Below are 144,179 nucleotides of genomic sequence, written 5' to 3'. Positions count from 1 at the left end.
TCCCAAAACACCAAGGCAGTGAGAGTTAGGTCCTGTTACAGACAGTGGCTTGGCTAGTGATAGCATCTCTACTACATGCAGCCCTTAGCCTGTTCTTAGCATTGGGGCACAGCTGGTGTGTGTAGCAGTGTCAATTGTGTAACTGGTGTGAAATGAATAGTTAGAGCAGACTAAAATGCTAATAAAGTTTTACAGAATCTCTTTAGGGTTTCATTTCAGGAGCAGAGTACATTGGTAATACGGAACTTACAGATTAGTAGACTTAAAAGGAAAGGAGAATTTTTTTTCCCTACCTGCAATAACCTTATTTCTTAAATGAATTCTTTGAGAACTTTCTGTTCTCCGGCAGTCACTTGAGATGCAGTGGAGTCGTGGGGGCTAATATTAAAAATACTGTAAGTGCTTATGTAGCACACAGGGCAAGGAGCAATAGAAAGACTCCTACCACCGGTGATTAGGAACCGTGCAAATACTGCTGAGCATGCTCTTTGCAAAATTGAACTGTCCAAAGCAGCGCAATGCTCAGTAATGAGTGTTTGCAGGACCTACATACTCAAGCACTTGTTTTGACAATTGTATGGGACAAATCTTCAGCTATTGTAAATTGCTCTGAAGCTTTTCTTGAATTTTTGCTATGTAACTGGGGATGATACTAGTCCCATCCACGAGTCTTGGGCACTTACAGCAACATAAAATACTTTCCACATTTTAAAGTGTGTGAACCAATGTCAGAATAAATGTTTTAATTTATTTTGAGCTATGTAAAGGCCCAGTAGGCATAAATATGGTAATAATGTGAACAGCGATTTGTCTCTAATAGGGATGGTTTCAAAGCAGTACAAAAAGTGATCGTGGTATCCCTAGAGGCAGCTCCCCAACTCCAGTCTGTGGTACACAATGTCTTTACTCAGTTTGAAAGAGCAGCTTTCTCTTCCACTAAAATAAAAAAAAAAAAAAATGCTTGCTACAGCCTAGAACACTAGAAGCTAATTTATAGCTCAGTACTGAAATAATAACTTTTTTTCTGAAATTGTCTCTACTAACTTCAATATGCTGCTACAAGCCAGAGGACTACCATAGTTACTTCACACACTGGAATGTGAAATGTGACTTTTTTTTCTTAGAGCTCTGCTGTGCTTGCTGTCTTGAGTTATTTTGTCATTTACACTGATGAACAACGATGCAAGCATATTATGCAATGTGGTGTAAATATACGCAAACAAAGGCAATGAACACCACTGTTATTTCTGCTTTACCAGAACAGCCTTACCTTGATCATTTTGCCATTTGTTTTCTGAAAAAGTTCATTCTGAATAGTTTATTGCTGCTTGAATGTTTATGGGCGCTCATTTATGCACTGAGTAGAATATTCTGTTGTAAAACCATCTCCTATGTCTGGCAGAGGATGGTAGCTGTGCATGTTTGTGAGGTGGCAGCTGCCTGGGCTGGAGATCAACTGTGGCAACATTTGAATTTTGTGCTAAGTTGTGTGGAAATGTGTGCTGGTCTTTAAAAAATGCATTTCTTTTCTACTACCTCTTCATCATGCCATTTTTGTTGGTGACATGTGACTCAGTTATTGAACAACTGCAGGGTATGTTGGCCTTGGACAGACTTTTTTTTAGCAGAACAGCAATTTGCTAAGCCAGGATTGTTCATGTGAGTTATTTACAGTTTGGCTTAAGCAAGTACCCCTTGGTGGTGGTGGTGGTTTGTTTGCTTATTCTTTTTTTTGCTAGCTTGCAAACACATGATATTGAAATTCCTTTCAGATCAAGTTTTGCACTAGAGTGCTGCCCCTTTTGTGTGCCAGGTTGTGTGTGCAGCCATTTCGATACACCTGGGGGTACACAGATGTAATCTCAAATATACTCCGAGCTATGCCAGCAGCAGCTTTCTCAGTTTATCTTCCCTCACTGCTGACACCTGCTCAGTGAATTGAGTGGCTGTGTGAAACCAGGGCCCCTCTCTGAGCGAAGGCAGCTTAAAACAGTAGGGGGAGAAAAGACAACCTTGTAATGGCATGCTTAGACAGCCTGCCTTGGTACCACTGCCAGTGTGTGCATAAGCAGGGCAGATTGGCTTCCCTATTTTGGGGAGATGGAAGGTCTTGCTTATTCATCGCCTGCTTGCAGATGATGCCAAAAACTGTCCCCTCAGTTCATTTGGAGAGGGAGGAGCTGGTAGCATCATACTTGCTGTGTTGAAGGTAGCTCAGGTTTTTGCTGTGAGCTCCTGTCTGTTCAAGCTGGAATAAATGGACAGTGAAAGTCTTCATCATGTGTATCCTGCTCTGCCAGGGTGGTGTCATTAACCAAGTCACTGCACATTTACTGTTCACATCAGGGCAGCAAAATCATTCCTGGTGTCAGTGACCCAGAGCTCACTTCTTTAGATTTCTCTTTCATATGGTCTTGTCCAATGAGTTGAAAGACACTAATTTATACATAAAGTAATGTATCATATTAGTCAATCTTTATGGAAATCATAGCAATTCTGGTGCAATTAGACTGCTAGTACTCGGTGGCTGTGGTGCCCACTATGTGGAAGCACCAGAATATTGTAAAAAAGGAAGTTGGGTGGTTGAAAACGGATTCAATACACTGAATATGCAGCTGGACCCTGCAAGCACGATCGTTAAGGTGGACAGTAGCAGGAAAACAGGTAGTTTAATCTCTTGCTGATTTGGCTTGGTGCTGGCTAAATCGATTTACAGTGAAAAGCAAAACCCCTCTGTGTACGTGCAGCAAGTTCATTGTAACCATGCTGTATAACAGTGATAGTGTAATTGTACATGGATTTGAGTAAAGCCCAAAGGGATTTTTAGGTAAGGGGGGAGGAATGCTCTCAAGCACAAGTGTTAAACCTTTGCCAAGTGAAGTTTCAGAAATTTGGTTCTTTTATTTCAGGAAGAGGGGAGGAGGAAAAAAAATCAGTATTGTGAGTATTGTTGCACATGACTCTCAATCGATACTCCATTCAAGTGGATATAATGACTTAACACTTCCTGGGCCAGACAGGAAAAGAAGTTGGTTAATTGTCAAAATACTTGAGGTGCATTTTTCAGTCACATCTTGGGTGTTAGAGAGCTGCTGGCTGGGGAAAGTGCTCCAGCAGAGGTACTACCCAGGTAAATAGAAATGGTAGTGCAGGCAGAGGTTTCTCTGGTCGTATGCATGACTCCAGTGAGACTACAGTTAAGTAGTATTTTAGAGGTTAAATAATTAGCTGCAAAACTTCTTGGTTTGCAGAAATCACTTGTGGATGGAGGTAACATAACTAAAATTTTAGCATGAGAAAAAAAAGCATCATGAAAAAGCTGTTGTCTTTCATTTGACTGATTTAAAAACAACGTGTGTTTGTCTGTATACAAATCCAACTTATATATTCTTAGCATTTAAAGTATTGGGGGGGGAAAAAAAAAAAAAAAAAAAAAAAAATTCTTAAAGTGAAGACTGTTGCTTAATTTCAGGTAGAATAGATGGTTTTCTTTCTCTGCAGTGATTTTTATGCCATTCATGCAGCAGCTGTGTGTGTGGCTCAGGCCAGAAGCAGCCACGTGGCCTTTGGGCAGCAGTGCTGAAGCAGAGCAGTGGGCAGGTGCCCAGCACCTCCCGGGGAGGCGGCAGTGCACTGTGCTCCTCTCCCTGGCATGCCGAGGGTTTTTGCTCCTGTTGATTAGTTTTCTGCGCTTTGCTTTGAAAGATTTCCTCTGGGGCCATTTCTCAGAACAGCTCTTTCTGTAATGGGTTTGAATTTTAAAACACTTCATTTCTTGCCTCCTTCCTTTTGTTTATCCACAGTAAATGAGGCAAATAATTGGGAGGTGTCACCTGTCCCTTCATGAATGGTGCTTCTGTTCTTGTCCCCTTCTTCCAAGCAAAATGCCCAAGAGCTGTAGTAGTCGAGAGCCTCTGAAACAGTCGTTGAGGACTGTACTGCTGCTGTTCATCTCCTGTTTCCCAGGAGGTACAGCTGATCCTTCTTTCAGATTTCCAGGAGGGATTCAGTCTTCTATTTGAGGATATTGTTGCCTTTTGCAGGCTCCTTTTCCTTGTTCTGCTCTTCCAGTATGATTCTGATTTATATTGGTGGTAGTTTTTATGTTGTTTTTTTCTTTTTTTCCTTTTTTTCTTCTCCCTTCACCTCAAGGGAAATTTGTCTCCTTTGTAGCCCTGGTGTTGTCAATAGATCCTCTATAAATAGCAAGAAAAAGCTACAGGCGTTTCCATTTCTGTTGTCTTCCTTTGTCATTTGAAGCTATTCTCCTAGCTCCAAATAGGGCTAGATTAATAATTAAATTCTTATTAAAGTTGCGTTGCACAAAAACATTCTAGTATTTCATAAATAGTGAACTACAGCTCTCCAAAGCACTCTCATAAACTGTCAGCTTCCCACTCATCATTGGACCTTTCTAGCAGTTCCCTTACCACCTCCTTCTCTGGTTGCTTGGTTTTCACCACAATGTGAGGATTTTCTCGTAGACACAGAGGCATTCCTTGTTTTTTCTCTGGTGCTTTTGATGGCAGCCAGAACTTGATATGAAGATGCCACGTCTTTTGGTGACTATGCAATCAGGATGTGTTGTTCAGCTTCTGAAGCTGCCCAAACAGCAACTGCCGTTTCAGTGTCCTCCCCTGAGCCCACCCCTGCTTCTCCATGAAGTGTCCCCAGTTCTCCATGAAGTGCAGTGTGCTTACAGCTCTGCCATATGCCGGCCCATGTGCCTGTGGCTCTTGATACGCGTTCCAGAAGAAATGAATAGCGCACTGTAAATTACTATCTTGTCTGCACTGGTGCATGGAGCAGCCCACCTGTTTGAAAAGCAGCCAGCTTGCGTTTATTTTAGCAGATGGGGAAAGCAGAAAGCCACTCTGAGTAAGCAAGGAAGCAATATTTGTTCATTCAGTGGCAAGCATGGCAAAGTGGTGAACTGAGCTGCAGAGCTGAGTACGAGTGGGCACACATCTTGCGTAGCAAAACTACAGATCCTGGTGGCTGGGGAGGGGAAGGCAGTGGTCTGCCCAGTGCAGAGTAAGTTGTGGACATTGCTTAGCCCTTGAGGAGCAGGAGCATGCATCTTTATCACAGCTCAGATGCTGGAGGCTGAAAGCATCACCAAGCAGCATCTGGAGAGGAAACTGCTGTTCTCCCAGACTGAAGTAGGATAACAGTTGTAGGCAGCTGCAACACTGAAGAGTGGCCAGATTAAGTTAATCAAAAGCTGTTTCTTAGTAGATGAATGCCCAGAACAGCTAGGAAATTAGGCTGTGTGCGGAAATGTTAGTGCTTTTTCCACAGGGGAAAGAGCAGACACATTCTTAGAATTTATCAAGAATTTTTTGATGTTGGATGTCATTGTCTTTATTATGCACAAAGATCTAAATACAGTCTTATCTCGTCTAGTCTTTTTAGAGGATAACAGCATATTACTGCTAACAGTAAATCCAATTACTCTTTTAGGTCAAGAGGGAGCATTTTGTGCAAATATTTTTGGAAGATCTAAAAAAAATATTCTATGTGGTTGACCCAAAGAGAACACATCAGAATTTTTCAGCAGATCAAAAAGTTTAGAAATTCCTACTCAAACTGAAAGAAACATGTTCAAAAAGGCATTCAATTTTGATTGTAAGACAATTTTTTTATTTTTCAAAATGAAGATATTTCACAGTGGGAAGCAGTTTCAAATTAGAATAAAAATGCTTCCTAAAATCATCAGTGAAATATTCTCATATGGGGGTGAAGGCAGGCTTGTGCAAACCTTAAGAATTAATTCAAAATGAAATGTTTTCCTTAAAGCAGGTTTTAACTACATTGTTCTGGCTCACTTTGTCTGTTCCTGGTTCTCTAATAAGGACTGTATTGATAGTATAGGGAGTGACTGTGCAATAAATACTGATAATCCATCTAAAGCAGGGAGGAACTCTGTCTCGGACAGGAGAAATCCACCTGTGGATGCACTGAAGTTGATTTAAGTGGGTTTTGTTCCTGTTTTCTGGGTGTCGCAGTTGATAAGCCAAATTCTACCTTCTGCTTTGCTCATGCTTGCCCATGGCTAGCAGGAGGACTGTGTCTTTCCATCCTCTCCTGACACCTTATACAGAAAGAATTTCAGATCGCTGCTTTGCTTCAGTCCAACAGTGCAGCCTCCAAATAGGATTAGGATTTGGCAGAAATCTTTGGGGGTGCTTGTACTGCAGCTTCTGCTGTGATTGCAGCAGTTTGGGGCTGTTTGGATGAGATGTGAGCCAGCATGGTTGGCTGCTGGTGCAGGGAAAGTGAACAAAAATGATGGTTGATATTGGATGGCGAACCTGCCCAGTGGATGGGTAACTGCTGTGACCTAGACTGCTCCTTCATGTATCTGAACCAGCTAATTTAGTGAATATTTAGGAATCTCTGCCTTATGCAGCAATCACAGCAGGGGCTGGTGGTTGTATTTGCCATAAGGATTATTACTTGGACTCCACTAGTAAACTCTAGATATTCCTGTGATGCTTATGCTGTAAATAGGAGTTCATCCTCCCTCTTCCACCAGAGAAGAGAGCTCTTAGGCTGTCTACTGTTGAATCTCAAAAGCCTAAACTCCTAATAACCAGTACAATCTAATTTAGATCAGTAGTATGAAAAGTCATTAGTTCAGGTAGTAAAAGTCCTCAGTTAGAGAAGAAATTTGCTTTCCCAAGAACGTAAGTATCTGAGCTCTTCCAGACAGCTACTACCCATCTCAAAATTTATGCACTTTTATGCATGCCATAGGAGTGCCCTTTTAATATCAATTCAAAAATAAGCACAGAGAAATAGTTGCCAGAGAGGAAATTTATGGTATTGGTTTGAGAACAAAAGACTAGGTGCTGCTTCCCAGCAAGAGGAGTGAATAAATTGTGCCGTTGGCAACCTGTCAGCGTCACAGCCTCTGTCCAGCAGCAGCCTCCAGATGTAATGAGAGTTCTGTTCAGGTGGAGCTCTAACATTCAAATATCGTCTAAGGAAATTCAAGGTAAAAGTTACAATTTCCACAAGTTATTTTTATTTATTTGTTTATTGACCTATATTATTGACCTTTGGAATTGGCGTGTTTCTAGTTTGGCGTCTGGTTTTGGTCATGTATTGGGTAGAAAGGAGTAGGATGAAAGGAGTAGGACTCAAGAAACAGCTTGTTGTGATTTAACGTTAGCAAATGTGGCAGCTTGTATTTCTTGTTGCACCTATCTTCATCATGAAAAATTGTATATCAGAGTTGACCAAACTTAGAAGTTGTACATGCAAGATGAAAAATAAGTTTGACTTGTAACACTAAAGTCCCAGGGCTGTTTGGTGAGAGCATTTCATTGGGATTTTGGCAAAGCTGAGTGGGGGAATTAAATGGATAGACTACATTACCATTATGTGGATTTGAGTGTATCACAACCCCACAATAGAATTTTATTTTTTTAATTACCTTTTAAGTATTTTTGTGCTCTAAGTTCATTATATTGTTAAGGTGGTTAATAAAAATCACTTCAGCTTGGATAAAGCAGGGAGAAAACAAAGTGGCAATGAAAAAATGAAAAGAAGCTGAGGGAATTGTTCTCGCATATATACCTGAGAGCTTTTCATCAACTACTTCAATGAAGAAAATGTTATTACAGAAAAATACCCCACTTTTCTGCCTATTCCTTGTTTTGCAAACACTGACTTTAATCAAGCTTTTTTTTTTTTTTTTTTTTTTTAAGGTTTGTCCTTTCAAGGAAAAGAAAGCAACCTGACATCTTACTGTTTTTTTCTAAAAGGGGAAAAAAATAAAAGCAAACCATTTCTTACATAGCTGTAAACATCCTCAGAGCCCTAGGTGAATTCACTCCTGACCTTTCTTTGTTTTCTGTGGGTAGGGGAGGCAAAGGATGAAGGAGGTGCTCAGTGAGCATCGCTATCGTGTTCTACAACACAACCTGACAGGCAGCAGCCATGAGGTGTGTGCTGCTCTTCGTATTGTTCTTCCAAAAGAGTTGTGTTAGGGGAATGCTTTTTCTCTGTGTGTGTGTGTGTGTGTGCATGCCAAAGAAGGGATTTTTCTTCTATTTGTGGAAGTGTGATTTAAGAGGCACTCTAATACTGTTCATGGGTTGAAGGTCTAGTGTAGAAGTGTGATTTCAGTCCCTCTGAAATGCCAGGAAAAAAAGTCATCTACTGCAAGTGTAAGTATCTTGAGGCTCATAGCATGTAAAACTAATCAGACTAAAAAAATAAATAAATAAGGGAACCTGAAGGAGGAAAACCATGTCACAGGTCATTCAAGGAGGGAAGTCAAAACAGATCCCTGGAAGTACAAAATTTGTATGTTAAATTGTGTCATCTGTACAGCAAGAACAGCCTAACAGGAACAGGGAAGTGCCTGGTTATTAAGACAGATTCACCCTATGGTTGCTACAACATTTAGTTAGCGGAGCTGACACCTTTCCATGTAAAGACTAGGGAAAAACGTTTCTGTACAGCTTTATTACACTCTGAACTGTATCAGAGAATATTCAGTGGGAAACAGAGCCAAGGCCTATGGACAGACTTGATGTTATGGTTTCTGGCAATTCTAGACATGACTAAAATGAAGTTGGACATGAAAGAAAGACATAAAACAGCAGCGTTTAGCTGGTGTGTTTGTACAATACAAACATGTCTGAATTTATCTTGAAAAACATCCCAGTGCCAGCGGCCATATTAAAGATGGCTTTCCTTTCCCTCAAGAAGGCTTGTAGGAGGAAGGAAGTGAGTTTTTTTTTTTTTTTTTAATTTATTTATTTATTTATTTATTTATTTATTTATTTATTTATTTATTTTTCACACTGGCTTGTGGTCAGTAAGTGTGTACTTAACAGTCACTTACTGACTGTGAGTGTAAGCATATCCTAGGTCCTGCAATTAGCACAGACTCTGTAAAGAAGGGAACCATAGAGAAATCACAATGTCATCTGCTCCACATTGCACAGCATATAAATACCACTTTGGATTTTTGTTATTTCCCTAAAAAGTATTGCCTGTTGTCTATTGTGGTGTATGTGTGATTGCTTCATGTATATGCTTTTTATCCCATTAGCAAAATCATACCAGACTCTTTGGTGATATTTCTCCATTTCTAAAGGGTTTATTCACAGATGTTGAATAATGACTCTTTTATGGTTATACACTGATTATTTTTAGTCCTCAAAAATGGACATCAGGTTTTTGGAGGTTTTTGCATTATATTCTTCTGTGTGGCTGAAATTTCCCTGTGGGCTGGTTGTTTGCACCCGTAGCTGAGGTCCTGGTGCTGTCATTTCAGTGGCTCCATGAGGGTGCCTGGCTGTCATCATAGCAGGGAAATGAGGCTTTGGGGTTAGGGTTTTTTCCTAGTTTTGTTATAAATTCTCAGTCTGACTTGAGGCCATTCATCATGTTAAGAAAAGGTTTTAGCTGTTCCTGTCAAAACAGTGACATCAATTATGTTACCCATACATCATCCCGGCATTAAGGCTTTATTAGAGCTGTGGTTCCTAGTATTTGCTCCAGATGTCAGTGCTATGATGTTCCTCAAAACCAAGGCTCTGCTACTCTGTATTCAAGTAACCTGAGGTGTGTTTGCTGATTTCAACACATTCTCCATTTATTGAAGGTGTGGCTCTCTTTATGTCTTTTTCACAAATAAGTCTGTCTGCAGGTGGTCAGAGTATGTGCATGACTGGTAAAGGACCAGTTAAACTGGTAAAGGACCAGTAGTTCATTCTCCTCAATGACCCTATTAAGCAGCTGCTAACCTGCTTTATGCATGTTTTTTAAAATTATTATTTTTTTAATTGTTTTGCAAAAGCGGTGATCCAGCACCACACAGCATTGAGCCTTGTGATTAATTCCCCCAGCTCCCACAGCTGAGTGGGACTTCTGGAAGGACTCTGCCTCTCACAGGGTCAGCCCAGGGACGTGCCTCTTGCCTGAGGCTGCTTGTGACAGTGGGACACGCCAGCTTGTTGGCAGAAGGTAGCTGTGCATTTCACTCCTGCTGGCTGTTCGTGTTTCTCAACACACATTATCCCTGCAAATGTCAGAGGGACACGCCGTAGGCTTCCTGCACTGTTGACGTCAGTGTCACTGCACACAGCTCACTGGTGGCTTTGTGCAAACTCCAGCCATAGTAATGTCTGCGTGGTGACTTCGTGGAGGAGTGACCCATCAAGGCTTGTTGATCTTTGGCTCGTCTTGAGTGTTAACTCTTAGTGATCATTCCCAGCAAGTTCCCTTCAGTCTCTGGGCTGTCAGTATGTTTCATGAATGCATATGTAACCTTCAAACAAGCCCAAGTAATACTAGTATTGTTAAGGGAGCAATTATCCGGTGACCCAGACCTTGTGCTCCAGTGACCTACTACTCTTTTTTTTTTTTTTTTTTTTAACAGCTCGTGCTTTTCTTTTAGCTTATACATCCCTTTTAATGACACTTCATCCAGATTATTAGTCTGTGTTACTGGCGCTGTGTGTAGTCTAATGAAGCTACAACAACTAAGGTGACAAGTGTCTCGTACAGATTAATGAGGTCTTCAATCAAGGTGACTGCCCACTGTGGAAAGACTATCAAGCTGAATCACTTACCTCCTATACATGATTTTTACTAATGTCTTTTTAATAGGAGAATAAAAGAAAAATCTAGAGAATGAAAATATAAGGGGATCATAGTTGTTTGAAGGGACCCATGTTTAAATTGATCTGACAATTCTTAAAAGTGATTATTCATTTGCAGATATTTAGGAAACAGTTAAATTGCTTGAATTAGCAGCCAGCGCTTCTAGAACCAGATAAATTTATATAGTGCTGCTACATCTGCAATTATAGGCTAGCTTGTCAATGGTTACTTTCTCGATCTTTGGGATTTTTCTTAATCTTCGGATTTATTTATTTTATTTACTTGCTACATAGTTGTACAGTCTCAGCTTAGTTTTGGATGTAGTTCTATAGCTATGCATCACATTATGCATAACTAGTAGTGGTTATAGACTGTCCTTTCAAAAAGCATTTAATTTTTGTTCTTTAGAGATGATCTGTTCCTTAAAGCTGTAAGCTGAGGGATCTTGCTGTCTCCATTATTAAGGCTTCAATTTTTAGATAGTGGAAAAGTGTTTTAATTCTTTCTGGTAGTGTAATACTTTGAGGTAGCTGGAGCTTTCTGTATGTTATTCATTTTATCTTTTTACCATTTAATACTCTAACCCCATTCAGAAAACATTTCAGACTGCATGTCATGTACATGTATATTATTAATGGCAGTATTGACTTAAAAGATCAACTTTAAAAGATGACTTGCTGTTTTACAAGAAAACCATCATAAAGACTAATGTGCTTTCTCTTTGTACATCTACTTTTCTACCCATTGAAAATAATGATCAAGTTAAATGTCACTGGATTATTATCCTTGCTCTGAGAAACTCTGTATAATTACATATCCTGATAAAGGCATGTTCTTTTTATGTTGGGGAATAGATACACTGATGTTGCATTACCTGCATATGCAGAATGATTAATTCCTGATGTTAACATAGAGATCGCCTATGGTTAGGCAATAACAGCATGCTTTTTTTCTTTTCTTTTTTTTTTTTTTTTTTTTTTTTTTTTTTAAGAGTTATTCCACTATTTATAAAAGCTGCATGAAACAATGTAAATTGTTGATGTTTATGAGAAGAATTGTTTATGAAAGTAAATATTTTCCCCTCACCCCTCTATCATCATGACTAAGATACTTTAACACTTTAAATTGTATTTTCTTTCCTATAAACCTTTTTTTCCCCTCCTTTCTTCCCCCAACCCTGACATTATGTAGTTGATTTAATTCTCTAGATTGCTTTCCTCAAGCTCTAACTTGAGTTCATTTTGTTATGTGGTGACCACAGTTATGGATGACGCTCCCCCTGGCACTCAGGAGTACATTATGTTACGGCAAGATTCGATCCAATCTGCGGAATTAAAGAAAAAAGAGTCCCCTTTTCGTGCTAAGTGTCACGAAATCTTCTGCTGTCCACTGAAGCAAGTGCACCTCAAAGAGAACACAGAGCCGGAAGGTTTGTGGCACTATGGATCCATGTTCTGTTTGTTTCTATTATTTTTATTTTTCCATGTATGTCCCTAGAATGTGCTGTGTGTTTTCCAGCCTGTGTCAGTGCAGTGCAACTGATGCAGGAAGCGTGATGCACTCCATGTCCCCCTTTGCTTGCCTGTTAGTGTCTGATTCAGCTATCACGGGACACTATATACAAGCTATGTACTAGATGAGAAGTAAAATGACGCTGCTTTTTCTTAAATAAAGTTTGTTTGTTTCAGCTCTCATCATTACACACTGCCCTTTTTTTGGCTGCCAAAAGTTGCTTGCTACTTAAACAGCATCAATTCCAAGTCGGTTCTTTGCAGTAACGTTTCTGAAGCTGCACTTTGCTGAAAATAATGGCACTTAGGCTCAGATTCGGCTTGTCCCCAACACCTTTCACTCCATAAGGCTTCTGCATAGCGCTAGAGAATGCTCATGACAGCTGTACTTCAGTAAAGCAGGATGAAGTTTGTATGTAATGCACGCCTGGTTGCATTTTGGAAAATGAAATGCATGCAGAGCAGAAAAAATAAGTAGAATGTTTTCTTTTTCAGATAAAGCAAAGGTATGTTTTTTTCTAATGCTGTGTTAACTAATATGAAATTATTAATGAGGTATCAATATCTTTAACTTGTTAGTCCAGTGCATTTAGCTATTTTTTATTATATTTAAAGAAATATTTTCTTTATTGTTCCTTATGTGTTTTTCATTACTGCCTCCATATTCCACATGGTAAGGCTTCTACTTTTTGCAAAAGCTTCAGTATCTGCCAAGACAAGCAATGCTACTGCTGGTAGATGTATTTTAAGATGAAATATTTTGGGGAGATCTGTGTTTTAGTTTAAAAAAAAAAAAAAAAAAAAAAAAACCACTAAAATGGCATTTCTCATCTCACCAGAAATATTCAGTCTGACACAAACACTGGTGTAAGGTGTGGGGAGAGATTTTTTGTTTGTTTGTTACAGTGATGTTGCAGCTGAATTTTAAAATTGGGTTTTGAAAACGTGACATCTAATTCTTCTCAGTTCTGGGGCTGACTTGGGTTTTGATTTTGTAATTCTGAATTCAAAAAATTAAAGCTGAATCCCATAGCACTCTTCTGGATTAACAAATATAATGAATTTCCTGTCATCTGTCAGGATTTCTGTTTGTGAGTAAATTATGAGCCCAGAACTGCTCATGTAAAGATCTCTAGGAAGATGATGACAACTGAGCTGCTAGAGGTGCTCAGCAACACTGGCAAATGGTATTTTGTAAATTGAAGGTTCTGCATGAACTGTGAAGTAAAGGGTATTCTGTGTCAAACAGATTTGGGTTCTAAAGTTGACCTCATTGACCCATATACTGTATTTCACATCTCCTTTGTGCTCATGTGGAACTCCAGCAGAAGCTGGTGGTTTTTTCAGTGGGACTTACTACTTACTGACAGCTGGATTTCTCCTAGTGACTAGCTCTTAGCTACTATCTTTTTCAGTGGATGAAACAAGTTACATACTAATGGCGTGTTCAAGAGGAAAACACAGTAAGTGGATTTGTGCAAGGCATTTTATCTCCAGACTGTGAGTCTCCTGGGGACATGGTTTGGTTCAACACTGAGAATTTCAGGATCTGTTGGGAGAAGCTTGCAAGGTACAGGCTCAAAGTGAAGACCTAGAGAGCATCAGTTCTGCTGAATTGTTGCCTGAAAGCCAACAGTTGTTCTTAGATTCTCCATAAATCTCCATACTCTCTATCCCCAGCAGCTGTTACTCCTTCCTCCATGGCATATGGTATTGTTAATCATTCTTACTGAAAATGTTTCGTTTTAAGAGGAACACTTTCCATCTTTTACTGCAGTATACGAGGATGAATGTTTCTTCCCCTTCCCTCCTTTAGCCCTCCTTCTCTCCTCCAGGAATTTTGCATCACTAGACAAGGCAGAAGAAGCCACGGCCACTTGCCCCACAATCAGCTGACTTTATGGGAATTCATACAGATATTATTTGAATGGAATTTTTATGTTGCGTGATTTCTACAGATGTTTCTGTGAAAGACACTTTTAACATAAGCAAAATACTTGTTTAAGAGTACTTTTAGTCTCTCCTGCAGCTCAGATTGCCTAGGGTCTTTTTCTTTGAAATCTGCAAATGGTTTGGCAATGGTGTTAGACCCCCCTGAAAGGCTGACGTGTGTCATCCTTAGAGGTTCATTGGCATGAAGCTGAAAAAGTATGAGTATGAAATGATATAAACTGAGCTATCAGTGTAAACACAAAAACAGTCTGTTGAAGTCAATGGAACAGCTGGAAGAAACCCTATCTGAACACCTTCTAGTGAGAACCCAACAGTCAACAGCTCAGTTGTGCCATGTGGATGAATGATAAAAAGAAAAAAGTTTAAACCTGTTATCATAATATAATTTTCACATTTTTAAAGGTATGGCAAGGTAGCAATTATGAAACTTCCATAATGGCATTTTAATTAGATTATGTGAAACATTGCAGACTTGAAAGACTCTGCAGTGAATATAAAAATGTACATTTTTCTTCTTTACCTGCTGAGTAATGACATAGGAACACAAAGTAAATCCTGCATGTTTCTAGCATTACAACTCATCTAAATATTTTATTTAGATGATAGATTTTTTCTCTATGCTTTTTAACCACACTTTCACACAAGGTGAGTGCTTGGGCCATCTCATATATCACTTCAGCATTTGGATCAGCTAAGCATGTATGATGATGTCAGGTAAAAGATTTTCCTGGCTTTTTGTGGGAGTGTTTGGAGAATACTATGTGGTGAAACACTTAAACAGCACCTCATTCTAGTATTTGAAATAAGTTACCCAACAGATTTATTTCTAGTATCTCAGACTCATTTCTAAAAACAAAATAGATCCTTATTTCCTAAATTAACTTGTCTTGGTTTCTTCTCTTCCTGATGCCCAACCTGCCTGCAGACAGTCTCAACATTTTTCACAACACCCTTGTGCCTCAAATACGCAGCAAAAAAGATTGGGGCCTTGTATATTCGATATCAACCTGCAGGACATATAACTGTTCTTGGTCCAGTAACTATGGCAAACACAGTCTCCTTTTACATCTATTAGTTAAAATAGAAGAACGATGGGAAATTAAATATATATATATATATATATATATATATATATATATTATCTTTCCAAAACGTGGAAATTTCCATTTGTGCCCCATGCCAGTTGGGTGACATCTGGATTGCTCTTCACATAGGAAGCTGCATTTCCAAATGCTATGAAAAACTCTGGACTAAGTTAAAAGATGAACTTATGCTTCATTCTGCATCATTTCAGCTCTGTTTTCTTAAAGTCACTCTATGGTTTACAAATGCTGTGGATCTCTCAAATGCAATAAAACAAGAGGAGCTGACATCCTTACCTGGATGCGAGGTCCTGTGGGCATTGAGCATTGTTTACAGTTACATTGAAGCTGTAGCAAAATACAGGGTGTTTTTGTAGCTTCCCTTAAGCCAGGAATACACTGCTAGCAGGAGACGGGCCATCTGAAGTACATTTTGCAGCTATTTGTTCTCTTAAATAGTTTAAACATAAGCTGCTGCTATCTGTATAAAACATGGTTACATAAAAAGAAGTCTGCTCCTGGAAAACTAATTTGAGTTGTATTATTACATCCAGAGGAGAGAAAATAATGAGAGAAATGTTTTTTTAAAAACACCCATTGGTTAGTCACAGTCACATAATCAAGAGCCTTGGCCTTTTGCCCACAGTTCTGTTTTCATGTTGTTTTTTTTTTCTACTTTTTTTTTTTTTTTTGGATAACATTTAGTCTCCCTCCAGGCATGCATAACCTTTTTACACAAAAAAACAGGCAAGCATGGCAAAACCTGTAGTGGGGAAGGGGACAGGGAAATCTGGGATAGCAGCTGGCAATGAGTAAAGGCAGCTTTCCTCAACCAACAGGAAATCTGATTAGATAGAAAATGTTAAGGATGCTAATGTGAAACAAGCAGCTTCACGGTTGCCCTTGACAATGGCTTGTTATCTTCATCCCTAGCAATGGGATGACTGGCAGAGCTGGTCCCGGGGGCGAGGAGAAGGTAGGACACTTGAGCACATTATGTGGGAGGCTGGCTTTTCTGCCTGCTCCATGTGCACACGCTGTTTTGTCACCAGCAGAAATTCAGAGCCTTTATGTTGTCATATTGAATGTCCCTTTGGGGCTCCAGGCATTGTGTCAACACTGATAGTACTGTTACTTGGCACGCTAATTATACACTTTTCTTCTAGACCAAATCAGGCCTATTAGCCCAGCTCCCTGATTCGCTTGTGTTAATACATGTGTATTTCTGCATTTTAGAAAATTAAAGAAAGGGGAGGAGAACCTGTATTTGGAATCATGGAGAACTGTAAGACACTTTTAACTTCATATATTGTTCAGATCTGTAAAAGGCTTTGTATTCCAGTGGAGAATAATAGAGATGAGCAATATGAAATGTAGGTACGGCACTCTGTGCTGATCATGTCTGAGATGTTCAGAGCCAGAAAGCTTAGCCATGAGACACCACTGAGGAGGTTCAGGATCTGTGCTGCGGGTGTGTTCAACCTCGGATTTAAGCTGGACCAACAGCTGCCTGAAAGGGGCTCGCTGGTTCAATAAATAACAGCTCCTGTTATGTTAAGTTTCTAAATAGGATCCCATTATGAGGGTTATGCTGACTTGATTTTAATTGATCACATTTTTTAGTCTTCCAAGCTGATTTTCATCATGTCTTCATCTTTCAGAAGGTGTAAAGGCTTTCTGAGGTGAAAAGTGAAGACTTGCTTTCCCATTTTCCCAGGCTCTTGCCAGTAGGAGTATATAACCCTTTCCTTCTGCAGATAAGTAGTCTTGCCTGGAGCAGTTCAGCCCTGGGATGGAGTAAAGGAGGACAGACAGTCTGCTATTGCTTCGTGTTGGGCCCTGCAGCCCTCAGTGCTCTCATCATCACCCTTTCCCTCAGCAAAGCCACCTTCTTCCTCCCAGTAGGAGGACTGAGCACCTCTCAACCCTCCTTCAGGGAACGTGAGGTTTTCACCCTGCCTTGCTCCTGAGTTCTGGCATTGGCAAAAAGAAACAATGTGCAGTGCCTGAACCTTGTCCAATATCAAATGAAAATAAGCTGTGAATTCTGTCTCTCTGGAGTTGCTGCAGCTATGGGATCATATCTGTTATGAAGAATGATCTAGAAGAAGTGACAGAGACCACAAAAGCCAAAGGTCTAAAGCTGCGGCAGTTAAAATGGCTTTTCCCCCAAGAAAAAGCAACTTTGGCTTGAGTGACTAAGTGACAACCTTCTATTTCAGGGCATTGGGAGGAAGTGGTGACAACAGCACTCTTATTTTCTTCAGATGCTTAGTACATAAAGCAGAACAGCTCTGTTCTGTGAGTGGCTGAGCCCTCTTGCCCTGATCCTCCAAAGCCTTTAAGCACATGATTAACTTTAAACATTTGAGTGCTCCCAGCAGAGTCAAAGGGGATGGGATGTATTTAATGAGCTTACCTGAACATAGTCTGGGCCTGCCTTGGGTTCAGGCTCAGAGAATGCAAATCCAGAGTAATTCCACCAAAATCCAAGATTTACTCAATATTTACTTGTCTGCAAATGAGATCAGAGCCCCATTGTAGTTTAATTTTATTTATTCTTTTCTTACTCTTTTAGGAATTTATATGGTCCTTATTGCTACAACCATTCTTGCTTGAACATGCTTATCCTCATGATACTCTTGTGAAGTAGGAAAGTTCAATGCTTCCAGTTAGAAAGAGGGAATTGAAAGGTCTGATCCTCAAAGCTATTTGGACATCTCATCTGTGTTAGTATCAATAACACCTCCTACTGAATCGGCTGCGTGTTAAGTACTTAACTATTCATCTTTTGAAGTTTTGGGAGTGTGACATGACCAGCTTTTGGACTGTTCTTTTGACTGCTGGACATATTCTTTAGTGCCCAGGTGTTTCCTGATGTAAAACACAGTCAAATTTCAGTGTTGATTTCAGTTAGTGCTGATTTTCCAGCATCCTTTCCACCTGATTTCTTGGTGACTGTCCTCATTGAGTAATCAAATGGATGGTCCCAAATCTACAGATAACAGATAGATCAGGAAGGCACCAAAAGTTGAGGAGTCCTCACAATACTTCTGTCTGCCACCTCACCTGGCCACAATTACCAAGTTGGAAATTAAGTGCTTTTGGTTCTGAGTTTTCCTGGTGAAACAACACAAATGTGCAGTTCTAATTGTGACGTTAGCCAAATTCACACTCTGTACTGTCAGAGAAGGTTAACTAAGTAATGGCATTAAGAGTAGCCATAGAGCTTTTATTTCAAGACCGTGGATTCTAATTCTCAGACTGGAGCTGCCCTTACTGCCGAGCAGGTCATGACAACCTAAAGAGAATTCTTACCTACCTGTGCGCTCTTAGGGTTAAATCTTTTATCTATGACATTTGCTATTTTGCTCTAATCTCAGAATAAATATTCATTATGGAGACAGTATCTGACACTTAGCATATCTAAAGTAGGATATTTAGACCAAATGAGTAACACAGATGTGCTTTTCTCATCTCATCTTCTAAAGGACTCTTTGAGAGCTTCAAAGAGTGCTCCTTTTATGGAGGAAGGCCTTTGTCTTGTAACATTTACATTCCATGATTCTCCTGAGAAAGCATCAGACCGCACTTCAAACTGTCCTCATTTTAAATAAGATGTTATAGTTCTTTATTAATAATAAAAGATCTTTGTACCTTATTCAACTACATGGTCCATCATAATTATTGAATGACCTTTTATCAGTGGTAATGGCTGTAATATTTGAATATTGGCTTTTGGATTGGGAGCATACTAGTTTTTCATGCTGTTCTAGGTGAGTAAAACAGAAACAAATTGTTAAACTTTTTGTCTTCCACTGCAAAGCTTCTTTTCCCAGGATAATCACTTACAAAAGCATTTAAGCATGTCTACACAGTGCAGTGGAGCATACTACAGAGATCCCCTAGCTGATGTCCTGTATCTATACAGCACAGTGCACCAACATGCAACAGTAATAGTTTTCTCAGTGTTTATAATAGTTGTAATAGTTTTCTTAACTTTTCTCCTTATGCTTGACTTGCCTGCTGGATACAACACACCAGTCTCAAGGTTTCCTTCCTTTCATCTTGTAGAAGATGCACATTTCATTCTTCAGCTGTGTTCTGTGCAACCTTTATGAGAAGGGTAGAGGCTTAGCTGTCCCTAGAGCCTCACATCATTAGGGGATGAAACAGTGAGAGGTGAAAAATACAGAGGTGCCTACAGAGGGTGAAAAATATCTATGTTTCTGAATCAGCAGAACTTACTCCATACAGCAAGCTGGTACTTTAGCATCTATTGAAATTACATCAATAAGCCATCATGAAACTTGTCAGGGCATGGACAGGCCAGTAAACTGTTGGCTAGTGACTTTGGAGATAGGGCTGTTTTCACTGATATCTCCTGCCTGCCTTCACAGAGATCATTGGTTGGAAAGCTTTACCAACTTTTCAGTGTTGTGAAGACAGATTGGCTTGCAGAATAAGCCAGCCATGAAGACACTCTTCAGGACAAGAATCTGGTACTGCAGTGAACACTGTGTTAAGTTTTCTGTCTTTATCAAAAGACATTAACAGCATAAACCACATTTGTGGTGACTGACAGTCTGTTTTCCTGGCTTTCCTCTGAACAGTCAAATGTTTTTTTCATTTCTGCAATAGGTGATGCCAAATAAGAAAGTTGAAAGAATTGTTAAAAATGTAAGGTTTGTTTTAGTGTGTGCCTTTGCTTAATTGGTGCCTGCTCCTGTTCTTCTGCATATCAAGCTTGTCTGAGTTGATAGTCAAAGACCAAGTTTTGCTCTTTAGTTGCTGTTTCTCAGGTAAGTATGATTGATTTCTCCCTCATTGCAGAGAGGTGGCAAAGCTGACATCAAATGTAGCTGGTGTCTTTCAAATATTGTTAGTAGAAAATATTTAGCATTCTCAAACTCTTTTTATGATGAACTATTAATGTTAACCCAGTAGAGTTCGTGTTGTTGGCCTTCTTATGATGTTTAGATTAAATATGTACTAAAACAGTAGCAAGCAAAAATTCAAATGGGACTTGATCTGCCAAATGCAAGTAATCAGTTTCTTAAATCACTTGAATATTAGATGAATATAAAAGTGGTGAGAAAGTTTGCTGGTCTTTGTACTAATAAGAAAGGAACATGCATAGGAAATTACCATATTAACTGAAATATTTCATGTAGTGCATTTAATACATGCAGTGAAATGTACAGTCATTATAACACTAGTTCTGGATAAAAATTTATGGTGCTAATTATTTCAAAGCTCAGAGAAGCTTTAAGTCAAAGCAAACTCTCCTTCTGGTTTTGAAGAATATTTTTTATGATATGCAATTGTTACTGTAGTGGAGGTTATATTTTCTCTAAAATTCAGATGTGTGCTCTGCTTGAAAAATTCCATTGCCCCTTGACAGTTTCCCTCTAAATAACAGACAAGGAGGTTATTTGAAATCACTTGTCTGCTATGATGTTTAGCCACCTACCTTCAAGGCATGCTGATTAGCCTTGAGGAAGAGTAAGCAGATCACTATAAGGTTCTTGATCTAATGTGGATTCCTTCTCTTTAAAAGTGATAAACTCATAATGAAAAGTTAGCATGTTGTTTTAAAGGATAGCAATTTCTCTTGCTGAGAAAAGCTGCTGCTTCTTTGGCACCACACTAAGATATATGTTTTCTTAAGGATGCCTGTTTTGAATGTAAATAGTATTTTTCTCACATTCAGAATACAGGAGAATATACTTTAGGATGTAATGTCTGTGGATGTTCAGCTTGTGCATGCTGGTGCCATAGGGAACCCTGAGAACTCTGAGTTTTTAGGTCATTTTTGCTAAGGACGCTTTTGAAGATAAATACAATTCATTTGCTGAAACTTTTAAAATCTCCATTCCTAATGATTTTATTTTGAAAGCAAGTTGCAAATAAGCAGGGAATGATCATCAAGGGGAAAGAGAGACTGGGTGGGAATGCAAGTTACGATAGGAGAATGGGTATGAAGATCAGCAGAAGAAGAGAGGGCACTTTTAACTGTAAGGAGTCATAGTTGTGAGGAGGAGAGTTTGAGATGGGAAAAGGTGAGTTTTGTGAAGGGGAAGAAAAGTCTGCTAAGAGAGTGGTTAGGAAGCAGGTGGTATGGACAGGTGAGCAGAGTTCTTTCAGATTATCTTGTTGGCTGCAGGTGAGCTCCAGAACTAAAAAAGACCTCTCTGAGCTCCAAGAGAGCTGGAGGGCTACTGAATAAGAGAGGAGTTTGAAGTATCTTCTGGATGAAAACCTGAAAGTAAGGGAAATGGCCTGGACAGGACAGAGATTGAGGTTGTTTGGCATCACCCTATGGAGATTTGACCCCATGAATTGACCAGCCAGATGCACTAGGCACAACAGGTTCTTCTCTAACTCCAAATTCACTGCTCTGTGCACACTGTAGGAAATTATTTGATCATCTAAACAGTGGATTATAACCACGCAGGCAGTTTTCCATATCCTAAGCTGAAGTAAGTTAGTGAACTACATTGACTTCTCTAGAATGCTGACAGTTTGCATCTGATCAGGTGTGTTTATGGTCAAATTATTTAATTTGCATATGTGAATGACAGCATGTGTAGATTTTTTTGTCCAAGAGAATGAGAAAAAACATGGGGTAGTACTTGAACAATTTTTTTCGTTATATAATCTCTCCATAGGAGAATTTGTACTGCCTCAAAAGAATTGAAAAGGTGCCTTTTAAAAAATAATGTCTCAGAAGGACATCTTTAAAAAAAAAAAAAAAAAAAAATCTCCAACATTCCTGCCAGGTTCAATTTTTTTGTTGTTTTTTTAAAGGGTTTTACTGCCAGCTTTTAAAGTCAGCTTGTTTCCAACAGAGTGATGTTGATATGGATTCTGGCCTACATTTTTCATTGTAAGTCCTTGGCCAGACTCTTATTTATGGATAAAATTGGAATTCAGTCAACCCAGGATGGATGCAGAGAGAGTGTTACTTGGCTTCAGGTCAACTTATCATCTGAGTTCTGTAATACATCCCCAAAGATTTCATCACATACATTTGAAAAGTACCAGCGACTGAACTTGGTGTTACAGGAATTCTGTACTTAGTTCTGCACTCTTACAGGAGATCGTCCCTATTCAGGTGCCAAATTCTCTGCCTTCGTTCCTTGGTGGTTAGGTGTTTTATTTTTGTCTGTTTGTTTGTTTTTCATAGCAATCTTTCTATATACCTTATGTTCCATGAGTCATTCTATTTCCCTCTGAGCTGATGTCTGAACAATCTATTGTTGCTGTATGAAGTCCACCTTCTTTTTGTTTAGTGCTAGGGAAAGAAGTCTGGCTGGGAGGCAGGAGGAGCACCTGTCAGCTTTTTAATCTGTTGGAGCTAATGTCCGTCAAGAACACTCACTTTTAAGGACATATCTATAGGAGGTTTTTGTGATACGTAGGTCAATATTTAGAAGGAAAAATGTGTAAATCTAAATTCATACACTAAATTTCTCAAGAGACTTCTGTTGCTGTTAGTTGGTTGGAAAGGAAATTTCAACTAAAATGTTCATTTGTACTGCTTTGATTCAGGATGGGGCTCCAGGGAAGGATCGAGACATATTGACTTGCAGTTGGTAGTTTGAGCAAATTCACCAATAGTTAAGGGCTCATTTATAGTCTCTAAAAATTCAGTCGTGACAATGTTGTAGAGTATGGGATAGTTGATGTCTAATTTTTCCATCATTAGAATAATAGGACTTGTTATTTCCTATGTAATATAACTTCTTCAGATTGGCATAGCACCATTTAAAGTCAATGGATCTTAAAGCTATGAAGCAAAGGGAATTGCAGGAGTGCAGTGAACATTGGCTGAGGACCTGATTCCCAATGCAATGCTTTTTTCTAACTTCTTGAGAGACTAAGTACTCACAGTTGATTTTGTCAGTGGAGCTGACAAAAGTTCTAGGAATCCTCTGCCTCTCCATTAAGCCTAGCTGCAACAAAGGTCCTATAAAGAGCAGGTGATAATCACTTTGCTTGCTTCAGCTACTCCTAATAGCACTTTTTTTCAGCAGTCTATTGAAACCAAATAAGAGGGGAGAAAGAAGAACATGCACATAACTGAGATCTTTTCTAGAACTATGTCTTCTGCAGATTTTCAAGGTGTCTGTTACATGAAAACTTACAAGGGAAATACTTCCATAAAATGTTTCTTATTAAAGAAAAAAAGTGGTTGAACAAAAAAGGGATTTGACTGTGTGAGTGTGCCATATAATTTAATTGGATAGGTCACGTTTCATTAGGAACATTGCATTCTATAAATTGATTGCTTCCAGTTGGAAAAATAAATTCAGCTAAGAAAATACTTCTTAAGAAAATACTTCTCTCTTTTTTTTTTTTTTTTTTTTTTTTTTTTTTTTTTTTTTTCTCCTGAACACTTTTTTGTTGCTGTTGAGTTTTGGAGAATTATCCTATTCTTCTTCCAAAATGTTTTTCATGTTCCTTCTGCATGGGAGGACTCCACTTTTATTTTGAAAAAAGTCATGTGTTTTATTAAAGACTGATGCCCATGTCCACCTTTTTTAATCCCCTCTATCCAAAGATGTATATTTCTTGGGCTGAGAAGTACTTTCCTTGGAAAACAAAAACAACTTTTTTTTCTTATATCTTTTGGTTAGACTGGAAACAGGAAAACAAGTGAAATGTCTTGGTCTCTTACTGCTAGCAAATAATCATCTAATGTAAAAGGTGGCCAAATTACATGTTTCCATGTCCACTTCCAAACATTAAATTCAAGTTATATTGCATATAACAAATGCAGGTAAAGATCTCTAGTCTTATCTCTAAGGTTCATACCTCTACAGAGCATGCTTACTCTGACAGTGTTTGGCATAGAGAAAGAGCGTCAATGCACACTTAGTAAGTATGCTATGAATGCAAGAATGGCTAGGAATTTGAAGTATATGAGAAAACGAGAATGTAATTGCATGTATTTTACACTAGCCATATATTTTTCCCCTTGCAAGTCAGGGCTTCAAGGACTGGAAGTTAAAAGATTAACCAGCAGAAACACTAGCAAATGTCCTCTTCATAGAGAAGAGACTGTTGTGCTTGCTGACTTGCACTGGCATAGGTTCAGCTTAAAAAGATTCAACATTTATTGACTGGTAAGCTACCCCGCAACAACAATTGCTGTTGTCCCAGGACAGTGTATTTCCACTTAAGTATGCAATTTCGTTAAAGTAATAGTCTTGGTTCTTATTTGCACCAAGTCATCGACACCTTCTTTGATGGTCAGAAGAAGCTTTTCAGTGACCTTAAATTATTCTTTTAAGAATGTTACCCCACCTTTTAGTTCCCTTTCCACCAAGGTCATATAAACGTCTGCTGTAATTGGACTGCATGTTTCCTTAATAATTAACAAATATTTGAAATAGCTAAAGACAGTCTTGAGCCTTTTTTTTTTTTTTTTTCTGTAACCTCTATACTATAATTAAGTTTATTAGTGTTGAATAATGGAGAGCCAGAAGTATGTTCTCCTTTCTCATAGTGAATGAAGGAAAATGTCAATGCAGAGACCAGATTAGAATCTGCACAGCATGTCAAATTGTTCTTCATGGCAAAATTACTTGTTAGGGCAATTAATGCAGAGGTGTTGTGACTAGGTATAAAAAGTGCTGAATAGTGTTAATTTCCTAATAACTGATGTAAGTTCATGTCTCCTGTTAAGCAGTGGGAGCTGGAGATTCAACAAGGAAAAAAGATCTTTCTGTGTGTGAATTGTGTGTGAATTAAGTAACATTCTGCATAGGCGAGTATTCCAGTAGGAAGTGTGGAGCTAACCTCGTGAACAAAGCACAGTAGTAAGTTTTCTAGTTGGATTTCAGGATTAGATCCTGAGAGGATTAGATCTTTCTGGATTGCAAGTGGGCTGCCATGACTCAGAGTAGAAGTGATTAGATCATCTGGATAATGAAGGCCACAGAATCTCTTCCAGACTATGGTATTAAGCACAGTGCTTTGACTCAAATATATCTCTTTGAAAGGCACCTCTTCTTCAAGAGGGAAGAAATTAAAAAGTTGTTGTTTTTTTTTTTCCATAGTAATTTGCTAATAACCTTTTTCTCAAAATAAGTGTCCCTTGGACTCATAATTAAGTATTATTATAACTTTTTTTTTTCTCTCTCATGAGAAAAAAAAGTGTTTTCTTGGTGGTCTGTTTTCCTCTCAAAAGAAATTGATCTGAAAAATGGTTGATGCAGTCATTTCCATTTATAAAACATCCTATGTCTTACCTGTTTTCTAGTTAGACTAAGTTTTGGTATATTTAAAGAATTGCATAAAAGTTCTTATTAGAATATACTTAGGATAGCATGGTATGTTAATGGAAATTTAGTCAGTGTTGAATCCTGTATAAGGGAAGTTCCTCAGCCACATTTGCACCAGCTGCAGAGCATCTGTCCTGGAGCAGCTTGTTCTAGCGTCACGCCAGGAAGTGGGGTGTTAGCAAGACTTGTGGCTCCCCCATCCACAGGGAAGAGATACAGGCTTTAGGCCAGCTTCCACAACACTTCTATTTGTCTAGCTTTTGATTTTTATTTTTTTTAATATATATATTTTTAATAAAGCTTACTTCAAAAGGATCTGGGACCCCGTAGGAAATTATTTCCAGCTAGTTCGTGAGCCTAAATTTTGGAGGTTGTTGTCAGTGGACTTCAAAACTCATTTGTTTTCCAGCAGATGTCTGTTGACCAAACTGATACACTAGGAGGTGCTTGAGGGGTGGTATGTTAGTGAGAGTCCTCCCATGCCAAGGTATTTAGAGAAAAAGGCAGGCATGCCCTTCAGTCAGGACTGAAGTGTGTTTAGTAACTGAGGGGACTGAGTGATACTGGGCTGTTCTCTGCTGGAACAAAGCCACTCTTAAATTTAATTTTCAGCATGTGTCATTTTTTATTTCTTATTTTCCCTCCTCCTTCATTTTAAAAGTAGTTAAATACAGTAGAGGGAATTTAGTGCTCTGAAAATGTTCTTATAAGTCCTGGAGTTGGAGAGATAAGGTGTAGGCAGGCTTTCCCTAACAGCTCCTCAAGCCTGAGTCTTATGCATCTTATGAATTGAGAACAACCCTGTTTCCAAGGTCATAATCGTACTCCACAATTACAAACCATCATGTGAACAGGGGATGTTGTCAGAACACTGTGGCCCTAAAAACCTCTGTAGGCATGCCCACAAGAGGCATTTCTTACCTCTTTCAAGCCTGCTGTCTTGGTATTCTCCTCTCTGTGCATCTCTGGCACGTGAAGAAGACTTAGCATTTGCATTGCTCTTTTATCCCCAAGAGAGATCTCCTAAGCATCCAAATTGCATTTAGATCAGGGTTATGCAGGATGAGAAGGTGAGGAGGGTTGGGAAAAGAGGCCACATATGTTTCAGATGTAATGGTGTGGTGAATTATGAGTAACTAATTGGAGTGGTGTAATTAATGAGAGTTAATCAAAGCAGGGAAACATGCATATTTACTGCAGGGTTATTAGTGTCTTTGTTATCAAATAGAATTCAGATGCTGGGAAATTTTAAGGTGATTGACAATTTATTTTAAAATTACTCACATTTGAAACCCCTCCCCCAAATCTGCAACAAATTAAAGTGTAAGAAATTGGCACAAATGATCATATTATTCTAAGGAAAGAAGAACGCTGTGCTGCTTGTGATCAAGCAAGAAAATTGTCTTTTAAATTCATTTTAACAAAGCCATATGAAACTGTTTTGTCAGGGATCCTAGAGCAGCTGCACAACCGATTTAATCATGTAAAGTATTGATCACTGAAAACCTTCAGCTACAAGCAGACAACACAGGTTAGAGAAATATGCATTAAATGTTGCATGGAACCGATTACAGAGTGGGACATCAGGAGAAAGTAAAAAGAAGAGGGAAAATTTCAAGTTTGGCAAGCAGGAGAAATATTACTTGAATCATTTTAGATGATTCAGATTGGGATACAATAGCTTTTTGTCACATAAAAAAAAAGTCTTGATTAATAATATCGAAAAGTAGGTTTTGGTTTTACAAATGGTACTGAATTGAGAGTCAAGTAGATAATGAGAAACAATTTAATCTGATACATGAGGAGGATTAATTTGAGTACCTGGGTTGTAATAGGGCAGCACAGCTCAATGCAGATAAATGGAAGATAATAAGCTTTGGAGTAAAGAACTCGTAGTAAATGACTGCTCAGATAGATGCTGCAGCAAGCTGACTCGGGGAAAAAAATGAGAAGTTACTTGAGAAAAATTGCCTATTCAGCAGCAAAGCCAATGACAGGAAATGGGCTATTGAACTGCTGTTGCTGAAGGAAAACAACAAAAGATTTAAAACTTTGTCATTAGCACTCAGCAGTGCGATATCTCACTAGTGGCTGTGGGAAGTGAGGTGGTGTGTATGCATTGAGGGCAGTATGGCATGGCTGGGGTGTCATGGCCTCGTGGCTCTTGTGCAGGCAGGCACATCTCCTTGACCATGGAGAAAGGTGGCCTCTGTCTGCACTTGCTCCTCACTGAGTATTGCCCTAAGTGCCCCAAAACCAGGGCTGGACTTGGTGCTTTTCTGACCCTTTCAAACTAAAAGAAGGAGTGGTGCTGCATGGGCCAGCATAGCAACATGTTGGTTTAAGCCCCATGTGTAAAACGCATGGAATGTAGCTGGTAGTGAGCTGTGGCATAAAGCCTGGGTGTCTTCGACAGCACTGAAGCTGAACATAGCTCCTTCATTGATTTGTGGGGATCTCAGAGCACACATCACTTTGAATACATGAATGTCCAAGCAGGTTTACTTATACCCTCTTTTTCTGCTAATTACATTTTTATGGTTATAGAATTCAAAAGCAAACTTTACTTTTTTAAAGCCTTGTGCATGCCTAATGAGAGTCTTGACATGAAAGCTTTCTCCATCCACAGGTACCCTGGGAATCCAGAGTGTGTAGGAGCCCTGCTGCTCTACTAGGGCACTTTTCAATTATACATTTTTTCATCGTGATCTTCTAAATCAGAGTCTTAGAATGAGTTTAACATAGTCCTATAATTACTAAATCTTGTTCTGCCTTTTCACCTCTTCAGTATACAGCTGTGAAGGCATTTTAATAGAAGACTATACCATAATAGGTTTGATCTTATATGTTACAATGTCTAAGTGTGGCTAAGCAATACTCAGAGGGGACAGAGGAGGTGAGAACCAGCTTGTGGACTGGGTGAGTTTGAGCTCAAGAAAATAGTCTGTCAGTTCATCAGGACTGAAATGGGCACACCACCAGAGACACAGAACTGTGTGGCCTTTGTGAGATTCAGTAGTTCTAATTATTGGTACTGTCTCACAAATCAAAATTATGGAGTATGTCACAAAAGCCTGACAGAGACCCAAATGCCGGTGACTAATCTATGTACTGGTTTCTCCATACCACAGATTTCCATCTTCACAGAATATGATCACTGTGGTTGGTGAAAATGGTGATAGACCATGCCAGTGCCCTATAGGCTGCACTCTTTGCAGCAGCTCCTACCACTGCAAGATGCTTTATGAGCCGTTTTCAGTGCTGTTCCCTGACGCCAGCTCTTCTTTGGCCCCACAACACCAAGAAAGTAGTAATTATTCTAACACTGCATTATAGAGTCAGGAAAATTATTATTACCTAAGGCAATTTTATATACAACTTTCTTTTACAGTTATCTTTTTAAATTAGGGCAAAATGCTCTGTGATTCATGACTCAGTCTGAGGCTTGGGCCAAAGAAACAGAATTGCATGCAAGGAGGCAGCTGATTGCATTCTGTGCTTTCTATTTTCCTGCAACATTATGGTATGTCCAGGAGATGCAAGTGAAACCAGAATGCTTCCCAAAACATAGGCAGAGCACTTCTGCATTGAGTACAGTGGCCAAGGGAGAAAAAAAGTTGGAAAAATCCAGAAGATTTTTCTGGAGTTTTTCTTTTCTTTTCAGACACCTGAGTATACATCATGGGTTGGTTTTCAGATTCTAATTTAGGATCCCAAGCCACAGAGGCTTGATGCTGTTGTTACTCTGTCACAACAATCTTGGGATAAATGTCCCCACTCACTAAGCTGTAGTTCAAGTTTGCTTTTGTGTAGCATCCATATTGCTGGGATTCTTGGAGCCTGCCTGTCCTCACCTTTTCTCACTTCATGTCATAGATCTAAATTTTTAAAACAAAAAAATTGTTTTAAAATTAATACAATCAAAAAGGCAGTTTAAATAACAGAATATTCAACAGTTAGTAAAGCTTCCTTCAACAGATTTGAGTGCAAGACTGAAAATGAACTGTTATCTTTCCAGTTATACTTACAGAATGCAAATTTGAATTGCAAAAAGGCCATTAAAAATAGCTTGTGCAATTTAAAACAGACTGAGTCAAACTGACAAAGCAGAAAATAACATGAACTGGAGATGCACTTGTGTGCTGTATCATGTTAATGATTCTGTTTTCTAAACCAGGAACAGCTCAATAATATATGCTGTTTCCAAACAAATGTATGTTTTATTAAAATAAATTAAGATAGAGAAAAATACACCAGTGTGGGATGGGAAGGAAAACAATTATTCAGGAAGATTAAACTTGCTATACATCAGAGACTTGTGGGATGCCCCCACTGGGATTTTGTGTGCTGTTTGTAAAGATTTTATCTATAAATATTACATCTGGACTTAGTCATATGCAAGACCCTGACCATTACATGACAAAAATACTGCACAGGATGAAAAGTGCTCCAGATGTTTTGTCCTGTTTTTGGACGTGACAGTTAATTTTCTTCCTCATAGCTGGTATAACGCTGTGTTTTGGATTTAGGATGAGAATAATATTGATAACCCAATGGTTATCAATTATGTTGTTCCTGAGCAGAATTTACACTAAGGACTTTTCAGCTTCTCACAGTGTCCTGCCAGCAAGGAGGCCAGGGGTACACAAGAAGCTGGGAGAGAACAGAACCAGGACAGCTGACCTGGGCAGACCAAAGGGATCTTCCATACCATATGGTTTCATGCTGAAAAATTAAGCTGGGTGGAGTTGGCTGGTGGTTTAACGCCAGCTGGGACTGGCTGGGCATCGGTCAGTGGTGAGCAATTGCATTGTACGTCAGTTGTTTTAAATATTCTTTTATTGCTGTTATCATAATCATTATCATTTTCCCTTCCTTTTCTGTTTTTATCTCAATCCTTTACCTTTTTTTCCCCATTCTGTCACCCAACTCACTGGGCAGGGGGAATGAATGAATGGCTGTGTGCTGCTGAGCTGCCAGCCCAGTTAAATCACAACAGTGCTGTACGTAGATACTTGCTTGAAAGCCATCCTGGAGTTCCAGTAATCAAATCTTAGTGATTCAAGAAGACAGCAGTGGTAGAATAGGAAAACACGGGCTTATGTTATGTGTTCGGTCTAAAGGCCAAAGCATTTGTATTTGGAGTTAATCTACTTCATGTAACTGCCTGGATGCAATGGATATTTGACAAAAGAGGCAAGTTAACCCTCTCATAGCTGCTGCTGTGTGTCGCTGGCAAACAAAGTGATGCATCTCTCCAGGATCCAGGCTGTGTTTGCGTTTCTCACAGTAAAGCAATCCATGTTTCTTGTGCTGTTGACTTTTGCAGCCAAAACAGAATCCAGAATTTCATTCTGCCTATGCCAATACCAAGCGGTGATCACCTTTGTAGCACTTACTCCAGCAGCTAGTTCATGTTAGACACCGCATAAAGTTTATAATTCCAATTTTCCTATCCAGGCTGATATCCATATGTTATGGGCAGACATAATGCTGCCTGGCACTGTGATGTGATCGTTCCTTACATCTGCATTTTATTGTACATGATACGCCTGTGAGTGCTGGATGCCCAGAGTTCTCCCCTCTGGCTAATCTGTCTTTCCCTTGACAGCTATTAAACAAGGATTTATCAACATGACTCAAAGGTAGCTTTCTGGCACTTTTAATATGTAGAGATTTCAATAAGGAAATGCTTCATCTTGTTGCTGATGCAGATCGTGCAGTGAACTTAAACCAGATGTCCTTAGGAGGACTTTGATCCAGTGTCTGTTAAAATAACAGAGCTGGGTCTTCAGACAAACTGAGGAACGTGTCCAAAAAATGGGTGTGACAAATAGGTCTGTGGGTAAAGCCAATTACTGAGTTGTGAATTTATTTTCCCTCAGACGCTTAAACTGTATTTGCCAAGGCTGTTGAAGACTTAAGTTGGGGCTGGGCATTGGTTTTCTAAACTTTTACTCAAAATTCCGTATTTTTCATAAATATATGGAGGTAAAAGGAATAAAGTCAATTTGAACTAGACCCTCTAGAAACTAGTCTTTGTGTGAGGATAGCTGGGAGGTACTGTACTTGGGCTCCCAGTATCCATGAAATGCCAGTGGTCAAAGTAGCTGTAGATACAGCTTTTGGCAGGGATACATTTTCAGATGCTTTAGGATTTAAACTACTTTCATAGTATCAAATAGAGTTGGTATGGGAAAGAGGAGGAGGTATCATAATGCCAGAGTGCCTATACTATATTTTAGTATCTGGGGTAGGTGGACGTCAGTTTTTACCCAGTACGGTAATTCCTTTATTTTCCCATTCTTCTTAACAGTGATAAAACTTGCAGAAAATTTCCTGATACTCAGTTCTTAGATATTATGTACATTGTCCCATTCCTGGCAAATGAGTCTGTGCTCAAAAATTAAAATTCTGATTGTTTTTTTTTTGTTGTGGCTATGGTATTATATTGCTGTCCTCAAGGGACTTTGGTCTATGCGCTGAACTTTGTATCTATCTCCTGTTTACTAGCCCTTCTTCCGTCTGCATAACTTCCAAAAACCCTTCATCATAGTGCATTTCTGAGTAGCACTCCTTTCACTGTGGGTAATGCAGCCTTGCTAGTGCTTAGTGATAGCAATCTGAGTCAGGCAACTTGGCTGTCTGGAGAGCTGTACTCAGATACAGGATAGTAGATACCTTCCAAATTTAGTAACACAGGCAAAATTGGTTAAAAGGAATCTTGCGAAGATAAGTGTATCAAAGACTGGGAGGCACTCAGGTGCAGTGCATATCAGAGCTCGGGAAGAGCTCAGATGGGTTTTGCTGCTCCACATTTGAAACAGGAGGAATGAATCTGTACTTCAGCTGTTAGGAGCCAGCTAAGAACTGTCACTAAAACCACAGAGAGAGCTCCTGTAGCTCTTTAAGTAATATTCAGGTTCTTAAAAGTGCCTCTAAGCTGTTGTTCTGCTAAATTATCCCATCCACAACAATACTTGTAGACAGAACCATCTATTTTGCTCTATGGGTGTTATTTCTATAACCTGTTATAAGTACTCAAGTCTGCTATATAATACAAGATTCAGAAAAGCTGAACTAGGAAAATAATAGTAGATGTATATCATAGATTCTTGTACAAATGATGTTGAAGGAGAAGAAATTTCAACTACTAATCTGATATTCGCTTTATTTAAATTCAGTGGAAATGATGGAAATTAACTCCATTGTTCCTTGTTTTCCAGGAACAAACACCAAGTGCAGTGAGGCAACCTGGATTTATCAGCTTATGAAAACTTGTTTCCTTGTGATAACTTCTTTGTAAACTCAGCTGCAAGTGTTTTGCTTGATTGTCATGGACACTGTGATGGAGCTAAGATATTTTGGCTATACACCTAAATCCGTAACACTGGAACCCATGGCTGTGAGCAGTTTTAGTCTTGCAGATACAAACAACGGCAGTCCAAACCTCACCCCTGAGAGTTCCTTGGTGCTAAGAGTGTTTTTGGCTGAGGAGCAGAACATTGTTTGATTTTGTTATAAAGATATATACAGGAGGGCTGGCAATTAAATTCAGTGCTTGGGTGAGTGAAAATATAATAGTACGAAGTAGAATATCAGTATGAGTGGAATGTGACAATGGTTGGAGATGAGGCGATGTGAAATAAATGTAATAGTAATTTAAAAATCATTCTGAAGAGGATTACTCTGAAATCTGACTGTTAAGCTCCATGTTATGTATGTTGTCTGTGTTTTCTACTGATTGAGAAGATGCAAGTGTCAAGGTAATACATTGGCAAAGTATGAAGTGTCAGAGCACTGCCTTGGTGAGGACAAGAGGAGACATTATGTTGCCCCAAGCATCAGTTATTTATGAGTCAGCTTCAAAAAAAAAAAAAAAAAAGAATGTTTTTGAAAACAGGAACTTGCTGTAGGACCCAGCAAACCAAAAGCTGTTTTTAATCAGAGATGTGGCAAATAAACCTAACCTTTCTCCCCTGATCTGTGAGAGTCTAGAGTAGAAATACTCCATCTGTGGTGCAATTGATTCCCTTTCTCCTGCTGCCACTTGGTGTACCAAAGGGTGGGCATTTTGGACAAGTCAGGGGTACTTTCCCTCTCTGTTTCTTTGTGTTGCTTAGCAGCTGAGCCTCTGATAGTACCCTGAGCGCGGTGAGCCCAGCGCACAGTAGGAATGAAAGCTCTATTTGTCATCTTGATAAATCTTATTTGTAACTCTTCTGTAAAGGATGTGACAGATTAGCTGAAGGAGAGATCTGGGGACATAGGGTAGCACACAAAATTTAATTCTGACTGATTGGATGTCACAACGCAAATGAAGCATGGTCTCACATGAGGTAGTAATTGCAGCTGTGTTGTCCATTGCTTTGTATATTCATCACATTCTCCCTATTGATTAAAAAGATGTTGCTATAGCAGCTGGAACACAAGTTTTCTCAGTGTCTCTTCTCATGTTTTATTGATTTTTTTTCCCTGTTTAACAAAAATGACAATTCTTCCTTATTTCTGAAAGGAGACAGTTGTTTATAGCCCGTATGGATCAACAGCTTTTGTAACAACTTAAACTGCAAAGCTACATAGGTCTTGTTGGCAATGATAAAAATAAGGTCTGTAATTCACTCATGATGTCTGAGGTGGGTTTTTCTTTGTTTCTCATTGCAACCATTGTGTGGAAATGGCAGTCTGGCCATTCTGTGCCATTTTATCTAAAAGCTTTTCTTACATGCAGGTAGCTGGACCATCAATTTTGTCTCAGCCCCATCACTTACTGAGGAAATACTTTACTTAAAGTCAGCAAAGTTATTTGTCTTTACTGTATCACCTTTTGGGGCCTAGGATGGAGGCTTGATAAAATGGAAACATTTCATGAGTTCTTTCCAATTTTGATAAAATATTAACTTAGAAATGTAAAAAAGAAAATCTGTAAATGAAATTTACAGATTTGGGGTGGGCGTATGCTTTTTTTTTTTCCCCCCTCAAATTCTTTTAGTCTGTCCATGTTCTGAAATCATTTGTGAACTGACATATCACACCTCTTCTACTGTGTGTGCTCCAAAGACATATTTAAAAGAGGAAAGATGTAAAGGTGCACGGAAAATACAAAGTTCTTCCTCCTTTAGCCGAGATCAGATGTGCATTTCTTCCAGTGGAGTGGATTCATTAATTGAAAGACTCTAGCATGCAAAGCCAGAACAGTGTAACAAGATTCATGTCTTTGTCGAAAGCTATTTGGGTCTCCATCCACAATTTAAGTGGAGTTATTTATGGTGGAGACAATTGTTTGTCAGTTTCCAATGCTAATTATCTGTTCAGGGCAGCATCTGTGTCTCCATCCCTTTACAGGTTCAGATTCTGAACCTGTTTGCATCTTTTAGATGTTTCTGTATTATAAATACTGTATTATTATTGGTGATAATTCCACCTTCTCCCGGCCTTACTGAAAGCGAAAACAAATGACTTCTTTCTAGCTGAGACCCTAGAAGATGTTTACAGATATAGAAGTATTTGTTTTGCAGAACTTCCACTGCTTCCCTTCTGTGCTATCTGTTGTTTAATGAAAAGAGCAGGTGACACTGGAAATGATGCAGCATGAGTGTTGCAGTTCTCTGCTCTAACCTGTCTCTTGGACCACATGGCTAACACTGTAAAATCTGTAGGTGTTCCAAAATGAGTGGTCAGCAGGGCGTATTTATCCAAGTAACCAGAGCTAAATTGGCCCTAACTAATTAAACATAATTCAAAGGATTCCAGTAAAACATCTCATGATACACAGAGGCCAAGAGGTTAGGAGATTGATTATCTGTGTAGGCAGTGCCTTTAAGCTCTGGGCAAATTTACACAGTTGTTTTGCTAAGTTTAGAAGTATGTATGTATTTATTTATTTATTTATTGGGAAAAAAAAATAAAAAGGCCAGGGATAGAGGGTGGGACACTGGTTCTAATTTGTTTAGTGGATAGATCAGAGCGAGTTGTCACAGCTGTCCCTGTGAAACATGTTGGAGGTGACTCCAACCGATAGAACAGTTGAGCCTTTCTGAGTTTTCCTGGATTTTGACAAACTGCAGATGAGCTAGCCACAGGTTCGGAGGGGTTCAGTCTTTTGAGCTCTTTTTCTGCTTAGGCTTTATTGTGCTGATATGGTTGAGATTAAGAAGATCTGTTCTGAGAGACACCCTGAGAACCACTGCTCACAGCTCCTGAAGGAAAGACATCCATGCTGAACCCAGTCCAGACTTGCTCAGCAGCATTCAGTCGAACACTTTTGTATATTCAGGTATGTTTTAGCTTTGCATGAAATCTCTAAAAGTCTTTCGATATTAAAATTCTCTAAAGATCTGATGTATGTTCTGATGGGATAAATGATTGCTTTAGGAAAATGGCTACTAATGATTACACTCACCTGATTGTTCACTTTTGCCAAATTTATTTAAAAAGCTGTAAAATGTCAAACATCCCACAGATAAAGGAACATCAGCTGTAGAGAAAAGCAGAAATCTGTTCTGTTGTCATAGTGCACTGGTTCCAATGTTTATGTCCTAGGGTAGAGCTGCAGAAGCACTGATGACTAAAGAGTGAGTGTTTTAATTGCATTTAGCTATTTAAGCATTACAGATATTAGCATCCCTCACTGAATTCTCTGGGTGTTTTTTCTTCTCATTTTATCCACCAAGTGTAATTAACATTATTACTATGAGATGTTCATCTCAGTCGCTCTTTGTGAAAAATTGATGCTGGTGTCATTTAGGTGTTTTATCTAGTGGTTTGTCAGTGGCTTGTGGAGTAATATTCCCTATGGGAAGGTTATGTTTACCACAGGTTTCCTGTAGGTTTAATTGCAGGTAAAGATAAAAACAAACATTGGATGCTGCATAGATCGATTGGAAGAGCACAGCAAAATATGGAGTTAAGTGTGTGTGTGTATATATATATATATATATATATATATATATATAAGTATATATGTAAAATATATATATAGAACTGCATCAGCATAGATGACCATCATATGGTGTTGGAAGGAGTCACCCCACAGCTGATGGAGCAGTGGGCAGAGGGGGCCCTGCTTGGCGCAAGTGCCCGGTCCCCACTGGCTGTGGTAGCCAGATGCTGCCATGTGCTACATCTGGCATCCATGCAGCTCGCACGGCCTCGCCTGGCCACCCTGGGTAGTCGTCAGGAGCCAGCCAGCTCTTCCCCCTCTGTTCCAGAATAGTTCTTCCTCTGATGAATTAAATGAAAACAGCTGGCTTTCTTGCAGGCACAATGTACAGCTTAAAGTTCAGGAAAGCTGGAACTAAGTATTTTCTTGCCATTCTTTTTTTTAGGTGACCATTAAGCTTGACATAACTACAGCTAGATTGTAATCTGACTTTCACCTTTATTTTCATAAATTCTCTGGCTTAAAGATGAAAATATTTGGGAAAACTTATTAATACTGAATGTTGAGTCAAGTATATATTCCTGGGTAAAAGAATATTCGATACGGTTTCATTAATACCTGGTTTCTCCATACCCACCACTTTTCTTCTTCACAGTGGGGTGAAATGTTTGTGCGCATCTCCAGTGGCACTTAGCCTTTTTTAGTGCTTTAAGTAGGTACTCGAATTCCCCCTTGACTCTTCTCGATGAAGTGCCAAAAAGGGAGTTGTTATTACTGTACATCAGTCCTATAGTCAAGTGGCCACCTTTGTGACTGACAGCTGCATTGATGCACAGGAGATGCTCTTGTGTATTTTAAATTAAGAAAACAGATGATAAAAATGAGCATCCCACACAATTTCCTCATATGACCTGTTCTGTTCAATGCTACCTTGTTCTTATCCAGCTCAGGCAGTGTTGTTTACCCCCTCGTTAGGTTTGGAGGAGCCTAAAAATAGCACAAAGTGCATACCCCCATCAGTCTAAGTGATGTGTCGTCAGCATTGTGCGAACACACACAAAAGAGTAAGTCTGCACCATACCTTGCCCTCTATCTAGGGCAGCTAAAGCTTGAGTTAAAAGAGTGAACTTGGAAGTGTTCCCATTTTCAAGAAAATCCTACTGTCAGACCTTGGAAGTCATCAAATTCCCCACTAGATCCCATATGCCTCTGCTGCCCCAAATGCACCAACTTCAGTGCTGAACGATGGCAAAATACAGGGCGTTGTTCTCCATTTCAGAGTTGCACTTAGCCTGGCCTGAGCTATGAGGCGATGGAGAATCAGTTCCCACCCATTTCAGAGTTGCCTAGGACCCAACCAGAAAGAATTCTGTGAAGTCAGATATATTCCTTATTTTTTCCTTGGAATACTAATTTATGGGAGAGAAGGTTCATATATTATCCACCAAAAAGCTCTTTGGTACCTGTGGTGGGCACTAGTCAGGGTTCCTTGAGTGGTCATTATGGTGATCTTCAGAGGACGTGGTTTCTTCCTGGGCTGGGTCTAGAGCTGTGTGAAGAAGCAGATCAGCAGCATTACTCTTTGAATGTTTCTCCCAGAAATTAAGCCTTGATGACCATGCCAGATGATTTGTGTCCCAGACATGTTACAGCTAAAGGTACAGGGAAGGAATTTTTCACTTTGGGAAATCTGGAAACTAAAGTCTGGCTTCGGAAACTACATTGAATGCCCTATTGGATGCCAGCTGAAGAGGGGAGACTTTTTATTCCAAGGAGGGTGATTGATATAAAAGACAATACAGAAGATGTAGAAAACCAAATTCAGAAGTGCAGCAGGCATGTGTGATATTATTTAACTGCCATTGTCATAGTCAGGTAGCATTTACTCCATTCACTCTTTTCTTCTAGATTCTAGAAAACTTCTAAATGTCACCCGAATTAAAATAGTTTCTCTAATAATTGACAAAGGGATAAAGACTTTTCTCTGTTAAAGTACCAAAACTCTATCAGCAAAGAACAAGCCCACAAAAGTTGCTTGTTGTGCACTAGAGGCAGCCCAAATCAAGAGGAGGTTTAAATCCATGAGGCAGCATAAAAATGAGCCTAGAGACATCCCAAAACAGCCTCGTATTCTGGACAGTAATTTAGAGTAACAGCATCTGCAGATTGTCTGAAATCTTGACATTAGTGAGGCTGTGTACTTGTTATTATGCTCTTTAAAAATGATGTTTGCTTCTCTTTGAATAGCATTTCTAGATGGAAAATTTTCACTGAGATTTAGCTCCTTTCTGCATTTTACTGAGATTTCTGATATTTGTGGTTAACTCAACACCCAAGTGATTTTTTTTTTTTTTTTTATTATTATTAATTTTTTTTGTCTAAGCTGCAAGACAAGACCTAGTTTTTCAGAAAAACAAAGACCTTTAAGACCTGGAAAGTCTCTTACCCGAGAAGATCTTTCAACTCCTGCACTGACTCCAGGAGTCCTCATGTTTGAAAATGGGGCTGGGATTCTGTGCTGGAATCCTGTAAGTTGGCAGCACTCAGCTGTCTGCAGGACATTTGCATAGCTCTGTCAGCCTGTGGCTTTTGCGGGCTTCTCCTTGTGCTGGTGAGCTGCAAAGCTTCTGTGATGTGAGACTGACTTTTCTCTTTGTTAGGCATGCAAGCATAGATTTGGGTGCCTGACTTGAAACACTTATTTTTAAACAGGGCCACCGCTTGTCTCTGAAAAGCCTCCAGGTGATGACAGCTTTTAGGCATCAATGATCATGACTGTGCTTAACAGGGGAGAGTGAAGGGAAACTCAATTTCCCACTTCAAATCCCCTAAATCATCTCTCATTAATGCTCATATTTCCATATGCAGCCTGTTCTCAGAGAACAGGAAAGTACAGGCTCCCATGCCACACACACAGAACATCTCTTCCTAATTCCGTTTTCACTTCTCATGTCCTAATGTCTCAAACAGAATATGAAACTAGCTGCTCTCTTTATCATTCCTCAACTTAACTTTGCACTGTTTTCTGTTTGCATATTAGTTGGTGATCAAACAGATGAGCTGCTTGGTTGCTGGGATCTTGGGAACTTGGGGACTCTGTCAGAGGAATTCAGAGCTCTCTTATAAATGAGCTTGAGCTTACTATAGTGTTGTTGTTGTTGGTTTTAATAATGCTTTTAAGAAAGCCTGTTCTTGCCCAGCTATGGATTGCAGAACCACTTGTACAATGGTGGAGTCCAGAATAATATTTTGGGAACAAGTTCTTAACTGGCTCCTATTACTTTCTCTTACTGGGTATAGAGCACTGCAAAACTTTAGTTCAGTTCTAAGGTACATAATGCTAAAATAAAGAGGAACAGTATACGGGGTCAGAGTGGTAAATAGGGCTGAAGGGAACGTTCCCTAGGATCTCTGAGGCTGAGCTTTTTGATCCAAGCCATGAAATCAAGATCTGGTCCAGGTTCTTGAATATGCAGCACGATTTGTGTCCTGATGGTGTTTGCACAAACAAAGCACTAGCAAAAACTTGTCTTGGCTGAATCTTCCCACACCTTTAGCAACTGGCCAGGTACACCTCTGAAGATCTACACAAAAAAAAAGGTAATGTGACTCACTTCTTAATGTGCAGATAGCACGTGACTGGATTGTCTTCTGTCTGCCTGTCTCCTTTCATTGTCTCTGTCACTGAAGTACTTAAGAACATGACGTCACTGGAGTCATCTGCCCATTTATTTATGGATGTCTGTATTCGTCAGTCATTACTATAATATCCAAGAACTGGAGAAACGGGTAACTCCTATCCGTCTACCCGTGTCTGACAAATTCCTCCAAGCCCATCAATATAAGAATTAAGTATGTGAAAGGCTGATGTATCCGTTTGGTCTCCAAACTTACTGAACCTGAATATCTGCATGAATCTTCTTTCCAGTCCTGCAGCCCAGAGGAAGGTTTCTTAGAGCAGGAATGCTGGATGTAAGGAGAAGGACTAGATTTTTTCACTCCTCTGTGCTGCAGATCCACGGCAGAGCATGAGATATGCTTTCAGTTTTTTTCCTTGTTCATTTCTCTAGTGCTGCTGACTGACTGCTGAGATGCTCCCTAAAGCCATGCTTCCCAACTTCCCTCTATTTGTCTCTGCAAATAGAGTTAAATGGGAGCAGGACTCCCTCTAATGTTGAGATGTGGAGTTAGAGCTCTCACAATTGTAATCGAGCACATAGTCACATAGCTGCTTAATTAAAAAAATGTAATTAAATTAAATTACCTTGTTTTATAGCTGCTGCTTTGGAAAGGAAGTGGAGGTGGCAATGTTTAATGATGCAGACTTAGATTTGGAGTTTATGAGTTGGAAGCCAGAGGAACAGCACAGAAGACAGCACTAAACAGCTGCCTTCCAGACTCTGTCCCTGAAAATGGGCGCTTCTTACTGAAGTGCTTGGACTCTGAAGTACTGCAATGAGAAAGGTGCATTTTCAATGTCCTGTAGCCCTGGGTTCATGATGTGAGTTGTGGTACCCACATCATTAAAGCCCTCTGCAATATTATTCCCAATCTCTCAAGTATCCTTCCCAATGTATGAAATACTGGCTTGTGGTAGAGGATATAAGTGGCTTTTTAGCTCATTTCTAAAGAAGGGTGCCTGTGGCGCTGTGAGCTGCCTTGGGAGCCAGCAAAACTCAGTGAGCTCTGGAAGCATGGCTGTAAGTTGCAGTTGTCACCCTCTGTCAAAGGCCTCTCTGACCGTAAACATTACTTGAATATGGAGCATTGTGGCCAAAACACGAGTCTGAGCATCTGTCGCTCAAGTTTAAGAACAGGCAAGAAGGAGACTAAAGACACCACAGGGTACAACAGCCTGTGATGCATATGTCAAAAGCTGGGTTTGTTGCACAAGCCTTCCTCCTGTAGCTGTTCTGATCTCCTCTGGGATGTGTATGTTCTGTGGTTTGAGAAAGGGCATCTATTTCTGGGGCCATCAGCCAGAGATGTTTTATGAGTACAAGATTTGTTCAACAGAATTACACGGCCTATTTCCCTTAATATCTGTTTATATCTAGACCAGGCTGGAAAGGGCAAATCTGTTTCATAGAAAATCGGTGTGTTTTAAAATTTGGTTCTGTCCAGATCTGGAACATAATGTAAGACAACACAATTTTTCAAGAAAGGGAATGAATCCCCAGATTTGGGACCTGGAGTCTAACAGTCTGAGGCTGTAGAACCTGGATGCTGAGGATTTCTAGGGTGTGAATCTGGGGACATGTGCTCAAAAAACTTCAAAGAAAGAATGGAAATAGTGAAGAAAACTCTTGCTGGTGGTAGGGCTTCATTGGCGATTCTTCAAGCTGAAGTTTTTCTGCTGATGATCATATATTTTCAGACCAGTAGAGTCCCAGAAATCCCAGCTTGTTCACCAACACCTTCCCTCTGGCAGGTCTACAGACAGTGAAATATACCTTCATGCTTAAATGGACAGAAATTATCCAGGTTAGGAACTCTGTGGGCTTCGTGGATTTTATTTATTTATTTATTTATTTTAATTTGGCTCAAGACTAAGTACAAATACAGCTATTGAGCAATTTGCTGATTTCAGATGAATTAGTCATAGGACTAGCCAGAAAACATCAGTGGTGGTTTTATGAAACTCCGGTGAAATTTCCATGTAATGGTATGTCACTGGAAAAAATGATAAAATAGCCTCCTCTAGTGGCAAGTATCTTATGGAGATTTTTTGAGTGTGTCATGCTTTGCTCTGTAACAAATAGCTGGTGAGAGCTTTATTTTTTTATTATTATTTTTTTTAAATCTGATACAGGTTACTGCTTGTATTTCTGGTAAACACAACAAGCATCTTTTATTAACAAAATTCTTCCTGCATGATCAGTTCTCCACGAGTAGCATACATCTGGATATAACCATGGCTCTGCAGCAGTGTTTTTAATAGCAAGAATGAAGACCTGATGTATGATAGTAGCACCTAACAGCTCATTTAAATTATTAGTGGTTTTCTTCCTCACTTTTCTGCTAGTGTTCAGTGCAACATGTCATCTGTAGAATGTAAACTTCGAAAAAAAATTTGGAATTTTCTGCTTACATCAAACTTCCACAATGGCATTAGCTTGTGTGGCTGATGATACAAGTCTAGGTAGGGTGGCAGGGATGGAGACTCCCCTCTCACTTCTACCTGTACCAATATAGTACAACTTCTAACTTTTCAGGAATTCCCAAGTATAAATGTAATCTGATTCAAATTGCAATGCTTTCTAGTTTTACAAATTTGCATATAGAATTTGAGACTGACTTTCCAAACAGTGCACGGTGCTTCCTTATCCAAATCACACTCAGGGACATCTGCTCATCCTTTTCTGTCCATGGCTTATTTCAGTATTTTGAATAGCTTATTTTCATGTGTTATACCAGAAAATTAAAACAGTGCTGATTCACTGCTATAAAACATAAGTAGGAAATGAAGAATAAAGTTTGAAGGATCAGACCCAACCCCAAGTTATTGTCAAATTAAATGACTTTCAACCTATTATTTTCCTCTGGTAAACAGTGAAATAATTGTTTTATTAGAGCTAATTTGTTTAATTATCATAAATGATATGACTATTTTATGAGTACTGATGTGTGTATTGATTTTGGCTGTAAATTCTTGCAGGCTGCTGAGAGAAGAGCTTTCCTTGTGATCTGTTTGCACAGAGCATTTGCAAATGGCATGGGTAATGCAGAAACAGAGGAGTCAGAATGGGTCAGGCTTGGCAAGAGGCACTGTCATTTCAAAACCATCTGCTCGTTACTGAACGCTGCAGCCGCTGTGGTTGGGCTGCTTGCCATTTGGCCAGGACAGGGCTTTGGGTACATCATGCTTGACTGTGACCTGGCCCAGGGTCTTTGGAATCTCCTCGGTTAAGGAGGTAGTTACCAGACTTGACTCTTCTGGGCCACTGGAGCCTTATCTCAGGGAGACTGAGGTCAAGTCTGCTGATCTCCTCATCCCAGAAATCTGTCTGCTATTTCCTTGCAGTTGTGTCAATATGTGATTTTCTGTGGGGTTTTTCAAAAGCACTTTGGAGAGCTCAATACGTGTGTCAGGGAAATGTAATGGGTTTTATGCTCCTAACTCTCAGGTGTTTCTGCAAACCCCATCACAAAAAAAAAAAAAAAAAAAAAAAAAAAAAAAAAAAAAAAGTGCAACATCTGGTTCTCTTTCTTCAATAAGTAAGCTAATGAGGGTTTAATCTTATTTTTCAGCTGCAGTGAAAAATAGGACAAAAACTCCTTTTAGCTTTAGGAATTGCTCTCCAACACTTGGAGTACCAGATATGAGTAGGATCACGCTCCTGTAAAGGCTTGGAGGAGGTACTTGCTGTGTTTTCTTTTGTGCTTGGGAAATGAGTAAAAAGTGTTTGTAGTAGAAGTTTGCTTGACATTTGCTTTCCAGGTATGATGTACCGGATGAACACCATCACACAGACTCATGCAAATACACAGAAGGCTACAAGATCACTTGGTGCATTCATCAGCATTTGGCCATGTTATGCACATGTCACATGGGGGAAGTGGGGGTGTGTATGAAAAGAGCCAAGCAAGGAGCAGGGTCATTACCCTAAGCTGCTGTATAGTCATCCTACTGCAAACCTCTGCAAATACATGTTACCACCTCCCTGGTGTGTAAGGTAGCAAGGACCGGTAATCTAGTGTATAACCACACAGATAAGAGATGGAAATTACTCAGGATACTTATTTTTGAGTCACTGGGAAGGTACTTTTGCTTTCTTGGGTATCTTGGGAATGCTTGACAAAGCATTCTGTCTGCTTATTAATAGTAATGCTGCTAGACTCAAGGTAGCCTGAGTATCTCTGCACAGTGCCACACTGTGCAAGTTGCTTTGGCCTTTAGGCTTTTCCCAACTGGCATATTCCTAGCAGAAAATATTTCCTTTCTCACTGGCAGCTGCACAGCTACCTGACTCAGAGACCAGGTCACCCCAGCAGGGCAGCTTCAGTGTCATCCTGTCCTTATACAGAGCATGGGACAATGCAAACAAGGGCTATTGATTTCTGAAGGAGGGAACGGAAGGTACTTTTTATTATACTTTGTATTGCAGTGTTACTGAAATGTACTGAATAGACTATACTAGAATTATTGTATTCCAAAGAGAATCCAATAACTGAAAAAGTTCAGACCTGTACATATGTATTCTGTTTTATTTTCACAGCACAACTTTTAGGACATTGTTATATGCCTGCAAATAGCTCACAAAAGGATTCTCACACCTTTCTGCTTTCAATCCCTTATGTGACTGTCCCATTTATGCAATTGAGCTTCCTTTGTGCTCAAGAACTCTTCATAAGTGTTGTAAGTGTTGTACTGCATTTGGAGTGAATTTCGGGTGGATTAGAACAATATCTGACACTTGAGAGTTTGCAGCTGTTTAGTTCCATATGCTAAAAATCTGAATTTCAAAGTTACCCTTTTGTTAAAACTAAATGCTTTAATTGCAGAACACTGCTTAAACATGCTGCCTAGTGTGCGGACATGAACTGCATAGACGTTTTCCAGCTGTGCTTCTTACGGCTTTCTGCAGCCTCACAACCGGCTCTTACCTCCAGGTGCCTGTAGGAACATGCAGGATCCTTGCACAGCGATGCTGCCTTCTGCTCGGTGGGAAGGCACCACCAGGTGGCAGATGATGCTAAGAAAAGAAAGTGCTGGCGCCTGCACTGACCTTACACAGCTTCGTTTAGTGAGTAGAGACGCAAACACTCCCAGCAGCAGAATATTAAAGACTTTAATTCTTCCATAGTTTCTTCCTTATATATGGATTGCACGACACGGTAGTACAGTCAGGTCAAAAAAGGGAGGGGAAGAATGGAATGGAATAATAGATAATTCTAGGCTAATATACAAATATATGATACTTCTAATAATCTCATATAGAAATACAACAGGATGAATTGAGTTGTTTTGGGGCTAAAACTTAAACATGTGAGTGACTCTGTGAAATTATAATGATGACTAATATAAAAATCTATGCAGAGCAACAAGCTCTAGTATCTCTGACAGTTTGGTCTGGCTGAATTCAGATCGTTCTCTTCTCCTTATTCCATCCTATCCAAGAAGGCTGAAACCTTCTTTTAGTCATCATCTGTATTTCTTTGGAAGGTTTCTGTTGCAGCTGCTGTTTGACACTGCATGATGTTAGCATGGGACTGCTGAGACAGCAGTGCTGCACTTGCTGTCTGTATTTTGCATTTGACATTCTTTGGTCATAGCAGCAGCAGCAGAACTGGAGCCCGGCCTCTCAGCCTCTTCCTGGCAAGCAAACTAGCTGGGCATTTGATTGGGGTATGCAACAGACATGAAGTGATCAAAACAAAGTGGAAATTGGACACAAGCTGTATAATCCTTTTATAAAAACAGCAAAACAAGTTACTATGCAATTAAAAACAAGACGGTAATAAGGGTCAGATGAACTCGGGTTAAATTTTCAATGTACACGTCCAATTCTACTGCAAAACTTAAAGAATAATTATGAATTGCTTAAATGATTCTTGAGGTAGCTGAAGAGGATAGAATCCTGAAATTTTATTAAGAACTGTTGAAATTTGTGGAATTCGTCATTAAAAATGTCCATGCTTTGGGGAAAAAAATAAATGCATTGGTGCTTGTGGAAAAAAGTTACATTTACAAACAGATTAATCTTGTTCATAACTGCAAAGGAGTAAGCAAAGCCACTGCTGGCTTTTGACTGCCTGTCAATAATTAACATGGGTGACATAAAACCTATTGACTTGAGGTCAGTGGTTTGAAATCAACAGCACTCAGCAGGCAATTACTGATGGGCTTGAATACATTCCTCCAAGTAAGCCTTTGACTTTTTTGGTTGTTGTTTTACTGAAAACTCTGGCTTAGTAGACAGGTCCCAAGATTAACTTTGTTTTTGCCCCACTTCAGTTTTCTTGATGTGGTACTGTTTGTTGGCAGCAATAATTAAGGATGTTTTTAATAGTATAGTGTATTTGGATATCAGCAATATTCACAGCTTGATTATATGCAACCGTGGTATAATAAACAGTGAATAGTCTAAACTTGTACAATTCACAGCATGATTTCATTGCTGCATACTTGTTGCAAATTCCAAATACATAAGCAGTAACGTGAATTAGTAAACACTAAAATACCATTTTGGGAAAATTATTTCTTAGTTGTTATATTGGCATGCTGCAGCTTTTTGGTCTACATTCAGCAAAGCATAAATGCTAGAAAACCTTAAAATGCTTTGCTGACTTCAGTTTCTAGATCTCATCTAATTTTCAACAGTGATTTTGTTGTACCTAAAGCCCAGCATCTTGCATTTGCAACTAATTGTGTTAGAAGGATTTAAGAAGCTGCTGCTCCCCAGCTGGAGGCTAGTCATTTTCCTGTTGATATGCAGGTTAGTAAATGCTCACTGCTGGTCCATTGCACTGCAAAGTAAACCAAGCTCATGCACACATGACTTACAAACATTTTGTAGTGGAGGGAGTGGTAGCTGGTGAAGAGGTTGTGCTTTTTTTAATAGTTTTTCCATATGACTTGTAATTGTAGCAGACTCCACAGTGACTAAATCAAGTTTACAGACAGTGTTTGACTTTGAAATCTGACTCTGCTTCTAGATTGCATAAATCTCATGTAATATGTGGCTAGGGGCTTAACTTGCTCTGCTGAAGAAGGATGAGTTACACATGGTCTCGGTCAAGTTCAGCAAGAGAAAATCCAAATCCAGCCCTTGATTGCCACAGTTGAACACTACTGTTTGCAGTACTGTACATCTTCAAAACCAAAGCTCAGTGGCTTCTTCCTTCCTCAAAGCTGCATTAGGGATAGCAGGTTTTGTTGACCACAACTAGAATATATTCAATATTTTTCACTAAGCCCAAGTGACAAAATGGATCTTTTCTGAAAATGCAGAGTTAAGCTCAAAAATTTCAAAAGGTGGTTACAAGGTAATTATTTCAGTATAGTTAGCAAATGTAATTCTTGTAACTGCTTTTAATACTTGTAACACTTATGGTACACCGATAGTGCAGCTTATTTAAAGATGATAGAAACTATGGCACATACCCTACTTCAGGAATGTTATTGAGCTATTCATATTGCAAAATGCCTTGCAATAGGAGGTATCAACTAAACCAAGCGCCAGGCTCCTATAGCTGGTGTAATGTACTACAGTATCCTGTTACAGGCATTCTTTGTAATTCTAGGAGGCAGAAAATAAAATCTGACACTCAAAAATAATAAGTTTAAGTAAATCATGTAGGAGAAATGTACATTTATGTCCAAGAAATGGTTAGATGTTGCCAGAACAATACAGATACATTATGAATCTTTAATGATCTCTGAAAGTCATAATGGTCTGTCACTAATGCCCATTAATGATCTCTCTATACCGCGAGTATGGGCTTGATGTTTCTGGCCGGTACCTTAGAGAATACTTTAAATATGCCTGAAACTTTCTCTGATCTACTCCCTGTGTGTCTGCTCCAAATGTAGACTGCAATTGTCTGGGTAGGAGCAGCTTGTAAAGCAGCATGGCTTTGGGGTTAAGAAAGTCGTATTCAGGTAAGATGTATTTAAGCAATATTTTTTTAGAGGAAAAAGCTAGAAAGTATTTCCTGGCAAGTAATCCTCTGTAGAGATGGTAAACTATATAAAGAAATTAAACCTTAATATTTCCTAATATTAAGAATGCGTTAGTTCTTTGACTTCTTGAATTTGCTTTGGTAACTCTTAAAAATACACTATTTAAGAAGGATTAATTTAGTAATCAGTACCATTCCAATCAGTAGTAATCAGATTAATTACTACTGATTGGAATGGTAAATATACTGAATATGCTGCTAAACTGGCATTTTTTTCCTGTTAAAACAATGTATCTCAGATGTTGCACAGGTTGATTTTATGGCCTTTTAGAAATCGGTGCTATGTATTAAGTTAATTATGTACGCAAGATTTTTGTCAGGTATAAAGCTTGCTTTAAAAGGAAAAAATAATAACAATAATAACTCCATTCTGTTCCAATTGCTTTTCATGTGCCTAGCATTAACTGAAGAAAATCTTGTTATGGTGATAACTTGAAAACCATTGCATTTTTTTAACACAAACACATTAGCTTATCTCTATTCTTTTTCAAATTTTTTAGAAACAGGCTTATGATGGTGTATTTTATTTATTTTTCTTTAATAATGAGAAAATGTGTTCCTTACTTCTGGTATGTGAAATGATTAGATTACTCTAAGAACCAACGCCCTAGGGCTGGAAGAGAAAAACAAATCTAAGGAATCAGAATATACCACAGTACCAAATAATAATCTGATAGGCAGTGTGTACAGAGTTATATATTAACTGTGTTTTCTATGATATATATCATTCTTTATTAGAATTCACTCAACATGATTAGTAAGCAACTGTTATGATATTGCATGTGGCATCCATGTTGTTTGTTTGTTTGCTTGTTTTCTCCTTGAATACAATAAATGTAAATAGAGTAAACTGTAGAATGAGAAATAAACTGTCCATGGTATTTTGGCAGCTTAAAAATTCATTTACTGAATGTAATCACTTAATATGTGGTCCAGATTATTAACTGCTAAATGCCTTGTGCTTTTGTAAAAGTGGTAAGTTTTTATAGCAATATAATGGTAAAGACGGAGCAGATTTGAAACCATGCAAGATATTGCTAAAAGTTAGCTTCTCGGGTGTGCATTGCGTAGCCACTACACACAAAAGAAATGCTGGCTGTTGATTGCGATCTTTGCTGGTCGCTTAGAAAATCGTGTAAAGGCCCGGGGATCCTTCTTTAATCTGCCTTCACGGTGCTAGGCGGTGTGCGGGGCGGCAGAGCAGGATGCGGCCGGGAACGGCGGCTCAGCACCGAGGACAGCGGCCGCTGGCACTTGGGCTGGCCTGCGGGGGACAGCCCAGGGGGACAGTCCCCACGGGTCTCACGGCCGCACCTGGGTGCATCTGAGAGTGCGAGAGACTGCCCGAGCTCCTGTTGAGCATAAAAACCCAGTGCTAAACGAAAAATCACAACATCTGTTTGCCTGGACCCTGCGCTTTCAAGTTTGCTGCTAATTACAGCCGGAGGCACCGCATACGCTTGTTGTAATTAAATATCAGCAGTGACCGAAATAAAACTGGGAAAGAAAGCGAATGACCTTGCTGGGGCAATTACAAGAGCTACCTCTAGGTGTCCCTCTTGTGTCAGGTTTTGGCAGTAATTTTATACGTTTGGTTTTCCGAGTGAAAGTACTGGAAATTGGTCCTGTTTGATTTGTAACTGTTTACAAATTAATGTTGCACAACGTGCTTCCTGTGCAGGAAACTATATTTTACTGAAAGCCTCCTGAAAAGACTTTGCATCAGAACTTTTTAAGTGGGCTAAAAATTTATGGCAGTGATGGTTTAAAAATATAATTACTGAGTAAGACATTTCACATATTACAGATCTGGGAAAAAAAAAAAAAAAAAAAAAGAAAAAGAAAAAAGCACTGCAGAAAGTGGAAGTTTTTTCCAGCCTTGGAAGAACAGCTCTTCTCTGATTCCCTGGTGTTTGTGCATGCCATTATTGGTGAAACATCTTGGCTCATATTTGCAATCCAGGAAAAAGAAAGGCAGGGAAAAAAAAAAAAAAAAAACATGTCTTTAAGTGTCCATATTATGAACGTAGAAGCCATATTTGCAGAAATTAGAGCCATACAGGTCCAGTTACGGTCCAGAGGACATACGTATACCAGTAAGCTCTGAGAGCCATGTCTCTTGCGCCAATCATATGAGGTAACTGCCTAGGAATCCCTGCAGGCCACGCAGAACCCTGCAGACTTCCTTGAATTCTGTATTGTGTGTTTCACCTGTGCAACTCTGATAAAAAGTGCAGCTGTGCAATTAGATTCTTCACCCTCTTGTAACTGTGACAAATAGCACACAAGAAAATATAAGGAGCCCTTCCTTCATTTCAGTTATATGGAATGGTCTGAGTGGGATTGGTCAAATGATAATGTTAAAAGATCAGCCAAGGTAAGTTCTTACAAACTAGCAGGCTTAGTCCTGTGCCTGAGATACTGCTGCCGGATCCTGAGGATCTAATCCTGTCTTTCCCAGCAAAAGCTCCTCAGCTTTGGAATGTTGCATTGAAGATGAAACTAAACTGTATGTTTGTAAACAAAATTAAGTTGACCTCAGCTGAAGAATAAGGACATCAAGATACTGATGTTTTTGTGGATACTGCTCCTTAAAAGTATGTTGCAATTTTTAATTAAGCAAGGAAAGGTTCTGGCAGGAAGAGATGGAAAATGAGAATAATAAACAAAGAGAAGAGGGTTCAGGGGAGAGGACAGAAAGTCTAATGATATGTCATCATCTGGTAAATATTATATGTCTCTGCTGTGAGTTTAGCCCAGCATGATTTAGCAGTATGATAGGAGAGCTACTAAGGCCATACGTATGGACTGGGAATTTAATTAAAATCCTAGTGTTATGGTTGTATCCACTTCTGCAGTTTAATCTACTAGCTTCCTGGTGGTTTTAGTTAGAAATGCAGCCCCGAGTTGGATAGATACCCAGTCTCTGCACAAACAAATGTGTCCCTGCTGTAGCTCAGCTGGGTTTAAGCGAGGAGCAACAGTGCTCAGCTGGGGCAGCTTCATAGCTGTTCCTCTGGTTTCCGAGCATTGGTTCTCTGCATAGCAACAAAACCTTTCCATGCTTTCTGATGAGTTCTGAGTCCCCAGAAATGTACCCAGCAGCCTAATGCAAATACTGGGAGCAGTAGCAGATGTCCTGCTACCAGCCTGCTTCTCTGAATTGACTTCTCTGAATTTCTTCTAATTTGCTTCTGTAGAATTTGCACACATGTGTTTTTGTGTTTGTTTTTTTTTTTTTTTTTCCCCAGACCTATTGAAATCCAATATAGCAAATGCTGGCTGGTGGATTGTCTTACTAGCCAATGTTTCTTGTGAGTGTTACTTGCAAAAGGAGTGTATCTCACGTATGATAATGATTTTCCCATTGTTTACTTAGAATATGTTATATTGTTCAGCTCAGATTCTGCGTGTGATTTCTAGATGTTACCTTTCCTCTGCTCTTGGAACCAGCAACTTCTGTTAAGCCTGGAGTTTCCAGGAGGCTAATTGTTGGAAGGTAGTTGCGTGTGTGTGGGGGGGGGGGGGGGGGGGGGGGAGGGAAGTGTGACTGTGTGAGTGTTTGGGCTATTTTTACATTCCCATGTATTAATGAGCACTATCAGAAAGAAGATGGTGAGCTACATGGATCTTCATTAAGTATTTCTTCATTTTTGACGACAGTTAATATTATTTATTATGTATAAGGTAAATTATAGACTGAACTCACTCACAAGGGTATCTCAGTGAGGCAGAGGTAGTATTTTCTGTGATACAATTGTGAAATAGTGGTGCTTTTTTGGATGGGAATGAGATGCCATCGGGAGGTGTCTTTCTTCTTTCTTGACTGTACAGCCTGGATAGTTGGTTGGATGAGCTTAGGTAAACCTGACTTTTCTATCTCTAAAGTTAGATCAGATGTGTCTTGTTATATCACTACTTATATACTTGTTATTACATTAATAACAGAGTCAGAAGGTGGAAGTTTTAGCTCATGGCCCCTTTCCCAATCCTCAGGGATTACATTCCTTCTGGTTAGTGAAACTGAGACCAGCATTTTTACTCAGGTAAACTGGTTCCAGTTCCATGACAGGGAGTGGAGTAAGGCCCCACTCACACATTTGCAGAAGCTGTGAGCCAGTGAAGGGTCTAACTTCACTTCCTGGAGAGCCTTGTCTCCATCGAAGCTGTGGTTGTTTTTGCTCAAAGTCCCTTTCATTTGTGATCAAGTCTGATCACATTCTCATTCGCAGTGCATAAACGTGGTACCATGATCTCGTCAGTCAGGTAAAAGTCACAGAAAACCATTGCCAGGCCCTTCTGATCCCAGTCCAGGTAATTTGGTTTCATTATTAAGAAACAGATGGTTCTTTCATCATTAACGTAGCACCAGGAAGCAACAGGCTTGGCATCGATCACATGATTGCAGCAAATTGGGCTCAGCAGTTATATGAAGTCAATCAGTGGGGCAGAACTTAGTTTCTGAGCAAAGCAGGGGCTGGCTGTGAGCAACTGGTGGTAATGCTTAGATACAGGCAGGTGGAGGCAATCTCTGAGGGGCTCCAGCTTAGTGGAGACCTGTTGAGTCTGTTTCTGTGAAGCTCTTGACAGTGGATGAACCATCAGATCTATGAAAAGATGGAAAAAGGTCCATTAGGGTAATGTGACAATCTCTAGGCAACTTGCGCTGGGCCTGTGAAGGACTATTTACAGTATTTTGTCATGTGTAAAGTGGCCTTATGTTTAGTATGACAGTGGCATATAGCCCACACTTCTTGTGTGTCCCATGCTGAGATGTAAGTATTTCAGGGAGGATATGCTGTTATTTACATTGATGTTTCCAAGTGTCATAATTCTGAGGGGTGAATGAACAGGTATTTCTGCGCATACTGATGTGGAAGGCTCTTGGATATGTTTGCTATGGCATTGCGGTGGGCAGGGGAAAGTTGGTTGGTTGCTGCTGCAGGTTCCTGGCTTGGATTGGGCCCCCGGAGACACCGGAATAACGTGTTCCCAATTTGGGAACATACAGAGCTGTGGGAGCTGATCTCTTCTGTTTGTTCTGTGACCTTTCCTAGCTGATTGGCACTGATCTTTTATGCACCAGATAGGCGATCTTTTGTGGTTGACATTTTGGGATGACTGAATATGGATTAACCCAGGAAAAAATATTTCCATTTTCTACCTTCAAACAATGCCCTCCTTTTCCAAAAATGCCTGCTATGCCAGAGGACATGGTCAGATCAAATCCAGTTTTGACTGAGACAGTGCTGTAAAGGAATAAGAATTCACAGCTGGGGAGGGGCAGAACTGGGATTTCTTTAATGGATATTTTCTCTGAAGATCTGAGAGGAAGCTGATGTTCTTGATCTGAGATGTATGGCCATCCTGAACGTTTAACAGGGAGTGTCAGTCATGAAGAAGAGGCCCAAATTTTTCTCAGAGTCAGTGAACTTGGTCCTGGCAAACTTGTGCAAATCTGATAAGAGAACAGGATTAGGATTTGACAACCTTTTGTAATACATCAGGCACGTAATTATTTTTTAAATATCTTCATAGTCTTAGTGAGATGACTGACATGTTGAAGACAAGGATGTGCTTCTCTGCTTTGCTGGATGGAGGCCAGTTTCAGCACATCCAGTCCTGTGCACCACAGATGTATGTTATGCTGGGGCCTCTTCTGGTGTTGGGATTCATGATTTTGCATCCTGTGAAAATAAAAATGAACCAGCTGCCTAATCCTTAAAGCTATAGAATAGACTGGGCTTCCACACACACAACATGTGAACTGTTATATAAAGTCAGTCCAACTGACATGTCTACACTGATGTCACAGGAATTTTGATTTTTTTCCTGTTACTGGCAGGGATGCACAGGGCACTTTTGCAGAGAATCAGGGCAGAGGCACAAACAGGAACATCCATGCCATTATATACAGATGCCTTTCAGTCTTGGCATAAAATTACTTCTGTTTATGGCAGTACAGCTCTTAAAATGTTAGTAGCTGATTATTAAAGCTAATCCTTTTCTGTTCATTAATTTTAAGGTAGCCCAGTTGGTTTGTTGACTAAAATATCATCAAATCTGAGTTCTTGGTCTGGAACTGCCTGAAGGCAAAGCTCTTCCACAAGCATCTTCTTTCACCTTGCACTTAAAAATAAACCTCTAGATGACTCTCAGTTTGGCTCTTATGTGCTGCTGGAAAAAATAAAACCAGGCTTTCAGTGGTAGCTAACCAGGCAGCAAACTGTGCTCGCTCCTGAGGCAGAGAGCACCCAGATACTCGCTGTTCTGCAGCCATGTGTCCAGCCACAGAGCTGGCTGCAGAGGAAAGGCTGAGTCATTTCCACGGGATGTCTCATGGAGGAGCAAACTGATGCGGGGCTTGGGTCTGAACAGCTCTGTTTCCTGATGAATAGTAATTCTGTTTACTTAGATGAGGAAAAAATCACTGGGGGCCTCAGTGCTGCTGTGTCATACCTGACTGGATGAAGTCTTGTTTATCTCAACCTGAAAAGGGAGAGAAGTGATTCTGGTGGCACGTTTTAAAAAATAATTTTCTACTTGTTGGAAGGGTAGGCAGTGGAAACAGTCTATAAGCTTGACTCTGGAAGCTTTTTTATTCTGTGTGTTTGGTAACAGTAGGGATGTGTTACCTGAGCGAGAAAAAGAGAACCTTGCAAAAGACTCCATGACCACCTGCAATTTTCTGTCACATCAAAGCAGCTTCACTCTTGTAAATACAGAGGTGTGATTTGGTGTTTAGGTGGGGCTGAGTGATGTGTGTATCTGGCTTGTGATTTTATTTGTGGTCTCCATTTTCATGCAAAATTTGCTCTAACCAGCATTTACCTTTCTATAAAGGACTTACTATACATCTTGTGGTGCTTGTTTATAGGGGAAGAAGAAATCCCTGAGCATACAGGTTGGTCTGAGGATGGGATATTTGGACCCAAGTTACCGGTTCTTTTAGGAACATGTCATGAGAATCAGCAATGCTTTTGCAGGGTGCAGAGGAGCTTGGGTCCCTTGGCAAGTCACACATCGGTCTTGTGTGCCAATCACCAGCCGCAAAGTGCCGTCTCCTCCACGTGCTCCCTGCTCTGGCAGCAGCATTGCACTGGCATGCTGCTCTGTGCTCAGTTACATCTGTTGTCGTTCACGTGCTGAAATAGCACACACGAGCAGTTGTGGGGGGAAAGGGACTCCTGTGCTCGCAGACTGCGGCTGGCACCCAGGCATGCTGTGAAGCCACTGCGGCTTGTCAGAACCTGCTCTTTGTTTCAGGACAGTGCTGCCCACAGGTGCCTGGGATCAATTCAAGCTCATGGAAAACAGAAGCATTCTGCAACTCACCACAGTGCAAAGGATTCAAGGAAGACTGAGCTAAAAACAGTAGTGTTGCACTTCCCTTTAATTTGGTGAAACAGCCAATGGTGCTCACCTGCAGTTTGGGCCAGTGATGGGAGGTTGATACCTTTTAATAATCAGAGTTGTCTAATAATCAAATTTTCATATAAATTCAACATCTATTTGGGATTTAAAATATAAATCAAAAGTGGGTGAGGTCTACTTCAAAACAGTGCAGCTGCTGGGTGACACCCACCTCTAGGTAGCTCCTGCTCCCGTCTCTGAGAGTAACTACAGGTCTGTCCCATGCTGACTTAAAAGGTACTTAATTCTTGATAGAAGTGGGGCTGACAATTTACTTTTTCGTTCTAAGTCTACCCAGTTTCAATAATCACACACAAAGAAAGAGAATTCAGAGAGTGCCTGGTTGTGTTCTACATTCAAAAAATTGCTTGGAATCTTATTTTACCTTTATAGTGTGGTAAGGAGAGAGAAGCTCTTGCTATTCCAAGAAAACAAAGCTGGTGTGTTCTTTTTTTGTTTGTTTGTTTTGTTTTGTTTTTCTTCTTCATATCTGTAAAACCAAAGTAGTCCAAAGACTGGCCCTGTACCAAAGGCATTTTCCCAACAAGATCTTCATTTTTATATGCCATTTATAGTAAATGAAGACATGTTTGTAGGAGTACCGATAGATGGAGAGGTTGAACATGGGGGGGAAAAAAAAAAAAAAAAAAAAAAAAAAACAACAACACAACAGAGCACTGTTTTTTGAAACTTAAATCTGATTATGCATATATGCTATTTTTACTCCTCTCAGTTATCTGTCAAGGAACATTTGTGCAAATGAATTTTTTTTATGGATTTTAAGCTTGCAGGCTGGAATGCTGGCAGAAAGATATCCTAAATGCTGTTTGTATATACTGCTTTTCCCCAGGATTTTCAAGGTTAGCCAAATTCTGAGTTCTGAGTTTCACAAATTCATTGTGAAAATTAAATGTCATCTGACCTATAGGACAGATCACAATGAGGCAGCTTTACTTTGATCTGAAGATCAAACACTGTTTTCCAAACTGAGAATATGTATGAAGTAATGGGTGAGTCTCAGGAAAAACAAGTTTCACTTGTGACTGTATTGAAAGTGGAAAGATGTCAAAATTCACAGTACAATATTGGTGAGCTGAGTAGGATGAGTTATTACTAATAATATCCAACTTTCTGTCTCTTGGGTTGTATTTCACATCTCTTATGTGGACTGGCAGATGAGGGTAGTTGTGGAGCTTGTGAATTAGATATTTTTACCCTACTATTTATACAAATAAAAAATTAAAAGTTTTTATTTAATCCAAATATGTGAACACTATAAAGTGCCTCATATGTAAAGGTAAGTGAGGATATGAATATACCTATGCGTGTCAGTGTATATGTATACACGTATCTCATGCAGAAGAGAGGCATTGCAGACACGGATGTGGGGCTGCCACATTCAATACAAAGAGTTAGCTGTCAAGGTCTCAGGCTGTGATGGCACATGTACATTCAATCCAACATCGTGTTAAAACTTGTACATTACGGATATTTCTATTATTAAGACCAGGCCATGCAACTTGTTTTACTGGGCAGGAGTTCCCAGCTGGAGGAAACAGATTGGCAACTGTCACGAGCTGTTTTTAAATTGGGGAAGGACTGTAATGTTTGTAAAGGTATAGTGAATAACGTTTTAATATTTGGTGGCACTGTGGGTGCCTGGGACCACAGCGTGTGAGCCTGGAGAGGGAGGAGAGAAGCATGTGGCTTTGCCAGGGGTGTGTGGAGGAGAGAAAGAAGGGGCAGGAGGGGCAGGTTTCCTACGATGTCTCTCTGAGTCTGAAATCACACCTGAGATTCCACGCTGTCCCACGGACCTGTCTGCATCAGTCTGCTTTTGATTAGCCCCGGGGGGGGGCTGGGTTTGGGCGAGGACACACAGGATGCAGCTTTGGGCTTGCCTGGTGGAAGCCCTTTCCCATAGTGGCCCTGCAGAGCTCAGATCCTGCAAGGATTCAGTCCTCAGCCTCTCCCTCCCAGGACATCCCACCCTGCCTCAGCCCTACAAGGGTTTGCAAATCCCCTCTACCTCAGGTTGAAACTAATTGTTTCAAGTGTTGCTTGCCATCTGGGTTGCAAACCTCTGTTTTGTTTCTAGCCTGAATTGCCTTTATTTTAGACTCCAGCCATTGAAAGCATGCTGAAAAACAGGGAGGGGGATGTTGCAGGGAGACCCCAAGGACTTCCTGCTTCTTGCATCCTGGGGCACAGATGTGTGCAGGGGCTGGTGTCTGCCCTGCAGGGCGTTAACCGTGGTAGGGTGGCCAGATGTGTCACCAGGCTCTGCTCCCAGTCTCCAGGCACTGCTGCTTCTCCCTGCCCAGGTCCCTGCACTGTGCCACAGCCCCCAGGGGATACAGAAGCCCTGTGAAGGGGACAAAGGGACAAGGGAGAACGTTGCAGTGACAAGGGAATTGCCCTCTCTGAGTCCCTGTTGGCGGACTGGAGATGGGAGGAGGTGTGAGGGGGGAGGAAAGGAGGGAAGCAAAGAGCCCCAATAAACCAGTGGGGCAGAGGGGACCCTCCCTAGCAGGACTGGGGGGGGGAGCTGGGGCTGATGCCCTCCTGCTTCCAACCAGGTGCCAGCCAGGTGTCCTCCCCTGTCGAAAACCTGGTGCCAGCTATTTGCTCATCACGGTCACGTTTGTTTGGGTGTCTGCGCCTCCCCGGGAGGCGGCTCTGTCACCGCCAGGTACCCACAGCCCCCTGGGGACAGCCAGGGCCAGCAGCCGCGGTGCGCTAGCTCCCGCAGCCCACCCTCAGCTCCGGGGCCCCCGCTGCACCTCCCCGCACAAAGAGCCTGAGAGAAGAGGAGGAGGAGGAGGAGGGGAGGGTGGCGATAAGGGGCTTGCTTGCTGCATCGCCTCATTTCTGTAGCCAGCGCACAGCTCGTGGGGTGTGCGCGAGTGCGTGCATCTGCTGCCTGAGGACTACGGCTGCTGCAGCATCAGCGCCGAGCTGCCGGCGACTGGGGCTGTCAGGGGAGCTCTGGCTGTTTACCGCCTGGTGACAAGTGTTGCAGTGCAAAAGGCGAAAGCATCCGTGGAGGGGAGGCTGAGCTGGCAGCGGCACCTGTAAGGAGTGGAGGGGAAGAGGCTTCCCGAGGCATTCGGCAGCAAGCAGCCAAGGCTCCAGGCATCAGCACCTCCTCCCGGTGTCTCCATTGCCACTTGCTTCGGATCTCTTCTTTGAGAGAGAGGAGGAAAAAGGATCCAGAAAACCCCCTGCAACAGGACAGACCCTGCTTGGAGTCTAACAGGTGTTTGCTGGGATTTGAATGGGGAGGGGTTGGGTGGGGAGAAAAGTTAACTGGAGAAATTGGGGCTAGGAGAGATGCGATGATCTTGCACCAAGTGGATGTGCCGTGTCCGCATGTGAATAGCGCGTCTGGAGAAGCTCAGAGGGATGTCTTGCAAATCGCCTGTTTGATCTCCATAGAAGCGCTCACCTCTGCCTGCAAACTTTCCTCTGTCAGAAGTTGGGAGGAATAAAATTTAAAAAAAATAATAAGGCACCAGAAAATCAAAAGGGGAAAATCCCACCTGACAAAACCGTTTTGACCTAAACTGTTGCATCCTGACCTGAGGCACTGGTGCCTCCCAGGCTCCAAGCCGGTTGGAGGTGGGTGGCATTGGCCAAGACACCCAGAAGCGGCCCCGGCACTGGGGACAGCCGAGCAGCATGCTGGCCGTGGCACCCGTGGCCGGCCAGCAGACCCTGCGTGCCTGACCCGCCGGTGGCGCCGGGGCGGTGGCGGCCATGGCTGCAGCCATCGCCAGCTCCCTGATCCGCCAGAAGAGACAAGCCAGGGAGCGGGAGAAGTCCAATGCCTGTAAGTGTGTCAACAGCCCCAGCAAGAGCAAGGGAAGCTGCGACAAGAACAAGTTGAATGTGTTTTCCAGGGTCAAACTCTTTGGCTCCAAGAAAAGGCGAAGAAGGCGACCAGGTTGGCAAGGGTTATGTGTTTGGGGGGTTGTTTTCTTTTATTTAATGCAAACTGGGGTGTGTCAATTGTGGGGAAGGGGGGACCAGTGTCTCAGGGCTGGTAAAATGAACTTACAGGTCACTCCTGGCTTGTATGATCCGATAGGCATGGGTACCATATGCTAGTCCTCTCACGGATTGTGTTCATCTGATTTATTTGGGTAGCGCACACCATGGCTTTCTGCCTCACTTGCACACCTGTGTGCACCCACGCAGTAGCAGTGGCAGTTCAGTAGTCTGTCTCTCTGTTACGCCTATACGTATACAAACACACGTGATTTATTTGTGGGGGAGATGTTAGCAGGGGAAGTTCCCCCCCACACACACCTTCTTTAGCTGTATGTTAAATAACTTGGCAGCCTAGAGCTCTGTTTTTGTCTTCCTGCTTTGCAGAATGCCAGTGCCTTGCTTTATTTGCTGATTGCAGAAGAAGCTTCTTGCTTTTGCTGATGCCTTCCAGAGTTTTGCCTCAGCGCCCTGTTCCTTTCTAGGAATCTCATAGATGCAGCTGCCTGCAGACATGATCCTCTCTGTGTCAGAGGTGCAAAAGACCAGGCATGAAGGCTCAGTCCCTGATCTGAGTGTTGTGTTTTGTTGTGTTGTGTTTTTTTCTGTACATGGGAGGAGCAAAACCCTCTGGTAGTGTTGCTGTCGCTTTGCTGTGCTGAAACATTGATGCCGTTAGCCACTTAACCTGTCTGCCTTTCTCACCAGCCACTGAAGACGTGCCTTGCTTGCAGTTTACAAGCAAGCTTTACAGCTTTTGGATGGTTAAGAAGCCAAAGTTGTGGTTGCATTAATTTTTTGTCAGATTAGTTGGTAAATAAGAATTCTGCATCTGTTGGTACCCTTATTAAAGGTGGCTAATAGGAAGTAATATACTTTTGTAAACTATTATAAGCTTTTCCCTTCATCTCCTACTAAAATGAAGAACAGCAACAGAGCTCCCTAATATCTGTGATTACAAACATGAGTCTTATTCAGACATTGGAAGTTGGAAATGATACATGATATCTTCCCAATCTCTGAATTAAGTAAACTGTTGTGGAGTGAGCTGCAGAGATGCAGAGAATGCATCGCCTCCTGACAAGCATAATTGTATGAAATGACTACAATGCAGATGTCATTGGGATTCAGTGGCAGTAGACCTTTTTTCTTTTTTTTTTCTCTCCCCCCCCCCCCCCCCCCAATTACTCCTGATGCATTACCTAGATGTTTTAAATCTTGACGGCAAATCCTGGTTTGGTCTAGAACGATCTGAAACCATTTGAGATATTTTCCTTTCTAACTGTGAATATGAGAATTGTTATGAAAAAAAAAATCTATTCAAAGTATATGTTGTTTTGATTTTTCTTCTTCTAGCTGATGAGGTAATTACCTCAATCCTTATGGTAATATTTATTTTGCAGTTCCACACATTGCTGGATTTCAGGGTTCTCCCCTCCATTTTCCATATGTTCATTGAGTAGTTTATCACTTTGGTTGCTCTGTACTCTTTGGAGCAGCGAGGACTGGGGGTTTGTTTATTAGAGCTGCAGCAGTTCCTGTGGTAAACGTTTGCTGCTATATATTTAGGCTCTCAGCTGTCACTACAGCTCTTATTAGTGCTATCATAGTAGTCCTCTTTTTACTCTCCATTTAAGAAATCACACCTTTTTAAAAAGCAGAATGCACTCTTTGCCAACTCATTTCTAATCTGAAATGAGATAGGGCTGAACTCCTGAGGCCAAGCAGCACCCTGTTGGAATTTGTATTCACTGGAAGCAGATTTTAATGTTGTGCCCACATTACAATAGAAAGTGGCATTTAATCATTTTGGCAATTTATTTTATAGGCACGGATTTGATCTCGCCCTAATGAAAAGTGTTGCTAAGCTGGTTGCCCTGATTTTGTCTTCAATCTTTTTTGATATCTCAGCCTTGAGAAGAAACCAGGAGATTTGTTTTTAGCTTCCTGCTTGGTTGGAATGGCACATCAGGATTTCCCACATTAATCTCACTATTGTTTTTTTTACAGAGCCTCAGCTTAAAGGTATAGTAACAAAGCTATACAGCAGGCAAGGATACCACTTGCAGTTGCAAGCAGATGGAACAATTGATGGAACAAAAGAGGAGGACAGTAGTTATAGTAAGTGACATGAGAATAACTGGTGTGTTTGTGAATTGTGGTGTCTCATTCTTCCCATATAGGTCCATCAAAATGTGTTGTCCTAGAATGACTGAGTGAGTGGAAGCAGCATTAACGCTGTGCTCACAACGCAGAAGTCTTTCAGACTTACTGGGTCTGAAAGAAATGCAAATAAAAATCACTTATAGAAATAATGAACTAGAGAAAGTAATGATGACACATATGACAAACAAAGCAAATGTTATCTCCATGGTAATCTAGAGAAGTTCATTGCTGTCCTTTGGATTTTATTAGATTTTTTTTTTTTCAACTGGGAAAATTTGCTCGCCTACTCAGAGTGCCTGAAATAGAATAATGCTATCTCCACTCCGAAGCAGGCATTCATTCAAACAGAGCTGTGTTATCTCACATAATGTGAGTTCATCATCATTTTAAAGTTCACATTTCTCTATTATTATTTTTTTTACCCCTTCTAAACTTAATTATACCTTCAACTTCCAACCAGTTTTCCCCCAGCTTTTCTGAGGGGGGAAAAAAAAAAAAAAAAAAACACTGTGGATTTCTGTCTATTTAACAATTTTAACGATTAATAGAAAACAGGAAAAGATGACTAGAGAGTAGATTTTATGTATTTAAATAAAATGTTTAAATGTTTCACACATCTTTACTGTTTAGCTTAAACTAAGTTTTCATTCTGAAAGAAGCTGGGAGAAAAAGGTGTTTGAGAAGGTATTTCAGGCCACTTGATCAACAAACCAGGGAATAAACAGGCAGACCTTCCTTTTTACAAACATTAATTACTAAAAAGTACTGATTTAAATGATATCTTTTTAATATGAAAAGCACTTGTTGGAGAAGCATCATTTCATTTTTATAGTGCACTTGACTATGGCCAAATAAGTGCTGGATGCAGTAGGAAGTACCTTACCTTACTTGTCCGATCACTTTTTCATAAACCCTCTTTAATCCTTTTACATCCCTGTATTCACTTCTGAGTGACAGAAGGAACCTCTTACACTGCTGGAGGTCTCCTCTGCAGCCACTGAAGGTGCTGGCCCTAGGGCAGAGCGCAAGCATAGTGCCTGTAGGGACACCTGAGGGCTGGCTCCAGGTCCTCACTCATGGAGAAGGTGGCACAAAGACCAGATCAGTGCAGTGCTGAGAAGATTCTGCCATTTTACTGAGTTCTCCTCTGTGTAGGCACAAAATCTACACTAAGAATGGCCCTTGTGGATCATAAATACGGCTTTTCTTTCAAGTGAATTATCTGATATTTATGATTTTAAAAATCAGTACCGATCAGTACAGATGGTTCAGGATTTCAGGGTAATTCGATAAACATCTTTAAAAATAAAAAGAAGAAAATAGAGGCAAACCTTACCTTCTCCATCAGTGCAAGGTATTGTCATAAACTTATAGTGTACCAGAGCAAATATGTGAAATTCCATCTTATTTTTGGAGGGATTTTTCATTCAAATATTTTACTTGGAATTCCTCTAGTAGGGATTCTAACACTCTGAATGAGATAAAAATTTATGGCAGCCTGTCCTTTTGACATTCATATGGATGTGTCTAGTTCTAAGATATTTTTATTTTCATTGTGTCCTTAGATTTACCATAACTTGACAGATTACAAAGCAAATCATATAAAACTCTGGTTTCTGGACATCAGCCTTCCAAAATGCTGTATGCTTAAACATAATGGTGCCCAGAAATGTTGGCAGCTGGGCTGCAATATCCAACTGTTCAAACATAGGAGAGTTTTTGTCATTAAAAAACACATGCTTTTGCATATATTGCTCTTTTTTTTTTTTTTTTTTTTTTTTTTGTAAGATAAATGTATATACCTGAATGTCCTGTTGTCCTGAACTTATTCTAATAGCAACATTTTTTCAATGACATTTTCAAGAGAGACTGATTTTTGCTGGGGATCAGAGACCACATAATGAGTTTCCACTAAATCCTTGCTCAAGTGAATATTAGGTGGATCAGGCCCTCTAAAATTATTTCTTCTGATTTCTGGAGAGAGATCTCTCCTTTGCCCCATCTCTGTGCACCACAGGAGAGCCACAGAAGTTGTCCCCTTCCACATTGTAGAGGACCCCTGCTCTGCTTTGTTCTCTTTACATCCCTAATGGATGTCATTGCTGTTCTCTTTTGTCATCTTCACTAAACAGTTGCTCAATGACCATTTGCTTTGCATTGTAGTGAGATAATTAAAATTCTCCTTAACAAGGGGAACATCCTCAAATTCAGCTGTGACCAGTGAAGTGGCTGCACAGCATTGAGGCTCTGCAACTGCAGCTTTTAGAGCAAACTAACATGATAGTCTGCCTGGTCTCCTCATTTCAATGTTAGCATTTGCCTTCCACATTCATTTCAGGGATGGAGAGAGCTTGTGTCCCCTGTTTCAGGCTCCTGACAGCGTGGGCACAGGATTCCACCTTCGCCATCATTTGCTACTGAGAGCTATTGGGAAGTTTGCCTGAGGATGCCCTTTGGCTCCTGACTTGCAAGCAATTATTTCAATCTCTGCAAACCCACTGTTTCACGCATGGTTCACAAAAACAAGGTCGCATCCACAACTGCAAGGAGTTTAAAAGAAAGCTCAGATTTTGGAGCAGAGTGTAGGCAATAAGTGAAACATAGGGACAAAGAGCTGTAGAGCTCACCAGATGTCATTTTTAGCCAAGAGTCCATGTAATTTGAGGAAGTGCCTTGTAGAAGGGATTTCCTGGCTGAGAACCAGATTCTGCCTCATTTAACGTGTTAAATAGGGTAAGGTTTTAAATCAAAGCAGAATTTATTCCCCAGTTTTGGCAAGACAAAGAGATTTGAGGACCTGTATAGTAGGGAAACGTAGGAAGCAATACCCTGCTGAAGGTATGTGAAAGTCCAGGTGGCCAAGCCAAGGACGACGCAGATGTCACAGCAATGTATATGTGAATAAATCTAGCTGTGACCCACTGCCTCTATTTTGCAGTTCAAATTTTATGTCAGCTTGTGTTGCACAATGGCTGTAGCAAAGATCATCTCTCTCTTAGGCATTGCCACATTTTTCATTACGATGGATATTACATCCTTATTTTACACAGTGCAAATGTAACAGGAAAAGGCTAGGATGCAAATAACTGCATTGTTTCATGCTAATGCAAACTGATCATAGTAGCAACCAATTTATTTTCCCATGGCTTTGTTGCCCCTCTTTCTGTTATATCCACCCCCATGAGGGTCAACTATTAGAAATGCGATAGACTCCCATGCCTGTTGTCTGTGGCAGTGGGTGCTCATGGAGAAGGATGCTGCGCAGCTCTACTCTTGGCCATAATGCAGAGACTGTGTTACTCCCCCAGCAGCCCTTTTTGCAACTTCCTATAGTCTGTGCTCTAGCAGCTGCCAATCCCACCAGCATCTACACCAGCTTCTGAGTATGCCCACCCCTCGCCTTGCCTCAAAATAGAGCACGTACGTTTATGGCAGGAAAACATTCTCAGCTGCGGAGGAGAGCAGCTGAGCATCCGGTGCAGCAAGTCCCCTAGCTTTCGCTCAGCATCCTGTCTCTGCTCACTTTGCCAAGTACAGCACAGCCAAGTATTGCTCAGTAAAGCCTATCTCGGTGCCTTGTGGCTGCAAGCTCCATCTTGTTGACTGACCTAGGCTTTGCCCTGTCCTCAGCTGATCTACTGGCAGGTTGGTAGCACTATTTGCAGTATAGCCCATACTTACACCCTTGCTTGTCCTACTCAAAAAACACCGTTTAAAAGAGCATCTTTCAAACAAGATCTCCAGGTTCTGCTTGGATACTGAGCTTTAAATTGTGCTCTCCTGCATAAATGGAGATCAGATGCTGCTTGTTGAGGGAAAGTTGCAAAACTGGGCTTTCCTAGGGAGTGTTCTCTGAGTCAGATAGAATATTTTCTCCCACAGATAAATTCAAGCATTTGATAGAAAGAATGAGAAATCCATAGCTGAGCATTTTCCTTAGTGAAAGTCTACATTTTGTTTGCTAAAAACTGCACAGAACTAAGAGATTTTGTTTTAGTGAAGAGAAAGCCATTTCTGCTGATTTTGTGCTTGCAGGCGAGTGTGAGTAGGGGCTGTGTGCCTGTGTGTGTCTGCATGTACATTTGTGTATATGAAGGGAAAAGAAAAACATAGATGTGACTTTAAGATCTCCTGTATTTATTAGTTCTGCATATTTCCAGCTGGTCTGCTATATACAACCATGGTAGAAAAAGCAGAGAGCAGGAAATTCAGTGCTCGGAAGTGCCCTGAGCTCACAGCAGAGCAATCATAGTTTGTCATGTGCCAGGACAGCCAGGCAGGCTCTGTCCTCCAGGAGCCCATGGTACCCCTTATTCACCATGGCACCCCATATTCACTGCTCTGTGGGGCTGAGATTCTCAGATAAACCCAGGGCAGCACAGGGAGGTCCAACTGGTTGACTGAGCAGAAGGTGTTTTCACCAGAAATAAGCTCTTCATCCCCAGGGCACTTCTGGCTATGCCTTTATTGAGGTAGGACGTGAATATATTTGTGCTTTCCTGGTTTGATACGTTTTTCACAAACCCGCACCCAGGATTAAGGATCTGTACTAAATGCTGGCAGGCTAAGAATTTTCTTGTAATTAAATATGACAATTATCAGGGTTGCCAGGCTGAAAAAGGTATTTATAATGGGTCATAATTCTTTTGGAAAATAATAAAAATATTTCAAATTCATAATTCAGTTTTAAATTGGCTTCAGATAGTGCCCTTAAATACCAAAGTTCAGCCTGAAGCAGGCTGGAGTTCTATAGCCAAAGAATAGACCATTGGAAATAAGAGCCCGTTTGGCATTGCTTCACCCTAACTCTGCACTTACGCAGCAGTCTGGAAGATGTTTTGGGTTATGATAACAGTCCTTGAAAATGTTGTTAACTTCTCCTTTTTATTTTAATCCTGCATGTCATAGAATATCACGAGTTGGAAGGGACCCACAAAGATCATTGAGTCCAACTCTTGGGTCTGCACAGGACCACACAGAAATCAGACCCTGTATCTGAGAGCGCTGTCCAAACACTGCTTGAACTCCGTCAGGCTCAATGCTGTGACTACCATATGAAACACAGAACACAACATTCAACTCATTATTACTTGTGTTCACTTTTAACATAGTTAAGAATCTAAGCCTTGGCAGAGCTTTGCTTATTTTAATAATTTGCCACTTTACAAACCAGTATCTCTTTAAAAAAAAAAAAAAAAAAAAAAAAAAAAAAGGTTTCTCTGCTTATAAATACTGCCGCTATTAGTGTGTATACAAGCATAAACGTAAGCAGAACACTCAAAGCATCTCATCTTTGAAGAGACAGATTTAGGGCTTGATCTAAAGAATATGCTGTCATTTCATTGAATTTTGAGGTTATTTGACCCTGTTTATTCAAAACTATTCTTCTTTCAAAAAGACTAAACTAAACCAAGGCATTTTAAGATGTTAATGAAGGGTTTTAACTTTTCTGAGTTTCATCTTGCTGCTCCTTTTTGTTCAAAAAAACATTTACAGAATTTTATCTTAATTTGAAAAAGAAAAATAAAGAGATAATCTTGAAAAATGTTGGGGGTATTTTTTTCTTTTTCCCCCCCACATTTATTACCAGTAAAAAATAAATTAAATTAAATTCTGTTCAATTCTCTTCTGCTCATGAGGCAGATGGGTTATTTCATCTCTCAGTACCTCCAGTTTACTATCTTCAGAAGGGGGCAAATATGCTGATCATCCTCTGTAGATAATTTCTGAGCTATTGGTAGAAATGTCTATATAAGACAAAGTAGCAGTATTGTTTCATAGCACTCGCAGAAATTAATATATGCAAGAATGGACGTGTTTTATTTGGTTCTAGTAATTATGGCTTAATTCTCTATCTAAACTGCATACTTTAAAGGATTAATTTTGCTTTCCATATGCTTTCTCTCCTAGCTTTGTTTAACCTCATACCTGTGGGTTTACGAGTGGTGGCGATTCAGGGGGTTCAAACAAAATTGTATCTGGCAATGAACAGTGAAGGATACCTATACACATCAGTAAGTAAACATGAATTTTTGCTCTCACTTAAATGCTGATAAGATCTTTATAAATGAATAAATTGTTGTTCAAAGGAATCCAATTATAACTTATAATGAAAGGATTTGACAGTGAATTGAATGAAGTGCTGATATTCTGGTTTAGCTTTTTTTTTTTTTTTTTTTCCAATTATAAATACATATGAAAGTATGGAAACAAATTGTGGTGCCTTGGATCCAAACCAATGATCCTGAAGTGTGAAATAAATAAAATTTTTAAAAGGAAAAAACCCACAAAAACAGACAGGAAGCTCTCCCTTGGTCACTGGGGATTGATTACTCTAATCTGTGAGGGGTAGAGAGGAAAAAGGACAACTTGGTGAATCACATGCATGCCTGAACACGTTTTATATCTTCCAAACTAATATCTATTACTGTTATTAAAAGGGATTAGAGAAAGTTTTTTTTGTTTGTTTGTTTGGTCAGCGTTTTCAAATAGAAATGGAATTAAAATGTTAGGGCTTCAAGATGCTGCATGAGTAAAGAAATGTTTCATTTAGCAATTTTGATCAAGAATGTCTGTTAATAATTTTCCTTGACATTTCTCAAGAGAGCAAACACAGTTTTCATGAAAAAAAAAAAAAAAGGATGTTTTTTAAAATAGACCATTTTTCAATTAAAAACATTTAGCTGAACTATGTTTAGGACTTTTTAATTATAAAGTCTTAGTAGATTTTTCCCAGGGAAGAAAATAGAGGAAAATATAATTTATTATCTACCACAAATTATTCTCTTTTAAGAACAATTCCCTTGAGGTGGCCTTAATACTGGTAACAATTAAATAAACTTATTCAAATCTCTCATTTGTTTTGCAATCCTGACAGCTGGGACAAGGGACCAGCTTTGTGTATTTTTCCTCTTGTATCTGCAAAAGCAAATCAGAGGTGGATATGCTTTGGGACAAAGTAAAATTTCAGTGAGTGGCATCATACTCCATTTCCCTTTTTGCTCTGGCTATTTGCTCAACGTGGTTAATCCACAGATCCGTTTGTGGGGCTGTAGCCACACAGTCAGATCATGCAAAGCCCCCTTAATCCTGTGTAGTCATGGTCCTTTGACTGCGCAGTACTATTTACATTTGCACTGCAAATGTACCTTTGACTGCACTGTGTGCTTTCATTTACATTAGCATCCTCAGCCGTGCTTCTTTCTGGCTGTCCGCTCACCGATAGCGCACTGTGCCGTGAGGGCTTCTGCTGGCTCCATTCTGCCTCTGTGAATGTTACCTCAAATTGCAAGTTGGGGTAGGATAGAGTGATTTGTGCAATAAAGTGAAATTCTGTCATTGTGCACAGCGAACGTGTTGGGTTTGAGTAGAGCAGATCTCTCATTGCAAAATACATGCTGGAAGAGTCGGATCTATTTTTGTAAAGGTAAAAAAAAAAAATTGCCATGATGCAGAAAATGGGATACAGACAAATTCAGACCTACAATGCAGTAGTAACTGGAAAGGGACCATCGCTTCTAGTATCCCTAGGTGTGCGGAGGTTGTAGCAGAATATAACACTTTTTTGATGAAGACCATTTTTTATTTTGATGGGCATGTAGGCACCTTATGCTGACCTCGGAGACTCATTTGGGTTGTCATTGTTGGTGTTTGCATTGGTTAGAGGTAGTTCTTTGTGTTCTCATGTTACCATGAATGGTGTCTTCACTGAATCCTTTACTGTCTGTGAACGTAATAGTTAATGCTATTGCAAAATGAGCTGGTGACATCCCTCTATTTTCCCCTTATTAATAATGGGCATTCATGTTTCCTTATTAGGCAACTATATTTTCATTTATTTATTGATATATTCTTCTTGAACCTGATAGGCTTGGCAAGGCCCTCAACAGACAACTGTAGTGTTGCTGTGTCCCAAATTCATATTTTTAAATGCTCTTTCACAAAGACGGGCATTCATTTAATGTGAAAATACTTTTCCAAATAAAGTTTCAACTCAAATTCTCAGTAATCTTGGTTTTATCACCTGGTGCCTTCTGTTTTTTTGGTTTGTATTATTATTATTATTATTATTATTATTATTATTATTATTTTACAATAATTGCTAGGCACTCTCTTGGCTTGGAAGGCAAAACCTAGCTCAAAGCTCTGTTGATGTCCCTGGGAATGGACAGGGGCTGGTGAGGAGCCTTTGCCCCCTATTTCACCTGCTATGTGAACAAGTTGCCAGAATTGCAGCTTCAGCACCACATTTTAAGTGTTTCTAGCCCTTCCTTTGCCGATAATGGTCTTTTCAGCAAGGCATACGGTCTGACAGTCTGTTACCTGAGAAATTAGCTCTATATTTTGGGCTGGATTCTTAGCTGATGTAAATGAGTCCCAAGAGAGCTCAGCTGATTTATACCAGCTGAACACTCACCTGTTCAAGGGATGCCAACAGGGAGCCTGGGGAAAAGATCAGCTCAAGTAAATGACATCCGTCTACACATCCTGAGGCTTTCCAAGCCCCTAAAGGGAGGTGTTCCTGAATGGGATTTGTCAGGAGCAGGCAGATGGCAACACGGGATTGATCAGCAGCAAAACTCCCATGAAACACTGACAAACTCTTGAAGCAAGAACAGAGGGAAAAATAGGAAGGTACTACAATTGTAGATAACTGTAATGGATAGTTGCATCGTTTTCAGAGAGAAATCAAATTAGCATTGATGATACAATGTAATAGGGAGAGACGGTACTGTGGTCCATGTCATGATCACATGCTTTCAGTTTTATTGCAACTCTAAAGCTTCAGCTGTGTTTGTGGCTGCAAGGTTTACTTCAGGAGGTTACAGATTCATTTGCCAAATGACTTAAAAAACACCCCACTAACGTGCTGTCCCTGCTCCTTGCCCTGTGCCGCTGTCTGTGCCTCGCTCTCGATAGTGCCTTTCAGCCTGAAACACTTCCAAAACACTGCGCCTGATAAAGAGGCCATTAAGTCCCTGGCAATTACCCCACTGGTAGATAGGTAAATAAGTCATCTGGCTTACCGAGAATAAATGGAGGCTCAGCTAAGTGCTTTCCCATACTCACCCAGGAAAGCGTAGACATTAGGACTGATATACCAAGTGTCCCATTTCCATGTGTGTCTTGCACTAAACCATATTGCTAAATTACAGTTCCTTTTCCTTTGACAGATTGTAGCGAATTCTTGTGCTTTGTTCCTTGTGCTATATTTTTTAGTTTTGAACTGAATTGACTGAGGTGATTCTGGGTATCTTGCATATGTAGAAAATATGTCCTGGCCACAATGCATTACAGTTGGTGGCAGATAGAGAATATCTGTGGATACAGTTTGCCAATTTGATGAGCTCTGGCTTTGGCATCGCCCCTTTCCCCCAGCAGTCTGTCAGGACAGTGATTCAGGTGTCTGTCCTCAAAGGCAGTCTGCAGTGTGGCTTTCTTCTGATCCAGTGACTATACTCAAGAACGAGGTGAATTTGCTCCATGAGGGGACCACTGAAGTATAATAAATCTGCAGAGAACAAATATCTGTAGTTGACTGCCAGACTTCATAGATAGTTTGCGGCATCTGTCAGTTAGAGCAATAATAAGATCTTTAATGTAATGATAAAAGCTCCTCAGGACAGCAACTCAGCTAAGAAAAAAACAATATATATATCTATTTATGTATATATATTAAAATACATATATTAAGAGATGCATTAAAAGTCCCTGAGTACAGAGAAGGGAAGTGACCTTGGCTGTGTGACTGCTCACGACACTATAAGCACTGCATGTCTCCCCTCCACACTGGCTGGAAAATGTGCCTTCATATCAAAGAATAACACCCCATTTCTTTTTTTTTTTTTTCTTTTTTTTTTCTTTTTTTTTTTCTCTAGCATGTTTCCTACTAAAGTCAAGGGGAACTACATCTCCCAAGTTGAACTCACCCTTAAGATTTTCCTTGTTGGGACCTTGGGAGCTATTGAAGCTGTAACTATTCCTGCTGTTTGATACTTGGGCATACCTGAAAATGAAAGCACAGGGTTTAATTTATCCCTCCTTACACCAGTGTCATGCTGCTGTAAGGTGACTTAATCAGAGTTATTGCACTGTCGTCTTACATAACCACTTTAATGAATCACGCCCTTTTGTATTTTAGGAATGCTTTTATTTTATCTTATTTTTCTTTCTATGAACAACCACATCTTTCAGAAGACCAAGATATATGCTAAGCTTGATTTTTTTCTGGCTTCATACCCTATGAATTTCTTGTGTGGGGGGTTTTTTTGTGTGTGTGTGTGGTTTTGTTTTGTTTTGTTTTTTTGTCTTTTTTTCATTGTCTTGCACAAAAGAGTGAAAAATATTTTAAGGATCTGTTTGTCAGACGTAGTCCTAGAGTTATTGCTTTCTCATTAAAGCAATTGTGATTTGACAGAAAAGGCTCACGGTGATACAGAGCAGCAGCTGAGAGAAGTTCATTAAAGGGAAGGCGTATATGCACTAGGTGAAAAGAATTGAGTGTGCTGTTTGAATTCTACATAGGTTGAAACATAACCCATATCACAGGAAATTTCAAAGATTAGCCTAAGAAAAACTATCTGCATATTTTCCAGAAACTATCGTGTCAGAGTTTTAAAATCATTTAATGATTTTCTGTGAGGTGCATATATCTCCTATAGAATATTTCAGCTTATGTATTGTGTTCTTGTTTAGCCTGTATATATCATGACAAAACGTAAAATTAAATAGATGTGCTGCTCATTGCATCTTTCTGACTGGTCTTAGGGCCTGTGCCACTCAGCTTGTGACGAGTGTGTGTTTTTCACCTCACCCTGTGATTTGCCAAAGTGTCTGGTTTAATAGTGTCATACGTGAATAAGGTTATAGCTTCTCCCAGCTGGGTCAGGCAGACAGGTGTAGAGGAGTATGTGGGTTTGAGGAGTCCCCAGTTTGGCTTTCCCTTTCCCAGCCTTTTCCATTTCCCCCTTTTGTGGACAAGGGCTGCCTGAAATGCCTGGTTCCCCAGCAGTGCTCCAGGGAGGGGGGCAGTGGGACAAAGCCTTTCCCTGTCTCATCCCTGGGCTGAGCAAAGCCCTTGGGGGCAGATGGGGGCAGACACAGTGCACTTCTGCTGCTGCCAGCTCTCCAGTCCCCAGGAAACACAACTGCTCACCTGAAGCAGCCTCTTCAGTGCCTGGGATCTGCATGTTGGGTCCGAAGCACCAGCTCTACCATCTCCTCCCTCAGGACTGCACTGCAACCGCTCGCTAAGGTCGACAGAGCCCATGTCTATAAGCAGCCCTTTGCCCTGAGAAAGTGTGACAGAATCCAGTCTGCCCTCCCTCTCACAGTCTTTCAGCTCATCTGTTGGAAATTCATGACGTTCAGCTTTTTGTAGGATGGGCATTAGGAAATGTGCTCCATGGAGATGTTTATGCTTCCTTTGTTAGCTTTGTTACGATGCCTAATACGTTTGAGTTAATAGAGCTTCTGTAGATGACTTGATTTTGCCGTTTCTTGTCTGATGCACTCAGTAGAGAGTTAGCATGGGTTTATCAGGAACACTTTGATAAAATTATGCGCAGGGCATTATACACATACTTTACTCTAAGACAGCATTCAGCTATCATTGTCCTCTAATGATAAATAGATTGTCATATGTTTGTTACCTGCGCATAAATTAAATACGGTATGAATTGTGCATGTTGATTATAGCCAAAAAATGTGAAACATGATTAAATTCTCAGAGTGGTTCAAGAATTGTTTTGGTGAATTGGAGAGAAGAGAAGTTTGTGCATATTTTAATGCTGAGCAGAGCATCAGAGATCTTCTGTAGCAAACGGGAATGGCTGGGGCATTTATAATGAATTACTGGCAAAGAGCATTTCACCACCTCAGAGAAATAGCACAAACCAAGAGATAGGGGAAATAATCAAAAGCTTCATCTAGTTAAATTTGCATGTCAGTGTAAATCATTTTTTACCATGAATGCTTAAGTACCGACTACACCTTAATATAGTTCATTCTCTTCAGTGATAGGGTTTTAGATGCAGCTGCAGCACGTTTTTCTTTTCATCACAACACTTTGCTTTGTGCTGGAGAAACAGGCAGAATCCTCACAATGAGGATGTGAGGCATCGTGCTGACAGCCCTGGCTGCCCCCTGCCATAAGGCAAAGTGGGAAGTGGGCAGGAGAGGTGTGGGATCAGCGCTGAGACAGGAGCATGTTCTCTGGAGGCTCTTGGGCACTGCAGGACCAGCCCATACTGATAAACATTTTCTGACACCTTCAGCTACAGACACAGCTTTAAATTATGCCAGCAGCTCAGCAGATGCAAACCATCTGCACTTTGGTTCAGTCCTACAGCAGTGTTACAGCACAGGGATGGATGCTGGCCGGGGAGAAGCCTTGGTCGGTCTCCGTGCAGCATCACCACTCCTGCTAATGCTGCCCTGATGGCTGCTGCCTGGCCCAGGCTTCGCTCACAGGCTCAGCCCATTACCAGAAAATCTGACCATGAGGTTTTGGGGTTGGTTGTGAGCCGGACTGCATGTAGCTGTTTTGTTCAGGTGCTTGCTTCTGCTGGAATCAGCATGATTCCAAATTTCAGGAGACAGACTGCCTGCCGTTTCCAGCTGCGAAGGGTGGAAGCATTGCCTTCCCATGAGAGAATTATTAAGAGATTCAGCAAGCTGAAATTATTGAAGCTATTATGCTGCTTTTCTTTACAAGTCATCCCCAAGGTGTCTGAAATCCACAGAGGTGCTGCTGTGCATCCAGTCCTCACTGCGGGTGGTGGAAGCTGAGGGTGCTCAGCACCTTCTAAGATGAGGCATCATAAGAGGAGGCCAAGCATGAGAAAATGATGCTTCAGGACTGCGTGCTGCACAGACCTTACCAGCCTGCTGTTAGATGCCTGTGTAATGGTTTCCTAACAGAGTGGCTGTTAAAAATCAGCAGAGAAATTGTTATTTTTTACAAGAACAGGTTCAATGTCCAGTGAGAGAAATAACATACAGGTGAAGTAGATAAAAGACTAAAAGTGCATCTACTCTCTCTTTGCCAGTCATTTATTAATCAATGTCAAAGTCCTCAAGAGATTGAAAGTCTTTTGAAAACTCAGACTTTGGATGTTGCTCAAAGCAGAGGTTTGGGACTCAGCAATCTCAGAAATGGGGCTGCAATGACAACGTGGCCCCTAAGGCCCATATTTTCAGTTCATTTCACTGCTTGCTGAGGTGACAGCGGCACAAAACTGGCATCAAACAAACAAACAAAAAACCTTGGCAAAACTTGAAGCTGGACCCGAACTAGGTAGTTTGGCACCTGGATTGCACACAGCTAGCTTCCAGCAGTGTGTTTCGGCCCCACTCCAGCACATGAGGAATACCGAGTACCAGGACTTGAGGCTACTCACAACTCCTTGCTGTCACGTTGCAAAGCATGTTTGGCAAGCAAGCGTTGTAAGTAGATAAGGACTTGAGCAGACGGCGTGAGTTGCAAAGTGTGAGAAAAAGAGCACTGCCAGGTTCTCAGCGTGTTCAGTTTAGAGCGCGTATTCAGATCACCAAAGGACGGGTTATGTTGCTATGATTCAGCAGAGCCAACGAGAGAAATGCTGCTTTTCTCTTCTAAATTTGCTGTGAATGCTGCAGTTTGTGACTGGGCTGTCTGTGCTGGCGGCATAGGTGCCTGTAGGGTGACGTGTGCCTACTCCCTGCCAGGGTTTGGCTCTTTTGCAGTTTGCCAGCAAAATATGTATATTAATATTTATGTGGGGTTTTGGATTGCTGCATTTTTCCCCTGATACGTATGGAAAAAAAAAAAAAAAAAAAAAAAAAACTCAAAATCAGAAATGAGATGTTTCCGAATTTACCTGCTTTCTTAGAACATAGCTTAATTAAAAGAAAACACCACTATGAAATAGCATCTCTCCTATGCTTGACTTTCCCTCTAGAAGGCTGTCTGCCTTCCCATCTCCTGCCCAGAAGGGCTTCCCCTCCCTCTCGTGCTGCAGATCAAGCTAATGAGCAGCTCTTGTCACGGTGACTCAGCAGAGCTTCTGCCTCATTGCACTGGCTCCCTGACTGGCCGAGGAAATGGCTCACCTCGCCGGCAGCCTGCTGCTCGCTGCCAGAGCCTGTCAGAAGATGAACATCTGAACAAGGATGCTGGAGCAATCAAAGGCAGACTCCGAGGACTCTCCAAACCAACAAGAAGAACCTTTCAGGACACCTACTGGAAAACAAACTCAGAACTTCCATAGAAACTAATCAAGGATTACGCTTATTAAATCTGCAGAAGGTGCCTTTGCTCAGCATGTGCTAGGATGGGAACTCAGGGCAATGGGATGCCAAGGATGATATCGTTTAAGTGGGCTTAAAAAGTCAGGCAAATTCCTGAAAGTAAAGCACTGCAAAATACAATGATATCATGTTTGATTTAGGAATGTCCTGAATCATAGCACATCTGAGGCTGGGAAAGTGTGCTGAGAAAATCTTGAAATGAAATTCCCTTTTTCTCATACTTTTACATAGGCACCTGCAGTTAGCCAAGAACAGAGAGAGGCTGTTTGGCTGGAGGGTTGTCTGGCTATGAGTAGATGAGTACAGCCTAAGAAAGTTGAAACCTTACTAGTTTGTCCTGCTTCTGGGTCCCGTTGACATTTTCTTTATTTTCTTCATTCAAATGGGTTCATTTTGCAGAGGCTGCTGGTGCTCTGATAAGAAATCTTCTGAAGTACTGGGTAACACCAGTTAAGGATATGCAGGAAAAATGTGGTTGTGATGAGAGCATGGGGCTGGGGTATGGTGGGCTGTCAGAAAAGCTGAATGAGAAGACAGAAGTGTGCTTGTTCCTGCATCTGTTCCTGTGTGTGTCTGCTCCCATGTAAGCACAGTCCAGGCCATGGCTGGGAGCTTTAGCTGTTGCAGCAGTGCTAGCACAAACAAAATTTGGGAGCTCCTGGGCTAACAGTAAGTAAAGGGCAGTTCAGATCGCAAAACAACTCTCCATCAAAACCATGCTAGCATCCTAAGCATATCTGTTGTGTGGGGGTATTCAGAGTGACTTTATTAAACACATTTTTGTGTCTTTTTATCTTCATGTAGTCCTGCAGTTGCGACAGTGCTAAGAGGAAGTGAATTCAGTTCTGCTCCTACTTGGCAGCCTTGAGAGAAATGTTTACTGCTTTCTGCTGATTTACATCCTTTCAAACCCACTGAAAGCATCCTTTTCCTGGCAGAACTTTTATTGCAAGTGATGAGGTGCGAAAACTGAGAATCCAGCTTGACTCTGAAAGTTCAAATTGTATCTGCAGTGTTGTCAATCAAAAAGCATCTTTTAAAACACATGAGCAAACCTGATGGGGATTCAATGGGCAAGAAAAAAAAAAAAGTGTCATAATCCCCAAGATTCTGGGATTTATGATTGCTTTTGGGAGCTGCAGCACAACTGAAAGAGGTTTCCAAGGGAAACTCCATTGCTTCAGTTGCAGAGAGCATGAATGTCATCCTCATGGTATGCCTTCTTGGTACCAAAAAGAAAAAAACCTGTACAAATCCTAGAAAGCAGGATATGCGTTGTGTGTGATACAGAAGCTAGTCAGGGTGAAATTAAACACAGTATTTGTCATACTTAGGTTACGTCCTTGAAGTTTGTTTCAGAAACAAACTTTTTAAAATACAAGCTACTTCTTGGAGGGAGGCCTGCTGAGTTCCTGGATGGAAAATCTAGAAAGGGTCTGGGGAAGAAGAAAAATCTGTTCTATAAAAATCAAATCAAGAAACTTAATTTCTGTATTGAGCTGCTTTCATTATGCAATCTAGGATTAACAAAGGAATGTGAAATTTAGAATGGAATAGGGAACCTTTGGATATAATGCCAATATAATAGCCTTTACGGCAGATTGGATGCTTTAAATAATTGAACAGATAAGACCTTTCATATTTTATTTTGTGTGGATGCTACAGGTGTATTATTTTTAACTTTTGTAATTTTGCCCAAACAGCAGTGAATATTGAGCAGTATGGTTCCAAAATTAAATCCACTGGAGAGCTGGGCAAAACAAGCATAATAATTGGTGAAGTAAAGTTCTGTTATTTAAAACCTTGGGAGGTATCTAAAAAACCATACAGAGCTAGATTCAGAAGCACATCACAAGAGGCTGTCTGCTTTACAAGGCATCTTCCCCTTTCCTTGCTCTGATGACACTGACTTTCACATGAATGCATATGCAGTTTAGACCTTCCATCCTTATCTCCAGAGCATTCTCAGATATAAATAAAAGGCTACTATGAGACAGAAGCATTCCTCTTGAACCCGAGTATTAGTGGGACCTTGCAATTGAGTAGACTGGGAATGGACAAACCTCAAAGGGTTTGGGAGGACGTGTTTCCTTGAATGACAACTCCAGGACCCAATTTTTTATCAAAGTGGTCCTAGCAAACTGGAAAGAGTGGACTATTTCTTACCCTTCCAGTGTGAGCAGCTTCCAACTAATCTGCAAGACCCACTGTATTTTTAAAATGATTATATCTCTTGGAGCTGGTAAACAAATTAGAAGCAGAGTTTCATAAATATTAAGGCTTCAGTTCAGATTTGAGGCAAAGGTTCGCATCAATTCTCATTCCATTCTCGTTATTTCACACCAGTGTGCTCAAATCTAGAGGAGCATCTGCTGCCAGCTGAGCCATATTGACACTGACAGAAGGCACAATAAGCTCAGAGTAAATAAGTGAATGATCTGAAACAGAACAAAAAGCCAAAGAAAATCTAATAAGAGGAATAGACACATTTTGAAATGCAGATCTTTTCCCTTCACCTGATGAACCAAGAGTTTAATGAGCTTCATATCACAAACTTTTTCTCATATAAGTAATCCTTACTCAAGCAAGCAGACTAATTGAATGCCTGCCAGAGGAAAAAAAAATAATAATTTATTTGAGTAAGATTTGCAGGATTTAGACAGGACAGCAATTGATTTTCAATATGAAACTTGTGAGATTTAAAAACATGAACAAAGCATTTAGGAGGCCAGTGAACCTCAATGACTAAAATAAGTCCCTCTTTGCTTGGAGTCAGATCCCAAGGCCTGAAGTAGTCATCAAAAATAGGGAGAGCAGAAGACTCCACCCCTGGATGTCCAGAGGGTTTATTCAGGGTTTTGTGTGCAAGACTTGAGCCCTTGGCTTGGAGCCTTCTCTGGAACTGGATGTCCAGGTCTTCATTCAGACTTGTGTGGTAGCTGAAATGTGAAGGTTTCCTATAATATAGGAAACCTTTCCTATGATAAAGGTTTGGCAAGTGCAGAACCAGGTGTTGTGTTGTTCATAAAAAAATACCTCTCTTCAAAGGCTTCAGATTTTTGCACATTTCTTTTTAGGGCTTAACATTTTCTGGTAGACCATACAAAAATCTCTATGTCTCCAGGTGCAGGCGAATGTTTGCAGGCGGCTCTTTCTGTAGTGTTATCATGGCACCAGGAGCACTGTGATAAGGTCTAACAGCACAGCATCCTTTCTTCTGACACCTTTCTGTGGAAGGCACTGTGTTCCTGGTATCACAGAAAAGCAAGGATGATTGCATGCATGTTACCACTTTTGGATGTCATGAAAGCATAGCCAACTTCACTCACCTATTTTGGAAAATCTTGACTTTAATTTATGCTTTAGCTGCCTCTGTGTGAAACAAAGTTTTAATGTGTATTCTAGGCAGAGACGCTGGGAGCTTGCTTCATGGGTAGTAGAATTGGACACAGGCATCCTTAGGCTTTTTCTTGGGGAATTTGTTGCAGCTGTGATAGTAAAGGCATGAAAGAGCTTTACACAAATTGTTGATTTCTACCACATTAGTTAATTGTTTCTCAAATTTGCATTTCTAATCAGTGAGATACCAAAACACCTGTATTCTCTAATTGTTGCACTAATAGTTTGTATTTCCTTTAGCTATGCGTATTGGAACAATGCCAGAAAGGCAAGCATATGTTATATATACCTGTTAGCTCTCACAACTAAATTACAAATAATATTTTTCTTCATAAAATTATGTCCAGCAGCAATGTCAAGGAGAAGGTATTCCTTGCTCATCAGCCAATAGCCATTGCACTGATAATGTATCTTCCTGAACAGCATTGATTTGGTAGCACTAAGGGCACCATCTCTATCACAAAGCCTAGGAAATATTAATTTTAGAGGCCATACAGTGATTTCTCCATGCTGAGTCCCTGAAGATTTTGAAGTTTTCAGCTGAGAAAGGGGATAGCCTTTGTCTGCATGTGGCTTAAGTCTACTTGTACTAAGGAAATCAACCTAAATTTGTGCTGTTAACCAAGAAGATGGGTACAGTCACCCTGGCTTGGCTATGAATCATAGGATGAAGCTTCATTTACTACTCAATGGTACACCCTCTGCACTTGCAGACCTTCACTTTATTATCACGGGAATGACAGTCAAAAACGACAAGCATTCTTTTTCCCCTCTCAATTAATTCGAAGCTTTCCTTTGTTGAGCAGTTTTGTTTCCCTCTGGCTCTGATAGTCTCCTAAACAGCAGTTGCTTCTCTTGTGAAACAATTGGAGTTAATGTGGGTAATTGTGATAGTTATGGCCTTTACTTTTTGATATAGCAATTATCCAATCTGTATTTTTTTCTGAGTCAAACAATGTTGGTAAAATTAAGTCGTCATTAGACTGAGCTGTCTGGAGACTGTTTGCTAAAAAAAAACAAATTTGAACATCTCTGCTCTTTCTCAAAACAAATGTTGAGTAACCTAAAATTGAATGTTTTCTGTGTCTCGGTCACTGTGCCTTAGGTTGTACCTTCCCTATACTCACATCACTGTGTCAGCTGCAGCAAGGCTACACACACTAGAAGAGTTTGGTCCTTTGACTACTTTGACATATTTAAAAATCTGTTAGTAGAGGGTCTTGTGAGGTTTTACAGTTTATGTAGTTCTCAAACCCAAATCAAAACATTTCAAACTAAAGTTATAAGAGTTTCTGTTTCTGTAGGACAGCAGTAAATACAGGGGATATGTAAATAGCCCGAAATGCTCATATGAGTAGAGAGTTTATGAGTTTGTACTGACTACTTAAGTAATGCATAAATGTATTTTCCTTCCACATTCCTGAAAAGTGTGTTTTCAAAGCTACAGAGAAAAAAAATAATTTCTCTCTAATCTTTAAGGTCCTGAAAGTCTGATAAAATCTTATTTCTTTGGAAAAAGACTTCTAATAATATTTTTGCATCACTACCAACCTGATGCTACAAACATTTGGTTTCTTACCATAATGATAAGGAATATATCTGGTATACAAAAGATAAGAAATAAATCCTCCATATAGACAGAATAAATGGATAGACAACACTGCAACCTTTAAGCCTGGTTATGAAGCTCTGTGCAGTTATATACTGGAACCTGGAATTTGTGGCGGGGGGGTTGGGGGGATGTGGAAATCCTCCAACCAACAGACAACAGAAACAGCAATGTGCCAGAACTCAGGGCTTTTCTCCAAGTCTCACTCTCTCCACATGCAAAACTTTTGGCTCGGGCTCTACCTAGGTCTAAGACAGCTGACTTTTTTTTTTTTTTTTTTCTTTTCCCTTTTCAGGTAGAAATCATCACAAAGCTAGCTCTGTGTTTTAACTTCATAGCATGTTTAATTTCAATTCAAGACTTATTTCTTCTTATTGATTCATTAAACCCTCCCTTGACTCCCTTTCTGCTCATATGGAGATGTCAGTCATTGCTCACATTTGTCTATACATTTTAGCAGGAGGCAGCTGTGCTCATAAGGTTAATTGTATCATCTCTGAAAGATTGTGTGTGAACAATACTTTGTGATGGCTAGTTAGAGGTTGAGCATACTGCTTAAAGAGTTATGTGCACAGACAATGCTAGTTCAGTAGATATTCTTATGAGAAAGATGATCTTATGATCAGTCTGTATTTGTTGAGTTAATTGGGATATTCAGAGTAAAGAATTGTATTTCTGCTTAGAAAACGCAAGGTTTTTTTGTGAGTTATAGTCACAGGAATTATTCAGTCAAACATCCAGAATGCATCAACCCCATTCCAAGCCTATAACCTTGCCTGCCAAGTCCTACCAAGGGTTTATTTTTATGGTCAAGTAATAAATGAAAGGCGTTTACAATTGAAATAGAGATGGACACTCAGCAGCCACTGTAGCCCTTTTCCAATAGTAGCAGCTCTGGGAAGGTCCATTACTCCTCAAGCTAACCTCTTTCCAGATGATACTATGAACCTTTTGTCCTTAGCATTTCCTGGTATCCCAATTAGCAAACACTTTGACATGCAAACATATTAATAGTTCAAAGTACAGTCAAATAAGCCTGGAGAAAAAGGAAATACCTCCTTAGGGCGCAGTGGTCAGTACACAGTAGAGGTGTTATCATTGTGGAGTGGAGCAAGAAACTTTTCTCAAGATCTCGGTTACTCGAAAGTGATTTTTCTCCCTGTCTGTGCACATTAGTAGAAGAAAAATTAGGTGTCTGAGTCCAGCCCTCTGCCAAATTGGTGTATCTGGCACAGTCAGGAAGACTGGTAGAGATGAAACAAGAGAGAACTGGAGACCCATGTATATGCTCCACACTGTCAGTGCAAAGAGGTTGGATATTAGTTGAATACCTATTGGTATTTTCGTGCCTTATTAAAATCATGTTTGCTTGGTTTGGATAAGCTTTGCTATTAGTTCTACTGACTCTCCTCCAAATTCAGTATAATAATCCCAAGAAGATTTGATTGGCAGCAAACACTGAATATTTACATTTCAGAAGCTATTTCTTTTATTTTGTTCATGGGGTTGGTGATAGGACCTCAAGGACATCTGATTGGATGCCAATTTATATTCACCCGCTCATGTACTTTTCTCCCCTTAAACAAGGTGTTTTTCCTATGAAGTGCTCTGTTAGAGAAATCTTTGAGATGATATCTGGAGAGTACGAATTTCAGTTGTAATTAATCCTGTTGCAAACAAATAACATGTTACGATATTTTACTGTACTACAACAGTGAAAAGTTTGTTATAGAGCCTTAGAGAGTGCGTGCATTTAATAATTAGTATAGAAAGAAATTAGAGATGATGGACAAACCACGGTGAGTCAAAATTTATGGTTTTATGTAAGCACAGCTAGATAAAAACTGGCATGTTCTCCTTTCATCTTCTATTTTCTTCATTTCATTTCTTATTTCCTGTTTCTTTTTGCCTGAAAGTTAATATAGCTACAGCAACATAGCATCAAACAACCAAAAGGAAATTAAGGTGTTTGGGAGAATTTGTTTAAGATTAGTTTCTTACAAAATGTGTCAGAGAGGCATATATCAAGACAAGGTGACCTTGTTTCCTTAAGTGTACATTCTCTGTTTATGTGCCTGCCTGGCCATCAGATGATATATCTCACTCTGTTCCTAATAACTTTAAAATCCATTAGCCAACTCTGACAAAATACATGTACAGCATACTGGATGCAGTTTTCAGAGATATTACGTACCTGCAAGTGTCATGTGCAAGTGTCATGAAACAAGCAGTTGGGTAAGAAAGAGAAAGCTGAGGGGCTCAAGGCCCTAATGAAAGAAAGGCTGCAGCGTAACTCAGCTCTTATACAACCTGAGGGAAGCCACTGGGGAAGCAGGGATGCCCCTGGGTTGGGGAGATCTCCATCAATGTTTAGGCTTTATCAGGTGCCAGAGAATGCAACTGCTCAACCCATCCCTGGGAAGACAGGATTCATTCAAGAGACTGCACATGAAACTGCCAGTTTTTGAACCTCTGCCATAGATCAACTGCCCTGTAGTTGTTAAGGTATTGGTTCGTTGGTTATCTCTGGTTCATTGGATGCTGCTGAAATTATAACCAAGAGCAGTGTCTGTGGTAGATCCGTGGTGTTGTAGGATCCCATAAGGAGAATGGAAAGAGACAGAGAAGTCCCATTGAGATGCTGAGTTTGTCCAGAGGCCAGGAATGCTGTAAATCTGTGTTCTTGGCCATGCTACCTGCTGTACAACAGTATTTAATACGCAATCTGCATGCAGCTAGCTGATACATTTGGAATTTGTTCACTCCTTTGGCTGTATGTCGTGCCAGAGCGCTACTTATCTGTATTGTTGCTTGTAATGGGTAAAGAAGGCAGAAAAACAGGGTTAGAGCAATGTCTCTAATCAACGATTGTAGGAACATTTTAGTAATATTCACCACTACTGCAAAGGCTAAACACCAGTTACAAGCAAAGATTTGTTTAAGACAGGCAAGGATTTTAATCACAAAATCATTCCTTAGTCAATTTGTGTGCTTTATCTTCCCAGCTGTGGTCCTGGTCCTACAAGCAGAAAGCCGATAGGACAGCATCGACCCTCAGCATTTCTGTTTCCAGTGTTGGAAAGCAGGAAAGCATGCATTTATGTGGGTGCGTGTGTGTATTTTAAATGCTCAGCTTTTCCTTTAAACCTAGCAGATCAATCAAAGTACTATATTTCTTTGTAAAGGAAAGACATTCTCATTAATTTCCATCCCCCACACATAGCTTATTGCATTATACTGAAAATCTCATCTGAGGAATCCTTTCGTAATGTAATATATTGCAGAAGAAAAAAAAAAGAACCTTTTACCCCATGTATATTTTGTCTTTCAGGGATTTGGCTGATACCATTAGTCTGTTGGCTACAGCGAGTGCTTCTTTGCTAATCCAGGTGCACTAATGTAATTCATCAAGGTGCACACACACAATTTGTTTAGCACCAGCTTTGGGTACCAGGAGGCACACGTCTGCTCTAAAAATCCCCCCACTGAAATTCTGTATCTTCCTTTGTCCTCCCCAGCATCCTTGCTAGTGCACCCAACACCTGCCTCATTTGGAAAATGGCTGCAAGTTTACGCATTTTGCAAAGTGTCTGGAGGTTAAGTAAATGAAACTTTAAAAGTAACAGGTCCCATTTAAATGATGGGGCATCCATTAAAGATGTCCAGGCACTGGGCACTGGTGCTTTACCTGTGTCCCACTGGTGCAGGCACTGAGTGCCTGGCCAAGACAGCCCTGTGTCCTTGTTCCTGTGGCACAGGACTCCTGCTGTGTGCATGGGTTCAACCCATCAGCTGCTGTTCAGGTATCCTTCCCACCCAGGGAGCTCCTGGTCCCTCCCAAGGCAGAGCCCAGACAGCAACCTTTACTGTGAGTACCCCACCAATCCCCACTCTCACCTCTGGGTGCTTTTTAAGCTGGTGCCCTCCTGGGCTGGGCAACAGTAATTCTCCACATAGCTTTTAGCTGGGTTAGAGACTACAGTAATCCATCTGCTGTTGGTTACTGGCATTGACCAGTCAGCAACACAGTTGTGTGCATCTGTGATGGTGCCCTTCCCTGGGGTGATAAAAGAGTCTAATTCAGGGTAGTTTATTAACAGAAATAATTGGGCGGAGTTTATTAACAAAAATAATAATTAATGAAAAATAAAAAAATTAGTTGAGAGAGAATTCTAACCTGAATAGCCACATTTTATCTTTTAGTCTATTTTTCCTTGATATTTTCTGCTCCAAGAGTAAAAACTTTAATGTAAGCCCTACATTTTTGCATGCATGCATATTCAGGGTTGTAAATGAAAGGAGAGTGACAGTTTTGCATTTAGTAACTTCACACCCACACACCTCTCTTCTTTCTGATGCTGACACTTCAGCCTTTGAAACAGCTCCCAGGAGCAGTCCTTGAATGCAGGCAAGTGAGATCTAAAGAAGGAACCTGGATGTGCTACTGTTTGCACATTGCACCTGGAAAGGGCTTTGAAGAAGGGCACTTTTCTAGGCGAGTAGCTCAGAAATTGTTTCTTGTTAACTCAGGAGAAAACCTAAAGCCAGCTGAAAGAAGAAACTGCATGTGGAGTTTTCCAAGGACTGGTTAAGCAAGCTAAAATATCATACCACCAACAGTAGGGGCAAGGTGAGGATCTCCTCCTGCTGGCTTTGGAGAGATTTTGAGATGGCCGGGGATCCTGCTGTCTACCAGTTTCCACAGGCATGAGGTGGATCCTCTCAGCATGCTGCAGTTATTCCTTACATTACTGCTTTTTTTTTTTTTTTTTTTTTTTTTTTAAGACCTTGACAATTTTTACTACAACTAGCTCTTTCTGTCACTTCCCCTTCACGTCCTCTCTTTCTGTGTCCACTTTTCTCAATCTTTTATTTATCACATTTCTTCTTCCCCCCCTCTTCAACAGGGAGGGTAGATTTCATTCTCATTACCCACTCCCTCTTGCTCACAGAACCTTTTACAGGCCTGGTTCAAAACTTGCCAGAGCCCATACGAAGGTTTGAATTTAAAAATGACAAAATGCATTTCACATTTTGGAACAAAAGAAGTTTACAAACATTTTTCTCCTCCCACTTGCTTTAGAGGACACCATAGCTAGGAAGGGTTTTTCTTTTCCAAACACTCCACATAAAACAGGCATTTATTACAAAGAAATCAATTTTCAGTTTGAGTGGGGGTGGCAGGCAATGCATATTCAACTCAAATCATACATATTTGGGGTGATTTTAAATTGCTATAGCTAGGAATCTTGTGTGGTATAGGCCCTAATGATCCTTAACTGTTCACAGCAGAGCACACTTTTTCATGAGCTTTGTTTAAATTAACATCAGAGTGTGTTTGCCTCTGGGAAATAACAGTCCTTTCCCCCCAGGTAAAAGGATGTGCTTGAATTGCCTTTGCAAAGTCTTTGGATGAACTGCTTAGGAATGTGATGATCTGTGTGAGAAAGAAACGGTATCATTTAAGCAATGTCATTTTTATTTGAAATTCAGCTTGTTAAAGAAAATGTTTGAAAATGGGCAAAAAGTGTGCTGCTTTCTACCAAAGGTGTAGGAGCTTTCAAAGTCTGAAAGTCTTACTGGGACATGGGGATTAGGTTTTTTATTTTCTTCAAGGGGCCAAAAAAATGAGCCATGGAAAAATCCACTGATAAAAATAAGGCTGGAAACAGAGCAGAGAATTGCCAAAGGGGAAAGCCAGCCTATAAGAGAGGAGAGAGAAAGGAATAAAGAAAGCAGCAGAAATAGGGAAAGGAAGAAAGAAAAATCATATAAAATATGATATAGGGCAAGTATATTAAAGATCATACAAGTCATCCATCATCTCTGAGATTGGATTATTCTTAAGTAAGTGTAACTGGGCAAAGTATATGTTTTTTGTTTGTTTGTTTAGTGGCGGTGTGTTTTGTTTTTCATGTAGCAGATTACACAGGGGAAAGGAAGTGTTGGGGAAAATTAATTAGTGGTGGGGAAAGTTTGTATACTGCAAGCTGAACCCTTTGACACATGAAGTCTGCATGGATGAGCCAGGCGAATGCAGACATTAGTAATGAGGACTAAATGGGCCCATGTTTCCTATTGTCTTTCTTCATGAATTTAAAACATTCAGTAACGTTGAAAGCAAAGGCAGATATTTTGGGGGTGGTTTTATGTGGAGAAATGCACACTTTTCAGATTTTTCTCAATTTGAATATGATTTGGATGTGCATGTTGAAATTTTCCAGAAATTTTTGCATGGAGCTTAACACCAAGATGGAAAGTATTAGCAGCAGTGCAAAACATTTAAGATTGTCAAAGTGGTGTGAAATATGAACAAAGAAGGTTAGCATAGAAACTGTTTCCAACAACCTAAATTAGGTACACAATCAAGCCTTCCACTCAGCTCTGCAGGTGAACCAAGTCGCATTTGATGGTGAGGTTCCTTTTATAAGTTTTACAAAGTGTTAGTCCATGGTAGCAGACGATTTAGATTTCAGAAGTTTTTTGTCTCCAATTTTGTAGTTTTCAATGAAGTTTTAAAACCTGCAGGAAAATTGCTGTTATTTCTTCTCAGATGGGAAGCAGCAACTAGGAGGTAGGGGTGCTGTGGGCAGCTTGCAATGCCCCAGGCAGCTGAGACCTGGCTCTCCTCAGCTAAATCTTGCACTGAAGGCAGGCCCTGCATCTCCAAGCCCTTACAGAGTCTACATCCTGATTTCCAGAGCTCTGTACACCCAGTCCCTCTGGTCCCACCATGAAGAATGAGTGCTCTAAGTAGGCAGAAGCAGGGAGTCCCTTACAGTGCTTGTCTACATGGGAGCACTCAGACATGTAGGTTGTCCCCGACATGTCCTAGTGACCTCCACACATGCTGTGCCATTGGTGCCAGCAGGGTTAATCTCTTTGTGGGTCTGTGTCCTTGTCAGCATGGGTGACATTCCTCCGGTCCTTGGTGTGACTGCACAAATGATGATCCAGCATCTTGCAGAAGCTACTGTCAGAGCCCAGAGTGCTTTTGTCTGACCTCTGGTCTGACCTATTGAGCTGCAGGAGTCTAGCCCTTAAATCAAGGAAGACAAAGACATAACCATAGATTCAATACATATTTTTAAGTACATCTTGTTCTTTGTTTACGTGGGACTTTAAAATACTTTTCCTCCCCCACCTAGAACTACTTTTCAGTATCAACTGAAGAGTTTGCCTGAATCTGTATGTTTTGTACCCAGTGATGGATTTTCTGAGTCACCATTGCTCAGGATGTGAGGTATCCATGCTCTCTCCTTATCTCCCCTTCAGGAAATGGTGTGGAACCTGCAACACCTTATCAGAGAGTTGATTTTGTGAAAGCAGCAGTTGCTTTTGTGCTTCCTTAAAAGTGGGGTCCAAGCGTCAAGATTAAGCAAAAACATGAGTTAGCATTTCTCAGCTGGATATGAGTGCTCAGAGAAACCCAGCATTCATTAAAGTCCTATACTTATTCCTGTTATATTAACAGTGCATGTTTTGGTGTGGTTAAATCAGCTCAGCATGATCTAGAGAAGGCGGTAATTTAATAACGGTGATTTGCTCATTTAAATGAGGCAACTTATTTTTTTCTTTGTGAATTTGGTCGTCTATGCTTGTTGTTGTTTGTATTCTGCTGCTCATTAGGCTCATTGGAGCTGTAGTAATGATTGCTCTGGAGCTGGATTCTTATTCCCATACAAACTTTTAGCTGAGCTTTATGTTTCTTATAACCATTCCCAAGGAGGAACAAATTGTGCTCCAGGGAAGTGTGTAAGTAGGTTGGTGGTAGTTGAACCAGGACAAGGAGCTGCTTCATTGCCTGGCTGTTCCTGGAGTGGTTGTGTTGACTCAGGTCCATTCGAGGTCTCACTTGCCATGGGAACTGATTATGACTCTAGATATTGCCTGCTTATAGTTTGCACCTAGTAGGAACCTTACCCACCTATTCCGGGCAGAAGAATGAAACACAAATGCAGGAGGGTCTTATATCATGACCACACAACCTTAGGCTGGCCTGGGCTGCCCACCAATTTATTCTCTCCAGGTTTAGATGTGGTGTCATAGGAATAGTGCCATGACCAGAGTCTAACAAGGTTTCACTGTAGCAAGAAATGTGATTTTTTGTTTCTTTGTTTGTTTCAACTGCAGGGTACCCTGTAAACAGGGTGTTTCTAGACCCTGCCTAAAATGGCCTTCAGCTAAGGCAAAGAGCACTTGAAATCCACCCTGTGTGCATGTCACTTGCTGGCAGTGGGGAGCAGCCGAGTGGCTGGGTGGTGAGGGCCAGCCTCTCTCCCTTCTCCAGAATTACATGGGAACAATTTTTAAGTGCTGATGGCTGATTCATTGTGCTTGAGACACACAGCCACCTGGAAGGTATTCCTTCTCCTCCAATCTTATCTCAGCCATTTACAAAATAAATTGCTGTCAGTCCTCAGTATGTCTGCACTTGGTGCATTCAGACCTGAATATTGATAACACACATCCAGTCTAACCATGTAATAAATAAACAATTAATGCAAGGCCAGAACAAAATTGTCTTTCCAAATCTCTGTTCTGACTAAATAATCTTAGTACTAAAAACCTGGAGAGTACATTAAGCACTGAACATGGTATGGCCTCGTGCTGTGTCTGTGAGAACTGAGCGGTTTAACAGAGGCAAGGCAGAGAAAGGCAAATTTTCAGCCCTGTTTTGCACCAGGTGATAAGAGGCATGGGGGCTGAAAACTAAGGCTGCGCAGTGGTTGGTGGTGGAGCCAGGCCACAGCAGGGTTTTCTGAGGGTGCTGAGTCCTCCCATGTTCTGCTTTTGCAGCGTAACCTCGGAGACAGTGTGGTCCACTTAGCACTAAATCTTTCTTTATTAAAAACAACATATGCTTATCAGGCATTTCATTTTCTGTCTCGCTGCTTCTGAATATGTTGTTGTGGTTACACTAACCACTCATGCACTTTTCTGAACCATTAGCTGGTAAAAGCATTTTCTTTTTATGTTGAGAAGTGATAAGGTTTAAGTTACAACCTCCCTGAAAGTGTTTTTCTGTGGGAAACAGCTTCCTGCATATCAAGCAATATATTCACCCTTCTAGGTCAGTCTCTTTGCAAGTAATTTGGTGAATCTGTCCTTTTTTTTCCCCAGTTATGATTATAAGTGGCTCCATTTATGTACACAGAGCCTCTGGACACATCTTGTAATCTTCTAGTGATGTGCTGTGGGTGGGACTGAGAAAAGTCATACCTAGGACAGAGCTCATCTGGTAAACAGCTGTAGGAGTTAAGACTTTGCTTTTTCTTACCAGGATTGATTTTTGCAATAAAAAAGTTAATCAAGCCCCTGAGATGTTCCCTACAATTGAGTTACAGTAGTTACTGCAAATCTCCCACTTTACTATAAAAAGAACCGTTCCACTCTTAATTGGGAAATGTGCTGTAAGTGCATAAGGGGCAACATTTCAAACTTGCTGGGATCTGAATAGCATCAGTAGAAATCATTAAATAAAACAGATGTTTTCCTTCTGACAGTCAATCCAAGGGTAGTGGTTAGACCCCTTAATGGAACTTAATGAGACACTTAGCAGTCCATTTCCTACTGCTCCTGGCTTACTTACAACATCATCCCATCAGCGTGCATCTTGCAGGAGTAGCAGCGAAGGTCACGAAGGCTGTCTGGATATGGCAGCAGTTTAAGCCCAATGCTTGCATGCAGTAGGTTCCCAAGTGGGTCAAAAGGGTCTTCTCCCTTCAAGACAGCTGCAATTGTATGTTAAATATAACGGAAGTGAAGCAAAAAGAAAAAAAAAATGTGCAGGTTACTTGAAAAGATGCCTGTTCTTGAGTTCATCATAGCTTTGGTGTCAGTGAAAACACATACTTCGCTCTTCAGGTCATAAAAATAAAAGGCTTCCATCCCCACCCTCCCATTCTCCCCCCAGCCCTCCCCCCCCCCAAAAAAAAAAAAAAAAAAAAAATCCAAACAAGAAAGATAGAATCAAGAAGTATTACAGCTCACTGTTAGCCAGGAAGAAACAGATGAGACTAAACAGCCTTCATTTGAAAATATAGCATTCCCTCTAAGTTCTTGCTGATGGTGGTCTTATTTTCTTATTCTTATCAGTCACTGCTCTTACAAATCCAAATAGATGACAGCTTTAGGAAGATACTTGAGGAACCAGGATCAGGAATCCACTGTATGACGTGCTATATAAAAACATCTATAAAACAGGGCTGTTCATCCATAAGGATAACCAAAGACTTCAGGAAAATACAGTTCAGGAGAAAAATCGTAGGAGAGAGATGACTGAATTCAGAAGAAAAACTGGAAGTTTTGATTTCTAAAATTTTTGTTGGAAGATTTTCAAAATATTGTATTGTGGCTTAAAAACATTTCAACGTTATAATTTCAGTTTTCATGTCGTATAATACCCTGAGTGTAGAATTTTAAGAGCATCAAGAGATGATTTCTGATAACGGGTTTTGTGAAAAGATCCAGGGTTTTTATTTTTATTTGTATTTTATTTTTGTGTTGATTTGAAATAAGAACAGATTTTGTAGTGGCTTGTGGTGGCTTGGTGTTTCCTATGGAACTGAATTCATTTACATTATCTCTAATGACAGCTTATCATTTGATAGAGGCATCACAAAAATGGATGGAGCACTTTTTTGTGCACTTTTTCTTGCAGTTTTTGTGGAGCACTTGGGCTTCAGAGAAGTCTATGAAGGGGTCTGCAGTTCTCATCGCAGCTCATGGTTTGTGTGCTTTGCACTGGCTGGGGATAGGGCAGCAGCAGAAAGCCACATGCTGAGTAGGCGCCTCATGCTGGCTTCTGCCCTGGGGTCAAAACAACTTGCTGGTATCTGGAGCCCTCATGGTTGGGAATTAATTTTTTGTATTTGGGGTGAAACTACAACACAAACTGAGCAGAACTTGGATAAGGTTGGTCAGTGTTTTTGTGTGGGGTGTGTGTCAAGGACAAATTGTTTCCCAAGATCTATAATAGATCTACCGTGTTCAATAACAGCAACTATCTTTGGTAATCCTCAGTAGATGGACTGGATTTCTTGGGAAATAATAACACTGTGCTTTTGCTCATAACAAGCACTGTAGATAAAGATGTGTCTTTACATAACTTTCAGGTGGCTGAAAGATAACTTGCTCTCTTGCACAAATTAATGGCCAGTGGAAGCCTATATGAAAGGCTGTGAAGATATTAGAATGAGGCACTGTCCTGCACACTGGAGTTCTTCACTTTATAAATTTAACAAAGATAATCTAGGTTATTTAAAAGGAAATTGATTACATTTCTGAGATACTTAGAAGTACATATTTTGTACAACTGTTCTATTGATTCTTGATGTTCAGCCTGTTAGTGATGATGGTAAGAAGCATGACTTTTTGAAATCTGTATAGGAAGTTGTCCTAGGCATTTCTCATTTACAGCACATGAAACATCCTGCCACATATGCAAATGCTTAAAAGCTCAGAGTGGATCAAAAAATCTCTTATTTTTTTCAGCAGCCATATTTCCTTCAAAAGGATTCTCCTGAAACTCATTGTAAACTCTTGCTTTTGATCAGCATAAAGCTTTTCTACTTTTCCCTCTTATTCAAATCCAAAGCAAGGCCATAGTTAGCTATGTTTGTAGCTAGTTTTGTGAAAGTGATCACCAGAAAGCCTGGAAATGGTGAGGTAGATCTCATCTGCAGCTCCTGGGAAGAAGTCAGTTAACAATTAACGAAATCAAACCACAAATGAGGGTTCTTTAGTTTTGAAAGAGGAGTTTTGGGAAAAGCAGTGTCATTTGTTCCTGGTATATCTTTCTGATGCTGAAAGAGAGATGAAAAAGAATTTTATTTCCTTTTATTTCTCAAATGCAATAATACAATAAAAATAGGTCATGCCATTTAGTGTGAAATAGGCAGTGGTTTCAAAGAACCAGTGTTTCTAATTTGTGTTTTTTCTTGTGGGTTTTATCACTCAACGCCCACGTTACCTAATTATATACACCTCAAATCAAAACTTAAGAATAACTTGCTTATTAAAATCTGTCATTGCTGTTAGGAAACATGTCACTGATACACACATTCTGTTTCTGGCTTGCCTTGTCAGCATCACTGCCACCGTGATACCCCGCATGCCCCCATTTACCTGTTATTTTTCTGGGCTGCTGGGAACAGGGGGAGCTCAGCTAGTGGGAGGAGGCAGCCCTTTGGCTGGGTTCTCTGAATCACCTTTGCAGAACATTTAGCAAAACGAAACGGGGAGAACCCAAAGCATATGTTACTGAGATCGGTACCTGTGCCAGTTTCCCAAATACTCTGATCTTCTTGCTTTTGAGGGATTAATTACCTGTTAGCTCACTTTACAAAGGCTTTTTTTTTTTCTTTTTTTTTCTTTTTTTTTTTTTTTTTTTTGGTGCTATCTTTCATCTTTTTCCCTTGTTCTTATGCATACTCTTTCATACTTGTCACTGAGGAATATTGGGATGGGAAACTTTTATCTCTTCCAATATTGGATTTTGCTTCGTGATGTTATTGCTATATCTGCAACAACCCAATTTCCTTCTCTTCTGTATATACCTCTAGAGCTGAGTTATTGCTGAGGTAAATTTTCTCTCTTGTCACTCGACCATTTGACACAAGGTGATTAAATTAATAACAGAGGTTATTTTTTCAGAAGCTGCCTGAAAAGGCTGTCTATTCAGGTAATAGGCAAAAGTGTCTCCTGTGTGCGAACTGGTGTAGCTACTTTTGTGTGTGCTACTCTTCACTCTGTGGCAGTTCTGCTGAGGTTTGGATAACATTCCCCAACCTGGGATATATGCCCCAAAATGAAAAGGCCCAAAGTGAAGAAGAATCTATTCATTAAAGCTGAGCAAATACAGGGGGAGGGGTGGGACAGTGAATATTCATTTGATTTAAAAAATAAATTAGCTTTAGCTGTGTTCTTACCCCTTTGGCATTTATTTTCCAGAACTCTACATCCCGTCAGATTATACCAGTGTAAATGTTCTCAGAAAGCTCATTTTTAGCAAGTATACTGAATTATTTGCATGACCCCCAGGGATCAGTTCCTTGTAATTACACAAATAACTTACTTGACTTACTTGTAGCTATGTACTGTAATTGGTGCAGCATGCAGTTGCTGATGCATGTTAACCATGTTTTACTAGTATATAGTGCTCACCAGCAGACCACCATGAAATCTTTTTGGCCAGGGATGGAGAAGCTTCCTAGGGCACCATACCTAATTAATTTTTAACACCATGGTAGCACCTTGCTGCTAGCGTAGCCAGCTTTCTTTTGATGTCAACCAGGCACCCATGCCAATGGTTTGCCAGCACTGAGAGGTTAGTACAGTGCCACCAGCCTCTGGTGAAACAAGCTTTATCAGGTAAAAATGTATCCCACTATTACCTTGCCCTCTTCCAGGCAGAGGCCAGCAGGATTTTGTTACAGAAACTCTCACTCCAGGAAATGATTATCAAGTTGCAGAAGTGTCAGTTTACAGATAGCCCTGTGCACCTTTTGTAAGAAGTTGGAGGACAATGAACCTGTTTCAGCTGTAAGTGTATGATGGAAAGGTGAACATAGGTACAATGTACATGTAAATACAGAGGGAGTCTCCTATTTGCCAGGGGAAGTCTTGCAGCCCTTGGCTGTTGCTTGGACCCTCACTTACTCTTGTGCCTTTGGCTTTGTAAAAGGGAGATGTGTCCATACCCCTTGGGTGAAATGGAGACGGGATGCTGTTCCTCTAGTCCTAGCTAAATACTGTGTGCATCCTACCAAGGGTGAGTGTGGAAAAGCATAGAGAAAAATGCAAAAGATTTAGCAGATTTAACAATGTAGAAAGATATAGTAATGAGAACACGAAGACTTTGTGTGGATTTAAAAAACAGTAGGCCAAGACACTGCAAACTGATCTTTGTCTCAGTGAGCAGGAGAGCTTGGTGGAGTCAGGGGAGACAGGAAAAGTCTGTGCTAAATGCAGTAGTATGTAAGAGGCATTCTTGGGTTTTAATCCACAGTGGGAGATAAATTCCTCATTAGCCTTGGGCAAAACATGTAAGAACTTGGTTTCCATTTCCTCCTTCATGAAAAGGCTTATAAGGAAATATCAGAGCACTGGGAGGTGCTCCTGTCAGACAAGTCCCATTTCCAACAGCAAGATAGGAAGCAGGGATCTGAGCCTCCAACCAAGAGAATCACTTTCAAAAACCACTGCAGTGTTTCCAGAAGTTTATCCTAAGTGCTGAAACTGCTGCTGAAAACAAAAATGTACTTCAGCTGTCTTTTTGTTAAGCATTACATTACATGTGAGACATTAAAGATGTTGAAAATTCAAAGAATTGTCTGCTGGGTTTTAAGTGTTTTATGTAGTATGTTCCCCATTCTAACAAGATTCCTTACTGTTGTTCATCTAGTCTGAAAAAAATAATTTACTTTCTTTCTGTTAGAAATCTCCAATTCTGTTGTCTTGATCTCTAATGCTGTGATAGGTCTTTAAAAATAATTGATTCCAAGTGTTTGAGGGTTTTTTTGGTAAGAGAGAATTAGAACTGGGAAGTGAGGTTAAACTGGTTGTGCATTGCATCTCTGCCTGTGTTGTAAAACAAGCTTATTAGTAAATCACTGAACCATATATGATAGTATTTTTGAGGTATCATATTAAAACTCACAGTGATGGCCAATGCTATACATCATTTGATATTTAGATTACAAGCTTTTCTGATACAAGTCATGTGAATTATTTTTTAAAACAATTTGTTTTTCAGTCTGCAGAAATAATTCAGCCCTTTCCATTCCTGGCTGGTATCACTACTGGCTGCAGCTGCTGGGAGCAGGAAAGTTGAATCTCTTAAAACATTTCTTTAAGAACACTTCAACTATGTACATGTGATTATACTCAGATATTATTCAGTAGTCTTCATTTTCACAATGGAGTGCAAACATTAATTACTCCTGTCTGTCGTCACTGCAGTTTTACAAAATAAGAAATTGGATATAATGCTTTGCTTATTTGAGTATGTGTAGCTCCCCAAAGTGCATCTATGAGAAATGAGGCTGTTATGAAGAGATTTATCCAAGGCCACACTGGGAGGTGGCAAGCTTGAATTAGGCAGTTACAGTGTCCTGACCCCAAACTGTGCTGTCTGATTCAAAAGGTCAGGTGAGGTTGTGTCCACACCAGAAGATGACATCTAGACCATCACTTGGCACACCTCTTTGTCTTTTCCAAAGACAGTACAGTTTCAGTAACAACAATGCATGAAAGATGGGCTCTGCTGCAAAGACAGAGTGTCTTGTTTTCTGTATAATTACCTCTCTGTCTAGACAGGTCCTTACAATCTGGATGTTGGGTAGGCAGCTGGTTGGTTTAAACTAGAATTTTATAATTCATTTTAGAGTAAGTTTGGCAAGCTTGCTTATAAACCAACTCCTGCCTTCTCTCATCTGAGAAACATGTGAGGGATGATCGTGCTCTTGGTGGGGTGAGGTGTTTCAGGAACAAGGCCTGCCCTGGTACCAGCCCACACTGCTGCCCACTGCAGTGAGCCACACAGGGTACAGGCATGGCAGGGCCTGCTGTTTGTGATGGTTTCTGTACCAAAATGAGAGCAGAAGAACCAGGTGTAGTGAGAAGGGACAGCAGGGCACTCTCAGCCATCTTGGAACAAGCACCAGGATTGGTTCCATGGGGGCGACCTGGAGGAAAAGTAATTTCTGCTTGGAAGGGTTGGGGCCATAAAAACTCCTGTGTTTAGGGAAACAAGATTTCATCCACCCCTGCCTGTGCTTGGAGCATATGAGTCTTCTTTATTTATTTTTTTTCCTTTACCGGAAATAGTCTCAGGAGTACAAAAGCTAGGCTAGCCAAGCTGACCATGAAAAATTAAAACTAATTCTGGCTGATTTAAATAACTGTTGTGAATGTGTATTGCCCTAAGTTGACCTGCTCGCAGTTATCAGATAAAGCTTCACATATATCTATATCTCTAAGGCATTTTGCAAAAGCTAGTGACATTCTGCTCATGCAAAGTGTTATTTAATAGATGGGAATCTGTGCCAGCACCATATGAAATGTTTTCTAGTCCAAGCCTAATTAAATTTCCACAGGAACCCCACTGCCAAGCAAACACTCCTGGTTTGTTCCGACTTCCAATGCTTTGGTTTATTTGAGGCAGTAATGTGAAATGTCAGTGGCAGCCCAGGTAACACCACCTATTAATAAGTTGGATGATGTTTCCCATCATCAGATACTATTTTTAGCTGCTCCACACTTTGTCAGAATTTAACTACTAGATTTAAAACCTATCAGTCTTCCCTTTCTGGCTGACGTTTGTAGGGAAGCTTCATCTCTGTCAGTGCAATTATTTCCAATAATTAGACTTGGAAAACACTTCTGAATTGAGTCTTGGGATGGAAGTCCCTTATGTCTCTATAGTATCTGAGACAAGGGATTTTCACCTGCTTTAAATTCAGTATGGACTTTTGCCCTTGCTGGATGGAGGAATAGGGAAGCAAGTGTTTGACTTTGGCATGAATTCCTTTAAATCTCTCCTTGCAGATGTCCGATAAAAATATATTAGAGTTTGGCAGATAAGGTTTTCCACAGTTGAGTTTGCCTTCAGCAAAAGAAGTAGGCAGATTTTTTCTTTTCTCCCTCTATCTCAATCTCTCTCTCTCTTTTTTTTTCCCTGGGGCACTGTGGGAGAAGAAAAGAGAGAGGAAATGCAGCAATGGGGCAGGGAACAGGAACAAGAGCGACAGTGAATGGAAAATGGACTTTGAGAGAGTCAGAATTGAGGATGAAAAGAGGCTGGTGAGGCAAGTTTTCCTCTATGTGAATGTACTTCTCCCTGGAACTCAGTGCAGGTTTCCTCAGATGTGATTTTCTGTCTGGAAATCCGCTGACGAAATAAATCTTTATTGCTTTCTATTGGTTTGCGCAGGCAAGAGTAAGCACCCTGTTTCCTGGCTGCTCCCCTCCCTGCATGCCCATCAGCACTGATGAATGGCAGAGAGGGCTTCTCCTCTGAAACACAGGGCTAGAGATTGTATGTACAACCTCTGCTGCAGACTGCAGCATAGGATGCCTTATTCTGCCATTCATCATACAGCAGAGAAATACCCTCAGAGGTATCCTCCACACATCCCTGTTGCAAACTCTCTGCTGGCATCTGCAAGAATGTGGGGTTGGCACAAACTCCCTTTTCCAACTCAGGACATGCTGGTGTCCCCATGGCCCATGCCCCTGCCTGAGGCTCCTGCCCCACATTCAACCCAAGTGGCTTTAAAACCAGAGGGCCTGGCATAAGACAAGGGTGGAGGAGGCTTGCTCCTGAGCATGACAACATTGTGTTGTACCTCTGTTCACAGTGGGACTATTTCAGCTATCTGGTTAAGCTCTCAGAGAATGCAGATTTTTCAGCAGCAGCTGTAGGAGCTTGATGGTGGAGGAACAAAGTAGGAATTTATAATGTGCATATAATTGTAAAGAGAAGGATTTTTTTTAGTGAGAGATCAGCAGTAGTGCAGAGTAATAATCATCTTAAAGGGTGACTCTCTAGAATTAGTTGTTATTTTGTTTGAGTCCTTTGAAATCGTTTCCATACTATATAATTATCTTAAATTTTAAGTGCTTCCTGCAGTGATAATGTGTGCATTTTTGCATTCTTATGTAAATGCTTTAGCAGTTCCCAGTGTAGAATTGGAAATGTCATTCAAAAACAGGTAATGGCTTTGCAATGTCTAGGGGAAGAAATTAATCTTTTTCTTCCACATCATTTTACAGTTTGTATTCTGTCGTTGTGTGGTTGTGTTTTCAGCTCTGACAGAAGCTGCCTTTCAACAACAAACATCCAGTGATCAGATACAGTAAAGCAAAGAGCTGAATTTCATCAGACTGAGCTTAAAAAGAAGAGAGGCCAGCAGCCAAAATGTTACCTCTTACAGAAAGAAAATCATTAAACTGTGCACTCAATTAATCCACACTCAGACATCCTATGCAAAGACAGATATGAATAATTATAAAAATATTATTTTTAAATAATTGAAATGTTATTAAAATGACAAAAGTCTAGGAATCACTGACAAGATTTTTTTGTGTGTGCGTGCACAGTGTTGCTGAATTCAGTAAGCATGAGGAGCGGGTCACTGCAACACCAGCTTGCATGGCTGTGCGGGTGACACAGCTGAAACCCCAAACCTGGGGAAGAGTTCATTACCCAATGAGCAAGAAATGCCGCTGTATCTGGGGCTAATGTTACAAATGCAAATGCAATGCCTAAAGCAATATTTGGTGTGCAATCTGACTCCCCTCAAGGTGCCATGTAGGAACAAGGAGGGATATCACCAGGTCACTCTGGGAGGTTGCACATACCTGTTCTGACAGCAGATTATTTTACAAGTGGAAGGAAAGGAGCAAGCCTGCAGCTTCCCTACCAGGAGAGCATCAGCTTGTGATACATGGGGCTCACTTACACTGTGAAGCTCATAATGGGGAAGGTTGTATTTGAACCAAAGCAGCAAGGCAAGAGTTCTGCATTGTACAGAAGTATGATGATTAAAATATGAGATTTAAAAGGCACTGCCTCTCACTAAAAAGCTAGTGCTGAGATTTCAAAGCAGACTGGGAGTTCAACCACATACTTTCCACTAGTTTCAAAGAACGGGTTTTGTCTACATTTGCTGGGCTGTTTTGAAAATTGACATAATTTCTTACAAATCATTCTCTTTTAATAATTCAAAGCTCAGTCCTGGAGCACTAACTCAGGCAAAGTCATGATTCATTTCATTGGGAGCTTTGCCAATATAATACTGGAAGGTTTGGGGGCTATTCCAGCAAAGGGGAAAGAAATCCCTGCAAATATTGCAAAGTGAAAACTGTATCTTGGATGTACCCAAAGTAATTTCTTTCTGTTTCAGTAGTCATGCTGCTGATACAAGGGCTGATCTCAGGCAGACTTAGCCTGGCTTGGAAGACAGCAGACTGAAATCCTCGTCTACTCAATACTCTGTATTTAAGTTCACTTAGAATACCCTTTAACAGCAGAATCTGTGGTGCGGGAGTTGAACATAGCAGATCCATGCTTCATTATCCCCTACAGGGTTAATTTATCCCAATCGTGTTCATTGAGGGCAGGAAAATCCCAGGTGGACCCAGCTCTTAACTTTGGTGTTGCTTTTATGTGCCTTGAGGTAGAACAGCTGAATCAGAGCCTGGGCTCATGCATGCAGGTCCAGATTCAGACTCAGATCCTCAGGGATATTCAGATAGATGAATCCCATTTATTTCAGTGATAGTTTTATTTTATTTCAGTGGTAGAATTTAAGTGGAAATTAATTACCCCATTTGTTCATCATGGGTTTAGCCACAAAATCCTCAAAGTCCAAGGATGTCCACAGAGTCTTGTTTGCCTGCAGGAAAACTGCTTTTCTCAACTTGCCAGCACATACTCCCTGTGCAGACTTCAGAAGGCAGCTGATCAAATTTACCGGCCTTTCTCCTGAATCCTTGCCCTGTTGTACTTTCTTCCCTCAGCCTTTTTTTTTTTTTTTTTCTGCTGCTTGTTAGGTTATAGTAGCAAAGGGTAGCACTAGACAGTGAAATGGAAGATCACCCGGTGGGTAAATTGGAAGACACCTTTTCTGATGGACAAGCTCACCTTTATGTTTTCAATTGCAGGGTGGTTTTGCTCTCTGCTCTTCAGCTGGCTGCAGCCAGCTTTTATTTGCTGACTTGGAAATAGATAACCAGATTTTAGAAGCAGAACTGATCCAAGACAGTTTAGATTCTCAAGAGAAAATGGTAGTAGTTTTCAGAAGAGGCCTTGGACTTGAATTTCAGATTCCTCCTTGCTGTAATGCAAGCACAATATCTGCTAATTCAGAACCAGAAGTTCTTTGTTTTTACTGTGCTTAAAAGGACTTTCTGTAGCAGAGCTACAAAGTTTGTTTTTAACGTCAAGGTACTCATGTTATTCACTTTTTTATGATTTGAGGAATTAAGGTTTCTCTGCACTACAGCCCTTCCATGTCTTCTCAGAGTGCTCCCTTTCTGTTCAATAGGTAACACTGTTGGAAGAAATTGGGACTGAGATGTTAAATGTTCCTGGACTTGAATTCTTGGAAAGTCTGAGAGACTTGCTGGTGCAGCTCTGTAAGCATGCAACAGCTCTGTAAGCTAGGGAGTGCTCATTTAGTCACAGTTTGCACTAATTGTTTTGCTGAATCTTTTTTTCTCAGTGAGATAACTCAGAATGGCACCAGCTCTCCTTTTGAAATGCTGTAATACATAGGTCTGCAGGGCCTGGCTCATGAGGCAACTGTTCCATGCTGATTTCCCAGAAATTCGTGATTGTAGTCAAGGCTATCTTTGGGTAGGGTTTTAAATTGCACCCCTCCATGAGACATCTGGGTGCCTTCCAAGTTTAAATCAGCCTTGTAAGTGCTTTACCAGGGACTCACGTCTCTTCTGCTACTTAGACAACAGCAGCAGCATGTCTCCCAAAAGTCTGGCTCCAGTAATCAGTTACACAGCCCAGGGGCAGCAGGGAGTGAGACATAAGCAAATAACAGACCCTTGCAAAGTCCGTATCTCCACTCGGGAGAGAGAGAAAGCGGAGCTCTATAAGCCTATCTCTTCTCTGTCTCAGGCCGTCTCTTGGAAGGACAGGAGTTCCTATTAGACTGTGCATTTGTTTTAGAGAAAGTGTCCTATAAATTACTGAAAAAAAAAATCTATTCTTAACTTCATTGAGGACAGTTGTCTGAGGGAATGGTTGGAGTTGTTGCTGTATCATGCAGTGAGGTATTAGAAGTGTTTCTATCTACATTGTATAGCTTGCTGGGCTCCCCTTTTTAGGGCTAACAACTAACTTATTTGTTTACTTAATTTAAAAGAGAAGAAACTTTATTTTGTCCTAGGCCTGTCTGATGTTTGCAGAGAGGTTTCCCCAGTGCTCTGCCTGGGCTGCTTTCCGAGGGCCTGGTGAAGATGAAAGTAGCTGCATTTTCTGCCCTCCTGGACTGTCTGAGCCACCCTAGGGATGCAGTCAGCCTTTGCTGAGAGCACATTGCACTTTGAGCACTGACTGTAGCACGAAGCCTCCCATTTCCTAAGCTATGTGGTGCCAGCTTGCTTGTTAGAGCAATGCAGTGTTTTAAATGCTAATACACGCTTTACCCAAATTACAGACAGATGCGTGTGCTTCTGTTACCTGTGCCTGCTGCAGAGGAGATTGGGCTATGCTCTCTTGCAGTTTTTCATGTGTAGGGTGTTGGAAAACTCCTCTGAATAAGAATTTCCATTAATCTGAGCCACCAAGTATTGCTTATAAGGAGGGCATATATGTCATTTACTGAGAGAAATCCAGTCTTCTCTTTCTCTGCATATATGTCCCTTCTTAGGTGGGGTCTTCACCTGCTGAAACAAATGTTTTTTCTCAGTCAGCATCAACTCTTGGATAAAGGGTCAGTCTTACATCTCATCTCTCTTGTATAATCCTTGATAATCTTCCTTTTTAAAGTTTTTGCCATCTGAAATCTCTCAAATCCCACAATTAGCCTGCCATCTAATACAAACATCCCTCTGAGATCCTCTTAGCAGCATATGTTCAATAGCATAATTTAGGGAGCCAAGAGGGCGGAGGAATTCCAAAGAGCATTGCTGCTCTATATCAAGAAGCAGGGTTTGGCTGCCAGTAATGCCCTGGCACGGTCAAACTACTGAGGTTTGAAAAATATCCATCCATGGCATTCATGAATAAATGGATTGCAGCAAATCAAGCTCATTTGAAAAGGTCACATTACCATTTGGTCATACAGAGATTCTGCTTTGGTCCAGGCAGAGCTAACCAGCTCCTTGAACCTGTGACATTCCCAGTATTCAAGCTTAGTCTTTATCATTTGTACCTAATGTAAGCAAGTTAGCTGGATTAAGAGTGAAAATATCAAATAACCTTGAGTTCTTAAATTAAGATGTGTATGTTTATTAGCAGAGAACATGAACATTAGAAAGCTAATACAGTAAAGTCATAGGTAGTCTTCCCCTTGGTCATATTATGATTAGGATCAGGTCCTGAAAGAATCTCTGATTTTGTTCAGTGTAATGACCTGCTTATTTCCCTGCACTGACATTATTTGTGTTTAAAATGAAGCCTGCAGTGTCATGCCTTGCAGAATAAAAATGTAAATAATAGGCCTATTGGATTGATATTAATACTATTTCCACCATATAATGCCAGTCTAAAGACTCCACTGCATTCAGTATTTTGCAGAGATTTACACTGGGTTCCCAAACTTTGGCAATGTTGCTGCGGGCAAAGCACTTGCAGGCAGCCACCTGAGAGCATTGCTGACTGCACGTGGGGAAAAGCAGCAGCCAGGATAAATGCCTTTGCTGAGAACTACAGCCTAAAAGGGTGGTATTGACCACCAAAGGATCGGCTAACCCATGGTGCAATAAATATGCAGCCACATTAATAAAATATACAGGCCAAATGGCAAGCCTGTCCTTTTGTGCAGAACAGACTCTGAGCTGACAGCAAAGCAGGGACCTGTTTGATGTAATGTGGCATTATTTCTTCTCCTGCAGCTCTTGCTGTTATTTATCTTCTGCTTGCAGCTTCTCGCAGTCAGTGAGCAGAGGCAATTTCTGGTGTGCAGAAAAAGAGCTCACTCAGCAGCATCTGCCTCCAAGTGCTTCCTCAGGGGCAGGTCCCATCTTTCTTCACTGTCAGCAAAGGTGGTGGGTGGTGGCATGGAGAGGTCCTGGCTGAGCAGAGCCTGAGTTTGGCAGCACTGCCTGCCCAGTCTGTGGAGGGAAGAGCTCTGCTTCCATAAGCTTGCCATCAGAAGCCCAGGATCATTCCTTACAAGAGCAGCAGAGGATGAGGAGATCACTTCCACGCTGATTTGCCCAGTGTATGTCCCAGTGGCTGTGCAGACAGGCTTTCAGACAGGTTGCAGGTTACCACAAAAACAACATTCCCCGTTGTCACCTATTCCTGGGGGAAGGACATTAGCACTTTTTCTGACTGTTGTTTGCTCAGCTACCCTGCTCCCTGAAAAGGGAAACCTTTCATTTCTTTCCCTTTTCCCACAGAATTCAAGGAGCATCCACTGCTAAAAGGGTCATGTCCCAGCTTGTAATTAAATAAACAGATTTAGAGCCTGCTGCAAACACTGATTAGATTATTGTTTCTTCAGCACTTTCAGATAAATCTGCATGCATTCATGAGTGACGGTCTGAAGGAGATCTCTTCCATCTCCTTACCCCAGGGCCGTTGATGTTTTGTATCTAGACTAGAGCAGTAAATCCCACACTCTTCTAATTAGGCTGCTAATTCCAAAGGGCCCATCAAGGATGTGAGTGCCAAGGGAGTGTTTGGTGGTGCAGTGCTCCAGCTTTGCTGACCTTCCATCCTGCTGAAGTCACAGGTACCCCAGTGTGGCTGCTGCTGCCTGCTGAGCCTCACCCCAGGTTACTTGTACCCTGCAGCCCCTCACAGCCTGTGTAACTGAAACCAGTGTTTTGGGATGGTATGGCTCAGGCAGTCAATATGGCAGCAGAAAGGTCATGCTGCCCTTCCTGCCCCATGCTCCCAGGTGGTATTTTAACAAATGCTAGCCAAGTCACCTTGTTCTAGGAGCAAATTAACCCTTGGCTGCTGCCCTGTTCTCCGCAGGCCCAGCAGCAGCAGTACAGGATTCCCCTAGTGGCAGCGATCATGTAGATGAATACCAGAGTAATTTGGTAAAAGGACTACTGGGACAGGAACACATTTTCTTTCTCAGCTGCTCTTGCCAACTTGCAGATGGCTGGGCTGTGACAGAGCGATGTCTCCTCATGCTATGTCATCGGCCTGATGGAGAGGCTCTTCCTTGCTGCATCTTGCTGCAGCTTGTTGCTGCTGTGTGGAAGACAGTACCCTTGTATGGTTTCTCTGGCCCCGTGTCCTCATGAGGAAGTGATATGCAAACCCAAAGGGAGAACAGGCAGGCAATTAGCAGCTCAGAAGAACAAACCACAAGCAGCTGACTCAAAACAAGGCAGTTGTGGTGTCTCCTGAGGCTCAGCCTTCTCTGAGTGCTCACCTTCTGCAGTTCAGGTCACTGGCCAACTTTGACAAGTGGCAGCAGGCTCAGGGCTTGGCCATTAAAACAAGTGGGATGCAGGGCTGTCTTTAACTGGAAGCAGAAGATGGTCCCAGTACTTTAAAAGGCATTTTCAAACTTGGACTTTTTTTTTTTTAAAGTAGTGCATGACACACTTAAGCTGAGGACATTCTGCACAACAGCTGTGTCAGAGAGATTTGACAATACCAGAATTTGATGTCAATTATAACTGCTAGAAATCTGATTGCAATGGCTGGCAGGTTATCTGTGTAATAATAATGTCTGTGCTACAGAATAGGTTGCTTAGCATCTTTGGGGCTTTCAGCTCTATTTCTGGCTAAAAAAAAAAAAAAAAAAAAGCTGTCCTATCTGCCTTTTGCTTCCATCACTATTTCTTTAATTTTTAAGCTCGGGTACACTGGTGGATCAAAATGTCAGAAATACCATAAAATTGAACTGTGTTTATCAGAGACACAACTTAAAAGATAGATAACTTTTGTACAAATGCACAATGGTGAGGCTGAACAGCAAAGACCATTTTACTTTGTCATAAGACAACTGACTGAAAATATCTTACCTCTGTTATACAACTCAGTGGTACAGCCTCTTTTTAAATGTTGTGTTTCAGTCCTGGAAAAAAAAAATTGAAAGGATTCAGTGAAGGGTAATGAAAATGATTAGAGGCACAGAGAACCTTTCATATGAGGAGAGATTTAAAAAGATTAGGTCCGCTTAGTTAAGACAAGAGATGAATAAGCGGAGACATGATAGAGAAATGTGAGGTAATGAATGGCACAGAAGAGGCACACTGAGTACTTTTATGTGCTGTTTTCCAAAATTAAAAGCTGAGAGAAGAAAGCTATTTTAAAAAAAAAGTTTGCTTATGATAAAAAAACAACAATAGACACGTTTTTAATACATTTTCTGTGCTGCTGACTTCACCTGTGGAAGCCGCTATTGCAGGAAATGAAGATAATGAGCTTAGTAGAATGATGAGAAGGACTAGGTACTCTGGGGAAAATCTTGAGCCTATTGAGAGGGAAAGGGAGTTCTGCTCCGGCTTTGAATGTGAGCAGGATTCACCCATTGGCATCATCTCAAGTCTGCTGCAATGAACCGCCAGCCTCAGTGGGCTGTGTGTCTCCATACATTATATACAGCTACCTGTGCACTATGTATAGTCACTTGCTTCAGCTGTCTTTGATGATGTAAGATACCTTGATTTTTTGTCCAGGTTTAGCATGCAGTATCTTTTCAACCATGTTTTCAGGGAGCACGTCTTTTCCAGCATCCCTATTTTCAGTAACACTGGTGCAGCTCTTGCTCTTCAGCTGACATGCTCAGAGGGTAGCTTGTGGTGCTTTGGTCAGCTGGGAAACTTTAGTTCATCTGATTGACTCAGTCACTTGGGAGGGGAATCATGAGAAGCTGCAGCAGATTGGATTCAAGGTCCAGCATGCTTGCAGTCCAGAGATGATCAGTGGCACATACCTAGAGAAGAATATGAGATCAGAGTGTGAATGTACGGGGAAAAAAATGCAGGATACTACATTTTTTAGTAACTGGGGATTACCTCACCCAGAAGATATAATGGTGGTCACCAGTCCTTGGCCAAGCATGGAAGGGCAGTATCGTGGAAATCGTTGGGCTTTATCATGCAATACGGCCTTTGGCTATACATTGAGAAAGTTATTCTAGTATATAAAGATACTATTCTTTTTAAACCCCAACCCATGCTTATGCCAATGGAGTTCTCTTTCTGAAGAGGTTTAAAGGTTTAAATGCAAATTTATATAGAGACTTTTTAAAATAGGTTTTGAAGCAGTAATAGGGCTTTTGTGTGTGTGAAGCAATCAAAACTAAATATGACAAAGTTTTACAACTAGGACTGAAAAGTCTGGTGCCCTAAAGCCAAAGAAATTAAAAAAAAAAAAAAAAAAAAAAAAAAAGTAGATGTAAGCATTAGAAGATTTTAAAATATTTATAGAGCATTCGGGAAATTGCAGAAGTTTCCCTGTACCACACATCCAGGATCATTAGGGGTACACACATTCAGCACAGCTCAGCACTGATGCAGAAAAGCATACAGGGGCAAAGTAAAACTTCTCTGTTATTCGTACCATGTACATTGTCTTATAACTTTGTGAACTGGATTAGGAATGGGACCTGTGCTTGACATCTGTGAGACATTCTCCTGGGCATCTTGCAGAACATTTAAATGACACTGTAGACTTCCTTTAATGAGATTCATTTCCTCTGCAGTATTCAGAAGAGTGTCATCTTTCTGTATGTATCACGCATTAGTTCTCTTGCCCCAGTTAAGGAGTGCTTTGGTTAATCAACACAGCTGTGGAAGTGGAGCATCACCAAAAGGCAGGAGAACCGTGCCATGATCATGCATCGTTCCTGTCTCAATTAAATTTCAGCACTCTTTACAGTCATTGAGGCTTTTCCCTGGGGTCATCAGGCAGTACATTCCTTGCATGGGCAGAGCATGCTGAGTGGTGACGCACCAAACTTTAAATAGGTATTTATTGATGTGCCTAAATGCCACTTAAAAATCTGGGCAACAATGACCTGGACAAATTTTCACAACTGAATCACTGATGAGACTAGTAGAAAAGTAATGAACAAAACTCAAACCTGCAAATCTTTGTGTTTGTGATTACTATGTTTTCTACTTCAGTTCACTGTGTACATTTTTCACTAAGTTTGTGCATTTGATTTTCTGTGCAAAGGAACAGTGTCAAGGGAATAATTACAGGATCTTTGCAATGCTTTTCTCATAGATTCAGAGAATACCTAGTGACAACCTGAAATCCCACTCTGGAGATGCTAGATATCCTGCTGATTCCTTGGGCTCCGTTTTACTCTTTCTGGAAGCTTTGTCCTAAGTAAATTTACACACCACTGAGTATTTGTGCTTCACTTCATAAATTTCTGCTTATTGCAATCACACAGAATCACAGAATTATCTAGGTTGGAAGAGACCTCAAGATCATATCCCAGACAATTCCATGCTATGAACTTGGTTGGGATGACCTCCTAGGAAAATTGTGCCTTCCTCTCTCTCTTGCTAGCAAGTAGGTTTCCTAATGAAAGAATTTACTATACCCTTTCTACATAATTTTGAATTTAACTTTCTTTCCTGGATGGTCACAATGCCAGTACACATGCCTTCAGCTTGCAGAGAATTCAAGGGGAATTATACTCTTCCACAAATTACAACTGCATTGTTAGACAGACTTTCTAATCATAGTTCTGGAGGACCAGTACATATTTATATATTGTGAGTTGCTCCCACCCAAAGCACAGGGATTCATCACAACAGGTAAATAGGTAAATTTAAGCAAAATAGACAGTGTTGTGGCACTGTATTCTATCTGTGGGAACTATATTATCTGATCCAGAATAAATTATTTCAAGCTAGTTATAAGTTTCAGTCACTATTGCCAATGGATTTTGGAGGCTTCATGAAATACCAGTATCTTCAGAAAAGAAACTGGTATTTCTCACAGTGGTGGCCTAAACGCTGTTATTTCTGATAACCTAAAAGTTGAAGTGATCTCATCTTGTACAGTTGATATCACTGCACAATACAGGGTGATGATCCAAAGGATACACCCTGGAACTTCATATGCCAAGATGGAGAAAATCAATCTCTGTTAATATAAAAAGGCAGGCTCACTGGTGCAGAAAATCACTACTCTGGAGCCTTAAAGAGGCTCCTTCAAAAATTCATGATTATAGAATGGAATCTTGGGCTACATTATAGTCCTAAAAGAAATCAAGATATGGAGGGGGAAAAAAAAGAAAGAAGAAAAAAAAATTCACTAGGTAGAGGAAATAAACAATAAACACAATAAGCAAAATCATTGATTACAAAGAATGTATGCTCAATATGTAAGAACATTTTCCAGGTTTCCCATGTACCCAATACTTCTTCCAAATTGTTTTCAAAGTTAATTTCTCTTTTGTTGCTTCTTTGTTCATTTTGTTGGAGCTTTTTGTGTGTGTGGTTTTTGATTGTTTTTGGTTTTGTGGTGTTTTGTTTTTTTCATGCCTCTAACACTAAATCTATCTTAGTAAATATTTCTGATTGTTCTGGTCAACTGCTGTTGGAAGCTGCAAAACATTCAGCTTGTAGTGATATACAGAAATTTAACAAACAGTATTGACCTAAAGACTTAAACTTACTGCTCTGTAAAGTATTTGGTCATGTCCCCTGCCAAGGTTATCCATGATGTAAATATGGTATGCAATAAATAGCAGAGAGTAAGCATCTTTGCCCTCCTTTTGTACACTGTGCCTGCAGCCATCCTGATGAGAGGTTTCTATAATATGACAGAGTTTTGTAGACACTGTATACCTTTCTTTAAAGCAGATTCCCCATTTTCTGTCTATGGGGAGTCTGAATTCCTGCATATGGGGGCCATAGTAACTAATATTCAGTCCTAGTGTAGATGGGTGTGATGGCTGATAATCTGGATGGTGTTTGGCTTGAAGCATGGCTTTTGCACAATTAGAGCAGGAAGAATGCCAGGTTTGCTTTTACGGTAGTTTAGCTTTCGGCATCGGTAGGCCTATACCTCAGTATTTGTAAGGAAGAGACCGGATTATTTTGGCTATAATCTCGTCAGCTGCCTGGAAATACAGTCACTAAATATATGCTACAATGCCTTTTTTACTATATTATCATACACCAAATTATTCCCCTTTTTAATTATTTTCATATATCTAATGCAGCTGCAGATCTACTCATGCAGAAACATTTCAGTTGTTCAGCTGATCAGCTCAAAACCAAGAAGCAGCTTCTGACATTTCATCCTCCTGCTTACTTAAGCATGGCTGAGTCATGACTACAGTGAATCCAGCACTTTCTTTAACTTTCATTTATTCATTTATTCATTCATTCGTTGTTAAGGGTGAATGTGCGAGGGGCTTGGGTGAGTGCAATTTACTGTCATGCAGGTGCCATCATCCCTGTCTGCTGAAGTAAACTGCGACTGAAATACTATTTCACACAAATGCTTACTTTCTCGTCTGTTTTGTATAACTATGTATTCATAACATTTGACACCTCAGAACTCATTCAAATTATTTTCATTGCAAAGATGGACTTCCCTTCATGACAACTGGAAGACAGGAAAAACCAGGGATGATATTATTATTGCTGTGCACTTACATCTGCTGATACCTGCTTGTGGCCTTAGAATTCAACCATTATTTATATTTATAATTTTGCATAGCATTCATTATATAAGTTGGAAAACATCAGTTTTTATTCTCTCGAGAATTAAAGCTCTCTTTAAGATTTCCCAACTTCACTTCATGCTTTCTCAGTGCACTATCAAAGAATTTGCCAGCAAAGACAACATAATGGCCATTTTGTACTTGCTGCTCTGCACTGTATTTTAAACCAGTGTGGGAATAGAAGCCTGGTCCATACCCAATCAGGTTTGCAACCTCAGAACAATATGCTTTAATTCTTTAATTGTAATACCCTCAAATTAGGAGCATATCTGCTATCATTCCTTAATAAAAGCTTCTGTCTGCAGTTCCCCTTCCCTACTCTTTTTTTTTTTTTTTTTTTTTTTTAAATGAGTGGTAAAGACACGTTGTATAAACTAAAGACAGATGATGGGTAGGAGCAAGCACCTTCAAAAGGTATGCAGCTGCTTAGTATTCAGGTGCAAGCAAAGCACTTCAGCTTCTGTAAACAGCTCGTTTGGGATCACCATTTATTTGGCACAGAGGAAGCCTTTCCCACCGTGCAGCACCTTCTTGAAGCTACAGCTATAGGCTAGAAATTAAGGAGATAGCAGTCAAGATGAAAGCCCATGATCTTATGCCCAGTCAGTCAGATGAATGAAGGTGATGTGCTGCAATGCTGAAAAAACAGAGGAAATGTGACTCAGTCGCCGAACAAGTTATTGAGAAGCATCTTTATTTCTGTGCCCCACTGTTTCTCATGACAAATAACCACTGTGGTCATGACACTGAATCGTGGGTTGAGGCAGGGAGAGGACGGCTGTCCATGATGCTTGCAGGGCCTGACTCTCAGGTTGGTGGGCACCAGCAGGCAGTGTCTGGCTGTACGTGGGCACTGCTGCAAGCTCATTCACAGTGAGTTCCACCATGGCATGTTATTGCAAGCATTGCAGCCAAGGGAAAAATCAGGGATGAAAGAGTTTTTTAGTGTCTTTATTTCTGTTTCTTCACTCTGCTTCAAGGGACTCTTGGCTCCTGCTGCTCATACTGAGGTTAATTTTCTTCCTAAGAGAGCTGGAGTAAACGTGGTTCTATTTGCAATCTGACCCTCTGTCACTGCACACAAGCAGGCCTTTTGTAACTGAAAGAGCTCCAAATTACTGTACATAAACCATAATCATCCATCGGGAGCACTGTAGTTTTCTATTTTGCTGCTAATTGGATGATACACTGGCAATAGTCTTTGTTAACATGGCTAGCACTGGGCAGGGTACAGTGAGAGAAGGCTTTTATTTAGAAATGTGGCAAACATATAGTTTCTGTCTCTGTTTGACAGCGATTGAAACCAGTCGTCAATTAACTAAATAACAGCCAATTACTTTGAAGGAAAAAGGAAGAAAATTTCTTACTTCACATTCTTTGTTGAAGCAAATGCCAATCAGAGGATGGGAGGTTTTTTCTTTCTCCTATGAGAAGACGAAATGGGAAAAGATGTGCAGAAAATGTACAGTATTTGTTGTGTTGTGTTGTTTTGTTTAGTTTTTAAATACCATCTTTATTCTCATATAGGAATATTCAGAAATTAAGTAAGAACATCTTAAGCTCCCGAGACACTTAGTTTCCTTTTTTTTCTTTTTTTTTAATTCAATATTACAATCATTATGCAAGCACAATCTTGCATAGAGACCTCGGGAAACAGCTGAATAGTTCTGTAAGGACTGGCATTTTGGTCTTGGACCCATCCAAGACTTATGTTTCATGCCTGCATCCTTTTCTGAACCTGGGTAACAGTGCCAGAAGATGTCAGCTGAGTTAAGACCATTGTACAATGAAAGCCAGTCACACCACTGGCATGAAGAACAAGGCTTTCTCCTGGTTTGCTGCTCTTTATTTTAACTATTAGCTCAATACCATCTCCTTGAAAGCAGCAGTGTAATTCATCATGAAGACTAAAGCTTGATCCTATATGCTTTCATCTGCAATACCAGTTAACTCTTGCCAGTCCCAGATCAGAAGCTGATGTCTGCAGCGGGTTTCTGACAGCTGGGCTTTCAGCAGATGATACACTGGGCAGAGAAAGAGCATAGATTAAGGCAAAGAGGCAGCTGTTACAAGCTAACTTAATATTGCTGGGCTAGTAAAAGACCATTTACTCACGGCATCACAGCTTTGAATTTTTATTGCACTTTTTTCCTAAACATTTAAGGCCAGCAGTTAATGCACAAAGGCATTACGTGGCCTCACTTCTCATCTGTAAGGCTGGACCGCAGCTGGTCCTGTGGGGCTGACATCAGGGCTGTGTCTGCCTGATAGCCATTAGTTGCATCAATCAATAATTTTTCACTTAGACTTTTTACTCATTGCTCAAAAAGATTTTATTATGCTACTTCGAGCTGCTCACAGTGTCATTTCATGGATTTCAAATTGTGTTACTCTTTTGTTAGTACTTTTAGGGCAAGCATTCCAAATTGGATAGTAGATGGTGAGAGGTAGGTCTTTTAACTGTCAGAAAAGCAATGAATATTGGATGCTTTTGCATTAACTGATGGGAGATTCAGCATTGCACATATTGATCTTTTATTTTCTTACAGGAACATTTTACACCTGAATGCAAGTTCAAAGAATCAGTATTTGAAAACTACTATGTAACATATTCTTCAATGATCTATAGACAACAACAATCTGGACGGGGTTGGTATTTGGGTCTTAACAAGGAAGGAGAAATAATGAAAGGAAACCACGTGAAGAAAAATAAACCTGCAGCACATTTTCTTCCAAAACCATTAAAAGGTAATTGTTTGGGTTTGCTCCCAAAAATCTTTCTGAACTGACTTTATATTGTGTCAGAGATGTTTAATTCCTGTGCATAAGTATTTGAAGGATACAGCTAACTATATAACAAGAGGATAACATTCTGCTAACATAGTGTAACCAGAGCTAGAGTTGGCTTTTTTTTTTTTTTTTAAGTTTCTCTATATTACCTCTGCCTTTCTCTTATTTAACCAAATATATATATATTAGTTTCTTTGTGCCCAAAGACCAGTGCCTCCCTTATAGGTAATGAAGACTTTACCTGGAAAGTCCCAAACATCTGCTCACAGGCCTTTAGTGACTTGCTGTATAGATTCCCAATCTGCTTTATATTACAGGGTGTTTGTCTGTTTTTGCTTGGGACAAATCTGTAATGCGTGCTTCTTATTTAACCGTAATTAATGTGGCATCAATATGTGACATTAAAGGTAATAATGCATGTGGCGTATGTATCCTGCTGTGTATTAAAAGCCAGGACATGGAGTCATCCCAGTTAACTGAAGCATCTGAATCAGTGTGGTGCTCAGACTTGGCTATATCTTTGGTCAATGCAAAGAGAGAGATCTCAGTTGATGTATGAAGATGCTTCCTTTTCTCCAGAAGAACTAGCTTCCATATGCTTCTCCTTCAGAAGGAATGAAGCTCTCTAGTTCTGGGTTGTACTGTTAAGTAACTTTTCAAGGCAGTATTATTTTGAAGTCAGAGAGGATATTTCAAAGGTGTCCTGGGTGAATGCTGGACTAGCTTGGCAGTCTACATTTAGGAACAGGTTTTATGCAACTGATGTTGAGTTTGATCCTCGCTTACGTGTGTGAACACAAAGAAAACAGAAGACTGAAAATCTACTTTCACACCCACATGCCAGAACTATATACAAGTAACATTTCAAATAGCAGCTCTTGGTAGTGCTATTTCACTATTAGTAAGGAAATGCTGATTTATATCAGCTCACATCTATCTTGCAGGGTTTTGCAAGTGCAGAGTTTTGTAAGTGCAGAGTGTAGGTGGGTGGTTTAACTGGGAGGGAGAGGGAGTTATGGTTTTTCCTCTCTAAAATGCCATCCCCTTGAAAAGGAGCTTGGAATTTCTAAGGCAGTGTTTGAAATCCAAGTGGTCTCCTTGCTGTGTTTCTTCAAGTCACTTCTTATATTGCTAATTGCTGAACGAAAAATCCAGACTTTTCACAGCTGGACAGTGTACGAAGGGACTGTAAAGTGTGCTGATGTGCTGTCTCTCTTTTGCTTTGCAGTGGCCATGTACAAAGAGCCTTCTCTCCATGATCTCACAGAGTTCTCAAGATCTGGAAGTGGGACCCCAACAAAGAGCAGAAGTGTTTCAGGAGTGCTAAATGGGGGTAAATCCATGAGTCAAAACGAGTCAACGTAGCCAGGTTAAGGCAAGCCAAGTGCTCTCTAAACAGAACCTTACCTCTGGATGCAGTTGAATTCTTACTAGCAGTCTTTCATCCAAACGTTCAATTGCCCAGGACAAGCCACCGAACTTGCATAGGTCACTCGTTTATCAGCCATTAGATCTACTGGTTGTCAAAGGATATACCCCAATAATGTAGAATATGCTTGTGCATATCACAAGGCACTTGGATAGCCAGCAAACATAACTGTGGAATAAATCTTGAAGAAGAAATGTCCAAGAAATGTCCTTTCTCTCTCTCTCTCTCCTTTCTCTCTTCCCCTCTTCCCCCTCTTCTCTCTCTCTCTTATGCTTTGTGGAATACGAAACAAAAACATTTCACAACATTCACTGCTGATAAGAATTTGCTTTCCAACTAAGAAAAAGACCACTTTTGCTCTTCAAAGGAAATTTTAATGCTTATATGTTTTATAGGGGCAAACAAAAACAAATATGTAAACTCTGTTGTTTCCTTGGCTTACCGTTTTATATCTAAGGCTTGATAAAAAATATATCATTTAATTTGGAATAGCGCAACTTTTTGATTTCTGAACTCCAATGGGTCTTTAAAGCTGTGTCTTTAAAAAAATTAAAAATTCAGGGTTGGAACTGAGAGTTGGTGTCTCAGGCTCAAGCAAACAGTGTTCTTGTGGTTTTAAACACAATGAAATATAAATTTTTATAGATTTGTAGTTTCTGGTAAAGTTCTTGTGCTAACCCCAGTCTGTAGGACTTGAGTTGTTTTGTTATCCCAAGTGAAAGTTAACAGAAAGGGATTAAATTATCCTCCAGTGTAGATTTCTCTTAATTCCATTTTGTGCGTCATGTTAAACTATTGTTGTGGCTTCTTTTCTAAAGACAGAAACTGTGGAATTAAGGTGACTTAATTTTTTTATAAGAAACGTCTTATTTGTAAAAGTCCTTCTTTCACTGTAACGGGCACGTGAATATTGTGTAGGAGGAAGCGTTAGGACAGGTTACCCCTAAACAACATATACTTATACATGCTATTGGAAACAATTGTTTAAAAAATGTAGTTAGGTTTCCATTTAGGTCATCATGTCTGTTGCATGGGAGAAAGTTGGAATATTGGCATAGAGTTGCATGATGTGTAAGATTTTGTGCATTAATCATCGTTGGATTCTGTGCTCCAAAACTGACATAGTTCTGTACAGGCAGCTTTCTGCCTTGTACGAAAGAGTTGTTTATTATTTGTTGTATACACAACCATGCACTGAATAAACTATTTATATTAAGATGTACTTTTTAAAAAAGCTTGTTTGATTATATGATGTACATCAGTGATTAATTTCAAGGAAAAAGGTTGGCAGTTAAATTACAAAATTATAAAAGATATTGTAATTAATGTTCAAAATGTTTCTATGTAACAGGTTATCCCCTTGTAATGCCACTCACTATACAATTGAGGACATATTCTTCTTTTTGGATATTGTTAGAACTGGTCTGAACGTGCCCAGCTGAGATACTCAAAACACAGTGACCATTAAGAGCCACAAAGTCTAGGTAAGGGCCCCTCTGCTGTGCGCTGTTGGAGCCCCAGTGAATTGCACTCCTCTGCTTGGAGCTTCTCCAGCTTCTCTGTGTCTGTTCTCCTTGCTAGGCTTCCCCAGTGCAGCTGCATAGCACTACCTCGCAGCTCACCTTTCCAGAGCCCTCGGTACAGGGGGGACCCAGCGATATCTGGTAAGTCAAGCATTGCTCATGCCAGTGTGGCACCTGGAGGATGCTCAGAGCTTGCAGAGTACCACTGCAAGTTCACCTCAGGGGCCAGCTTTGTCTTGACTTGAGGAAATGGGCTACTGTACCTCCTGCCTTTGTGCACATTCTGGAGAGAAAATGTCCCTCTCTCCTAACTTTCCTCTCCAAAAACATCAAAGAGAACTCTTCTAGAACATTCAGACAGCTCTGACAGGTGAACTTCACTCATCAAGGTGTTTCAATAAGGCCTAGGAGGAACAGTTTCTTATCATGAGTGGCTGAAGAAGCAGTTCTGGAAGGGAATAATGGTAACGGAGACAAAAAGCTACCTATAATTGTTAGCCTGACATTAAAACAGGTATTCTACTCTCTGGTGGTCAGTCTCATCCTCTCTTGACCAAACTGGAATTAGACCAAGCTAGAACAATTGCTTTCTATGAATGTCAGGGCTGTGAGAGAAGAAAAAGAAATTATGTTTCACATCAAACCCCAAAATTTGTTGTTTTGTGGCAAACAGTAGGCAAGGAGCTTCAGCTTACTAAGGTCCTATATTGGAGCAGTGGTTCCAGCACCCACCAAACACCACCATCATAGTGGCCTTCGGAGGACCTCAGGGTCCTTAGCACACCCTTTGCTGAAGCATGAAAAAAGTAGGGAAGCACAACCAGTTCCATGAAAGTTATTAAAATTTGAAGATATGGCCTGCGATTGCTCCAAGAGTTTTGATGTCAGTGGGTCTGGAGCATCTGTTCTCTTCAACTAAGTGTGCTTTGTCCTCATGGAACATTTTTCTTAACCCTCCCAATTAATAACATCAGACTCATTGGGGTGCATGTTCCAAAAAAAGGAGTCTGAGTGCCTTAGGGACATAAAACCTGATTAAAAGTAGGCATATTTGTGCCAAAGCTAGTTAGATACATTGTTCAATGCCAAATGTTTACTATCCTAAAGATAACAGGAGATCTGCTGCTTTGCTTTATAGCTGCAGCCTTGTTAATCCCTATCCCAGTATCTCCAACCTTGAAGGTCATCTGCAGTGAGAGAAAAATGCCCATCTCACACATTGTCCCTTCTGAGGTCTGTAGTCTGACCCATTTTTTGTATTGACATTGGCATCAGCTGCGAGCATTCACTGCCGAGACCTTAGTTTCAGGGGTTTCTAATATATCAGACTAGCAAATCCTACTCTTGGGTTAAAGATGAGAAGAGAGATATGGTGATAGATGAGCCATAAACCACTGTTTCTGTCAATCGTGTTACATTTTTGACAAACCTGTTACAACTATAGTTTTTCCTTCAGAATATTGTGACTGAAAGCAAATACCCTTGATAGTGTCCTGATAGCACACAGAAGCTAATGTGCACTATGGAAAAAGGGAGAGATTATGCCCAGAGTTTTACATGTAGTCTCTGGAGCCATAGACTGGGATTTAAAAAGGAGAAATATAGTAAAATATCTGCACTTTGCAGATAGTGAAGGTGATATTCTGGCCCAGTCAGCAAAGCCCCATGGGCAGACAGGATTGTGGCTTCAACAGTGGACCAGATTTAGGAGACAGACTCCAGAGTATTTGTCGTTCTCCTTCAGCACACATAGATTAGACCATTAGACAGAGGACTTTTGGGTCAGAGTCTCATTTAAGAGCCTGCAAGATGTTGGGAAAACACCAGTATGGATAGCTGCCTATGAAAAAAAAACTTATAGCCACTGGTCAGCCCACTTTGCTCTGCCACATGTACCTATCCAAGTGCAATGGGATACATGCCTGGAATAAAGACAAAGCCCAGGGGAAGGTATGAAACCAAGCCTTGTACTGTCTGTGAGCCACCACCAACTGTCTGCAGAAGGCTTGGTCTCAGGCCCTTCTGTTATTGCCAGTATGATGGCTGATGCCTTTCATCTGCCATTTCTTTTGTTCCTGCCTCTCCACCAATGCTGCCCACGCTCTGTGCAGCATACCATGGGCCTGATTTGGCTCAGAAGGTGTAAAACTGGCACAGTGGCTTTCTGATTCTCCTGGACTTCACCAGGCAAAGGGCCTAGAGCCACCACTGGGTCTGTGCTCAGACTTTACAAAAGGCTGACAAATACTACCTGCCAACATGAAAGGAAATGGGTCACCCATGAAACTGGGAAGAAAACTGCTAGGAGCATAACTATTATAAGGCACAATTGCTGCCTTTTTGTCATCTGCCTATCAGAACTGCTTTCTCTGATGTCTCTGCATAGGGCTTGGACATTGCCTGCTTTGTCTGGTTTGGGGGTGAGGGAGGGTGGCAAGAGTTCTTCTCTGTATCAAAGAGAGCTTTTTTTTTTTTTTAATTTTGTTGTTGTTGTTTTAATGTACTTCATGCTACCTCATAGCATGGTTTTTATCTCTGTAGCCACTTGCTCAGCCATGTTCATCACTGGCATGATGGAAGACAATTCTCTGCTTGGGGAAATTATCTCCAAGTTAGTCCAGGGAAGAATGGTGCCCCTTCTGCAGCACTGTCTGGTGTCCCCACCACTGGTTTCCAGCCCATAGGCCAGGTTTTCCAGTGGGATAAAGACGGTGTAATGAGCTCAGGGATGCTATGATACACCAGGCCTCTCCCCAGCTGAGCACCAGTGTGAGAGCCAGGTCTGGCAGAGCTCTGCTGTGTCTTGAGTATCTCTGAATGGAGACCAGAGCCAGCTCTAACAGGTTTAAATGTCTCCTTGACATATCCTTGACCAGGACACTTTTGCAGGACAGAATCTATATGTAACAACCTCCTATCTTCTAATAAATAATTCTCTCTAAAACAGTCTCCTTTTTGTCTGGGCTCTGATTTTTATCAGCGCAGCTATTTAAGGGCTCTCCATCCCAGCACTGCTACATTACATTATTGCTTAGCTTCCATTTCACTGTACCAATAGTGCACTTCTCCTATGTCTTCTTGATCCAGATAGGGGCAAGCTGAGTGGTCAAGACAAAACAGGTGGATCCTTCAGTTGCTCTGCAATGTAACAAGTTTTACCAGCTCAGGAACAGCTACACTGAATCTCGGAGTTCAATTTCCTACATGGTGTAAGATCCAGAAAAAACACCATGTTGTTTTCTGACTTTGGCTCTGGAAAAACAATGATATAAAAGAATAGCAAAAAGCCTATTTAAAATAGATTTGTTTCTTAAGAAAAAGCCCTGCAATGTGATTGGCCCTGAAGAGCATAAGCTTTGGGCTTTTTTTCAGCTCTTTTGAGGAAGACATTCTTGAGAACTTCCAACTTGGATCACAGGTTAAAATTAAGAAAATAATATTAATTTTCACTGGCATGAATGAACAGAGCTGTGGTAACCTGACCCTTACTGGCAGGTTGGCACCAAGGTTCCTGCCTTTTAGAGGGCAGGGTTCTGAAATAACCTGGGTTTGCTGGTGAGCGATGGCTCTTATTGCAGATCAGCTTTTCTAGCAGAGCTCACTCTGATTTGGGAACGCGCCACGGCAGTTCGGAGGGGAGGGCACTCAATCACTCTGCCCTTCTGCAGCTCCTCTCATGGGGAAGTTTAAATATTAAAGTAAAACCTAAATTTGAAACACATTTTACATTAATCAGAGAAATTGAAGTAATAAATTATTCCATCTCATCAAGAACTGGAAGACAGTTTATAGGGTTCCCTTCAAAGACCATTATTAACAAGCTGCAAGTTAAGAGTCTTAAATACCACCTATGCAAAATTACTTTCAAGCACCCATAGGACATGTTTTTCCCCACATCATATATCTGGCATGTCTCACCTAAGCTCAGCAACTGGAGGGGTAGGATAAATGTCTTCGCCTTCCATGGGTTGCTTAACATTGCACACTTTATGTCGCACTCTTTTTCTGAGCTTGTCCCCTTGCAGAAGACAGGGCCACTGGTCCACTCCCCAGGGACCGTCACACCTTTGAATGGAATAGGTGCCCCTGTCCCAACCTCTGTAGTACACAGAGATGGTTAATTTGATGCGGTGTCAGTTGGTGCAGACTACAGGGTTGATCTGGGCTGTTGGTATCTTATCTGGGGGGGACACACAGCAGATGGGCATCTCTGTTACACTCTGTCTTCGTTCCTGCATGGAGAAGTCTCAGCACAGAGCCTATTCCCAGGGGAGCCTAGGTGAACTCAGGGGCTTCACTGTGAAAAGAAGCGCTCAGCACTGACAGCAAAATGCTGCTCGCTGTGGCTGAATGGCTGCAGCAGCAGCATCCCTGGGAGGATCATGGCTGGTGCCTGGTAAAATTAATTCATTAGTGAATGGACTGCAAAGCTCTGAGAAGTAATTTGTCATGATTCATCACCCACACCTTGAAGAAACTATGGCACAAACAAAAGCCCTGTCCAACTGGGCAAATCTTTTTTTGGTTTGTTTTCCCCCTTCTTATACGTATTGATTTAATTGAATTACTGAACCCACTGAACCCATTTTTACAAAGCAGGGCCCTGCACAACAATGCTACATGTACTTTGATGGAACCCACACTAAGGTCTGGAATGCAGGATTATTTATGAGGTCTCAGCCACTGTGAGCTCAGGATCAGGCCTACAGACAAAAACCTCAGGGAGACTAATCTATGGAAGGAGAAGTTTTTAGACATTCTCAAGGGAAACAGGGAAAAAAGGGGAAGAAAAAAAAAAAGGAAAAAAAAAAAAAAAAAGGAAGCAAGGGAAATGAAGGAGATGATGGAGCCTAAGGATCGTAGAATGGGGCACATTCTGTATGAGAGGCCACAGAGCCACTGCCTCTCATTGAGTTTAGCAGGACTCAGCTCACACCCAGTACAGCAAAACACTATGCCTCAGTTTAGACTTCTCTGTTGTGGATATCTCAAGGCCCCATCCTGACCTTGGCTGCAGAATACACCATGGATTCTGGAAAGTCTGGAGCCTCATGCTTTAATGTACCTTCATCTGGACCAGAAATTCACCCCACTGCCAAAGGAGCTCAGACATTACCTCATTCATAAGTGTGTTATAGTGGTTAATCTGTGAAATATTTTTGGATAACAAAATTAACTGGTTCAAAACTTAATTAATCCTATTTCTTTCCCAAATGGCTTCCTTCAAATGGTACTTGAAATGGTTTTACTTTCTCCCATTGTCTGCCTAATGCACTGATGAACTTTTCCTTCTGAGCTTCTCCTTATTTTAATTGTCTGCTCATTCAACCGTCCCTTCTGATAATTAAGTCAGTTAATAATATAAAGTGATCTTTAAAATTTAAACTTTTTTCCTTGTTAATCAAAAGCAGAACTTTTTGTTGTTGTTGAGAAGGGTGTTTTTAACTTCCCTCATAAAAAAAAAAAAAAAAAAAAAAAAATTAATGGCTTTGGAAGTAGTGGTAACATTTGGGAAACCACCTGTTACACAGATGTTGGTGAAGATATTAAATAATGCAGTACTGGTTTTCCAGGAAGTTTCAATCAGCAGATGTTATGGTCACTTAATCAGGGTAGATTGAGCAAAACAAAGGACGTCATAGACCAGGCAGGAATTTGGATGCTGTTAACTCTTATCAGCTAGTGACCCCACCTGCTTAGATGATCCTCAAGTCTCTACCTATGAACACAGCACCATTTTCATCCCCTTGATCACTAATGTTTTTTTCCAGTTGTATCCTGTTCTGCAACTTCAGTCAGCATTCAAGAAAAAGGTAAGCATTTCTGCCTTGCCCCACCTGCCAAGAGCAGCTGCCTTGCGAGCACCATGTGGGGCCCAGGCATGTTTCCACCTCCTGTGGCAGGTGTGTGGTATCCCATCTGTCATGCAAAGCTGGCATCTTGTTAATGCTTTGCCACCAGAAGTCAGTTGTTTCAGGAACTTCTCCTCCTTGGTGAGACCCCCCCCCCCCCCACAGCATGCACAGTGCAGAGCAGAAGACTGTACCGATCCAGACAGACAGCTACCCAGACAGACAGCTACACATCTGCCTCAAGGATACTCATGGCAGCTGCTTACCCGCAATAGTGCTGCCCTTGGCACATCTCTCTGTGGCATTTGACTGAGCCAACCCTCAATTATTTTAATTTTCAACAAGGGCAAAAGTAGTATTCTTCCATCACTCTGTGCACCAGACAGACACCAGCCCACTCAGAGTTCAAGTTCTGCCAAGGAGGAAAAGATATATATGTGTGTGTATACATAGCAAATATATTCATGTTTATATATTGAGATTAGAGAGAACGGTAGATAGATTAGATCTCTAGATAACTCTCAGCTTGCATTTGTCATATGAGCACTCCCTGGCAGCCTGAACTGAACTGGTGAGAATGGGGTTGGCAACAGCAAGCACAAGAAATTCAACGTGGTGAAAAACAGGCTCAGATCACACAGAGATTCACCTTGCTGATGCAGTAAATGGGAAAATATTTGGGAAATGAACATGCAACCCCTGCCAGTCTTACTCATGCAAACATTTCCACCACCTCCATATTGCCCTTAGTACTTGCTGACCCACCTTGTGCAGCGAGCAGGAAGGGACTGATGCTTTGCGAGAAGACTTTTACTTCTTGATCAAAGCTTGCAGTAGGAAAGACTTTGATCACTCATGGTGTAGCACGACACTGAAAATTTGCTCAGAAATGGCATTAAAGAGGAAAGCAAACTGCAGTCTCTTGCCAACACAGAAACTAGGAGCAGGAAATGGCTGCTAAAACCTCACAGGAGACTGCTCAAGGATCTCCAGTCTTTGAAAACTGCCATGGAAAGCAGAAGGGTTTAAGCAGCTGACAAAGATAACAGAGCTGGATGGAGCTTGCCAGGAAAGATGAAAAAGAGAGGGGCTGGGGTGGGGGGAGGTAATTGTCATCAGGGTTAAAGGGAATTAAAAGTATATGAGAAAAAAAAAGTGCTGAGAAGAGAGAGTAGGCCTAGGAATAACCGCTGAGTGGGATGGTATTAACAATGACTCAAAAGTGGCAAAGTTATTGAAAGTCGGGCTGCCTACAGATCTTAGCATTTCTCTTACTACTAAAAGTCTTCATTAAACATCAATAAAACTTCCATCCATCTGGTTATAAACCTCCAACTATGATCTTTGACCTGAATGCCCAGAGTGCAGAGCAAGTCTCCTCCTCACACTCTGGGAATGGCTCCCAGAGGAAAACGACTGTGGTCATGGAAGGGTCAACCAACATGAATGAGCTCATGGAGCGTGAGTGTATTGTGTACTGTAACAAACCAGCCCAGGGCCAGGAGCAATGGCTTTAATTCATTTTATTTATCACCTGATCCTTGGGCTAAAGCCATGTTGTTGCTTAATAAACAGAAGGGAATCAATGTTTTGTAAGACAAATTTGTAATCAGAATGGTTTGTTAGTTCACCTATACAATGTACAATAATGCTTGGCCAAATAATACCTAATCTGTGTTCATATGGACTTCAGGTTGCCACTGTACAATAGACTTGAAGTTTAGCAGCAAACATATACATTCCCCTCTCCCATAAATATTCCTAGAAAGTAAACATTGTAATCAGAACAGCTCAAGTATCACCTGTACTTTCTTAAAGTGAGTTCTGTGCTATAAAATAAAGTGATTTATGTCTAACAGTGCATGAAAATGCACAAGAAAAGAGTGAAGAAGCAACATTGTAAGAATGACAAACAATTGCATAGAAGTTACGTACAAAGCCCTTTCTTCTAATTAACAAAAAATAAAAAATGAAAATAAAAAAATTGAAAGGACACAAACTGCAGCTGTCAGAAATCCATCTGGACCACAGGGCTGCACCCTTCTGTCCTCCATGTGCTATGAGAGGATGATGAAGAAAAAGAGACAAGGAAGTTTGTCCTTTTATCTGGGAAACCTAATGAACAGATACAAAACAAACAGTCTTCCTGTTATATAACAAAGCATTGTGGAGATGAATGTGATTGAAGTCATCTCAGCTGTGCACTGCTTGGGAGTGCTGAGCTCAGGCAACGGGTGTGGTAGCTGCAGTCTCATCTGGCTCTGGTGTCTGTGTTGGGCTCAATGTATCTTTAATTACACCTAACTATGGTCAAATATATTTATCTTTCTCTTGCATAAATCTCACACCAGATGCAGTTAGTAAAGTACCACATTATAACGCACTCAGCTCTCTCACTAATGTCAGAAATCAAACCAGCCAGTGACAGGATGATGGTAAATGTCTGTGCTGTTCCTCACATATGTTGATGTACACAGGCTTTAGGAGCCAGCTGGGGTAACCTTTACAGCATTTTATGTATGCAGCACCAGCAGCCAAAGAGGACGATAGTGTGAAATTCCCTGTAAGAACACAGCCTATAGCCTCCATGGCCAAGCACTAGTTTGAACAGGACCTTGCTTTGTTCTGATGAAGGCAGCTGTCAGACCTCTCAGGAAGCCATGCTTCATAAGTTACCATGATATTTAGAACCCTACGACCTTTTAAGAAGTGTAAGATCTGGCTTAAAGGGCAGCCTTCCTGAAATAAATGACTCTGAAATCTCTTAGGTCAAATTCAAAATAAAAAAATAAAAAAATCCATAATCACATCACATCACATTATTTTACTATGAGAAGATTAATCACCAATAACTGACAATCGATTTGCAAGCTACATTTATTTATGATGTGTTTGTACAGCACCATGCACACACCCTTATCTATTATCCAGATCCCAAGGAGTTACTTAGTGCAAATAAATCAATGCAATTTATCGATTAAATTATATAAATACTCCTGGAGCTCAGACAAGTGAAAGTTTCTGCAGTGATGCTCAGGTCTCTCATTTCTGGTCTGGGAGCTGGCGAATTGTGATCTTAAGAAGGCCAAGGAGGCTGGTGAGCTCAGTATGGCCCCTGCAGCTGCATTCCTGTGACCGTGTACTTTCTAGTGTGATACAAGCCCTCCTTCAAGTTACTGCTGCATGCTACAGTCCAAGCAAGAGAAATTTTCATCCACTTTTGACCCACAGCACATGGGACTCCTTTAGTGATGGGAGTGATGGCCAGGAGCAGGCTGAACTCTGTGATCTGTTGCTTAAACACATGCAGAGCAAACTGTCCTCATGAGGCACCCACAAGTCACCTCACTGCTTTCCTTCAGCCCCTTCTTTTAAAACTCTCCTCACCTTCAGGCCTGTGCAAATGTTGGCCAAGAAGTTGCATGCATTCTGGCATCTTCCACCTTTCAATTCTGTCTTTCTGCTGTTTCTTGTGCTCTGGGAAGTGCTTTGGGCAGCCTCTCTGATCAGGCAGAAGCTGTCTTCTGTGGTCCTGCCCTTTGGATGCTGAAAGGCACAGCAGCACTAAAGCAGATAAATAAATAATACATGCATGGAGGTATCAGCTCTTGAGCATCTCGAGTTGAACATCCCAAATTAATTGACATTCTTGACTTGACTCTTTCTGTGTCTCTGTTCCTTATCTATAAAGTGATAATGCTTCTTCCGTGCCTTACTGGGCTTCACAGAGACAAATTAATTAATAGTTTGCATGTGAAATAAACAAACACCACAGTAATGAGTGTCATGGAAAAACCCAGGCGGAAACAGTATTTCATCTTTACAGCAAGGCTAAGCAGTATGCAGTAAACAAGGGCTGGGGCCACACACTGAATGACGGGAAGAAAACAGATTTTTGAATTGCTGCCCATTGATTTGCATCAGGCAGTCTGTTCAGCGACTGAGGCTGGGCCCCTATGGAAAAAAACAGCATTTGATCATATAATGAGCCACCACTGGAAGCCCAGGAAAGGGGCTGCATTTCAGGATAAGACTTTTTCTACTCCTTGCATGCTTGACTTTGCAGCTTTAACACTGTCACATAAACATGTCTGATAGCTTATATAATTTAATAGAAATTTAATAAAGTTTATGAAGCTTATCTGTACTATCACAGCTGTGTGCTGGATTGGGTCCTTTGAAAGTGCATTTGTTAAATCTGCAATGGTTCAAATTACCCTGACAAATGCAAAACAAAGATCTTACATAATTCACTGCATCTGGCAAAGATAAAATTTTACATGTCATAACAACACGTATCAAAAGACTTATGTAAAACTCACCCATAATTTAAAATGTCACTGGAATTGCTTCATAATTAGGGCAAGGTCTTTAAAAGACTCCCTGTAGAAGCTGAAACCTTTATGACAAAGACCCAGCTGAATACATACCGGTAAAATGCAAGAGTAGGAAACCATGTATGCATTGTATCTTAGCATTTGAGCCGCCAATGGCATTGACACAGCTTCTGTTAATGGGATTCCCTTGCACAGCTTTCAACTCCCAGCTTTATTTAAAGCTTAGATCTGCAACTCTTTACAGAGTGATGAGCTGGAGACTGTAAGAGGACAGGATGAGATGTTATCCGTGGTGTCACACACAAGCAGCATTTTGATGTAAAGACTGTGCATATGCATGCACACATCCTTGCACACCCAGCAAGTAAAGCTTGTGATTCTTTTATAGGCAGAGGGCTGTCAACTTTGGGCTCTGCACACTGGACATCACGGTCCTGCCAGCTGGTCTCCCACAGCAGGGCAATGCAAAGGGCCACGTCAGAGGCTGGCGAGGGGAGACTGTGTGCTGCCAAAACTGGTGGGACCTAGAAATGTCTTATCATTCATTAACTTGTGTGTTCAGCAGAGTTTTACAGAAAGGGAAGAGGAGAAATGAAAAGTGAATGGCAGGGAACATCTTAGTGACATCTCACATCAAAGAGCGAGGAGAAAAGAGTTATTATTTAGACCTGTCAAGAATCCGCCGTACCCAGAGGCAGAGAGCAGGCGTGACCTACTTGCAGAATTAGGCATCCACCAGGCAGTGGGTTTTCAGGATTCAGGAGGGAGTCCACCCTCTAAATCCAAATTTTTGTTGTGAAAACCCAGCCTTGGCTTGTGACTGGCTTAAAATGCTGCTTGGGTATTGATGCTAACAAAACTGTCCTCCTGCCCTGGCTCCTAGCAGCTCTGCAGTGCAGGGCTGTGGGGAACTGGGGGTTGGAGGTGCAGGGGGGAACGTGGCTGCCCTGATCCCCCAGCCATCTGAGATGGACTTGGCAAGAAGAGACACAAGCCTTACATTCACAGGTGCAAAATTCAGATGTGATCTACTGTTAGCATGATACCCAGAGGGACTTCTGCAGAAAAAGCAAGTGTGAAGCAGAAGGAAGGATCAGGAGGGGGATGTCTCACTGTGGAGGGGCAGCGAGACTAAGGAGATGAAGAATGGCCCCAGCAATGTTGAATAGGGTTGTGCTGGGCTGTCCTGGGTTGTCCAGACTTGCAAACACATCTAGAGAGGCTGCTCAGATGTGGTGCGTGGAGGGTCAGAGGTTGCGTATCTGGTCCATCTGGTCACTCACATTTGTGCTGAATGAAGGAAAAGCACACTGAGGTTGGAGGTCTTCTTTCAAATATACATCTTTTTTGCTTCAGCTGTTAGGTTAACTTAACATGAAGAAGTTGTTCGTACCCCAGTGCTGGGAGGAAGAAGGAGACAAAGAGGGAAAAGGAGGAGAAATGTGGGGAAAAAAGTACTGGGAGCCCGTTGCTGGTAGTGTCTGTCTTGGACCTCAACAGCTGTAATGTCAGATGCTAGGAACAGTCTGAGCATCACAGGTGACCCAGAAACCTGAGCCAGGGGAAGTTTCCAGCTATAACTCAGGTTCCCAAAGCTTGCCAAGGCAGGAGCCAAACATGCCAGCCTTGCAATACCCTGCTAAGCCTGTTTTCTGGCTGCTGCTGGTCCTGCTGTGCTTGCTGCTCTTCTACAGTCCCATCACATTTCCTGCTTTCTTCCTCTCCCCTGCCCCCAAAATCTGTGGATAAAAAGAAAACATGAAAACCAGAAACACCAACATAGCAACTAAGCTTCTAGCTCTCCAGATAGAGAAATTCTGAATAATACATTAGTAAATGCATTGCAAATCCCAAGGAGACCCCAAATTGCTTACTGTTAAGCCTATTTGTTTGACCTTGTGATTTGGAATTTATAAACATAATTATATCAGCATCTCGATTTATGCTAACAGATGACCAAGTTCATTGGACCACTGCATTTGGCTGTGGACAGCCACCCTCTAACTGCAGGAGGCACGAGCAGCACAATTACAAATGGAAAGGGAAATGCCCTGTGCTCACAGCTGGACAGAACTGAGCTCCATCCACAGAATGCGAACACAGCAGAGGAGGAAGAAGAAAAGAGGGCTCGTTTGTGTTCCTGTGAATATTTATGGAAAGGTGGACAGTGAGCAAACCCAGTGGAAATCAATAGGGGTTCTTCCATCAGCTTTAGTGACTGTTGGAGCCATGTGACACCTATGGAGTGGGTGACTCCACAGCTCTGCAGAGCTTGGGACCCCATCACCAAAGGCAGTGTTGTTTTCTCCTTCCCCGAGACGCCAAATAAAAGCCTTGCCCATGGCTTTCCTACAGCCTCTGGGGACTGCTTACAGCCAGCTGCCACCAGCCATGTCCTGGAGATACCGGTAAAGGAGATTTTTGGTATTTCATGTCTAACTGCTGAAGTCTGTATTTCCTTTGTTCCTGTGCTGTAGCTCGAGGCACAGTGTGTGCAGTGAGGACTGGGCGCGGTGAGTCAGCTGCTCCCAGCACTGGGGCTGGTGGTTTCCCCAGCAACGGGAGATGGGAGAAGAAGAAGAAAAAAAAAAATTCCAAAGAGCTCTCCCCCTGTACACAGGTTTTCTCCCCTTCCAGCAACCTGCGTGCAAACCTCCAAACACATACACATGCTCCTGCTCCTATGGAAGAAAGGCTTTATTTGATTTTCTGTTTCTTGTTTTGCTTAAGTTATTTATTATTTTTGAAGGCAAAATGCAAAGCAGGAATTGACATGATCAAAACCAAGCAATTTGAGACATCCACTTAAGTCCTTTAAACAGGGAGAGTGAGAGCTGTTACAATTATTTTTGAATAAAGGGTAACATAAAGGGTAACAATTAGCAATCCCTTATAGATATATCCAGGACCCTGCAAAACTGAATTTAATCACAGATCCTGACTCTGGGCTGGTGCAGAATGGTGAGTTACACAAAAAAGCATCAAGGAGAAGCATAAGGAGATTTATCAGAATTTTATATTTAGGGAACATCCCTCTTCAGCCTCAAGGGCTTAGTGACCTATCTCTGTCTGTTCCAAAAGGCTCAGAAACACTGCTGGAAATTGCCTTGTTTTCCTCGTTTTGCTCTCCTCTCCTGCCCCAGGAGGAAAACTGCATCTGAAGCTCCTTTCTGTCTGCATCAGAATCGACATCCCTCGGTTATCCTCACCACATCTAAAAATAGCACAGGGAAATCCGCCTGAGATCAAAGCGATTCATTTACAAAGCGCTGTGTGAGGACAGAGCTCCGCGATTCTCATTCCCGTCACATCCGCAGCAGCCGGATGGCAGGAATCGCACCAGCGCTGGGACCAGCCAGGGCTGGCTCTGCCTCTCCCCCGCGCTGCGTGTACAGCCCCGCAGCACCCCATGGAAAACAAGTGGGAGAAAAATTATTCAGTCGTTGCATGGGGGTTGCTGGGGAGAAGGAGAGAGGGGTTTGCTTTGCACGTGTCGCAGATGATGGTCCCCAGCCAGCTGGGCTTCAGCAGCCCTGTGCAAGGTGGAACAGGGTGGGGGAAATAGCAGAAAAAGATTTTCAGCATCAGCACCTGCTGATGGAGAGCAGCGTCCAGCCAGCTCCAAGCACGCCAAGGGAGAGAAGATGCATGAAATTAGAAATAACAATTAACCCTGCTTCTCCTCCTCCAGGGACCACCCTGCCCTGGGAGGTGGTGCAGGATCCGTCCATGCTGCAAAGCTTTCCTCTGAGGTCTTCTTGCAGACCCTCACTCTGAAAGCATAGTGGTGGTTGCTGATTAATTGAGCTAAGTAGATAAACAACTAAATTACAGTATTATGTCTTGGGATAGCTAACCCTGTGCTTTTTTAATGCAAATCATAGGATGACTTGGCAATTTATCCAGTAGAGCCTGTTACTGGGATATACCCCGGGAAACTGTCTACTTATTCTTTCTTTTACATAAAAAGGTTTATTATGAATAAAGTTCTGCAGGAAAAAAAATAATTATAATAAATCAGTGAATTTTAGAGCCTCAGAAACTAGGAGATGAATTAGAATAGCTGCTGCTTCTCTCACATAAAAATGTAAAGGAATCGTTCTTATCCAATTCTACAATTTCTGAACACAGTGTTAGCATTCCCACCACTCCCCTGACATGGATAAGGATGGGATTCAGCCTAATAAATAACTTTGCAGGGGCTTCATAGGAGTAATCCAGGCTAAGGAGCTGCTGCCGAATCCAGTTTTCAGCTTCATGAAATCCTCACCCTGTCAGACTAGTGCTTAAATACGGATGCAGACTGTAGCAGGGACTTGAAGAAGCAGTTCTGGGGAGAAGCAGCAAAGGGGCTGTAGGCACCCTCCTGACACCAGCCTGTTGTCCGGGCTCACCACTGCTCTCAGCATCCCTGTCTCTGATGAGGATATGCTCCTAGCCTCCTGCAGGCACATCTCCTTGCCCCAGCCACTGCAGCTTGCCAAGACGGAGGCACCCATAGCTGGATTTTGGGTGGCTGGACTGAACATGCAGGGAATATACTGAGCAAAGATTGACATTCTTTCTCATTAAAGACTCATAAGGTCTACATTGATCTTTGATTTGTCAAATATAATTACAGGGATAATAAATAGTTCATCATAAAGCTGAACTCAAAATGACCTGAGGTTTTCCAGTTTTGCCAACATCTTTCAGCTGGTGAAAGATGGAAAAAAAAAATAGTGAATAGTTTGTTTCTCAGCCACTGCTCCTTTTCTTTGCTACATGAATTATATCCTGCAACTCATTAGTCATAAATATAAGAAGTCACTTTCCAGCTTACATTAGTAAAGTGCAGCCAAAAGCTACCCTTGCTGACACTCCACACATTGATTCTGGTGTTGCCTGCCACCTGTGACCCTCAGCTGGGCACCCCAAGCCCACCAAGGATTTTGAGGTGACCAAGCGCTTCTCAAACATCCACTGATCTGGGTGTCTCCCCCATATCCCCTTTCTCATGTTCCCCCGCCTAATGTCCCTGAGAACTGTGTTTTATTGGCACCATCTGAACATCTCAAATTTCCTTTTGCAGAGAGTTCAAGGAACAGGAAGATGAATATTCCCATGAGCATTTTGCAATATTCCCTCAGTGACTGCAACTCACTGCTCCATAACATGCATACTCCATAAATAAATAAATAAAAATAAAACCCACACTTAAAAATAAAATACTTCAACATAAAAAAAAAAAAAAAAATCCAGGTTTTCATTTCTTTTCAGAATAAATGCAGTGTACAGCAACACCATTGCAATGCCCAGCATCCAGTGCAGCAAGGTCCACTGCAGACTTTTCAAAGCCATTAACACACATTATTATTTATGTGCCTGAACCTCAGTGCAGAGAGAGAGAAATGACAACAGACTGACCAAGACAGAGGACTGAGCTCCTGATTGCTAATGTTAGTGCTTCACTGTAAATAAGAAGGCTTTAGCCATAGCACAGGAAAAAGTCAGCATACCCTGAGGATGGGGCAGAGCTGATCGGAGCTGCTGCTTTTGGCATCTCCAGCTGCCAGACAGAATGGGAGCTTCTCAGTCCTCTTGGAGCTGCCAAGACCGGAGACGTGGAAGTCCTCACTGCCTGCTGTCCCATCTTTGCTTCAAAACATAACTGGAACAGTTTGTTGCCTGACCAGTATCCCTGGCAGGCTCTGCTTGAAGGCTGAATGCAAAACTTGCATGCATTTTTTTTATGTGACTTTTGTCAAGACAGTTCTGGACAAGAACCAGGCAGCTCTTGGGCTTACCATATGGGACATGAACGAGTGCATCTCAGGGAGCAGGGTTCAAGAAATAACCACAGATATTCAGCTCCCCTACTGTAAATTTACTCACCCACTACTTTTATATTTTAACACATTTTTATATGGATTTATTGCCTTATTACCTGTTGTTTGGGACATTTAAATATTTGGGAGATCCTACTTAAATAACCCCTTTAAGTAAATATTTTTTTCTGTACTTTTTTATTTTTGTGGCTCTGAGGCAGAAAATCCAACCAATTAAATGAAAACATGAAGTTTATTTTCAGCCAGCCTAAGCTGGGACTGGTTTGTAATTACATCAGCAAGGAGCTGTGGGAAGGACTGGTGAACAAGTCATCGCTTGAAAGGACTGAACAAAGTTTAGGCTTTTTTTTTCAGATTCTTCTCTGTTAGCACTGCAAATGCCACATACCATCTTAGCTTTGACAGTGAGATTTTAGCCTGTCCCAGAGCAGACTTTAGGTGCACTGGCTGCAAACTGCTTGGTAATTGCAAAGAGAGTGTGCAAACAAGCTGTAATTGAGAATGTCAGAGATTCCCAACTGACTTAAATACAAACATCATCAGACTAGACATTCAGTGTATCCCTCATCTGCAGTAAACACTTCTCTTGCCCTACATATGGATGGTGATGGGGGCACAGTGTGTTTGCCACGTGGTGGTGGAGGAAATGTAAGCCAGCCAAAGCAGAGCCCTTCTGGAAATGCAGCCATTTCACACTTACACACCAGCCAGTGGAAGAAAGGTCTATTTTGTTGTTCCAACGTTCTTGTTTATTGGTAAAATTCATTATGCTACCTTTCATAAATAGGATGCTAAAGGCTTGGGGAAAATCAATGCTAATATGAACTAAACGATATGAACATTGAGCAGGAGCAAAGGGGCATTTTGCCTTTGATTAGGTTTTTACCAATGCCCCTGCAGCATCAAATATTTCTGTCTTAAATTGCTCATGAACAATAGCATGCTTTGAAATGCATGGACAAAAATATTTTTTCCTTCAACAGGGAAAAAATAATACAATCTACCTTTGGTTTAGTACTTCGGTTTGGTATTTTTGTACATAATTAGGACAGTGCAGTCCAGTGGCTAAATAATGCCTGGGACAGAGCAGTGAAACAGCAAAGGAGGGAACTGATGGCAGGTTTGGAATTTAAGATTTAGCCAGTATCCTAAACCTGGGAAAATCACTAGTGACTGTCCTGAGAGTTCAGAAATAAATGCATCTAAGCCATTCCTAAACCTTCTAACCTCCATAAGCAGCCAGCTTTGCAACCCCAGCCTGGCTGCAGCAGTCTTGTTGGCCTCACAGCCCATAGCTGTTGCAGACTCAGCAGGGGCCCAGGCCCACCATCAGCCCTCGGGGCAAGGAGATGCACTTCTGTCTCACATCGCTGCTGGAACTCACATAGTCTAGAACTGGAGGAATTCAGGTCAATTCTTGTCCAGCCTTTTTTTTTTTTTTTTTTTTTTTTTCCCCTCCAAGAATAAATGTATCAATAAATAAAGAAATTGGGTCTTGGCCCTAAAAACCCACTATGGTGCCAAAGAGTATTTTTATGCTGGCATAGCTTTCGTCTAGCAATCAAACCAAGGTTGTACTGACCCTCCTCTGCCTGGACTAGAACCACTGCATTACAAATTGTCAGAGAGCAGTCACATTTCAAATATATCATTAATACCCGATAGGAAACAACTGTGCCACCATGCATTGTTAAAGTAGCTCCCTTCTCTATGAAATGAGGATGAGCCAGGCATACCATATTAAAGGCTAGTTTCCTCAAAACCTACAGTAAATGCCATCCCTGCATCACCACTTGCCTTTTACATGGGAATTGGCAGATCCAGCATCACTGCTGACAACTTGTCCTTGCCACAGCCACACCAGTGCCTTGCCACCACACACTTAGTCCTTGTTGCACCAATGGAGCCATCTCATGCCTCTGCTCAGCCTCATGCTTCCCTCCGCACCCTGCAAATGAGGGGTAGCTTTTTGCAGGATTGTTTGCTGTCACTAGCATTACATACTGACAGGATAAACACCACGTACAGACATTTTGTGGGTAAGCTGTAGAACAAGATTATGTATTTTCTCTACATTATTTTGAATTCAGCGATCTCCAGTTCATGTTTGTTTGGTTAGTTTGTTGTTTGTCTGCTTACTTGCTTGTTTTAAAGGATTAAAACAGAGTTTGGCAACAAGTTTGGGCCAAAAAATGATACTTTGATTCCGGGAGAGGGAGGAATTTGTGAAAGCCTTATTGCCCTTGACTAAAAAAGGAACACCAACCACAGCAGATGTGGCTTTAGTCCTGGCAGGCTGCAGAGCACAATAAATGTAAACTGGTGTTTGTGTGCTCTGTCCCAGTGGGAACAGTCCGTACAGGCACAGGAAGGCACTGCTCCTTCCTAGGTTTTCCTGGATGGAGCCTGATAGATTTGGAGAAAGACACCCACTGGCACAACAGGGTTCGTTATCGGCTTCTGAGAGCAGTCAGACATTGGCAATGAATGCCAATATGTGTAAATATAAAATACATAAAATTTGTACACTTTGTTCTAACCCAGGTAGGATCTTTACTAGCCATAAATGCAAAATAATTATAATTTTTAAAATGTGCAATTTGTACATTTAGCTTTAACTGAAACAGAAACTTCATTAACTGTTTTTATCCCTGGTTACCCAGTGATCTCTAGCAGGGCTGTCTGGATGGCAGCCAAGTGAAAATTCACACTCATAAATGTGCTGTCCCACTTAAAATTGTCTGGTGGCAGTACCAGCTAGTCTCTGTAGGTGTCAAAACCGTGTGTCCAATTATAACTCCCCAACAATCACGACGAGGAGCAGGCAGATGGCTATCATATGCTGAAAGTATCATTTCTCCACTAAAGCACCATTTGTTTGCCCTGTCAAATTAAATATTTTCCTGTTTGATTTTGTGTGTAAGAGAGAATTAGGAAAACCTAGAGACAAGTTCTGTGGCGCGTTGGCAGGAGCAGCACAGGGGTCCAGATGCCCGGGTGGTTATTAGCTGCAGCTGACCTCTTGGCATGCTGTGGGGGCACCTCGGCTGGCAGACACCAGCTCACTGGAGGGGAAATTTCAGTTCCGAATGCATTCATGGGATTGTCTTGACCTCCTGTGTGACATCCCCATTGGGTCAAGCAGCCTGCAAGTGGCATTATTCACTTTTTGGTATCAGGGCTCACAGTTTCAGTCTGTCACATCCACAAGGGGATATTAAAATAGAACTATGGTAGATATTCTTTTATGATTAGAGCTAAATTGTGAGTCCAGGTTGAAGCAGGCCTGCATGGGGATTCAGAACAATTCTTCCTTACTCTTTATCACTGGACTGCAAAAATATTTCAGCGGGGTCTGATCTCAGCTGAAATATCTAGCTGTGGCCATATCCAAGCCTGGAAGTGACTCGTTTATAAGTTTGCTAAATGCACTGCCTCAGCAAGTATATATGCTCAATTGATAGATTAGTTACAATAATGTGCCCTGTGCACTTGCTTGAAGCCTCCCTGCTTGAAGGGCTACCAACCTGGTGTTTTTGCAGGCTCAAGGAGAAGGAGAATTAGAGGAGGCAGAGCACATCCATGCCAGCTAGATCCAAGGGAAGCATCTCCCTTGCTCAACCAGTATGTGTCCTGAAATGGTGTGATAATAATACTCCCAGTCCTCTGTTTTAAACACATACAAAAATTAGTGCAATTATAATTAGCCACGTAAGAAACTGTTATGCTAGAAAAATCTATGTACGCCTTCTTAGGCATGTAGCACAGGATTATGAGCAGCTATATCTACAAAGTTGATCTGATAAGTGAACATTTATTGGGAGTTTTTACAAAGTGCCTACTTAGAGGAATTTCCTTACAAGAAACCACTTAATCATTTTACCTTTCACACAACTGTTAAATTGGCAACATAGTCCAAACAGAAATCATTTTGCTGTACTTCAGAGTTACCCGGTTTTAATGAGTCTCTGGAGGTATAGGGATGGATTTTGCTGCCAACTACCATTCAACCTAATATTGCAATGGAAACATCAAACTAGAAGAATTCAGTGTGTCCCTGCTGTCAGAGTGCTATAAGATAAAGTTAGCACTCATGAAAAGGGGACAAGAAGCATCAAGAATATACAAGGGAAGGAACTCCAGCAGTGAGATCCAGGCCTACTTTCTCAGCTGAGTTAACTGAATGTTTTTCGTGCTTATTTGAAAATGTGAACATATAATAGCATGTTCAGTTCAGAATTTAAAAAATAACAAGCTCTGTTCAGAATGGAATAAAGGTCAAAGACAAAACCCAGTGCAGAGGCAGTGGGTGTTTGGAGCAGTAAACTATACCATGAAAACAAGAATGGGTACAGTGGTGCAGACCCTCCCTGTGTGAAGTAACATGTATTAAAATTATTTTTATGACCTTAAAAAGCTGCTAGAAAGATTCATCCTCACATCAGAAAGACAAAATATAGTAACAAAGGCTCTGTGACACAGACTGCAGTCCCAGCTGCTGGTACACAACAGAAGGCATTTAGTAGGCTGCAAGAAGTTTGCAGCTTCATGAAACTACAGCATGGTCCCTTCTCTAAATGGCCTCCCATATGAAGAGTTTCTTTCAAATCAACTTGATAAGTGTTAAAAAAGGTGGAAAGCAGCTTAGTATGGGATTTGAATGTTCCCATTAGTGTAGCTCCACTTGAACAAGAACTCATCCTTCTGAGTGTAGTGGCAGTACCAAAATCTAATCAAGAGAAAGATACTGTTCCTGTTATAGAGAGTGGACCCTCCCCCATTGCCATCTTCACAAAAAACTGCTAAATCAGTCATGAATTTCTGATCAAAAATCATGGTTCACCTTAGTCAGTGATATTAGTATACTCAAACCACAATCACACTTTAATGAAGACTTTTTATTTCCCTCTGTCAAAGGCTCCCATTTAAGCATGTGCTTATCTTTTAAAAATGGAAAAAGAAATCAACAGGATGCAGTAATTAAGAGAGAAATGCAGGCTTATGCTTCAAATCTCTGACAGGAAGTGGAAGACTAAAGACAAAATTAACTGAATAATTTCCCAAGCTCAATATACATTTGATAATTATATCTAATAGAGAGAGTTATCCGCTGATTTTGCTCAACATCAAGAAACTGGAAAGTCATTAGAGGGAAGAGACTTGAGATAATCAGCTAAAAGCCTTTAGTTGGATTTTAGAAGTTCAGAGGAGAAAGTATGCTAATTTTTTTGCATGTTCAGAGGAACTTCAGAGAGTCCTCTATCAGCAAGAGCTACAAAATGAAGGCAGAAAACCATATGTACAAACTAGAGAATGAAGAGATACTAAGCCCCTTCTGAAACAGCTGCAAAACACAGCTGCCTTGTCTCAGGCTTTGAACAGGAGGCTCCAAGGTTGTCTGTCCCCTTACCTTCCCCTCTCAGTGCCTGCATCCACATGCTGGCCAGGGGTGCTACCCTCCTCCCAGTCTGGGATGCTCCATGGTCCCTAAATTAAGCAAATACTCTGTGCACAGAGATGAGAACAACATACCTCTGTAAATACTGCCTTGAACTGGAAGGAACACTTTTCAGTTATGGTTCTGTCTCCAGACCTGACACTCCAGCCTCCCAAAGCTCATGCCCTTGCATGGTCTGGTGTGAAAGATCTCACGAATTGGTCTTATATCGACTCTGAGAATGCCCCTCTGTGTCCTAGCTGTGAGAGCTGATGCCAGCCAGACTGCAAAGTAGTGATGTGATTGCACCTTCACATCCAGTGCTTGAGGACTCCTTTTTCTACAAAGAACTTCTTGCCTGGGGCTGGTGAAAAGCACTTCTCTGGAAGAGGACTATGATGCCAACATCAGCTCAGCCTTACAAAACATAAATGGAAGAGGTGAATGAGAGTTGCAAGTGCTGTGATAAACATCATTAATTCTAGTCACTTTGATTCGTTCATTTAAAAAATTTATACTTGGTTAACAAGGAATACCAGGTTTGTCAGCTGCTGCCCATTGGGGAGCAGCTGAAAAATTGCCACTCAAATCACCTTTCATTAAGCATCTCAGTTAGCTGATTTGTGAGAACAATTACAGTATGACTGCTGAAATCAATAAGTAAGTTTCAGAACAGACAGATAGATTTTATTTTCTTGCCCAGCTTCCATTTATAGAGACCAAATGAGGCTATCACTGGAAAATCTTATAAACCCTAAGAGCCTCTTAGTTAGAATCTAGTTAAGAAGCTAAAATTCCCTGCTTCAGTTAGCCTCTTGCCTTGACAGGGCAATACAGTGGTGTGTTCCTCAGTGTCTCACAAAGGGTTACCATTGAATGAAGTGGGTTTAAGAGATTCTGATTAAAGCCATTCATCTCAGATGAGATGGAATGGAGTCAAAATTAAATCCTGGGAACAATATAGATATGGAGAGCAATACATAACAGGCAAAAATTAGGATCCATACACAGCAGCCTGCAAAGTCTAGGGAAATACTTAGAAATTGGCCACCTTCTGTAGGGCTTAATACATTACAGGGAGAAGAGAAGCAAGTAAATCATCAATACACAGACCAAGACTTTCCTCACCCTCCTCAAACCATGAGAAACACAAGCTAATTCAGGAATTAACCTCACGCCAATCAAACTTCACTTTTACCAAAAATCTCTTTCCTGAAATTCCTTGTGTGGGAAGTCCTGAACATGGTATGTTTGCTTTGCAACCCTGTGCTCCTGGAACCCTGCATTTTCCCTCATGGTCACCCTGACCTGGCATTTGGGTTCCCCTAATCCATCCCTATTTTCACTGATTCAGATGCATCGAGTGACTAGAGTTTATCAAGTCCACCCTTGCCCATTGAGCATCTCAGATTTTCATGAGCACAATTTTTCTCTGGCAAAGAGATATCATAGGACTTTTCTTGGCTCGCTATTGCGTGGAGGTCAAACCAAGTCTCAATAATTTGAATTTGCAGGGCTAAAATGATGGAAATTGTAGCCAGTAATACAGGTGGGAGTGTGTAAAACTTGGGTTATACTTCTGAATCTTAATATTCACAACAATGTTAATATAGAAGAGTGTGTTCTCACTGGTTATTCCCTCCTCTGTCCCCCCCCCCCCCCCCCCAAATATATTATGTGAACAGAATATCAGAATGACCTTCCCTGATTCCTTTTAATTCTCTAGTTATACATGAAGCAATACACTCTTTAATTCCTTACATTTGGAATAATGATATTAATTCTAGCCAGCCAGTTGGCAGCTGGCAGCTCTGAAGTCATTGTAACGTTGCTTCAGGCTGAGCCTTTCGTGGTCCAAGTACGTGGTTGGAAATGGCACTTTTCCTAGAACATCTGCCTTGGCTTCTGTGCTGTCAAAAGCTGATGAAGGTGGGATAAGAACAGGTTTTCAAAGCATAAAAATTATTCCAGCTACAAACGTTCAGCAACAACAAAATGAATTCATGAATGAAATGTCATTTCTGCATCCAGGACTGTATTTCCAGGAAATTATCATTCAGCATGGTGTTTAAGCAGTTGTTAGCCGGCTTCTTGGGCAAATTCTGACCTCTGTTTTTGCTAACCCATGGTACCATTCTAAGGCTTCACTGAAGAGCAGACCTACATGAACTGAGCTGTAAGGAGTGAGGTTGAAACTTTCTCCTGGAAAACAATAGATTTTGTGTTATGGACTGGAAATGACACAGGAGAAGAAAAACCTAGGTGTAGTCACTGAATAAAAGATGACTAAAAGCAGTGTAAAGTGAACACATCAAGCACAGTTATCTAATCATCCCACTGCAGGTAGGGTGGCAAAGCTTCCCCTGGAAAGCCTTGCAGCCCTCTAATCCTCCTCTGCCTGGCTCTGGCTGTTATTTTGCTAATTTAAACAGTTTTCAGCTGCCCCTCATGGAGTAAAATCCCCATTATTGGCAAGGGGATTGGCCAGTTACAAACATCTGATGTTAGTGAAGTTTCAAGCTAAATCAGAGGAGAAGGCTAAACTCTTTTTCTTGCAATGAAAAGCAGGGAAAGCATTTCCTGTGAGAGGACTACGGACTCACTCTGCATAAAACCTTAAGTGCTTTTCCTGTCACGGTCTCTGACTGCCCTCCTGCATCTCCAATTGAAAGAAAAAAGAAAAAAAAAAAAAAAAGGAAAGGGAAAAAAAAAAAGCAAATGAGTGAAAGACAGCAAGAGTGTGAATAATCTTACACAGTCAGTTGAACCCACTCCTACAAACGTTTTGGTTCACCAAGAAAAGCACAAGGGAAGCTAGAACAGGCATTAAACAACAGATTCACTTTGCTAGCACAGTTTTAACAGAAAGATATACCCTGAAGACAGAAGGCCATGTCCTATTTGCAGAACACAGTTAGCTGAAAGGTATTTATTTTCCTTGGTTCTGTTCTTCATCTGCCCCTGAGGCAATAAATACATGTTCTGAAGACTGGTTTTATTATTCCCTTGCATGAATATCTATATAAAAGCATATACTTGTGGTACTCTATTTTTCTGCAAAATGTTAAGTGCTGAACCAAATTATGATCTATTTTTACTTAATCATGCAGGCATGTGTATAACACTGATAGAGCTACACACATCCATACATCTCTATTTATAAATGGCAAGGCAGTCTCTGTCCTAATATGGGAGTCTGTACAGATATATTTTAAAATAAAGCCTGCAAGTCCCTATTTTTTTACTGCCAACGTTTTCTTGTGTGTAATCTTAGTGCCCTAAGTAGATTTCAAACACAGGATAGGATTTTTCTATCATCTCCCACTCTTTTTACTATAAAAGAACTGCTGGAAAAGCCACACTCTGCAGAGGTTTTTAATTGCAGCCAGATTTCTTAGCACGGCCCATCTGTACCTGCAGTCATCGGGCTTCTTCTGCTGCTGCTGCTCGCTAATAAGACGCGCAGGAAAACAAAGCTGTAGGGAAGAGGCCTCTACTGATTCTTACCAGTGAGCAATAACAACATCAGCCTGTTTGTGAGTCCTTTTTTTTTTTTTTCCACTTTCCCTGTCATACTGCAGAAATATTTGTATCTCTGCCTTCAAGGATAGGTCTCAGCACCCCCCATGTATCTTTGTGATGCCCCAGTTTGGGAATCCCTGCCAAAGCTTTAGCATGCAACGCATCATCTACCCCAACACTGCTGCCAAGGCAGAGGTCAAATACTGTTGGGCAAAGAGATACCTGGGCTGCAGTCAGACAGACCTTGGTATATGCAGTATTTACTGCCATGACTCTTTTCACAACCTGCAAGTATTTGGCTTAGCCTAGAGCTGACCAGTGCTGGTGGTCAGTGGGGTCACTGGCCCATTAGCACTCGGGGCAATCCAACACTAAGGCTTCAGGCCAGTCAGAGCTGTGGAACAGGTACAGCTACAAAGCAATTGCTGCTTGAGTTGCAGTGACCACCCCTAACACTGGAACTATGGTTGTGCTGTGTATGAAGCAGTGCACAGTTATACAATGCAGAGTGATCAGCTTTAATCTGTAAATCAAAGCATGAGGGTATGAGCTATTGTCCAGGCTAGACAGAGTAATGGTTTTCTAAGTGAGAATTGAGAAAAAAATACTAGTTTCTTAATACATGCCAGGAGACGGGTGAAAAAAAAAAAAAAGGAAGACATTTCACTTGTTATATAGACACATCCATTTCTTCATACTCAGACAGGACTCCTTTAGTTTTGCGCTAGACCTAATTAGATTTTAAATGAGATTCCAGTACCTATAATAGCTTATTCTGATTGTTCTTTTTATATCATACAGGCACTGAATATTCATTGTGTTCATGTGATTAAGTACCAAATCAATAGATATGACTAGTGGACCTGTTAGAATTTATGCTTTGCTTTATAAATACAAAGAATAAAGTCATATCTGATGCACAGTTCAGCCTCTCTCTTTGAAGAGTTGCTGTGATTGATGTGGCAATGAAAATGGGGGAGAAAGAGTAATTTAATGAATTTTCTGCATTTAGGATAAAACCAAAAGGGATTGTTACAGTATGGAATGAGTATCCAAGGTATTATCATGGAGAAAGAACAATGTAACATGAAAAAACCCACAAGGGTCACTGCTCCTAAAGCTGCAAATTCTTGAAACTCTCCCATGCCCATAGGATCCCAGGTAGCAGAAAGGAAAGGACCACAGCTGTTAGCCTGATATTGCCCTCAGAAAATGGTGCTTACAAAAAATAAGTCAATAGAGAAAAGATGAAAAGATTATTTTTCCAAGTGCAAATTATGAGTCTTCACCCATGTAAAACAAATAAACAAACAAACAAAAACATTTTATTACCCGCCCCCACTTCTTCACAAATAAACCAGATCCTCCCTGTTCATAAAATATTGCCTGAGCTATTATGTCTGTCTTGCAGCACAGTTAATTAGCTTGGGCTTAGCGCTGCTGGCTGTGTGGCCTCCAGCTTCCAATATAGCCATTTGGATTAAACTTTAGATGTGTACTTGCAGTTCAGAGGCAAAATGTTGATAACAATAATTAATACACTTAAATTACTGCTCTTGTTCAAAGTCAGGTGATCTGAACTGAAGGACTACACCAAAGCAACAACAAATTCTATGTTAACTCTGAAGAAGGTATATGGGACAACAAGGAAACACAAGCATGGTAATCTAGGCATGATTTATTTACCCTGCTTTGCTTTTTAATACACATTTTCCTTGCCCACACACTACAGTTACCACTCCTGTCATGTCTACTCCACTGTGATTTCAGCAGTGTGAGTGTTTACTGTCTTCATCCAGTTGTGCTCTTATTTTTCACCTGATAATTTTTCATGCCTGTTTTCCTTTGATTAAATATTGTGAATTTCATTTTCAAATACAACTGAAAGATTTGGCTTCCACTTGGAGTAGTCAAAAATTATATAATTTGTTTTGTTATCAAGTTATGGAGAGCAAGTGCCTTCCATGCCCCTTGAGAAAGACCTTGTCTCATGTTTGCACTATATCCAGCATAACATAGATCTGATCTACAGATCAGCTCATTATAGCATGACTCACCACACAGGAATAAATGCATTTTAACGTGGCTTGATTGGGAAAATCAGATTAACGTAAGCAGTCTGGATTTTTGGTGAATGCCAAAGAGCATTCATGCAGTAAGGGAAACACAGCACAAGGAATCTTGTCAAACACTCACTTTAAATCCCCTGTAGAACATGAGATGAAGTATTATTTCAAACCTGTGGGGATGATTTATGCAACCCAAAATTTTCCCTAAAGGATATGTTCTGGAGTATTTTTCATTACTGCATAGACACTGGTCTCCCCTAAATTGCAGTTACATGCTGTTTCCCTTTTAATTACCTTTTCAAACATCTAATAAATCTTGGAGAAAACATTCCCAGAAGGCCTGTGTTTCTGGGTCTGAAACAGCATCCACCAAAATCAAAAAGAGCTTTTTGAGTGACTTCACTGGGTTCTAGATTAAGTGCTGGGCCAAAACTAACTGTGCTTTTACTAATGACAGTCAGAATATCATCATTTTAAGGTAGGTTAAGAAATACAATCCCATCAAATTAAAACAACCAAACAATAATCCAGTCTTCTGTTCATGACAATTCTCTAAATTACTAAAGCTACTTCCGCCTGTTGGCATGGCATATAGAAACAAGGACAAAATTATTCAGGGGGGTGCCAGAGGAGAGATCGGGGTGCAATCTGAAAGTTATTCACTATTTTTCTGGTCTTTGAATAGAGACAGGTTGGAAGTGGAAAAAATACATTATCCCTCAAGCAGGATAGTTGACAGAGCTGAAACGTGGTATAACACAGTATCAACAAAATACAACATTTCTAGATCCTTAAAATTACAACTCTGCTCTATTTCATTACTAATCCCTGCAAAGGCTGTAGGAAATGCTCTTGTCCTGGAAAAAGTCATGGGGAATAGTCTGGTTCCCACCCCAGATTTTGACTGTCAGGTCTGGAAGTCATTCTTCCCTTTCATTTTGCAGACCTCTTTTCCTAGAACATTTTTATTTGATTTCTTCCATGAATTCCACATGGGTTTTCAGCATATTCAATCCTGCTGTCTCCTCCGCTAGCCCAGTTCCATCCCTGGACTGCTCCTGTGTGCCTCTTCCAAATGGAATTTTGATTAATTTGGGATTGAGCAGCCCTGGCCATCTGCTGCCATCAGAAGAGGGAT

At 40.8% G+C, this 144,179-nt stretch overlaps 1 protein-coding gene across 2 annotated transcripts; it reads left to right on the top strand.

Annotated features, from left to right (window-relative positions):
* The first annotated feature begins 47,824 nt into the window (after nucleotides 1-47,824).
* FGF13 (fibroblast growth factor 13) lies at nucleotides 47,825-118,945 on the top strand. Of its 2 annotated transcripts, none has more exons than XM_032196510.1 (5): nucleotides 47,825-47,951; nucleotides 61,445-61,555; nucleotides 67,511-67,614; nucleotides 112,804-113,002; nucleotides 114,273-118,945. In XM_032196510.1, the coding sequence occupies exons 1-5, from the start codon at nucleotides 47,921-47,923 to the stop codon at nucleotides 114,407-114,409; spliced, it is 582 nt and encodes a 193-aa protein (XP_032052401.1). In that variant the 5' UTR covers nucleotides 47,825-47,920; the 3' UTR covers nucleotides 114,410-118,945. The 2 variants fall into 2 exon arrangements, with proteins under 2 accessions (XP_032052401.1, XP_032052400.1); XM_032196509.1 differs by lacking the exon at nucleotides 47,825-47,951 and adding an exon at nucleotides 59,189-59,390.
* Nucleotides 118,946-144,179: the final 25,234 nt, after the last annotated feature.

Source organism: Aythya fuligula, chromosome 13 (assembly GCF_009819795.1).
Source record: "Aythya fuligula isolate bAytFul2 chromosome 13, bAytFul2.pri, whole genome shotgun sequence".
NCBI lineage: Eukaryota > Metazoa > Chordata > Aves > Anseriformes > Anatidae > Aythya > Aythya fuligula.
Note: the sequence above shows the minus strand (reverse complement) of the source record. Positions and strands in the feature narration are given on the sequence as shown.

Excerpts from the sequence above, each read along its gene's own strand:
- FGF13 (XM_032196509.1), top strand. The coding sequence starts at position 59,204 with ATGGCTGCAGCCATCGCCAGCTCCCTGATCCGCCAGAAGAGACAAGCC. Across the intron at positions 59,391-61,444 it reads AAGGCGAAGAAGGCGACCAG|AGCCTCAGCTTAAAGGTATA; the intron begins GTTGGCAAGGGT and ends TTTTTTTTACAG. Across the intron at positions 67,615-112,803 it reads AAGGATACCTATACACATCA|GAACATTTTACACCTGAATG; the intron begins GTAAGTAAACAT and ends ATTTTCTTACAG.